The following is a 117,118-nucleotide window of genomic DNA, read 5'->3' on the forward strand; positions in this document are numbered from 1 at the left end:
TATTTTACATTGTAGCAAAGTGTCATTTCGTCAGTGTTGTCACATGAAAAGATATAATATATTTACAAAAATGTGAGGGGTGTACTCACTTCTGTGAGATACTGTATAAGAGTTATCAGATAAGCATGTTATAAACTTCTGAAACATTTTTGTTTAGTCACTGCTATTTATGAAAAATCTATTAAATCTGTATGTGGGAGTGTGTGAAAAAAAAAAATCAGATGTAACCCCTTTTTAATCCTTAACATTTTCATAACTGTAATTTAATTACACATTTTTTTCTCAGTAACTGTAACTGATTACAATTACTTTTATTTTGTAATCAAATTATGTAATTTAGTTACATGTAACTAGTTACTCCCCAGCACTGTATATATATATATATATATATATATTTTTTTTTTCCTGTGTGTATTTGCAAGTATTTCAATAGTTCCATTGTATTTACTGTTAAAAAATAAACTACTTTTAAAAGAGTAAATCTCTGGCATAATCACAATGGATTATGCCTTGTTGTGATTCTTTAATTGAATAATTGAAAATGAGTTACTAGTAACTCAAAAACGGTCACATTTTTGCATGTGTTTGGACCCTGTACCGTTGCTCATGTCACTACAGGAGCCAGTTGGACCCCAGATCAGTCCAGTTTTCCTTCTCTCTCTATCTTTTCCCGCTGTTCTCTCAAAGTCTTCCCTATTCCCATGATCCTTCTCTAACTCTCTCTCTGACCCATGGGTGACAGATTCCACTAGAGTCTGTCAAGTTGTCGTGGTAACACACAATGCCACGGCTCTCCGACAGCTATTCAGATTCAGTAAACAGATCTAGTTCATCTCACTGTATTAACTCATCAAACAGAACCGAGTCAGAACCCCATCAGGCAGATTTAGTGCCAGTGGTGAAGGATTCATGTGCAAATAACATCAGTGAACAAATGGGGGGAGGTATTCCAACATAAACCTAAATATTGTGGTTCTGCCTTGTCTACAACCCAAGTTTTTTTAAGATGTTGCAGAGATGTATTACCAACATGGGAGCCCAAATAGAGCCTCAAACAAAGACCAAAAAAACAAACCTGTGGATTATTGTGATGTTTTTATCAGCTGTTTGGACTCTCATTCTGACGGCACCCATTCACTGCAGAGGATCTAGAAGCTCATTGGATTGTGCTTTCACTCATATGGATTTTTTATTTTATTTACCAAAATTTCTCACAATGCCTAAAGTTTCATATTTGTATTGGGTACTAGCTGTATTATTTGAATATCTTCCAGGATATGCCAGGAAGCTTGCTGCACACACACACTCCACTGCTGTCAGCTGCACTCTGCCAACCATGGAAAAGCTGCCTCATCTGTCCATCCTTTGCTTGGATGTGTTTAAAGATTTGAATATTTTATGAAACGCTGCCATCAGCGTTTGAGTCTGCCTGAGGCATTGTTTTTCACATGGACTCTATTTAGTCCACTCTTCCACCATCTTTGTCATCAGGATTTCATTTTAAAACCTCTTTTGCTCTCCTTAACACGTTTCAGTTGGTGTCCAGGTTTTCAGACACATTCAAAACAAGCTCCCAGAGAAAATGTAGGCTATTGCTCAGACGTTGCTCTTTCCTAATGAAACTTAATTTGAGATATCAGGAATTCTCCAATAATTCCTTTTAAGAAATATAGAAGCGAGAAACAAATCGTCATACAGTAAATGAAATGTGGCAATTTCATACTAATCTTTGACTTCTGAATGCAGATAATATCATCTGAGCAGAGTTTAAGACATTGAGATTTCTTTTGCACTTCTAGTGAAGACAATGTGAGATTACTGTGGTCTGTTTTTGTAGGAGAAAAACTGAGAAGCAGAAGACATGTTGATTTTTCTCTATTTAATCTCATATTAGAGTCTAGCACAAACAACTGAGATGATAAAGAGATATTTATTTTTTTAGCTTCATAAATAAAGACATAGGTAAAGTGTAACTTTCTCTGCTTTTTTATGTTTCTCAACTCCATGATGATCCTCTTAATGAGAAAGCAAACAAGCTCTATACTAATAATTCAACACAAGAAATCAAACCCTGAAAATACAGATGTCATTATTTTATATACAGATGCTTACATTTAGTTTATTTACTTACATTTAATAGTTAAGGCAATAAAAATAGGCTATATGGCATACGCTTCGCAAAAGATTACAACTTAGATCAAATAAAAAATAAGACCCATATGGATCTTCAAACTTTAGAAAACATCCTCAAATAAGAAAAGAGAGACAGTGAGATGGTCTAATGAACAACCACTGGAGCAGAAAGAGAAAAACAACATGAAGATCTTCCATCAGTCTTTCACTGATCCCAGTTCAGCAGGGAGACCTTCTGCTTTCCTCCACAGAGCGTTTCGCATCCTGAACCATTTCTACAGAACAGATAGAAAGAGAGAGATTAGGTTGATTGTAAATCAGGAGATATAGCTGAACTTTTATATTTTCTGAAAAGTAGCGTTTGCAATATGTTTTCAATAGGTATGTTTGCATGTACCATTTCTTTGTCAGAATAAATCCAATTTCAGATTCTGAAAGCTGTTTATATGAGCACAAGGTATTTTTAAAGTAGTCAGATTCAAGTGTTTACATTGCTTCAGGTCCACAAGTCTAAATTTATTTCAGATCAAGCTCAGATTAACTGAGGTGTTTTCATGAAGGCTTTTCCGATTAGGCCATCAATGGATTATTTGAATACATGCAAATGTAACTAACGTTATCCATTTCAGCACAAGTTGTGAAACACTTGACTTGTGAAATGGAGTAAATATTTCACTTTTACACACACACACACACACACACACACTAATCCTAGAATATCCTAAATTAACTGATTTTCATAGAAACAGACAGTTGCACAACAGCTCTGCGGTACAATGATCTTTAACACTAGCATTGCAACACACTTGCAAAACTGTCAGTGTCTATATATGGCGTATATAAAAAGCTCTGTATAAAATCCCCTTCTTCGGTAGGGTGACTCTATACATCTGCTTTTTTCTGATTTCCAAATAGCATAAAATGTCCTATTGTTTTCATACTTATTAAAGGACTGCAGAGAGACCATCAACAGGAAAACAAAGCCAAACCTAAGACATTTTAGGCAATTAAGAGGCACAGTCCCGCTATTTTTGGTAACATTTTGTTTGTTCACCTAAAAAACACAAACGCTCCACTATTTTTCAGAAGACGAACAGCAAACACTGTGTGCACTGCATTTCTGTGTTTGTGTGAACAGCAGAAATCAGGCAGCGCTGCTCATCTTCACCTCACAGGATTTAGTGCAGCATAGCGTTTGACTCTGAGCCAAATACTTTACATCAGAGTATCCACCCATCACTGACCCTACAGCACACACGCACAGAGTCTGTTTACTAGCCAACACGGCGAGCAGGCATGACCGGTTTACAGAGAGAGAAAGAGAGGTGCACACCTGTTCCTCATACCACACCCTTTGAGTCAAAGTTTTCTTAGCATTAAAATAATGCAAAGTGGTGATATCATGTCCCCCAGAACCAGGACAGAGTTTGTTATTCAAACCAGTTTTCCCTGGGTCATAATTTGCCTATGAAATAATGCCATAGATGGTGACATTTTCATACAATTTTGCACATTTATAGTCTTGAAAAATGATCATATAGGGTTCTAAAAAGTCTTAATTCACGCTTTCACAAATTAAGGGCTTAAAAAGTCTTAAGTCAAAGCAGAAATCAAGAATCATGGCATTATATGTTGCATGTAATGCAATAAAAATATTATCCTCCTCTGTATTTTTGTCTTGTTTTCTGATATCTAAACATCCTTAAATCAAGATGCATTTAATTAAGATGCAAAAAGAAAATAAGAAGTCTCTGTTTTCTGAAGGAATTATTAAAATTAAGTAAATATCTGCCAAAGGTGTATGAAAACTTGTTTTAATCGCAAACTTACTTCATTTTGATCAATTTTGAAAAATCATTTTGAAAATGCGGCACTTTTTTGCCGTGTGACAATAAGGTGGTTTGAAGCAGAGCAATTCAAGCCATAAGCTATTTATTTGAGTTGTTTTGGAAACCATTACAGGTAGTATTTAAGGATATTTTGATGAATAGAAAGTTCAAAACAACAGCTTTTTCTTGAAACAAAAATCTTTTGTGACATTATAAATGTCTTTACTGTCACTTTTAATCAATTCAATGCATCCTTTCTGAATCACAGTATTATTTTCTTTCCAAACCCGCCTAAATCTTTAATGTTATATGGTATATTAAATAGGGCCGGGACTCGATTAAAAAAATTAATCTAATTAATTAGAGGCTTTGTAATTAATTAATCGAAATTAATCGCATTTTAATCGCATATAAATATTTGACCTGAGAACAGTGAGAAGTAAGTTTTTTTTTATATGGATTTTTACATTTCCCATCCCGTCCATGTTCACTGCGGTTTGTTTTTGGCTGTTTCTCAATATGCGTTCTTCAGCTATTTTTTTTTTTTTTTTTTTTTGGATTCTTGCTGAATTTTTCTCTGGGTTTTTTTTTTTTTTTTTATTATGAAAATCAAAAAATGTACAAGCAAAATAGGCTTTAACTGAACAAACTTAAGACATAGAAAAAAATCACAATTTCAGATACAAGGCAGACACAACTAAGTTATTTACATTGTACATCATTAACATCAATAATTAAATATGATTTAGAAATAAACTAAATAAATAAATAAAACAAATAAAAAGAAAATACAGAAGGGGTTACAATATATTATGAGTCACTAAATTGGTTGAAAAAATTAGCTAATGTAATAGCTTTATTACTTTCAAGTGTATGTAGAGAAGAAGCAATAATTCTAAGCTCATTTATGAAATGAGGTATGCGTTCTTCAGCGATCTTGCGTCCTTGTGTTCTCGTTCTACGTCATCATTAACCGTCGAAGTTCAGTTCCAATTCTCAAGAACGCAAGCATAGATATATATAGAATGACAACGCAAGTACAGAGGATGCATGAAAGTGCCCGGATATGTTCTTGAAACTGAGGATGCATCGAGTGCAGACTTGAGAGAATCGAGCCGTTAGAAATCCCAGAAAACGCTGTGGGTGGCCGGTGTACGGAAGCCTGTAAGCTTTAAAGTCGCTCTCACAAATACTTAACGGCTCTTCAAGTTGAAAGTAAACATTTATCGTTTTGTTTTGGTTAATTTTAATAAAGTTATAAGACCCGGAGAAAGTCTGCATTTTTATTGGCATATTAAAATGAATCTGAACAGTAAAACATATAACGCTGTAAAATAAAACAATACAATTATATGAAAGTAATATCTATAATAGTATGAAATGTTTTAATAAGTTATGACATTTTGTAATATTTATTGTTCATTGGCCGTTTCTTATGCTGAGACTATGCGGTCAGTTAAGCAGGACATCTCAGTTCTCATAAGTGTGCGTTCTGTGTTCTCGCGTCCTTCCGAGTTCGTTCTTCCAAGGAAGCCTGGCAAGACCGGTCTCCACGAGAACGCAAGTCCGTTCTTTGCGTTCTTGGAATTCTGAACGCTAGTTGGTGCTCCAGTATAATCGGTCCGCCGAAACTCATCCAGTGAGAAACGTTCCGTGGTGCAAAAATAAGTGCGATTAAAATGCGTTAAAAAAAATTAACGCGTTATTTTTGTGTAATTAATTAATCTAAATTAACGCGATAAAGTCCCGGCCCTAATATTAAATATTACTTGTGCATGAGTGAATACATTTAAGCACACTGTATACATTCACACACCCCTAAAATGGTGAATTGCTAAGCCTGTTCTATTGTGTAGGATGATTTATCACAAAGGCGTTCACAGTTGATATAAATGCATTTGCTTTTTCACAATCACAGTGACAGAAACAGACCAGCCTCAAGAAGGAATGTGTTTCCAGTCAAATTCTGGTTAATTTCACGCTGTCAGCACTGAAGTGTTGATCACAAGCTCTGAAGCATCTATTACATACTGTAAGTAGACACATTACAGCATAACTAACTGCCCCATAACATCATGACTCCTGTGTGGGTTTTTCATCAGAATGAGTGTGTTTAGAAATCAGACACAATGCGTTTGAACATGTCGACGCATCCGGAGGAGTTCCGGGTCGCCTATTGTGGTCCAACGCTCTGTTTATGGTCAGTGTCAGCTCTCCATTCACAAGCCTTTGGTTTTTAACGCTGTCAGTGTGTTATTTTAAGCTGGTGACAGCAAAACAGGAATGAAGACAATGCAGCATCATGGGTAATGTGGCTTAGTGGTTAAAGATCTCATGTGTTCACTGAAAAGTTGTAAGTTGACACCCCAGAAGAGTTGATCCATGCACTTTCATTGTGCAATTAAGAGTTTTAACCTCCAGAGGGACTCGGTCTGTATAAATTAAGTCACTTTGAGCACTGAAAAACACCTCTTTGGAAGCATTATTATTTACTTTGACATTTATTGCTGTCATTAACTTTCCCTGATCAAATAAAGTCAGGCAGGTCGTTATGCAATAAAGGCTCATAAACCATATGCCATAGCCTACCATGTTGATTGAACCAAAATGTACACAGGTATTACCATATTTTTGGACACACACCATAGCATTATTATGTTTTTAACAACATTATTATGTGATTACATTGAAATGCAAATGCCATGGTACAATCCCAGTTTACAAAAACATGTATGCTAATACATATTTTCACATTATTATTATCTATTCATTATTATTGTTTTAGCACGTTCAAAACATCCAGTTTTTTAAAATGTTTTAAGGTCAGAGAAAATATTAAATATTATATAATTTTGCAAACATTATATGAATGTTATTTTGAATGTTCTCTAAACTAGTAGGCTAGTAAGTAGTAGCCTATGGTTTAAAAAAAAAACTTGTCAAAAATGCTTCAGAAAATCTTGAAAGATGTAGGCTATAATGTTTTTGTGCAAACGTTTGGAAAAATAACTTTAATAGAAAAAATGATTGTTCATAACTTTGAGATAACCTTGTCAGAACGTCGTCAGAACATTATATTGCACTTCCATATCATACAGCTAGTCCTTTTTGAAGGGTGCATTTTATATTATTATTAATAATAATAATAAATGTACTTTTAATTAGGCTACAAATATGTTTGTATTAAGACAATTCTGCCTACATTAAAATATTAAAAATATAAGAAGTATTAAAATAATGTTTAAAAATATAGATTATAGATTTTGTGCGTTAAAAGCGACAACAACAATAAAAAAAACGCGAGCGTTCCCATTCGACCAATCAGAAAGAAGCGGCAAAACCGCAACGCTCCCAATCGGCCAATCAACGTGACGCGTTTTTTGCGTCGCGTCGCCCGATAGCGCTGTAGATGAGGATCTCTTGATAAACTCACCGCTGTCTCCTCTTCGCTGAGTCCACACTCCGCTGCGATCAGCATCAGCGTGGCGTCGTCGGGGTGTTTGCTGACCCTCGTGAAATTCTCCTCCAGAACTTTAATCTGATCCTCCGCTAAATGCATCCCGAACATCGCCATCGCGTTTCCACTCGCGCTCATGTTTCGACTCCAAACAGACTGGAAACTAAAATCACAGCTCGACTGATGTCAGCCTCAGCGTCCCATGCAAATAAAGTCCAAAGTGGGGAAAGAAGCGCCAGCCTCCACGAGGAAAGTCAGTGAGATGTGAGTACTGTACCTGATAATGGCCAAACTCCATCTGCTCTCAGCTCTGATCTCGCACTGCATTATGTAATGCCCTCCGGGTGACGTCACAGCGGACTTGTGAAAGTACATCAATGACATCATGCTGTGCTTACCTCATAAAACCTGGCAAGAACATGCAAAAAAAAATCTGTACATATTTTACCCCTTCCAACCCCTTGTCATTACTATGCCAAAAATATAATAATAATAATAATTATATTTATTAAATATATTCATAAATAATAACAACAACATCTATATTATTAGTATTACTAAAAACATGTTGGACATATATTACGGTAAAGAGACTTCAGTATTAAAATAATTTGAATATCAATTCAATGTCAATTTTGCATTTAGTACAACAAAACGTACCTTGATGTATAAAAGCTTAAAAATATTATAGAATTGCTATTAAATTATTATCATCATCATATATTTCATGTATTTAACATATTAATATTTATTTAATATAGCAGAAATATTTGTAGTGGTATAGTAGTGTATTTTAAATTACTATGTAATTGTTATTAAAAATATAATAATAACGTTAATGAATAATAATAATTGTGTAATGTAATATAATCAGTTAACAATACATTTATTATTATTCTTCATGTAACATTAATATTTATTTAATATATTAACAATATTTTTAGTAAGTGTACTTTAAAATAGTAAGTAATTGTTATTAAATAGATAAGTATGAATAATAATTATTCTATTGATTGCATTAAATATAATCAAATTTACAAACATTATTATTAATATTACTTCATGTAACATATGCATATTTATTTAATATATTAATAACATTTATAATAGTATAGTAGTTTACTTTAAAAAATAATATGTGATTGTTATTAAATAGATAGGCATGAATAATAATTTTTATTTTATTGATTGTATGTAATATAATCATTTAACAAAACATTTATTTGTATTATTATTATAGATATTAATATTTATTAAATATATGAATAAATCATATTTATAGTAGTATTGTATAGCAGTGTTTTCATTTTGCTGAGCTTGCTCATGTGAAGTGTGAAACTCATACAGGCTGTCCAGCAGTTGTCAGCAATTTGATCATATTTAGTTTTGTACAAATACAGTTCTTTTATTGAATTGTATTGATTATCTCTCTTCCATCTCAGGTAAATTCAGCTAAATTCAGCCCCTGGATGTGTTTACAGATCTGTTGGCTGTTGCTCCATCAGTGGTTTACAGCAGCACATGACTGTGAAGCATCAGAAGAATGCTGAGCGGTGAGTTCTCTGAAACAGAAACACCAGTCTGCCGTGTCCTGAAAACACATGTCTGCTGTAGAGGAGCCTTCGGCGTTTATCAGAGGAGAACTCAGTGGAAGAGGAGGCTTCTGTGGAGGGGGAGAGGAAATGGGGGACACGGATATCCACACTCCCACAAAGAGACCGCTGGACCCTCTGGACGGATTATATATCACTTTACATGCTACACAACCCCTATAGTGTAAGCATACACAACACAACACAACACACACACATCCTCATTCTGGGGAGCTGCATTCTTTCAGCAGTTATAACTTTGAGAGCATTTTTATAAGTTGATGTCTGGAGTTGTTTAAAGGATTAGTTCACTTTTAAAAAAACTTTTGCTGATAATTTACTCACCCCCATGTCATCCAAGATGTCCATGTCTTTCTTTCTTCAGTCGAAAAGAAATTAAGGTTTTTGATGAAAACATTTCTCCATATAATGGACTTCATTGGGACCCAAACGGTTCAAGGTCCAAATGACAGTTTCAGTGCAGCTTCAAAGGGCTTTAAACGATACCAGACGATGAATAAGGGTCTTATCTAGCGAAACGATCGGTCGTTTCAAAAATAAATAAAAAAGTTTAAGTTTTATAAGCACAAATGCTCGCCTTGCTCTGTTCTGTGATGCGCTTTCATGACGTCACGTAATACTTGGAAAAGGTCACGGTTGAGGTAGGCGGAAGTACCGAGTCAGTAGGCTTTTTAATATTAAAACACCCAGGATACGCACACGAAATGGGCATTTTAAACCATAAACTGACACAAAGACATTTGAATATGTGTATATGGTCCTCCTTCCGCACATTTGTAAACACTGACTCGGTACTTCCGCCTAAGTCAACCGTGACCTTCTCCACGTAATTGCGTATTACGTGACGTCATGAACGCGCATCACAGAACAGAGCAAGGCGAGCATTTGTGCTTATAAAACTTAAACTTTTTTATTTATTTTTGAAATGACCGATCGTTTCGCTAGATAAGACCCTTATTCATCGTCTGGTATCGTTTAAAGCCCTTTGAAGCTGCACTGAAACTGTCATTTGGACCTTGAACCGTTTGGGTCCCAATGAAGTCCATTATATGGAGAAATGTTTTCATCAAAAACCTTAATTTCTTTTCGACTGAAGAAAGAAAGACATGGACATCTTGGATGACATGGGGGTGAGTAAATTATCAGCAAAAGTTTTTTTAAAAGTGAACTAATCCTTTAAAAGAGTAGATTTTCATGAAATATGTCATCTTTTTCAGTGCTTTCAGTGCTGCTTTCCTGATGATATATGATCTGCTTCTGTCAGATTCACCTGCCCTGGTTAATGAAACATTGACAGTGTAACTACAATAACATATACTTTTATTTATTAATATTTTAAATGAGCTTTTATTATGATTTTAATTTTTAGTTTAAGTTTTAGTAATTTTATGTGCTTTTTCATTTTTATTTTTTCTACTCATTATTTCAGTTTTAGTTTGAAAAATTTTAGTGCTTCATCTTATTTTTTTCAGTTAGTTTCTGTTTTATTTTTGTTATTGAGACTATAGTTTGTATTGATATTTTGAATTCATTTTTTATTTATATATATATATATATATATATATTATGTTTAATTTGAAAGTTTTAGTTTTTTTTGTGTTGTTATATAGTTAAAATAGTTTTATTTTATTTCAGCTCAATTTTATTTGCCAAGGCACCATTTCTAATTTTTAAGTTTTTTTTCTAAGTTAAACTTTTTAATCTAATATTTATATTTTATTTACATTTTTAATTTCCGTTTTAGTTCTAGTTTAGAATCTAATTCTCTTTAGGATTAAGTTCTGTTTGCGCAACTGAGAAGATGCTAATTATATCAAATCCATCACTGTTTTAGAATTTGCATGACATTTTATGCTATTGTTGTTGTTTTTTATATAATCTTAACAGGCAAGTAGGGAAAGTGAATTATGTAATTGAAAGCTGTCATTTCTAAGTGGTTGCTAGGGTGTTCTGGATTGTTGCTAGGTGATCTCTATGATGTTTTAGCTCTTGCTATACTCGTTTACTCACACGTGTGAAGTAACAATAGTCTCCAATGATCAACTGCATTAATTTATCATATATTTATGCTTAAACTGTTACATGTAAATGGAAGCTAAAGAAACCTGTGCAAAGTGGGTCATGAAACTGATGCTCGTCCTTCTCTTTTGAGCCGGAACAAAACAGAATCAATACAGACAACTCTTTTATTTCTTTGGCAATATTGTATTGATTCCTGCCCTTGTGGCATCATTTCTACTCCTCCTTTAACCCAAGTGTTTTTCTGTTGCCCGAGGAGAGGGTGTTGGGTTTGAATGACTCACAGTTTTGTTTTCTGAAGCTCTTTGAAAACAGTGTCCATACTTGCTCGTGTGATCCCGTCTTTAACCTGGAGGGGTGTTTTCAGCTCTTGAGATGTACTGAAATGCCCTGTAATATATAATGAGAGGTTTTCATAAGTCAAAATGCTGTTAAAGTGATACTGTGTCTCAGAATAACGTTGGAGGAACACAGGCAGATGCAGAAGGTCACACATTTGTTAACAGTATTAATGTGTGTTTACTGTATAAGGGTGGAGAGGTGGGTGTTCGCATAGGGAGGAGATGAGGTGTGGATGTCCAGGATGAATCTTTGGCAACATTAGTTAGAGAGAAGATGATTTTAATCAGGTTTATGGGTGCTTATAGTTAGACATCAAACATATCAATAAATTAAATGCACACCAAATAAATGATCATGCTTATGCATAATATACATTCAAATTTATAAATAAAACAAATGTATAATCATTGAATTTATCACTTAATTTATAAATATTTATAAATACAATAATGTTTATGTATAGAAATTATAAATATATAATATCAACATAAGCAGTCCTTAAGAGTTTTGAGATTTAAGCCGAACCCAGGGTTAAAAATATGAGCAGAGTGAAACATATACAAGATAACTGATTATTAACGCAGGATTAAAACCACACAGAGCTAGCACTTTTACACTCCGTCCTTCCCTTCATTTTATTATTTTCTTGATGGATAGACAGGATTCCTGTATCTCGTGCCTATTAAACTTTAGCTCCGGTTTTAAGAAATGTGCTACAGTGCTTGCAGACTGAAATTCCAGTCCAGTTTAGTCCTTGAACAGAAGCAGGCACATACGGAGTCTGGACACATATAAACACCACAACTACCAGATCCAGCTGCTTTAGTGAGAAACTGGTGCTTGATATACTGGCAGAAGAATCCAGAAAGACCAGAGCAACAGACGAACAGCAGATGTGTAGCGAACGGCACATGGATGTTACATAAGCACACACTCCTCCCTCAGAACCACTCAACATCTGGAACTCGAACCAGAACCGACCCGAGGAAACTGGAACTGAAGAGAGAGAGAGAGACACATGAGCAGGCACACTGTCAATCACTCTTTGGTGACACACTAATAACAGGAAGTAACTAAAGGCTAAATGTGAGATAAATGGATTTAATTGATGCAGTGTATGTGTGTGTTATTGTGAAAACTGAAGACATCAGGATATTATATCAGTTATATCAGATGTTATATATATAATCTAAACAGAGTCTGACATACTGCTTCTGTTAATGTGAGTCTGTAGCAGTTTATGGAGAAAAGACAGACTATATGGGAGTTAGATTAAAGTTCTGGTTAATTTTCATAGGATCCAGTATCAGCAGAAGACTATGGAAAGCTCGGCACATTTCCATACGATTAGAGTAGCATTCGCAACGCTGAACACATGCCTGACCCTTCACTTATATACAGGTCCTTTTCAAAAAATTAGCATATTGTGATAAAGTTCATTATTTTCTGTAATGTACTGATAAACATTAGACTTTCATATATTTTAGATTCATTACAACACAACTGAAGTAGTTCAAGCCTTTTATTGTTTTAATATTGATGTTTTTGCCATACAGCTCATGAAAACCCAAAATTCCTATCTCAAAAAATTAGCATATTTCATCCGACCAATAAAAGAAAAGTGTTTTTAATACAAAAAAAGTCAACCTTCAAATAATTATGTTCAGTTTATGCACTCAATACTTGGTCGGGAATCCTTTTGCAGAAATGACTGCTTCAATGCGGCGTGGCATGGAGGCAATCAGCCTGTGGCACTGCTGAGGTGTTATGGAGGCCCAGGATGCTTCGATAGCGGCCTTAAGCTCATCCAGAGTGTTGGGTCTTGCGTCTCTCATCTTTCTCTTCACAATATCCCACAGATTCTCTATGGGGTTCAGGTCAGGAGAGTTGGCAGGCCAATTGAGCACAGTAATACCATGGTCAGTAAACCATTTACCAGTGGTTTTGGCACTGTGAGCAGGTGCCAGGTCGTGCTGAAAAATGAAATCTTCATCTCCATAAAGCTTTTCAGCAGATGGAAGCATGAAGTGCTCCAAAATCTCCTGATAGCTAGCTGCATTGACCCTGCCCTTGATAAAACACAGTGGACCAACACCAGCATCACTGACTGTGGGTACTTGACACTGGACTTCAGGCATTTTGGCATTTCCCTCTCCCCAGTCTTCCTCCAGACTCTGGCACCTTGATTTCCGAATGACATGCAAAATTTGCTTTCATCCGAAAAAAGTACTTTGGACCACTGAGCAACAGTCCAGTGCTGCTTCTCTGTAGCCCAGGTCAGGCGCTTCTGCCGCTGTTTCTGGTTCAAAAGTGGCTTGACCTGGGGAATGCGGCACCTGTAGCCCATTTCCTGCACACGCCTGTACACGGTGGCTCTGGATGTTTCTACTCCAGACTCAGTCCACTGCTTCCGCAGGTCCCCCAAGGTCTGGAATCGGTCCTTCTCCACAATCTTCCTCAGGGTCCGGTCACCTCTTCTCGTTGTGCTGCGTTTTCTGCCACACTTTTTCCTTCCCACAGACTTCCCACTGAGGTGCCTTGATACAGCACTCTGGGAACAGCCTATTCGTTCAGAAATTTCTTTCTGTGTCTTACCCTCTTGCTTGAGGGTGTCAATGATGGCCTTCTGGACAGCAGTCAGGTCGGCAGTCTTACCCATGATTGCGGTTTTGAGTAATGAACCAGGCTGGGAGTTTTTAAAAGCCTCAGGAATCTTTTGCAGGTGTTTAGAGTTAATTAGTTGATTCAGATGATTAGGTTAATAGCTCGTTTAGAGAACCTTTTCATGATATGCAAATTTTTTGAGACAATTTTGGGTTTTCATGAGCTGTATGGCAAAATCATCAATATTAAAACAATAAAAGGCTTAAAACTACTTCAGTTGTGTGTAATGAATCTAAAATATATGAAAGTCTAATGTTTATCAGTACATTACAGAAAATAATGAACTTTATCACAATATGCTAATTTTTTGAAAAGGACCTGTATTTTGATTAGCTCGATTTCCACTACCAGTAAAACTGCTTTTGAGTTTAGTTGAACAGATTTCGCTAGAGCTGGAGTCAAGTCCAGCTTTGTCGAGTCCAAGACCAGGACTATTCGAGACCGAGTCCAAAGAGGCTCAAGTCCAAGTCGAAAAATTTCGAGTCCAAGTCAAGACCGAGTCCAAATGAGAGAAAAAAAGGATCCTCTTCAAGACCACATACTCAATTATTGATAATGCATGTGATGCGAGAGACAGCATATCTTCTATTCTAAGAAAATTATTTAGCATTATTATTTGCAATGATCAAAAAGCATGTGCAAAGTAACAACTCTGTAGGACAGGGGTCTTCAAACTAGATCCTGGAGGGCCAATGCCCTGCAGACTTTAGCTCTAACTGGCTTAACACACCTATCTGGAAGTTTCTAGTGTGTCTAGTAAGAGCTTGATTAGCTGCTTCAAGTGTGTTTAATTAGGGTTGGAGCTAAACTCTGCAGGACACCGGCCCTCTAGGACCGAGTTTGGAGCTGTAGGATCAAATTATTTTTATTTACTTTATTTACATTTTATTTACTTTAGGTACACAGCAAAAAAATCCAGAGTGAAATGAACTCTCCTGGGAGTACATGTGAGACCACACTCAAGAGTGTGAAATAAGAGTGTTAAATTAACACTGAAGCAGAGTTACAGTTAATGAGGTAATTAAGAGATTCATTGAGTGGTGATTGACCATTATTTAAGACACCTGATGTTAACGAGCAGAATCACCAAAGATGAAAATCACAATTTCTGTGTCACCATTATAGTGGTCAGCGTTTACTTTAGTTGATCTCTTGACCCTTATATTTTTGAAGTTAGGTTAAATATATATATATATATTTTGAAACCCTAAATGCAGGAAATTGCTTTAAATCCTTTCCACAAAATTCCACAGATTTCCCCCAAAACCAGCACAGAAAATATATGCATGTATAAAAAAAACTATATTTGTATAGTGATATTTATTATAATTAATATAATTATATAACATTAGTTAAAAAATTAAATTAAATAAAAAAGTTTTCTTTTTTTTTTCTTTTTTACCTTAAAGATGCAAAATTAAAGTTAAGTGAGAACAAATATAAAAATCATAATAAACAATCATAAACAATAATAATCCTCTTTTGTGTTTGGTTGCTCACTCATTAAAACACTCTTTATCTTTTCTATTCTGTCCTTTTTTTCTATAGGACAGCAATTTTTGTTTTGGTGCTGATTGACATTTAATGTGTAAATAAACATGCGTGTGTGTGTGTGTACACAAGAAATGTTTGTGAAAAACACTGATGATCAGGAAGAGAGCTGATGTGCTCATCTGATCATTACTCAGGATAAAGTCTACAGGTGAAAAACAAGTGCACTTCCATAATGTACTTAAAGCACTAATTTTGTACTTAATACTAAAAGTGATTCTTTAGTACTTCTTAAGATAAACTTAAGATCATCTAAGTGTACTCAACTGTGCTTTTTTGAGACACCATGAATATGAACTAAAATGCGCTTTTAACATATTATCTCTGTATTTAAAAAATGTCTTTAGTCAGCACTTGTAGTACACTTGAACCCATCTTTCATACGCTAGTACACTCAAGTGTACTACATGTGGTGAATAAGATAATCTTAAGTTTATCTTAAGAATCACTCTTAGCATAAGTACAAAATTAGTGCACTTTAAGTACATTATGGAAGTGCACTGGTTTATGCTGATAAAAATCAATAAACCAACGCTGACTAGAGCTGAATCACACACATTTATTTATTTATTACATTCAGTAAGAGGTCATATAACGAGCAGGAATATGCCTGGTCAGGATGATATAATAAAACACCCAGCAGAGTTGATTTAGAGTGATTATATACAGTACCATTTTTAATGTTTTTAAAAGTCTCTTATGCTCACAAGGCTTCATTACTTATATACTTCAAATATTCTGAAATATCACAATTATGTGAATATATTGTAAAATGTAATTCATTCCTCTGATCAAAGCTGAATTTTCACCATCATTACTTAAGTCTTCAGTGTCACATGATCCTATAGAAATCATTTTAATATGCTGATTTGCTGCTTAAGAAACATTTCTGATTATTGTCAAGGTTGAAAACAGTTGTGCTGCTTCATATTTTTAGGATTCTTTGATGAATAGAAAGGTCATTGGAAATTGATTTTTTTTGTAACATTATAAATGCCTTTCCTGTCACTTTTGATCAGTTTAATGCATCCTCTGAATAAATGTATCTCGTACATGCTATTCTGTTTAGTCTGTAAACAGATTCCACTGCAGATCAGATGATGACTGTAAATAAAACCACTGACATTTGTGTTTTATTTTTAAAGAAGCAGGGACCATGTTTACTGATCCCTTAAGACGTAATCTGCCTATTGTGAGGAATACCGCACTCCCCGCGTTTCCTGTCAAACAATACATATTGTGCTCAGACAGGAAATGCCACTGTGTTTTTCTGTGGCCAGCGATACATTTAATGCAGGGGTTCCCAAACTCGTTCCTGGAGCCTCCCCAACACTGTACATTTTGCATGTCTCCTTTATCAATCACACCTGATTAAACTCATCAGCTCATTAACTCCAAGACCGGAAATGAGTGTGTCAGACAAAGGAGACATGCAAAATATGCAGTGTTGGGGAGGCTCCAGGAACGAGTTTGGGAACCCCTGATTTAATGCATAAAAACCCATCTATGTGTGCGTGTGTACAAACAACAGAACAAAATATGATGCAAAATGTTCCACTGAATAATTACAGAGATATCAGTGCATGTCATGCTGTATCCAAAGCACAAGACAAAGAGACGAGAAACATGCTTGGATTGCATAAAGGGAAAATGTGGTCATTTATCTGGGCAGGAGGAAGCGTGTGACATCATTCCCAAGAAATATCAAAGAGTTCTGTGGATCTAGGATCTAGTATAGAGGAGACGCCACCAAAAGCAGAAGTATGTGTGTGTGTGTGTGTGTCAGGAGGGCAGCGGGTAAAGTCTGTCCCGCTCAAAATTACCACTTGTTTACAAATACGTTGTGTGGTTATGATCCTTGAACATCACACTCCCAACACTAAACAAGCCTTCAGAGTATCCCATAGGTGTGTCCTACTGAAAAAAAGACCCTCTGTGCGGGTAAAGTCTGTGTGTGTTCAGTCTCAGCATGGGAGGAAACGTGTTCCCGTCTACACCGGCCAACCGTGAGCCTCCTGTGTGCATTCATGAACAATTCACAATTCATCAAACCTATAATTTTACAATTTAAATCTGAAACTATCCTAAAAGTCAGCTTAACCCCAAAGTACACTTCAGTTTCGACAGGAACACTTAGCATGTGTGTACAAATAAGCATATGATGCATCCAAGTCATGAACGTCAGAACCACAAAGTCATAATCACAAGTGGGACACTCTGAACTGTCTTTTTTATGATAGAATATAATAATGAATCAATTTACAGCACCTTTATAACTTGATTAAAATCACTTAAAAGCAAAAACAGCTAAAATGTACGGTACACATCACCATATTGCTCTGATCAAAGTGACTTGTTGTGCGCACTTGGAATTTCATTCTTGTTTCTCTCCAGAAGTTATCACTCATAAAATCTTTTTGTACTAGTTTAAAATTACTTAATATCACACAATCACATTGTCACTTGCACAGTTTTCAATGTATCTTGTGATTTTTTTTGTTCCATCATAGGCCATGGGGTTAAACTATGACTCTGCGGTGTTGCCAAGTCCGTGGTTTTTCTTCGGAATTGGGCTACTTTTACACTGTTGCCGCACAATACTATTTTGGGTAGAAAACGGAGGAAAATTGATTGATTAGCAGTTGGACTGGTTTTGTTTAGCAGATCTAGCAACACTGCATGTACAATAAATGCGCGCTGCATTCGCGCCATGACGTAATTACTGTAATTTCGAAATGACAACACGTGACGTTCTACTTGGAGCTGTTCACACCCTTGGACTCGGAACTATAGCACATAGCACCCAATGAATTCTAGCTCTCAGAAAAGTCCCAGTTCACAAGTTGTAATTACAAGTTCAACGAGGATGTGAACGCTTTTTACAAGTTGTAATCATTACGATATGGCATGAAAGCACCTCTAGACAACTCAAAATTCCGATTTTTCCCACCTTCTACTTGGAATTAATGCCTGGAACGCCGCTTGAAGTTGGACGTCCTACTTGTGAATTCGGGGCAGATCGATCAATTCTGACCTTAGCGATACATATCATTTGACCTCACGGCTTCCAACGAGCATATTGTGGAGCTCATAGATATATATATGTAGATTCCTCATTAGCGGCTTTTTCTATGGGCCGCTATACGTAAACCACCTGCCATATTGCAGCGGTAAACTTGACGTCATTCACCATCACTGAATATTCGAAAGATGCCCAGAACGGCTCAACAGCTCTGTGTGAACCTGCAGTATGGTGAATGACATCAAAAATACCGTTCCAAGATGGCGGCCGCATCTATGTGCCTGGAGTGGTTGAATAGGGTGTCTATGTATGGTGGAGCTACCTTATGTCAAACTTAAAACATTCATTTTTAGCTGTTGTCAAAATGAATGGCAGCATTTTATGTTATTTTGTTTGTTTTTGCCATAATTGACACAAAAAAATATGAAATGTTCTCGTGTCATGGCAACATCATGTAGTCAGTATGTTAACATGATGTGTGATTGACTGGAACTCTCTGAGGTTGGAAGTGGGACATTTAAATTCGGATGTTCCCTCTTCTGACATTGTCTGGAACACGGCATATGCTATTTGTCACGTGCACTGTATGCATTTTTATCATATGCGAAAAGCCTAAGTATATGTTGAGCTTTACATAAGAAGTAAACACTTGTTTTTTTTACTACATTCCCACCATCTGCATGAGAACAATATTAGTTTTCAGACACTGCAACTGTAAAATCCACGGACTGTGGCAACACTCAAAGGTAATTTTCAATCTTAATGATGCGCAGCGTGAGAGAGCACTTGTGTTTATGGTGCATTACCCATGACTGCACCAATGGACCCTAATCTCACTCTTCAACACAAACTTAATGGCCTTCACAGGACACTGTTTTACATGAGAAATATAATGCTAGATCTGAGCATGGGAAGGAAATTAAGAGAGGACCAGAATGACTTGGATGTTCTCGGGGGAACATGGAAGGAGGTATTTTGAGTGTTTGTAGTGGTTAATTGCGGGCTGATTCACAGGGAATGGGAAGAATAACGACGATGCCCTCACTTTCCTCCTCAGTAAGACTAAACGAAAAGAGTTTAATTTTCCTCTCTGCATTGTTGCTTTACTTAGACGCTTTTAAGAACAGGAAACATGAAAAGTGTTTCGCTTTCACTCCCCCTTGATTATTATCAGTAACGATAAAAGTCATTCACACACCCACAGGGAAATCCCTGTTAATGGTCTCAGTTTAATTACTTGAACGAGAATATTGGTGAGATTACAGAAGTGATTCATTTCTGCTTTTGAGGGGAAATTTTTTACAACTGTTAAACTATTAAAAGCTATACACTATTTTCTTAACTGACTTGCCTGGTTAAATAAATGTTAATAAATATAATAATGATTATTATTATTAAAACATCCAATTAATTATCTAAACAAATATTCCAATTATCCAAAGAAACTTACTGTACCAATGATATCTGCAGCAGACAATGAACCAAACACACAAACTAGAATTCTCATTTCACTTTATTCAATAAGCTTGTCATAAATTATAGCACATTAAAATATTTTGTGTTGAGAGTTACAAAGTGGACAGCAACATTTGTTGGTGGCCTGATCGGTTTTCTCAAAGAAAACAATGCGCTGCCAGCGAGGAACGTCGTAGCTTCATTGAACCGTTTCAAGCAGCTGATGTTGAGAAGACGAGAGGAGAGTTTGCGCAGCCACTGTTGAGTCAATGCTGGATGAAGACTGATGAATTATTACACCATCATGACGGACACGGTTTCACAAGCCACATTACATAAGGACAGGAGGCATTGAGAGAGGGGAAGTGACAGGAGGAGAACAAAAGGAGCAAATAAAGAAAACATAAAAGCACAAAGTTTGTATGAACGGATGTTTTAGAGTGAATAATAATATGCAACAAAGAACTCCGCATGTTTTGCATGTATTAAAACCCAAAAATACAATATAACATACAGGAAAATGAAGACAGAAAATGTTCTTCTCTGCATCTGGCTACTCATGATGATGGCTACATATGAAAGGGAAGTAAGCAGATGGGAATGATTGAAAACAGCTTGTTCAGTGTCTCTATGTGCAAGTCAAGTCCACATTTAATCTTTGTCCTCTGCGCTCTCTTTTTTTGCCATAATAGTCCATTAATCATTGACTTTTTAACTTCTTTTATGCTTAATTGTCTTTAAACATTCCATCCACAGAGCCACAGGCTTTGATTGGCCGGTGGGGCCAAGGGGCGTGTCTCTGCCTCTCTGCGGTCCAATCAAAGAGCTTCCTTGCTATAGTTGAGCCGCAGAACAGAAGCTAGCCTTAAACCTGGGGCCGGTTCTATGGGGTTCCTCCATTCTACTTCGACATCTGCTGCTGAATGTGAAGCAAGAACTCATAATAAGAAAAGGCAGATTCAGTGCGGTCCTCCACGAGGTGCTGGAAAAAACTGGTCTTGGTCGAGGCGTCGTCCCTGGAGAAAGACAATAATTGCATGAGGCTTAAAGTCAACATGAAATCATAACCCTCCCTATTTCTCCCTAGTGAATGATTTATCTGAACAATGTGTCTTCCAATCTTTCATCAAAATATAAATTGCGATCAATTTTGATTTCTGGTCTTTGAAAAGACAGTCCATCCAATGAAAATAAAAATTCTGTCATTGAAGTATTTTAAACAATCAGTTTCGGGTCCCACAAAAAACATAAAAACAAAAAAAAAAACTATGAAAGTAAAGAGGAACCAAAACCGTTCCCATTTCTTTGGAAATCTGTTTTTACAGAGATAGTTCACCCAAAAATGAAAATTCTGTCATCATTTACTCACCCTCAAGTAGTTCCAAACCTGTATGAATAATCAAGTTTCCATCCAGATTTTGCGCTGTTTTGTTGTCGGCAAAGAGATATGCGTTAAAAAAAACTGTGAAATTTGTTGTCTACAGCCTGTTTCCATCCAACTGGCCGTTTACCGATAAAACGGTGTGCGTCATGACGTCATCCCTAAAAAAACGAATTGTCGCATAAGTTTTGGTGTATCGCAAAAAAATGTTGCCCTTGAGTTGTTTCCATACATAATTTATCCTATTGCGTAAATTATAGGCTAGACTAGCTGTTCTTCATCCATTTGAAACAAACAAAAAAAAGCCTATATTAAATTGTATAGGCCTACATAAAATAAGTGTCATGAGTTTTTTTTTTTTGTACTTTGTTATAGACTAGACGGATAGGCCACTGTTGATAATCAAGCAATGATCATAAACAGTTGCAGTTGTATTATTATCATTTTTCTGATATAGGAATTTTATAGGAAATGGGAATGTTCATTCCGGTTATTTTATTTCTCCTAACCGACAGTCGTTAAGCCATATTAACCGTTAACCGACAAGATTATGTTAAATTACAAGTAAATTAAATTTAAATTGATAGGTGGCTTGACCCATTATAAATACCTACATTTGTTTTCCAGGGATTCATTTTATACACGCAAAAAGCAGCATAAACTACATGAACGCGAAGATTTGTGCATCTGCAGCGCTTCTGCGAACGGAGAAAAACATAAGCTATTATATATAAAAGAAACAGGCCCATATGCAAAATATATTCTAAATAATTTATGAAAAAAAAAAAAACTGCAACAATAAGCAGCCTATATGCAGAATTTCGGTTCATTTTTGTGATGCACTCTTGAGAAAGCGGCAGTTTTCCTTTATTTCACAAAAGTACGTTTTGTTTTTTATTGTGAATGTACACAAATAAAATCAATATTTTGAATGTCTTACTCTTATATGACCACAAATGAAGGAGTAGGCTAGTGCAAGTTGTTTCCACTTTTACAAAGGGGGAAAAAACAAACAAACAAGCGATAGTGCCGGCGCCTCACGAGCAGTTAAGCATAGCCTACGGACTCCACAACGCAGCCTGTTCATGTCATAATAAAATACAGTCAGCCAAAAATATTTTATTTCCCCTCACTCCACAACAAATCATTTAAATTTAACGGTAGAAAGAACTCTAATAAGCCAAAACTAATTGATTTAAACTTTTGTACTTCACGTTCCAATATGTAAAACAAAATGTGCTTGGCAAAATATCAGGGGGTTATGGTGGTCAAGCTGAAAGGCATGGACTACAGGCTGTTTAAACTGAACAGTGCACTGTAAACAAAAATTTATAATAATCATATAAATGTAGGCTAGCCTACTAACACCAAATTAAGATAAGTATGTTTGAGAGGTAACTCGTCTTTTTCCTACCATGTATAACAATTTTAGATACAACTTAATAATATGAATATGATTTAATGCACTTTTGAACTACAGGGAAACGGTGCTTTAACGTGAGGAACACCATGAACACGGACGCTGCCTATAGGCTAATTCTGTCATATGACACCGCATTAATTTGCGTTAAAGCCCCTTTTCTCGACAAAAAGTGTTTCCAAACAAATTTTTGCGACATTTTAAGTATCGATATGGAATTTATGCGCTAAAGTTAAACGGAAAAAGATTTTGTTGACACATGAGAAATTGAATCAATAATTGATATTTCCATCAGCTATATCGTAAATATTTTAAAGCGCCAAATATTTTTTCGCAAAAAAATCCTTGGATGGAAACCTGATTATTTTCTTTGTTCTGCTGAACACAAAGGAATATATTCTGAAGAATGTGGGAAACAGAGCAGTTCTGGGGCACCATTGACTACCATAGTATTTTTTTTTTCCTACTATGGAAGTCAATGGTGCCCCAAAACAGCCTGATTACAAACTTTCTACAAAATATCTTCCTTTGTGTTCGACAGAACAAAGAAATTCATACAGGTTTGGAACTACGAGGGTGAGTAAATGACAGAATTTTCATTTTTGGGTGAACTATCCCTTTAAGATAAGTTAAAGTTTTTAAAATAACACCAAAACTTCAATAAAAATCAAGCTAAATACAAATATATATATATATATATATATATATATATATATATATATATACACACCAGCATATATATATATATATATATATATATATATATATATATATATATATATATGAAAAGAGCAAAATCACCCAAAAAATAAATAAATAAATTATAAGAGAACAATCACTGCATTACAATGAAAATAAGAATAAAAGCTAATTCAAAGTATTTATAAATATTAGAATAGTAGAAAATAATATACTAAAATAACACTATGCATTATAAAATGGAAAGTTGTGATTCTGATTGGATTTTTTTTTTTTTAAGTTATTCCATTACATAATAAATAATAATAATAATGTTTTTTCTTAATTGACTTGCCTGGTTAAAGAAATGTCAATAATTACAGTAATCATACACATCAAAAATAAAAAAATCTAATGCAACTGAACGGGGCTCAGCGTAGACCATTTTTGACAGTCCAAAATCCATATTTAGGCAGCTTCATGAATCCAGCTAACAAATAATATACATACAGTGCCCTCCATAAGTATTTGAACAGTAAAGACAAAATTGCTCTGTTGGCTGTGGAGTCAAGACATTTACAAACATGATTAAAAGATGAATATGAGACAAAACTACAGAATGTCACATTTTATTATTAGCCGTTTCAACACATACATGTTTTACCAAATAAAAAGAACAGCACTTTTAGAGTTCATCCCACTCATTGATGTGAGCATAAGTATTGGGACAGTTGAACATAAGGCAGATAGAAAAGATTAAAAGCTATTATTTAGTTGCAGATCCACAATCACAGCAGTGAGTCTGTGACCCATAGACATCACCAGACTCTTGGTCTCATTCTTTGAAATACTTTTCTCATCCTTTAATGCAGCCAATTCCAATTGTTGCTTGTTTTGGGGAGTTTCTGCCTTTACTCTCCTCTTCAGCTGGTGAAATTCATGTTCAATCAGATTTAAATCTGGAGATTGACTTGGGCAATCTAAGACTTTCCATTTCTTTGTCCTTATAAATTCCTTGACTGAACCGGCAGGGTGTTTTGGGTCATTGTCCTGATGCAATATGAAGCACTTCCCAATGAATCTGGTGGCATTTTCTTGAATGTTGGTAGGTAAGATGGTTTTGTACCCTTCTAAATTCATTCTGCTACTGTCATCACACATTAAGTCATCAGTAAAGATGAGAGGGCCTGTTCCAGAGGCAGCCATGCATGCCCATGCCATGACACCACCTCCACCATGCTTTACAGATGAGGCTGTATGCTTGGGATCATTTGCAGTTCCCTTTTTTTCTCCACATTTTTGCTTTCCCATCACTTAGATAAATGTTCATCTTGGTCTCATCGGTCCATAAACACAGTTCCAAAACTCTTCTGGCTCACCTTTGTGCTTTTTTGCAAACTCTAATCTTGCCTTTCTATTTTTGGTGCTGGTCAGAGGTTTGCATCTTGCTGTGTAGCATCTGTAATTCTGTGTCAAAGTCTCCTGAGGACAGTAGATTGTCAGAGCATCACCCCAGCTTTCTGGAAGTTGTTGGTGATTTTACAGACACGTCTTTTAGGGTTCATGTTCACAGTTTTTATGATTTGTCTGTCATCAACTACTGTTGTCAAGGTCACGGTTGACTTAGGCGGAAGTACCGAGTCAGTAGGCTTTTTAATATTAAAACACCCAGGATACACACACGAAATGGGCATTTTAAACGATAAACTGACACAAAGACATTTGAATATGTGTATATGGTCCTCCTTCCGCACATTTGTAAACACTGACTCGGTACTTCCGCCTAAGTCAACCGTGACCTTTTCAACGTCATTGCGTATTACGTGACGTCATGAACGCGCATCACAGAACAGAGCAAGGCGAGCATTTGTGCTTATAAAACTTAAACTTTTTTATTTATTTTTGAAATGACCGATCGTTTCGCTAGATAAGACCCTTATTCATCGTCTGGTATCGTTTAAAGCCCTTTGAAGCTGCACTGAAACTGTCATTTGGACCTTGAACCGTTTGGGTCCCAATGAAGTCCATTATATGGAGAAATGTTTTCATCAAAAACCTTAATTTCTTTTCGACTGAAGAAAGAAAGACATGGACATCTTGGATGACATGGGGGTGAGTAAATTATCAGCAAAAGTTTTTTTTAAAAGTGAACTAATCCTTTAATGCAGGTGCGGTTCAGGTCACGACCCTCTGTCTTTATGTCAAATGGTTCTGGTCTGGTAGGCTACAGAAATAAATGAGTGCTGCTTTGGGATAACGGGTCAGGTGTTCTGTTAAGTACTGCTGGTGCAGGATGCAGGACTCTGCTTTAAACCGCTTTGCGTCTCTCCATCAGAGATGCGCCATTTACAGGTATTTCCCTAAACCGCCACACAGCTTATATATTTTTCAGCCAAGGGGTGAGAACTTAATGATTACGAAAACGATTATTTATTTTTGTTAATTATTTTATTTCAGTTAGTTTTTCAATAACTGTTGTTAGTTTCGTTTCATTTTAGTTTTTCAAATATTTTGTCATTTTTATTTTATTTCAGTTTACGAAATTGTTTTTTCATCAATCGTCTTCATCTTAGTTTTAGTTTTCGTTTATGAAAATAACCTTGTTTCCTTCAAACATGATGCTTGGAATTGAGGTTCATCAGACCAGATAATATTATTTCTCACAGTCTGAGGGTCCTTTAGGTGCTTTTGCTGATTCTAAGTGTGTTTTCATGTGTCAACACTGAAGAGAGGATTGAGTCTTGCCACACTGCCATAAAGCCCAGATCGATGGGAGTGTTGCAGTGATGTTTGTCCTTCTGTAGATTTCTCCTATCTGCATATACGATCATGGAGCTCAACTTGACTTACCATCCGGTTTTTCGTCACCACTCTAACCAAAGACCTTCTCCATCAATTGCTCAGTTTGGCCAGGAGGCCAGCTATAAGAATCCAAACTTCTTCCATTAAGGGCAACAGAGACTACATGCTTCTGTGACCCTTCAATGAAGCAGAATTTTTTTCTGAACACTTTCCCAGATGTGTGGCTTGACGCAAACCTGTTTCTGAGCTCTACAGACTGTTCTTTTGACACCAGGTCTTGGTTTTTGCTCTGATATGCATTATAAGCTGTTAGACCTTTTATTAAGACGTGTGTGCCTTTCCAAATCATACCCATTCAATTGAATTTGCCACAGGCTACCTTCACTCAAAGTCTAGTAACACCTACAAGCAATATGAATGCTCCTGAGCTAAATTCCAACTGTCCCAGATAAGGGTATGAGTACTTATGCAATGGAATCATTTAAGTTTTTTATGTTTAATAAATTTGCAAAGATGTTAAAACCTTTTTTTTTTTTTGCTTTACCATTATCGTGTATGGAGTGTAGATTGATGTGGAAAAAAGTAATTTAAAGCAGTTTAACATAAGGCAGCAACATAAACCGTGAAAAAAATGAAGGGGTATGAATACTTTCGCAAGGCACTGTAGAGTCTTTTTTTGTTAGCTGGGGATGTCTGGATTATTTTGAAGTGGTCTAAATAGAGCTTTTTGGACCATCAAAAACGGTCTATGTTGAGCATCATTCACATGCATTAAATGGAGAAAAATCCTGGAATGTTTTCCTCCAAAACCTTATTTTCTCATCGGCTGAAGAAACAAAACATCTACATCTTAGAAGATGTGGGGGTGAGTAAATAATCAAGAAACTTCATTTTTGGGTGAAGTATTCCTCTAAAACTGAGAGAAATGTTAGTGGGCTCTTTTAAAACATGAATTTCAAAACCATCCAATATCTAAAAAAAAAAAAAACTTTCGAAGGAATGCAACTCCCACAGTGAGAGGAGGCAGTCTGTGATAACATAAAAACACACCATCCTCCCTCAGGAACAATATGCTGCCCTGTGACTATGAATAACAAGGGCGGAAAGGGAGAGATACTGTATAGAGATTGGGGAAGATGGAGAGGAAGAAAGCTGTATGGATTTGGGAGAAACAGAGAGAGCAGACATACTTGACCACATGAAAAGCAGGATGGAAGGTTCTAGACTCCAGCAGCCAAGAAATGAACGCTCGAGTTCGCTCTGAATACGTCGTCTGCAGCTCAGGGATCTCAGTCTGGAAAACAACAACAATAAACGGGTTTTCTATTCATTCCAAATTTTCAATTCATGTCAATATGATGAAAAATAAAGCACTTTCTGCAGCAAAAAAATGTATTTGATTAAATAAATTATATATATATGTTTAATGACTCTGCTTGATTACCACTGTTTTTGATAATATATATGTATTTAATCATAAAAAAATAAAACAGACAACATAATTTCTGAAATTAATAATTTATTGTGAAACTATTATTGTAAAAAAATTCATTATTAAGTTGTTTAAATTGATTAGACATGATTGTTATGTAATAATCAATGTAATTAAACCATTAAATGGAATCCATAAAAACTAAAACAGAAAATACAGAATTATTTAAAAGTAAAATGGAAACTCCATAGGGCCCCAAAAATGTAACTTATGATAAACTTTTAATAAATTGTTGTTAAATTCTGTAAGTTAAATGATTTCAAGTAATTAGACACTTTTGGTCATTAACATTTTATTTATACATTAATAAAGAATAAAAAAAAATATAAAAAGAAAAAACGATTTCATACGGCCCTAAAATTGAATTGTTAAGCTTTTAATAAATTGTTAAATTCTATAAGTTACATGATTTTAATTAATTAGACATGCTTTTTGATTACAAAAATAAAAATGGAATTATTTTAAAAAAATTAAAACATTAATAAAGCTGCAGTCCGTAAGTTTTGCCTCTTTGTCGCCATCTCTGTTGAAAACCTGGTACTGCAGCCAGGTGCGGAATTATCTTTATTACATGGGCTGTACTCTGGCACGGGTTCAGCGCGGATGAATCTAATGTTTTGAGGTGAATGTCAGTCACCGCACCGGTGTGAATCAAACACTTAGTAATCACAGATTCTAGCCTATGTCTTGGAATATATGACCCAAATCAGAATTTTCACCGTATATTGTCATCTGAACAAGTAACAAGTCTGCCACGTCTGTTCTGCCCAACTGAGGACAAAAGCATTACAATATATCGCCCTACCAATGGTGATTAAATCTAATGATCAGTTAGCTCATATCACATCAAACCGCGCAAATTATTATTATTGTTATACTTTATTCTCAAATTATTCATGTTAACAACATCAGCATTGCGTGACTATGAGTATAGTGTATTAACGAGTAGTTTCAATTTCTGTACAGTCTAACCGTCATGCCATTCGAATTTCATATTAAGAAATTATTTTAACCCCAAAAGCAAACTATGCTCCCTTCGAAATGGTTTTCTTTAGAATACAAATATTGTGTAATGAACACTGGCTGGTTATGTACTTTATCAAATATTAATTTTGGATCATTTTTAACCAAAAAAACTTTACGGACTGCAGCTTTAACAAAACAAACAAACAAAAAAACTGAGTCCAGGAAAATTTAAAAAGATAAAATGAAATTTTAAAATAAAATAAATACAACTGATTTCTTAGTATGGGGAATCTGGAACATTCAGATGTTTAGGACAGTGTTTTTTGTTTTGAAACTGGAGTGAATTTTGTGAGGTTTAGATCATTTAGAGAACTGATACATGGCCCACAATCCCCTCCAGGGTGAGATAATGCCGACCGACAGTGACGCCTTCCAAAATGAAAAACAAATGAGCTGAAATCAAGACAATCTTTGGTTCATGTTCTAATGCTGATCAGAAGCAGCTTCTGTCTTTCATCACATGGAGAATATGATAATAAAAAACAAGAGCCAATGTGTGTTTGCGCCAGGAATGCTGTTTTAACACATAAGAGGCCATAGTCTATAAATCACTTCCCTGATGTTTCAGCAACAAAAATATATTTTTTAACGACCATTGCCGTGTTATTTTAGTATCATTGATATGCTGTTATAGTTTTTGGAAATATTTTGAATGAGATTTTATAGATATTTTCTATTATTAATTTAATTTAATTTAGTTGTTTTTGTTATTTCAAAAAATATATATTCCTATATAATTTATTATTAAGCTTTAGTTTTACATTTTTTTAGTACTTGTGTATTAGTTTATCTCAGTTAATTTTAATTTCATTTCAAGTAATGCCATTTTTTATGGTTTTAGTTTTAGTTTAGGATAATAACCTTGGACTTCTTTCTGACCCTCAAAATTAAACTGGTTGTTTGTGCTACTCTGCTTTTAAGATGCCTTTAAATAAATGAGCTCTGCTATGACTGGCACGGTTCAAGCTGTCATTCATTAAGTCACTGAATAGTAATTAGATGTGAATAGGTGGTACCTTTATAATGTTTAATTACGCAAGACTTCATGTGACATCAATGCAATGTGATTTTTGAAAAAGCTACAAAAATGACATTTTCAGGAGAGACGTTATGATAAATATGATATGACACCTAGGGATGGGTACCGAAACTCGGTATTAAATCGGTCTCGGGGCTAAATTATGAAAGACCGGAGTATCGATAAGCTCTGATGTTATCGGTACTTCTGTCGGTATTGGAGAAATTAAGAAAACACACATACATTTAATGTTGCTCTCTCTCTCTCTCTCTCTCTCTATATATATATATATATATATATATATATATATATATATATATATATATATAATGTCGCCAGCTGTTTTTATGTGAAATAATATTCAAACATTTGTCTATGATGTATTTTTGCTATGCGAAATTCAGAAGCCAGACCGCGCTCACGCGGAGGAGCTTCAGCTCACGCAACATGAAAGTCCTGTTTAATTATGATAGAAGAGAGAACCAACTATTCAAACATCTACTCACACTTTAGGCCTGTGGCTGTTATATTAAGCTAAGTATTTTTATTTTTTTTTGATTTTGGCTTCCAAGGATTATAGCCGCATTTCTTCTAGCACAACTCCCTTCCCTTCATAGCGGCGCGGATTCGTTCCTCCGAACCAAAACTTAACATCTGAATCAGCTCAATCAGTGATTGTTATAAAATGCCGTCTTTACTGTTGCTACATTGCAGGACATATTTTATAGTAAAACGTTGAAAGTACAATCTGCACAAGTGATGCTGTTCAGGCTGAAATGTGTGTGCGCGCGTGTGCCTGCGCGGTGGCGTGCTCCAAAACGGACAAGCAAAGTACACTTTGAGCTTCGGGCGCGTCGAAATAACACACAAAAATATGCCAAAAAATACACACACAATGTGTCAAAATGGCCGGTTATGAGAGTCTTCACTTTTATGTTTTAAGTGGACGAGAACAGTTGGGAGAAAATCTGATGCGTGTCAGTATATTGTCTTAAAGTGTCAGACTGGAGCTTGAGCCATCAATGTTAATCAAAGAACAAAATGCAAAGAGAAAATCACCCACAGCTCTTAATCTGAACAACGTTATAGCTTTAATAAACATAAATCTATCAGTACATACAGTGAAAACTATGCAGTGCTAATTTACATCTGATTACTTTTGTAACTATTACTTACCTGAACATTAATATTAGTAGACCTTCATCTTATCTTATGTATATAAAACACTAAAAATACCTGCACACTGGTGCATTTACAAATTGATGAAGTGCAGGCATTTTTAGTGTTTTATATACATAAGATAAGATACTGTAAGAATATGAACAAAGAAACAAAGTAAAACAAAAAGTACCGATAAGAATACCGTTAAAGTACCGGATCGATAAGCAGTATCGATAAGAGTAGTAATACCGTTAAAACCTTAACGATACCCATCCCTAATGACACCTTTAACACAACAGGGTGAAAGAAAAAGAGAAATGAAGAACAGTTCACCATGTGTGCACGTGCACACACACACACACACACACACTCACCATGTTGGACGGTAAGGATGCATAATTGGGGAAGCCCAACACGTCACGTATGAATGTCTCGTTACAGCACTTCCCCACCCACAAATACATCACCTACAGAGCAAAGGGCAGAAATCACAGTGCAGAATTATTGAGAGAAGCTGCCGCGACACAACGTTGCTCTATCCTGATAACTTATGTGGCTTTGTGTGGTAATGCTTACGCTGCCACAGTCCATGAGGAAGGCCCCCTCTCTGGTGAGTTTCTCTGCAGTGAGCTGCAGTAACGGAGGTTGAGGAATCACAGAGTCATTCAGGTGCAGCGCCGCCTACAGGACAGATACAACACATCAATCTATTCATTATATCCCACACTTCAACATTATTGGCTACTTTTTAAAAAAAACTGGCCGCTGAAATTTGACTAGCTGTTGGCAGCGATTTTTGTTGATTTGTCAGATTAATACAGGTCCTGCTTTTATGAAGCCCCTCCCTCAGAAATACGCTATGGCCTCAGATTGGTTAGCTGGTCCATACGGTGCAGAACCTGTGAAAGCACACGGCTCTTAATGGTATGTTTCTTTGTTTGTTGTTGTTTCATACTTTTAGCTATGCTGTTATTTGTAAATGCTACTGCCTATGTTAGCTTCTAATATATGGTTTTATCCTGATTAAAGTGTTAATACAGCATGACAACCGCATACACGTCCATGTTTAATGCTTCCCATAGCTAGGTGAAAAAATATCTGTCTGGCTATACACAAAGTGTATTATTGGAACAGTTCATTGTTGGAGCTGATGATCTGAATAAGAGAGAGAGAGAGAGAGAATACAGAGCAGGGGGACGCAAGCATAGACTGTAAAAAAAGATGAAACTCCCGCTGACCCAATCAATCATAACGACACGCCCCGTTTTTATAGCAACAAATTACTAGCTAAAATCAAACTTACCACAAAAACGAACAATTGAACATATATCAGCGTGATAACAACTACCTTAAATGACCAAAATCATATTTTGGAAAATTGTATTGGAAGTGTAATTCATTTTTTTATGACTCAAGTCCCACTCGCCCCTTCGTTGCATGATCCTGGAGCCGGGGTTTATCAGGGTTTGTGACGTCACAAACCCGGGAAATAACTCGTTGTAGTCCCTATGAGCAATTTTTTGTAGGCATTAAACTGCCATAATTTTAAAAGAAGATATATTAGTCACATCTCCGTTTGCATTGAACTTTCAGCGTATAAAGTTTAACTAATGTTAAAAAAAGTGAAATTCCTTTAACATCTAGGTTTGAAGTAGAGCTGCACAATTAATTGAAATAAAAACTAAATTATTATTTAGGTCACTTATAACGTGCTCAAACTGTAATGAGAAGTGCTTATAAACTGATTGTTGACGACAAGAGACACTTTAAAGGCTTCTTGCAGTTTTCCCACCAAAAAACTAAATTAACATTTTGAAACAAATTTAAAATTATATTTTACTGTCACATATCATAGTAATTTTTCTTATTTTAATAAGATTTGTTAATGATAGTAAATGCATTAACATAAATTAACCAACAATGAGCAATTCACTTGTTACAGTATTTATTAATCTTTGTTAATGTTATTTAATAAAAATACAGGCGTTCATCTTTAGTTCATGTTATCTCATGCCCATTATCTAATGTTACCAGACACAACATTTGATTTTAATAACGTATTGTTAAATGTTCAAATTAAAATAGATTAAGATTAATAAATGCTTTGCATTGTTAAGGAATGTAAATTCAATAAAGTTAACAAAAGAAAACTAATAATACTGTTACTAATTAAAGGGCCAGTGCACCCTGAATTATCTGGGATTAAATCTGTTGCTCAAAGTCTCAATGGCAACAGATGGCAGTATGGAATATTAATCAGAAGGGATGACCTCCACAATCCTGCATCATGATATTCCACACCCGTATGAATGTTCGTTACCTGTTCGGTCATGTTGTCGATGCGGTACAGGTCCGGATGAACCATGCGCATGATCTGCTGCAGCGGCTGACTCTTCAGCTCACACATGGAAAACACTCGCTCATCCAGACGGGTGCTGGTGCCGGTCCGCAGAGCTTTCTGAGGAAGCAAACACGCAACATATGAAGTATATCAAATGATTAACAGATGAAAAAACAACAGTTTACAGATTTGGGGCCTTCTGCCTTGCACTTTTCCCCCTACGAAACAGATTTGATCCTTTTAAAGGCTTTTGAATGACGTGTGGTTAGTAAGTGAATCTCTGGTGGTGTATGTGCATACAGTGCCCCCACCTGTTTGAGCAGAGCAAGTACATATAGAGGGAAGAGACGCAGGGCGGCAGGGGCGATCAGGCCGGAGGGCTGGATGTTTGAGCCGTTAGCACGATATGCCGTTAAACAATCCACCACGGCATTAACTAACGCGTCTCTCGCATCAGACAGACTGGAGGAGATGGAGCGATCGATAGCTGCAAACATATACAGAGACAGAGATGTTTACAGCAAAGCAAAACAAACAGGAATCGACTAAAATTAAGAAAACAACTCCATAGTGATTATAGTTTTGTTTTAACATCATATTGGTGAAAAAATACTCTCACTAGTGTGAAAATGCATGTCATTAAAATACTTTAAGGCTGCAACAACTAATTGCTAAACTAAATAATGAATAAATAAAAGTGCAAAAAAATTCAATTATCAATTTATTACATCTGTGCAACATGCTTGGAAAACATCTACTTGTCCTGTCACTTACATTTGTGCATTTGGCGGCCACTTTTATCCAAAGCAACTTACATTGCATTCTGCGATTGAGACACATTTTCCTGAATAACTTTTTCATTTTAAAGTTCTGTTAAACTATGAGCGTAATTATTTTGCCTAAATATATTTTTTTCTTGAATATTTACATTTAATTTTTTTCTTTAATATTTGTTACATTTAATGTAAGTTCAAAATTCAAAATGAGAGCAGTGACGGTTTACATAAATGAAATTAATGACAAAACAACAACAAAAACAACAAAGTGAAACTGGAAAAAAAATGCATTGCATTATCAGTAGTTGGGGCTGAAATTTAACTTGGTTGTATATTTAAAAATTCTGATTTTATTACATATTTTCCAGACCTTTGTCCTTAATTTACTTAATGTTCCTCCAACCTCGTACCGGTAAACATTTAGTCTGTGCTTTTGTTTTTCTCTATAACTTTTAATAATCTATAAACTTTTACTTTCAAATGTTAAGTTTGTTATTTTTTATTTGCACATAGCCTACATAAGATACATTCACTATATTGGTTTTCATTGCCTTCAAACTGCATTGTTTGGAGGACAACATTGGGCAGGATATGGAAGAACAAAAGTTTGGAAACGCCCTAGAAAAGTGGGGTTTTGGACAATATTGTCATGAATCCTTTTTAATTTGTTAAAAATGAACAAATTAACAACAATTTTGCACTGATAAGGGACAACACAAACTACAAAAACATTTGTTTACATAAACAGTTTATACATAGAAAAAACTTAAATTTTCGATTCATCAAAATATCTACCATTAGACGCTATTACAGCTCTGCATAATCTGGGCATCCGAGCTGTCAGTTTATTCAAACATTGACTTGATATATTACTCCAAGCCTCCTGAAGGATTGCCCAAAGACGATTCACACTGGTCGGACACTTCTAACGGACATCACGGTCCAGTTCCTCCCATAGTAGCTCAATTGGGTTGAGGTTGGGTGATTGGGGAGGCCATTACATGACAGACATGATGCCAGCTGACTGTTTCTTCCCCAAATAGGATTTGCACAGCTTGGAAGTGTGCTTGGGGTCACTGATAAGGATGTATGCTGATATTGTCCAAAACCACACTTTGCCAGGGGTGTTTCCCATATATATTGCATACATATACACACATTAGTCACAGCCCTACTATAAATAAAGTGTAGCATGCACTCATAACAGTTTTTCGTGCAGTGCCGTTACTTTGAAGAAATCTGATTTATTATACATCAAACAACAGCTCTATTTCAATAACGACAAAGTCAAACAATATGCCATTCTTCTGTCTCATATGGATGTTATGCCAGATGTATGTATTTTTAATGCATTTTTAATGTTGGGTTGTTTGTGTAACGTCTGTTTTTTGTTGTTAATAAATAAATAATAAATATGCTGCCATTTTGTGCCACTGTGGTTATACTGTGTGAATCTTTTCTTTTTGTTTTGTTTTTTATATTTTTGGGGGATTTTTGCCTGTATTCAGACAGGGTTTCCAGTTGCATCTTTAGTGGTTTTTCAACTATTTACTGTCTTGTCCCAAAGAAGTGGATTTAGAGGTTTTGCAAAAAAAAGCACAAGTGGATTTAGCTGGTTTTGACGCAAAAGAAAATCTAACTTGTTAAAAACCAATGGTTTGTCTAAAGTGATATTTCTGAAAAATTGTTACGTTATTCACTAACTAATTACCTTATCATTACCTTTAAAATGAAACTACTGAACCTGATTATAAGAGCCTGATAAAAAAAATGCTCATTTAAAAGAAAAGTCGGATGGATTTAGCGGGTTTTGCATCTGAACTCTTCATATATACACATACTAGCTACAGGACACTGTGCACAATATATTGACATAATATACTGCTCTTAAAATGTTAATGCGTTTATTCTACTCACCCATGCTAGCCAGAAGGCATGAGATGGCCTGGATATCGGCTCCAGCAAACACTTCACTCAACTGATTGACCACTGGCAGACACAGAGTGTGCACTCGGATTCGACGTTTACCTGTCAATCATAAACACATACCAATTAGAGGAAATCTTACTCAGTTTGTGGGAGTGGTCTGACGTTGTAAACACATCAAATATGGATTAGCATAAATGTACGAAATGCTTGATTACCTTTACTGGATGTGTAAAGAAGAGCAGCCTGAAAACAAGCGAGCGATGTATCGGCTAAACTCTCCTCGATTGACATCTGCACAGCGAAACCAGAGTCTGGGTTCACATTGGCCAGGGAGAGCAAATCAGTGGAGCGCACAAAGAAGTTGCCATGAAAAGTGTGGATGGACAAGCCTGTTGACCAATCAGAGAGTGTGTCATTAAAAAAAAGAGATATGAAAAAACACAGCCCTGCAGATACTGGTTAATGGAAGTGTCGATCAAGGTAATTGTGGCACAGAATTAGCTTGTGTAACTACACCCCCTCACCTTTGGTGCACCTGATCCTCATGACAGCTTCAAATCCGATCTTTCTGGTGAGGTATCGCTGCAGATCTTTCTCAAATTTCTGTCTCTGTGCCATATTGTGAATGTGATGGAAGGACGGGTAGTAAAAGACACTGCCGGCTGAGTATTTGGACACACATGCTGCAGAAGACAAAAAAATAAAAAATCTTGTCACATATAGGGTCACATATAGGAGCTGAGAAAGAACATTAAGTGTGTGTATGTGTACCTAAGGAAGCCAGGTCTGAGTACTGGGAGCTCAGTAAGAACAGATCCACTCCGATCTGCTGTCCAGAACAGTCCAGAGCCAGTTTCTTGTAAAAGTCTGTAGCAGGACCCAAGTGCTGGACTTTCTGAACACAAACAAGCCAACAAAACACTCAAAATGCTGAAACATTCATTGAAACAATTATAATGTAAAAAATTTTTTAACTCACAATAAATCATGTATCTAAGATACTTTTGGTTAATTAATCAGGCACACATTTAACTGCCAAACAGAAACCAAGACCTATTATTGAATATATAAAAATGTGTACTAAAACTGGTTTAAGTAGCAATATACCAATACATATGAATTGGAGGTTGGTATTGGATTTTGCTATAATAATAATAATAATACAATAATAATATGGTTAAAAGAAAGGCAATAAAAAGATTATTGTGCCAATACTGGTTAAATCTATACATTAAGTGAGTTAATGTTTGTTTTTTTGTTCACAGAAAGAAGCCATAAGTGTTATGTAGAATTAAATTCCAGATACAGTTTAATGAGTAACAAAAAAATAGCAATAATAAAAACAAAGATAGATATATATATATAAAATGCAGAACACTATTAACACCATAAAGTAAACATTGTCAGAATTCATCAAAGGCAAATCATAAAGAATCACTTGGCATAAATGCATGGTATTAACCGAGTGTGAACTGTGCAACAGCGCCACATTTTGACTTTGAGCACTCATATTTATTTAATGGAATCATAGACCTTTTGAGTTTAATAATCACATAAGGCCAATCCTGTTTTTCGGTCCACAAAATTTAAGGTGCCTTAAAGGAATAGTTCACCTATTTTAACGATGTCCTTACTGTGTTTATGGGCCTTGGCCATGGTAGTTCCATTGCTGTCTATCGAGGATCAGAAAGCTCTCAGATTTCATCAAAAACGTCTTAATTTGTGTTCCGAAGACGATTTAGTAATTTCAGTTTGTACAAACTAAATTAAGGACTTTTTTTTTTATTTTTAAAGAAACTCTTTAAAGAATATTTATGAAGTCATGACTTCAACAACTTGGTAGAGCCAATCTATATGTTGGCAAATGTTAATTCCTTTATAACTGGCTGGAGAACCTCCCATGTTCTAATCACTGAGCATCTACTGATATGAATGTTTGCATTTATGCATGAACAAGATCTGTTTAGTCTTGCATAACCAGACCTTCAGACTGACGGCTGAAGTTCTGGAATAATGTCCGCTTTTATTAGTTTTAATTTTATTAGTTCATTTCGTTTGGCATCACGTTTCGGGGCGTGGAAATGTCACCACAATAACAGACCGGTGTGTGAAACTCTCGGATGTATTTTAAAGATTCTATGCCGCAAACTTTAAATATTTCACATACTTTTGAAAATTCAGCGTTTAGTTGACCCTGATAAGTTTTCGTCGTCACATTTGTAAACACAACGGCTTTCTTCTTTCATGAGGGGGTTTGGAGCCACTGCATCTTTGTTTCCCAGCGGACAGAAAATAAACACGACACTCGCATCTCCCGGAAATCCAGTTTAATTCAACCTGTCAGATGATGACTTCGACATTGCTGAAGTGTTTCCAGAAAAGTGTGCCATATGCATCAGACGTTTAGCCAACGTTCCGTGGGCGTGACGTCTGAGGCTAGGATCTGTTTAAGTTAAATGATGATTCAGGAGCGGTACCTTGGTGCTGGATCTGAGGTTGGGGTCTTCCCGTGACTGCAGGAGTCCAGCGCCGAGGGTGGGCAGCTGGGTCTGAAACACAGACACCCGGCCTCCTGTCGGGGACATGAGTTTATATGCCGCCTGCAGAGCCGGACCCAGAGCGCTCTGAGTCTCACGTGTGTGCATGAACATCCCCGGCAGCGCATTGAGCAGGTCCTTCACCAGCTGTGAGCACATGCACAAACACACTTTCTGTCAGATAATGCAGCTGCAAAAATGGTGTCACATATCAAAGCTTGTGTGACACAGAGATATGAAGCCGGGAAATGGGAACACAGACACAACTGACCTCACACACACAAAGATACAAGATCTTAAAATACAGAGAGAGAGAGAATGATAAGATTCAAACCTCTTTACTCTCTTTGAGATTCACCAGCAGACTGTCGTGTGTTGGGATGAAAACATCTAAGAAAATCACAAAAAAATAATAACTCAATCACTCATCAGATGCAATGCTCTGTAGGCCTGTTATGAATTTAAAGGAGGCAATATAATAGTTTATATGTGAAAGGCAATATAATGATAATAATAATGATTTCTGACCAAATCCTGTGGCAAAAGCAATCATTAGTCATGAAAATTATCAGATAACATCAGATACTGTGCAATTAGATTGATAATAATAACAAATTAATATATATATTTTTTCTATTTTATTATGTTTTTTCTATTTTGTCAATTATAGTACCATTTAGGTGTGTAAATGGCTATTATCAATCAGAACTGGCCAATTTGCTGTTCTAAAACTTGATTTAGACAAAAGTCAGTCTTAAAGTGCAAAGCCAAAGTCAATGAACAGACAAAGAAAAGTAAGAGAATTAGACAGGATTACCATCAATATCAGACACCACCAGCATCTGAGGCTGAGAAAGACCCTCCTGCAGGTTATAGAAATGGACAGTGTTGTCAAACGTCACAAACCCGATGCGTGTACGAGTATCTCCGGGCAACCTGGGAGAGACACATAAAGCCACGGTCACATCTGAGGTCACATCACGGTCACATCACGGTCACATGTGAGATCTGTGACACTCAAAAAAAATTCATCAGCTGTAATATCTCACTTTTCTAGGTTGTCCAGTAACGACTGGCAAAACATATTCAAGTAGCCCGACTCCACAGCATTGTGGGATACATCCAACAAGAACAGGTACACAGCAGGCTGAGGAGGCCGAAGCTAGAAAGAGAAAGCAAATGTACATTAATATGCAAGTGTAACATTAAAGGTCTTTGAAGACAGACACACACACACTCACCATGTAATCAGAGGAAGCGATGAACTCCACAGTTGAATTCTGGACCTCTGGTCTCTTGTGAGGCTCACCATATGAACGAGTTACAGGATTATACATGAACTCATCAGGAACTGATCAAGAAGACAATTTATCAAAACATATTGAAACCCTCAAGAACATGTTTTTGTGAGAAAACTATTTATTTTAGAGAATTTAATAGTAATTTATGGTAAAATAACTGTTATAGACTAAACCAGGGATTTCTAAACTTTTTTGTCATCTGACATAAAATGTTTACTTGAAGGCTGAGATTAATATTTCATCTCAATAATCAATATTTCTGGTCAAGGCACTAAGTTAATATTTTAATATTTTAAAGCATTTGCATGTTCATGGTTCTCTAATATCAGTTAATGGTCACATAACATTTAATATTTTTGAAGTGTTTTATTTTGAACGTTTTTATTTTAAAATTGTTTATTTTAATTTGATATATGAACAGTTCTTATGATTTAACTGATTTGCTTCATGAACCCTAGAGTTTAGGAAACCCTAGTCCAGACTAACTAAAGACTAAACAAATACAATTGTAAGACTCTTACCATCATTGACTCTGTAACACAGATTACACTTCCACCTGCGTTGATCCAGAAATGAAACAAAAGGGTTTATATACGTCCGACACGAACGACAACGAACTATAGTGTTAGAGGTGATCACTGGTAACTGCTGCAGAGACAAAGAGAGAGAGAGAGAGTTAACGAAGAGATGATTAAACCCGTTATCATGATCTAATGTTGTTTCAGTAAAACTCTAGATAAGATACCCGTTTATGACACCTTTATCTGTAATTCAGATGGTTTCATATCAAAAGCTGATCAAATTGTTTACCCTCTGTGGAAATCAAGTTTACTAAGATTTATTAATTCGACAATGTGTTCATGATGGTACAACTATGACAATGTCTGGGGACTGGCTTTAATGGTTAGAGGGAAGTCGTGGCCTAACTCTTGGCCTAATGGTTAGAGAGTCGGACTTGTAATCCAAAGGTTGCGGGTTCGAGTCTCGGGCCGGCAGGGATTGTAGGTGGGGGGAGTGAATGTCCAGCGCTCTCTCCACCCTCAATACCACGACTGAGGTGCCCTTGAGCAAGGCACCGAACCCCCCAACTGCTCCCCGGGCGCCGCAGCATAAATGGCTGCCCACTGCTCCGGGTGTGTGTTCACGGTGTGTGTGTGTGTTCACTGCTGTGTGTGTGCACGTTGGATGGGTTAAATGCAGAGCACGAATTCCGAGTATGGGTCACCATACTTGGCTGAATGTCACTTCACACTCACACTTAAGTTTTGAACTGAGTATTGTTTGACTAATATGGGGTTTTCAATGGCCAGAAAATATGACTTCATTGATCTTGATTCAATTGATAATCTTAAAATGGCCAAAAATCATCCAATCAATAGGTCTGCCCAACATCCTTTACAAGTCTCTTACGCTCAGCATGGCTGCTTCCATTTGATCAAAAACCGTTTTTCACAGTAAAAATGGTCATATTGTGAAATATTATTATTATTATTTTAAGAACAAAAGACCGTGTTTGGTGTTCAGTATTCGGCCAAGAATTTTCATTTTGGTGAATCCCTAATTATTTTAAACAACCGTTTTCTTTTTGAATACATTTTAAAATGTACTTTATTCCCGTGATGCAAAGCTGAATTTTCAGCAACATTACTCCAGTTGTCAGTATCCCATGATTCCTCAGAAATCATTATAATATGCTTATTTGCTGCTAAAGAAACATTTCTTATTATCAATGTTGAAAACAACTGTGCTGCTTCATGTGGAAACAGTGGTCATTCTTTTTTAGGATTCTCTGATGAATAAAAAGTTCAAATGAACAGCATTTATTTGAAATATACATTTTTGTAATATTATATGTCTTTAATGTCACTTTTAATCAATTTGTGTGTGTTTCTACGCGAAAGCAAAAGCACTTTATTTGGCCGTCCAAAAGTAGATGCAATTAGGAATCATTGGTTAAGATTATTTACAACAGAACAGCACAACCCAAATGTTCAAATTTGTGCAACGCATTTTATGGACGACAGTTTCGTGAACCTAGTAGAGTACAAGGCTGGCTGTGTACAAAGGCGATTTCTTAAAAAACAAAAAAAGGGGTCAATTCCGACTTTGCTATGACAATCTGGCGTTTGTAAGTATGTTTTGTTATTAGTTCAAGTATTTGCTATTGACAGGTCAAATGGGGAGTTTTGCGCGTAACGCGTCATGTGTGTGTGTGTGAGGGGAACAGGGTCACATCACAGCGGAGTGTACAGCCCGTCAGAAATAGTCTTAACTGCGGCTTGTGTACTGCAAATACATACGTGCATCAACACTGTATCTGTCATGTGACTCCGTTCCCCTCTCGGGCTTGAAATGATAAAACTAACTTGAAAGCTGAAGCTCACGATTATGGAAAGGGCATTTCCGACGCGTGCTTGTGATGTTCGGCCAATCACAATGGACCGGGTCAGCTGGCTAATCAGAGCAGACTGTGCTTGTCGGAAGGAGGGGCTTTGTAGAAAACGACGCGTTTGAGAGAGGCGGGGCATAGAGGAACTACACTGATGTACAGTATTTGAATTTTCTTTTTTAAATATTAGTTTTTTGAACATTAAAGCATGTCAACATATTCTGTTACACCAAATACACAAAATAATGATCTTTAAAATAGCATCATATGACCCCTTTAACTTCTACATAGCACATCAACCAGACCATGATATCGGAGTTTGATTTGTGCTTTTTGCTCCTACCGTTAAATCTCTGAAGGGATGCAGCAGTAATCCAAGAGGCAGACGTGCTTTATTCAACAGCGCTTGAGTTTGGGGAATATTAGTGAGAGTACAGCGAAAAGTGCTGGAAGAGACAGAAAGAAAGAAAAACTGTTACACAAACAAAGCTATTTCTCAGTCTGCACCTGTTGTGTGAAACCCCAACTCCGACAAACACAAACACGTGTCTCTGCTCTTACTCGGGGCTGCAGTTGACCTTGCGCAGGTCGTTGCTCAGGTTGGGCTCAGGTGGTGGTGTGCGTTTGGGAGGAAGGATGTTTCTCTCCTGGAGTAGATTCACGGGTCTCAAGGTTTCAGACTCCAGTTCAGAAACGCCGCCGAGGCCTCCTAACGCTGATGACAGCTCAGACAGCGACGGGAAAGGCTACAAAAACACAAACACAGCCTCAAACATATTTTACAAATCTCTTCCTGATTGACACAGACTTTCTGAATCCCAAACTAGTGTCAATACCTGTGAGTACGGCTGGTATCCTGGTGGGTTGTACCCTCCGTGAGAGGGGGAGGGGTCTGGTTTGGGGGTGGGGTTTTGTTGGTAAGCAGGATGCATGGTTGGATAATTGTATCCAAAGGGAGGAGCTTGTTTGGTGGGAACACCAGCAGGAGGAGATGCAAGATCTGAATAAAGAAAGAGAGAAAGCGTTAGTGAATCATTCAAGTGCTGATCTGGCATTGAGATGTCTCAGTGAGCATTGTAAGGATGTACCCGAGTAACCGCCGCCCTCCAGAGACTCATAACTGTTGGGAACCGGAGAGGCACTGCCTGTGGTTGTAGAAGAGCTGTCTCCACCTGTGAGAGTTCACAAGCACACAGGCAAGAGGGATGTGTGGTTTAGGACTGCTCTCATTTTTATGCATGCAAGTAAATGACTCAAAAACTCAAGAATGCATACTTTTGAACTATTCACCAAATAGTTTGAACAGTTTGATTCAGCAAAATCAACAGAGGTCCCTGTGTGGCATATTATGACCTGAAATCATATGCATATACAGCATTGATCAAAAGTTCAGGGTCAGTAAATAATTTTTTATAGCACAAAACTAATACAGTGATGCATTAAGTTGTCAAAAGTGACAAAAAAAAATATTAATATTTGAAGACTGGAGTAATGGCTGCTTAAAATTCAGATTAATATATTGTATATCAATGTTATTTTAGTATCATTGAGATACTATTATAGTTTTTGTTAATATTTTGAATTAAATTTTACTTTTATAAATAAAAGTATTTGAGCATTTGTGCGAGATTGTGCGAACTTAAAACTAAAATATAATATATTCACTAATGTTATGACTAATATGTTAAATAATGTAAAAATATATAAATAAATAACACCACTCTACGCATTCTGTGATATTCTGTGTTTCAGAGCAGCAAACAGTTTCTCATTGCGCTGTGTGAAATACAGACTGAACGGCAGCTCAAAACCGCTGTATAAGCAGATACACAAACTACAGCTCTCGGTTGGATAAAAGAAGCCAGCGTCACACTAGTAGCCTAACGTTTTGATGGACGACGATTGTAATCAAGGTAAAGATGATTACAGTGACATACAGGATCGTATATTAGGCGCGTTGTGTCCGTTATAATTGATCCGCAAATGAACCGTGTATATGTGCGTTCTCTGCAAACTGATCACTATAACATCATATGTCTACTTGAATACAGCTCAGTATATTCACGTAGTTGAATACAGTGAGTGTTTTACAACGGATGCTCGCGTGTTTTGGAGAAGTTTGTGAGGATCAGTATGGGCATCATATGGGCATCAGACGCTCCAAACAGCTTGTTCTGACAGAGGAATTATTCATTGTGAAGTGAATGCTATGCTGAGTTTCAGTTCATGTTGTAACACACTTAATTTGTTCACAGAAAGGAATCTCAAATTCGCGCCCGCTTTTGTGTCACTGTTGGAACGTGACTGAAGGTACAAAGCCTACAATTTACACAATAAATAATAGTTTTGCATTCAGATACATCGCAAATATGGAAATATTTGGATTTGCTCCAAATAAGAGAGGTAGGATACACGAGCACAAAGCTCCATTTCGCGAACAGTTGAGTGCGCAAGCCTTTAAAGTATACTCCTTTGTCAGTGAGAGACGCGTTCAGAATCAGCACATGGTCACTGTCAGTGGGCTTTGTTTTCAAGTGCGCAACTCATGGCATTCACCTGTTCTTCTGCTGGCGGTTATTAAACAGCATTGCATTACTGCAGGCATCCCCTTCTGAATTGAGGGTGAATGGCCTGTATTCGTTGCAAGGCCTCAAGCACCAAACCGAGATGTCTGTATCATTACATGTATCGTTACACCCCTATTATATATTAAAGCAATATCGCTCAACTATTGGCTTTTGTGAACAGTGATTGAAACCAGTAACAATCTCTGTTTCATGAACTATATCGTACAGAGAAAAACCCCTCACACACCTACCCAGATTCACACAGAACACTCTCCGCTGCTCTGATGATGTGTATGTAATTTAAAGCTAAATGTTTCATTTGCTCTCTAATATTTAGTGATATTACAGAATTAGGACTCTTAGAGAAGAAGACAATAATCCTCAGCAGAGCTCAACCTAACACTAATCCTCCATAACCCAACTACTGAAACCAGACAAGATCAGAGAGAGAGAGAGAGAGAGACGGGCCGTGATTGGCCAAGCCCTGGTCATCCTGTGCATCACTGACTGCAGATTAACCCCAGGGGAGATGAACAACCAGTCAAGAAAAGTAGAACTTCCTTCTTAGACCATCTACAAGGCAAACCCTACGATAACACAGCAAGTGTCATCCATACAAATCCGAGATTCCCCCTCGAGTGTAATAAGTCCAAGAAAGGAGCTGTTTCATTCAGTGAGGATGATGAAACCTCTGGAGTGTGTGATGAATTGGTAGCAGGCTTGGACAAGACACATCCAAACTCCCCATGAGAAAACAGCACCCCAACACACACTTCATAATGAAGAGCTAAAAATACTATCTGCCCACGACACTCTCACACACTTCTGCATGAAGCAGGAGCAAACAGGGTTACTAAGATTACCAGCCCATCAACTGGAGACTGAAAATGTGCCAGAGCTCATACAGCGATTCTGGAAAACTCTCTTAAATCCGGCCAAGTTTACACTGACTTCAGTTCAGAGCTGAATGATGATATCATGGACTGTGCTGCTACAGAACTCAGCCAAAAACAAAGTAAATTTTAATCAACATCTTTGAGTTAAAGATACTCACTACTGTCAAAAGTTTAGAAAAAATAAGATTTTTAATATTTTTTGAAAACCGTCTCTTATGCTCACCAATGCTGCTTTTATTTGATCAAAAATAAAATTGTTAAATATTATTACCATTTAAAGGAACTGTTTTCTCTTGTAATATATGTTAAACTGTAATTCACTCCTGTGAAGACAAAGCTGAACTTTCAGTATCATTACTCCTGTCTTCAGTGTCGCATGATTATTCAGAAATCATTGTAATATGCTGATTTGCTGCTTATTTTTTATTAATTATTATTTCTACTCAATTATTAACAATTACCAATTCTTATTATCAATGTTGAAAGTTTTTGCTGCTAATTTATGTGGAAAACATGACACTTTTTGGATTCTCTGATTAATAGAAAGTTCAAAAGAACCGCATTTATTTCAAATAAAATCTTTTGTAGAATCATAAATGCCTTCGATGTCACTTTTGATTCATTTAATGCATCCTTGCTAAATATAAGTTCGAATTTCTTAAAAAAATAAATATATCTGACTGGACCCTAACTTTGAAATTGAGTTATACTGTTTCCCCAAAATATTTAGCCACAAAAAACAGTTTCCAACATAGATAAATAATCAGAAATGTTTCTTGATCATCAAACCAGCATATTAGAATGATTTCTGAAAGGTCATGCTGAACATTTTAAAATATTAAAATAGAAAGTATTTATTTAAAATTGTAGTAGTAATAATAATAATAATTCACAATATTATTGGGGAAGTCGTGGCCTAATGGTTAGAGAGTTGGCAGGGATTGTAGGTGGGGGGAGTGAATGTCCAGCGCTCTCTCCATCCTCAATACCACGACTGAGGTGCCCTTGAGCAAGGCACCGAACCCCCAACTGCTCCCCGGGCGCTGCAGCATAAAATGGCTGCCCACTGCTCTGGGTGTGTGTTCACGGTGTGTGTGTGTTCACGGTGTGTGTGTGCACGTTGGATGGGTTAAATGCAGAGCACGAATTCCGAGTATGGGTCACCATACTTGGCTGAATGTCACTTCACTTCATTGTTTTTACTGTATTTTTGATCAAATAAATGCGGCATAAGCATAAGAGAATTTACACTTTTTTTTTTTTTACTTTTGAACAAATAAAATGTATAGTAATTAAATCATGCATATGATATTTACAAGAGTTTAATATCAAAAGAACGGAAAAATAAAATGACTTTGCAGCATGAAATAACAAAAACTAATGAATGTCTATCCCATTAAATAAGGGACTTTCTGTTTGTGTTCACAGTAGGGTTGGGAATCGAAAATCGATCCCGATTCCAGAATCAGATACTTAAGGTCAGGAATCGGAGTCAAACTGAAATTTTGATTCTGCCTATCGATTTCTATGCGCTTTTTTTGTCTTCATCTGTGAGGACTGGACCTAGCGATCTGCCAGGACCTTGCTTGCTAATCTAAGCTCTCCAAAGTTTGGCTACATTTGCGATCAGAAGCCAAAAAAGCTAAGTATAATATCTGTAATAGCTAAACGACTAAACGTATCATTATAAAAGTTCACAATGTTGCTGCAGATGAAATATAACACGCATAACATTAAATAAATATTTTTTTATCAGGTTAGACATTGAGGGCCCTATTTTAATGATCTAAGCGCATGGTCTAAAGCGCACGGCGCAGCTGCACTTATGGCGTATCCGAATCCACTTTTGCTAGTTTAACGATGGGAAAAACGGGGGTTGTCCCTATTCTCTTAATGAGTCATGCGTGTGTTTTGGGCATAATGTGGAATGCGGAATTTGGAATCGCAAAGACTGAACTTGTCTCCAGAGAGGAAACGGAGCTGCTCGTGCGCGAGCAAATAGGTAGCCTAATTCGGATACATGCAATGACTATCCATTATGACATGTAGGCATTTTTATATTTATGTAGCCTACACAGTAGTATTCTTTTACATTGTAATCCTTTAACTTTTAATATTTGGCATGTGTGTGTGCTGCGGCGTGTCCGGGAATCTTTGGCATACTCTTTTCAACATACTATGATTTGGGACACACTAATTCTATTTCTGAATAGTATTTAGGACGGATAGTGTGTGAATTGGGACACAGCATATGATTTGAACATTTAAATTTGTGTCTGTCATCCGTTATGAATGAAACAGCTTCACAGTCTTTTCAACCACACAGTATCATTATTTTTGTGTTACAAAAATCCAAATCACAGAAGTACTGGGATAAAAGTTTATAGTTCAAATATAAACTCTGATGTGTACGGTAGCGATTAAAATAGAGTAAATCACCTTTTGAATGTAATTTGACACTAAATGAAGATTTATCGATTACTTAAAAGGGGCTGTTAAAATGTATTTGTCTTTGAATCATACAAGAGATTTGTTCAAGACTGCTGATTCATCTAGTAATGAAACAAGTACATCTCGAGTGGGTCACTGAATCATTCATTCATAAATTACATGTGATTTTCTTTAGTCGTCTAATGCTTTTTGATCAGAATCATGAGAGAACCACAACTTCCATTGGAAAAAACCCCCCTCAATTTATCCAGAATCATGCAGTTCTATTTTGCACACAAACAGCTCTTAAAGGGTCCAATTTTTATGTAGCCGGTTGATGCTTGTTCATGGTATTCAGCTCCAATAAATGGTTTGCAAAAAAGAGACACGGGATAAATGTTTGATATCATTACTTAATCACACTGGAATCGAAACTGGGAATCTAAAAGAATCGGAATTGATCAAATCAAAGTCTCTTTAAGACAAGTCATGTCACTCGGCAGACATCTTTGAAACGCCTCTCGGGCATCCAAGTGCAGCTCCCATCACTTTGTATGGGGAAACATCAAATTCTACAAAACTGTTCACTAAGCTTATGATTAAATTTCATATTTGAAATCACCAATGAAATCGGACAACAACTATCATAAATGTTGTTTCATTTGCTCAAATAGCGCTATAAAACGCTTATTTCTCAGGCTAGATCAGCCAGTGCACATGCGCGTGCGTCTCAGAGCGCTGACTGTTTCTATAGCAACCGGGACTTCTAACAGCAGCTGCAGTGACGCGCTGACTTTACCGATTAGTGATTGGCTCTTTCATTCAGAAGGCGGGGCTTCCTGCGTTTGAGTGGCCATATTAAGTGTTGCATTTTTCCCCATTCAAAACTATACGAGTGACATGTCTTGGGTATTCTATAGTCTTATCAAATTCAAACGATACCCAACCCTAGTTCACAGGCTGCCTCAGCCTTACAATAAAAAAAAACTACTTCCTCTAACAGGAAAAGAGTGTGTGTGTGAGTGAGAGTGTGTGTGTGTGTGCATGAGAGTGGGCATGTGACTCTGAGATGAATGCCTTGAGGAGTTTGAGGGAAGTAGAGACACGTTTCTCATCATTCTTGAAACTAGTTCTGTGAGAAGTGTGTTTTTGATATCAACAATAGCGGTATTTCAGGTCTGAGGATGAGCAGAGAAAAGAGAGACAGGGGAGCGGGTAAGAGATCAGGAGCCTCAGGGGCCGAACGCTGGCAGTGAGTGTGCATGTTTTTACATGATGTTTTAGGAGTTTGGATGTGTGCTTACACAAGGGCATTTGCATGATGTGCAAGTAAAAAGGGCATATCAGGATAGGATGAATGCCTTATGAAAATAAATAAATAAATGTATATGACATATCCAACTTCAACCTATGGTGCACGCATGTAAAGTGATATATTCTATGTTGCAAAACATAACTATATTATCACACCACACTGTACATTCAACTTCATCCCCAATCATACAGTATGTAGGCTGATATATACTAAACAGCAAATCTCAAATATTTGATTACTTGTACCATCACAAAATGTAACTATTATTGTTCAGCTCTACTCTGCTAAATGCAAATATAAGGCAAGATGATGTTAAGATAATATAAATATTAACATCATGACTTGCCTGAATAACCAATGAAATTTGACAATGTACAGTACAAAAGCGTGCACTCAAAACCTGGCTGTCTGTTTCCACTGTTATGAATAAACTAAAAGTGATAACAACAACTTTTTTAATTTCTCCCTTTCTGACTCGTATGACTGAATTACAGAAAAATAAATAGAATTCATATTAACCTTATTTATTAAACTGGAAACCATCTGTTGAATTCCCTGCCTTAATTCATGTATTTGTAGAATTGTATGACAATTCAGAGCTATTCATATGTATGTCATAATTATACATAATTATTTAATTTAAATGATATTTATGCAGTATGCTAATAATCCATTTTAAACATGGTTATGTACATGTCAAGTGGCTCAGTGGAGGTCATCAGAAAAGCAAGATGAGCACACAAAATAAGAACACAGACTGCATGAACGTGTGTGTTTATGGGAATTTGTAGACTTCAAGTGAATGAATAACTGGCAAGAATGTGACATGAATCTTGAAGAGCAGTTAAAGACAGCAGAACGTGCACATTTGTGTGTGTTAATCAGTTTCAATGGGAGGTGTTGGGATGGAAAAAGACGGAAATCTGGGATGGAGGGATGAAGGAAGTGAGAAAGGGAGATGACTGGAAGAATTAAAAAGCGAAAGCAGACCTGCTTCCTCATCCTCCTCATCCTCTTCCTCATGGTCAGAACTGGATGAGGAGTGATCGCCCACGGCCGAGCTAACGGCGTTATTCACCCCACGGTCACCGTACAGCAGTCCTGAAATACAGCAACCATCAGAGACAACAGACGGGTTCAGTACTGAGAGAGAGGACAAGAACGGAGCTGGAGTTCTACCCAAATCACACAAGGACACTAACATGACCCGAAAAGTAACGACACATGGTGGAAGAATGGAAAAAAAGCAAAGAAAGAGACGAACGAGTGAGAAAAGCAAGGAGACTCTCTGTTGACGAGTAAGAATCTAAGCACATGTTTAGCTACAGAATCATCAGAAGAGGCGGGACCTGTCAGGAATGACACACCAACAATCATAATGACAACTGCAACAACTAATCCATAAAAACACAACAACGAAAATAGCAAGGCAAGACGCAAGGCTGCATGAAATCGTGACATGGCTGTGATTTAGTCAAACTCTGCATCTGCTCCGAGTTTGCGTCACTTTAACATGCATTTGGGAGGAAATGTGCGGCAAGCATCTTCCCAAACTTGTAACAAAAAGCACTTATAAACCAGCTGTTGTCAAAAAAAGAGAAGCTTTAAGGGCTCCCTGCAATGTCACATCCAAATAAAAGCAAGATTAACATTTGAAAATTAAGAGAGCCATACACAGCTGTACATAAACATTTTTTGTTTGTTTGATTTTTTATTTTACATGAAAAATCAGAATAGTAATATGTTTTATTTTGTTTATTTATACAATACAACTATTATTATTTTATATTCATATAGATTTATAATCATAACATATTTGAAAATGAATTAAGGCAGCCATAATACTGTATTAGTACTGTAATTAGCACTATTAATACTGAATTTTAGTTGTATTGTAAAATAAAATTATATAATTTCTTAAATTGATATTTTTATTTTACAATTAATTATTACAATAATAATATTTCTTATTTTAGTTTTTAGTAAAAATAATAATAAATGATAAAAATATGAAATATTATTATTATTTAATAGTCATAACAACATATAGGACAGCCATAAATAAAAGCATTGTAATCTCAGTTACTGTAAAATACAATTATTATTATTATTAAATACTATATTTAATTTTTACAATTGAAAATTATAAAAATAAATATTTATTTTGTCTAATTTATATTTTGTAATAATAATCATGATAGTCATCATTTACATTGATATTATATATATATATATACATCAAATTGACCAAATTGTGCAGCTCAGCAAACCTGCAGCTTTTCTTTTTATCAAAAAAAAAAAAAAAAAAATCACAATTAGTTTTTTTCCCACAAAACGCAGACCTAGCAAGATGTGTAATAAGATGCATTTTTTAATAAAATGCTGAATTAAAAAAAAATATATATATTATGTAAATAATGGACAGATAAATTAATCAATATAGTTCAAGTCATAATCAGCATAACAATAAAAAAGATACACAAGTAATGTCAAAACACTACTGAAACTAGTCTACTGAAAGAAATGAACGAATGACTGTTGGTCCACATGTGATAGTGGGTCGTTTGTACCTGGATGGTGTTGTGGTGAGGAATGCACAGAGGTGCCTGGGGTTCCTGAGGGAGGCCTCTCTTTATCAGGGCCCTGTGAGTAAGGAGGGCCCGCGGCGTAATGATGGCTCATAGGATTGTGGATGTTTTGGTCGTAGTGTTGTTGAACTAGACGTACATCAGATAATCCACAATCAATAAAATTGATCCAAGCATGTTACATGTGCATTCTGTTGCATGAAGATACATAATGAATTCAAACTGACCTGCATTCGATTGGCCGTTGACAGTGGCTGTTTGGCTGAGAGGCGGGGCTCCATAGCCCGGGTGAGCTGGTGTGGGCGTGGCCCCGATCCCTTCAGAATACTGTTGCAAAGAACTCTGGGTAGATGGTGGTGGCATTACTGTAGAAACGGGTGGCTGCCCAGCGGTAGTTTGGGAGGATCTCAGCGTGCCATACTGGCTGCTCCCAGGGGTTGAGGGGTAAGAAACTATGGGGTACAGCGGGGAGCCAAGGTTACTGCCGCTGGACACTGGCACCAGGCTGGGCTGCAGCTGCTGAGGTTGGGGTTTAGTTTGCCCCTGTGAGGGGTGACTATAAGCCTGTCCGTAATATCCAGCTGGCATAGCGTACGGCGCAGTCTGCTGGAATGACTGTACCGGGGCGTTTGAGTAGGTATGCGTTCCTGGTGCTGGATATGGTGACGGCCCTGAGCTGTTCTGGTAATAGTTCCCACTGTAGCCTGTGCTCGAAACAGGGATTTTGCCGGCAGGAGGAGCGTTGTGTCCCGCCACGGTGGGGTAAGCAGCAGGCGGAGCAGAACTATGGTAGCTGGAAGCAGGATACATGGCAGGGTACGTCTGTCCTGGACCTGGCAAAAACAACATGAATTTGATTTGTGCTTTCAACATGCAAATGTAATGGAAATGAGACACATATAATCATTAGACAAATCACGTTTTATACAAATTGACCTGTGAAAACCAACAGCAGGTGAAACTTGCATTAATTTTCATTTCCTTTACAAATAAGTGATGGTAATACCACAATAATGAATGATTGCCATATTCGTTTATTATGTATTTATATGTATAAACCATATTTACAAGGTAATAGGGTTAGTATAGGTAACTAAACCCAAAGAAAAACATTTTAGGTTACTGTAAATAAAATAAATGCTACTGAAATAAAATATTTTAAAAATGCATGCATACACACACACACACATATATATATATAAAATTATACAAGTACATAATTTATATATTTAGACTAGAGTACATAAAATACTTTTAATTCCAAAGCAAGATTTCTCATTTTTATTTAGTTTAACTTAATGTACCAAACTAAAGATAACAGACACATTAATAATAATAATAATGATAATAATGACAAAAGTGGAAAATGTTAAATTATTTAAAAATAATTAAAATATTAATAAAAACTTCAAAAGCAATATAATACAATGTACTGTAATATGACAAAATATAATATAAACACTGCATTTTAATTCATGGTACTTTAAAGAATATATTTTGAATAATTAATAGACTTTTTTTCCTGGCTTTTTTGACAAGATGTCACTCCATATTAAATAAATGTTAAGGCCTTTTCACACTGAACGCAAAAATGTACTTTAGAAAATACAAAAAGCTGTTATTCATTTTATGCAGTTTAACGGTAACATTGTCATGTTACATTCACGTAATATAAAGTACAGCTCACATTCGCATAATCTCAAAAAAGCTGTGTAAAATTACATTAAAACATATGAAAATAAACAATAAATGTTGGCTATTTGGGAATATTTAATAAATATTTACCACATTCTGCGCCAGATATGCGCAATTATGCCAACTCAACTTGCAAGTAATATGAGACATGCAATCACGACAGTGACATATTTAAGTTCCCAATTCAGGTAAATTAGTCTTGATAGATAATAACTCGGAGCTTTAAGCCTTTAAAACGAGAAAACAACAACTGAGCTACCGTCACCTGAACTAAACTAGCCGCTAACAGGCTAATGACAGGAGGTGAAAACATACCGAATATAATCGTTAGTAAAACACACCTAAACTGCTGTTATATGATTTTAATGACAAGTACAGATAAATGTTCCTGTAATATTGTGATCTGTCGCGATCGAAGTCCCCATCCCAAAGACGCAGATGACAGGTGCTTAGCTAAGGCTTAGGCCTTTCGCTAACGTAGCTAACCTATCTTAGCTTTTTACAGTGAATTTGACTAGGATTTTAGCATTTAGCAACCTAGTTTAGCCGTTAGCATTTTAGCTCAACACTTAGCCAGTTGTCTTTGCATGTGAAAGTGATATCGGCGTTAGCTTTAGCTCAGATGGTTTCGCTTTAATCCCGTACCGTTCTGACACGGCGCCGCCGCTCCGCCTCCGTTTTGAGAGGAATTCATGCTGTAATTATTCACGGACGAGTTGGGATTCGCGTAACCCTGTGTGGACATATCTCTCCGAGTGCTTCGAGAGTATAAAAAATACGACGCTGTCACCAATTGTGGGTCTCCATCGACCTGCCCAGAGCTGAGCGGAGGGTCTGTCTGACTAACGGTGATGATCACGGGCCGGTGAATCCAGAGACAGCGCTTCAAAATAAAAGTCTTAATAAAATAAAACGAAGCACCCGAAAAAAATAGCTTTTTGCCTAAAATTAAAGATGTTAGTTTTAGTTTCAGTTATGTTAGCAACTTAAACTAAACAAAAATGAGAAATATTGCCTTGCCAACTATCTGGAATAAGTTTAATTATATATATATATATATATATATATATATATATATATATATATATATATATATATATATATATATATATATATATACATATATATATATATATATATACACACATATATTCATTTTAGTAAGTTTATGTAATTTTATATATATTTAATATATAAATTTATTACATAATAAATATAAGTTCATTTAATTTAAATTAATCAACATCAATTATGAAATTAATTCTGTTAAGATATAAAGCAGAGGGCAATAATGTCATTATTCACCGCTATTTAGATTCAGTGTTGATTCAGTCCAGTGTAAGTGTTAAAAAGGTAATCAATTATGAAATGACTTCAAAAACAGCTCTACAGAAAACAACAGTGCCATTCAATTCAGTTTTTGAAGTTTTTTGAACACAAGTTTTTGTCTTCTCATCCAGTGCAGTCAAACTGATAATATTTTCTGAATATTAGTCATCTTTCAAACCCCGTCTGAGTGAGTTTAAAGGTGACAGTAGCAGTAAACATTCCCTCCTGGTCCCATGGTGTGTAAGGAATGTTTTTTTTTGTTTGTTTGTTTGTTTTAAATTAACCTCCTTTTGACCTGTGATCCAGTTAAACTCCAATCTGAATTCTTTGTTTCTGTGTGCAGAGGGCAAGTATGTCTCCTGAAATTATTACAGTTTAATTTATTTATCCAAAGCATAAGACGTAGGCTATATTCAGATGTCAGAAAGAGGAATTTACTTAGTCATAATTAACACAACAGAGGAATTTCATAAGTAATTGCACCATACAGACTGACTAATTATACCAATCCTTTGCTTTAAATGTCTTATTCAAGTCATATTAGTCATGGCCCGGATATCCAGACCAGTGCAACCAGGTTTTAGGCTGAAATTACCATATTGATGGTCCACTCTTGATCTTTACAAAAGCATCAGTGAGCACATTTTTACAATAGTAAAATCCATAGTATTAATGGTGAAAGAGTTTACATTTCACGCTTATATTTGGGGTTGTAGTTATTTCATGATGTATCATTTATGATACGACTTCTGAGTAATAAATACCACTCCTTTTTGCCAACAACACTCTGTGTCTGTGCTGGAGGCAATTACACTCATATAACAGCAATAAACTAAGATTATAGGTAGCAACAGGAAGGAATGATTGACAAAGCTGGATGGAAAATAACTGTCTCTGAATCTGTTACGAGCGCTTGATTCATTGTTGCTCAATAATGCCACTTCATCTTCCTTCCATGTTACCAAAGAATCACTTTACCCGTATCTACTGGCAGCATAAGCAACAACCACACTGCAAGAGCAACCACTTCTTCAATCTGAGTAACTGTCACTTTTATAAAGAAGCATGCATTTATGCATGTATGAATAAAAAACAAACTCAGTCAAGTAAAAGCAACTGAAATATCTTTATTGTTTAAAACATTATCAATAATCTTTAAAATAGTTAAACATACTTTCTAAGTAAAAGAAGCTGTACAACAGATACTTTGTAAAAACCCTGTCTAGCTTAATGAGGCTCCAGGCTTCCTAAGTGCTATAGAACCGTTAGTAGTGTTGAAGTCAGCAAAAAAAAATCACATTTACTTGAATAGCTCACATTAAGAGCACTAATGTGAATTATGAAAGTAAAGAGATTTGATTCCATGTTGACATGTCAAATCACTCACAATCTCACAATAAAAATAACTCCGAAACAATCACAGCAGTTTAGCAGTGAACCTAAAACGTTAATAACATAAAGCATTATTTTCAGTCAGGTGCACAATAACTGTCCACTATATACTCTACAGGCCAACAGTTTGGGATAATTAAGTTTATACTGTATGTATAAAATAAATGCTGTTTTTGAACTTTATATTTATTAAAGAATCATAAAAAATAAAATGTATCTCAGTTTCCACACAAACATGAAGCAGCACAACTGTTTTCAATAATCATAGTAATAAACAATTTTTTCTTGAGCATCAACTCAGTATATTAGAATGATTTCTGAAGGATCACTTGACACTGAAGACTGGAGTAATGATGCTGAAAATTCAGCTTTGACTCACAGGAATAAATTATATTTTAAAATATATTCCAATAGAAAATTGTTATTTTAAATTGCAATAATGTTTCACAATTATTACTGTATTTTTAATAAATAAATGCAGCAATGCTGAGCAGAGGGGACTTTTTTTAAAACAAACAAACAACATAATTTTTCCAGTCTTTTGACCGACAGTACACTTGTACAAAACTCAGTCTCTTTGCAGCTTGTTTCATTCTCCGTGCATTTGTTTGTTCATCACAGCGCTCCATCATTGGTGTATGAAGGATTTCCGAGGCCCTCGGCGTCTCCCATCCTGCCTTTCCGACACGTCCTTCGTCTCCACAGCACAACGGCGAGCACCAAGAGCAGCAGCAGGAATCCGACGCTCCCCGCGATGATCCCTGCGCTCAGAGCCGCCTGATCGGGTTGTGGCGGCTCATATCGGGCACACGACTTCTTGCTGAGTCCCGCTTGATTCCCGGCCGCCACGCAGACCATCTCCCCGACTTTCAGCCCCGGAACGGCACCGTTTCTTAAATATTCTCCGAAAAAGAGCTGCTTGTTTCCATGTTTCAGAGTGACTTCATAATGGGTGACAGTGGAGCGAGGAGCGCACCAATGCACAAACACTTCCCCGGATCCGTCCAGCTTCACCTCCCGGAGCTCCGGAGCCTCGGGTCTCTCCTCCGGCCCCGTCAGCCCAGGACAGAGGCAGCCCGTCTCAGCTGAAATCTTGTCACAAGGGGTTGTTTGAACCGCACAGGGGTCATAATCACAAGGTTGGCGGATTACACGAGAGGTCGTGACCCCTGGAGACTGGGGCGCGTGCGTCGTCTTTGAACTTTCTTCATCGTAGTCATCCTCGACTTCAATAATGCGAACACGTGTGAGAGGAGGCTGATGCAGTGAAGGACTGACAGATGTGGAGTAGACGAGCTCCATCACACAGAGGAGGAGGAGGAGGAAGGACATGACCTGTGACACCAGCAACATCTTGATCCTGAAACAAATAAAGTTACACTTAAAGTTCATTTTAGCAGCTCCATTCTGAGTATAAATTAACAGGATATTTAATTTAAACCATTTAAAGAACATCAGATAAAATTTGTCACTGTTAAGTGCTTAATACAAGCTCCTGCTCTTCTGAACAGTTCATTGTTGAGTGTTATTGCAATAAACAAAAATCAGTATAAAAAGTTAATGATTTTCAGCCCCGTACCAATCGTCATATTCTTCTTCACAAAGAAAAAAAATGAATTAAATTTGAATATTTGAACTTGAATAAAGTGTATTTTTCTTGCTTTTCCTAAACATTTAACTAAACTAATATAAGAACTTATTCAAGATAATAAAAAACTATAATAGTCTGGAAATAAAAATGCTGATAAAATAAAAATAATGAATAATATATATTTTTTAAATAAAAATAGTGATGTTATAGTCACTTAATTGTTGATATATTCTCTGAAAACTGATCTGATTTTCTTTTTCTTTTTAAAAAGGTTACATTTTAAAGGATGATTTTTTTTTTACAAAATACACAAAAATAAATAAATAAAATGTTATTTTATCAGGGATTTTTCATTGAGATACTATTATGATTTTTATGTTATTATCTTGAATAAGTTTTTATTTTAGTTTGGTTAAAGCTTTAGTAATTTTCTTTTTTTAAAATTTGTATTAGTTTTATAAGTATTTAAAAAAATATATGTCTAGAGTATTTATTCATTTCTATTTCAGTTTTAGTTTTAATTATTTTAGTATGTCAAGTTAAACCAAATGAAAATCAGTAATGTTGCTTTGGCAAGTAACTGAAACATATATATATATATATATATATACAGTTTTAGTTAATGATAATATCTGTGTGACCTCATGTTCATCCATCTTTCAACAGTCTTTCTCTGTGCATGAACAAACAAACAGCCTGAATGTTCCTTCTGGAGAGAATTAAACTAAACATGAGGATGTATTTTTAACACAGGACACACACTGGTCTCCGCTCAAACACATCGCAGTGGAATTAACCTCAAGGCAGCGCCTGACAGTTACCATGGGAACCCAACTAAAACCAGAAAGCGAAAGAGAAGTCCTGGTCCCTGAATGATGCCAGCTTGCTGAAAATTCACATCCAATAAAGATACACACTTGGATCAACAACAGCCAAAAAGTCACTGCTGCTAGGTGATACTAAATGATCAGACTAACAATTTCTACCTGGTGTAACAAAATAGGCGAAAGAAACCAAAAACTGACACTGGAGGAATAACCCAGGACATGTATAAACCAGAAGATACTCCATAGAGACTTGATGACTGACTCTAATGACATAACAACACGCTAAAAACAGCTCATAACATCTTAACATCGCCCTGACAATAATGGGCAAAACAGTGTAGATATTGTTATAGTTATTGCCAGGGATAACTACAAAAAAAACAACAACAACACATTTTTGTGACTTAAAATAAATATGAACTCAAATATAAAATATAAAACATATAAAAATGAAAAATACCTGGATATAAATCTGAGCTTAACTTAACACAAAAATAGTGTAGAAACAATTGTTACTTTGAATTTGATAGTAAATTTCACAAAGGTTTACTTTTTTAAGGATGATTTTAAAGAAATACACAAATATACAATAAAATGTTATTTTATTTTAATTGAGATACCATTATAGTTTTTTGTTGTTATTTTGAATGAGTATTTTAGTTAAAGTTTTAGTAATGTTCTTGTTTTTTTATTTTTATTAGATTTATCAGTATTTGTTTTTTTTTTTTTTTTTACATGTCTATAAAGTATTTACTATTTTTTATTTCTGTTTTAGTTTGGGTTATTTTAGTACATCAGGTTAAATCAAACGAAAATGGGAAATGTTGCTTTGGCAAGTAACTGAAATGATTTTTTAAAATATTATATTTTATTTAAAATCAGGTAACACTTATTTTATATAAAGCAACATTTTTATGGTTGTAGATTTAGTTAACGATAATAACCCTGCAACGAATGTCATTTCATGTTCACCTTAAATGGTTTCCAGAATATGAAAACAAAAAACAAAAAACAAAACAGCATCTAAAAATAACTAAAAACCTCACCTAATAATAATAAAAATAACACTGAATTAAAATATTATATATATTATCATATAGTAAATATTTAAATTAAAATGAAAAATAAAATACAAAAATAAAACCTAATTAAAAATATTTTGAAATACTTTAATACACAATCTCCCGGTTTCACAGACAAGGCTTAAGCCTATTTCTAGACTAAGATGTAAATCTGAGCTGTTTCAACTAAAAGAAACTTGCACTGACTGATTTAAAAAAATGTCAGTGCCTTTGTTTTGTCTTAAGATGCACACCATTAATGCTTTTTTTTAAGGCATGTTTATAAAAATTACTTAAATGTCCTAATTGAACTATGGCCTAATCTTAATTTAGGCTAAACCCTGTCTATGAAACCAGGCCTAAGACACTTAAATAACATTGGCTAATTTGACAAAGCATATTAAAAAATATACAATTAATTACATAAAATAATCTAAAAGATTTAAATGTACACTGATTACTTTGAAAATATTTAGAATTATTCATTATTTCAAGATTGATCAAAATTTGACAGTAGTCACAATATCTGCTGTAGTGTTTGGGTGGTTCCCATCGTAAAATACCACACTATTAGTCCACTATTACATACTGATCATCATGGCAACCTGTAGCCTCAGCGTCAGTAAAACTGTAGTAAAAATCGTACCTTGAATTCACGTCTTGAATGAGATCTTCTCTCCAGCAGACTTCTGGTTTATTTTCTCTCAGTCTAATGCATTCTTCTCCTTCACCTTCCCTTTTTTCTTTCTACTAAAGCCCCTCCCTCTGTACACCCCCTCACCCGTCTGCGGCCTCCTACCCTCCTGTCTCACTCTTTTTGGTTTGCAACATTTCCATCTTGCTGCGTTGATTTTTCTCTCCAGGACTCTCTTTGGCCCTCACTGCTATCCCCCTCCCCACGTCCTTCTCTCGGCTCCTTTCAAGTGTGTTTGTGAGTCCTGCTGAGTTTTGTGCTGCTCTGCATGTTAATTTATCCAGCAGGAGCAACAGGAGACATGCTGGAACTCATCTGGGTGTCCCGTCCTGTGCATGTATGTGCAGGCGTGTCAGGGTTATTACTAAAACCATAAAAAATGTGAACTTCATGAAATCAAATAAGATCAAATATATTTAAATATAGAACATTCTACCAAGAATTCTACCAAATGCTATTTTAGTGCTATTTATATACTATTACAGTATTTTATTAATATTTGAATGAGATATACTTTTTACATTTTCAGCTTAATTTTTTGTAATTTTGTTATATACTTTTGTATTTTTTATTATTTAATTTTTATTTCTATTTTTAATAATTTTAGTAATTAAACTATTTATTTTATTTTAGCTAGTTGTCAAGTCAACATTCCTAATTTTTGTTTAGTTTAACATGATGTATTTATTTAAATCATATTCATAAAAATATACAAACATTACAATTTGATCTCAAATGAAAGTGGAAACAGAAACTATAAAAACAAAATTTAGTTCAAAATGTTAACAGAAACGATAAAAGTGATACTAAAATAAAACTTCTGCACTTATTGAGTTTCCATATTTAATGTATATTTATATTTAAGTTGTTAATCACTGAAATCTTTATCTTTAATAGAGCTAAGAATTAATGTCTAATTCCAAAACGAACCTTTACACTGTAAAAATTGTAAATAAAATTAGAGTATAGGCTACTTTTTACAAGAAAATATTATTTTCTTAGACTTTTTTTCATGTTATTTCTGACATTTACTAGCAATTTTTTGTGAAAATTGTTTATACATTTTCATATATACAGTGTTTATATATACAATTCCAAAATGATCTTTTAAAATGTATAAAAATTTTCCAATGTGTTACTTGTCGTTTCATTGTAATTCATTTTGGAAAAAATGAGAGTAAATACTAACTGAAACAATGTTCTTTTTGGTCGTACTACGCCTTTAAAAAGCCCTGTTTAATAGAAAAATCTGTGATGTACAAAGTCTCAGCTCATTATTTGCTCCACTTCACATTCCTCTCCTCTATAATTGTATATGTCCAGCAGAGCATGATCCATGACAGGGAGAGAGAGTGAACAAGACGGCTGATATTCATTTCTATTGACCCCCATTGTTGTGCTTTCCAGGCCAAGGGGAAGAGGAAACCCGTCCTTATATGGTCATGCTGGTAGTGAGGGGTTTCATTACCATTTAAGAGCCACATAACTCGCTCACTGTTCGTTCCCTCAACGGTAACCTTTACTAAGAGCCAAATATATGCACATATATACACTCAAGTGAATCTCATGACATTAGGAAGCATTTCAAGTCACAAATCAAAAGGAGACGTCATTATATGTGCCTACTGAAAAGCCATTATTGTTTTTAATGACATTTAAGCGTATATTCCCAACAAATTATCCCTACCATAATAGTAAAAGACCTTATTCTCATTACTTTAATGTGAAATAAATAATGATACATTGTAATATAAATGTATATTATTATTATTATATAAATACATTTTATAATATTATAAATTACATATAAAATATAATAAAACATAAACTTATTTTATTTCAGATAGCAACATTTCTTTTTTTAGTTTAAGTACCAAAACAACTAAAACTAAATAAACTAAAAAAAAAATTATGAAAAGTAATATAGACATATTTTTTTTAAAAATGGCAAAAACTTAAATTAAAGAGGAAATTGAAATATTCAATAATATTCAATAATAACTCTAATTAATGATTCTCATTCATTTAATGTGAAATAATTAATTGCATATTATAATATAAATTTATGTATAATTATAAATTATTCTGTTTAAATTATTATAAAAATATATGATTTATTTATGAATTAATTTCATATAATTTATAATATATTTTGTAAATTGTTTTATACATTTATACATGGTGTTATTAATTTGTGCATATTCAGTTATTATATAATGATTTCTATGGTCAAAAATGGCTTACTGAACCGATAGTAAGAATCCCCCCCGAGAATACAAAACTCAAAAGTAAAATATGAAAGGTATTTTCCATGTTGCAAGGCTTTTACTGTGAGGTTGTGGATGCCGTCGTGCTGGACATGGGAATGAGATTGTCGGTTCTCCTTCACGCCCACATCCTGACTCAGAAACATCTCACAGACTGCGACATGAGTCACAATATCATAGCAAAAAAATCTATGTCAGGCATGTATGGTCATGTCAGGTGAACACTGTGTGTCTATGTGTGTGATCAGGAAGACAAAACATATTCACTGTCTGAACATCGACAGTCCTGTTTTTGCTCACTAGGTCGGGGCTGATTGTCCCTGTTAACACTACAGGTAGGTTTATTTTTCAAAGTCAAATTCTACACAGACACGAACCTTAAAGCATTGACTACAAACAAGCTATTTTCATCATAATGCTCAGGAAAAAAAAGATGAAGTTCACTGAACACACACTGACCTTTTGTCACAAGTCCAGTCCGATGGAAACCACCACTGAACAGCTTTAAGCAATAAAATAATTACAAAGCACAAAACTATTCATAAAACAGCAGAAACAGTCTTCAACCATTCTTTTAGAATTTGGAATCAATCAACTAATCAAAGGCATACACTAGCAATCAAAAGTTTGAAATAAGAAAAGGTTTTTGAAAGAAATCTTTAATGCTCAGCAAGGCTATATTAATTTGATTAAAATATATTTTAAAATTTAATTTATTCTGATGCAAAGCAGAATTTTTATTTATCATTCAAGTGATCAAACATGACAATAAATACTTTTATAATGTAACAAAATTTCTATTTCAAATAGATAAATGCTTTTTATTGAACTTTCTAGTCATCAAATAATGTTTAAATATCACTCTTATCACAAAAATATAAGCAGCAAAAACATTTTCAACACTGATAATCATAAAAACCATTGCTGATATTTGATAATAGAGTAGCAAATCAGCATATTAGCATGAAAGATCATGTGACACTGAAGACTGGAGTAATGATGCTGAAAATTCTGCTTTGCATCACAGAAATACATACATTTTAAAATATATTCACATAGAAAAACGTTTTAAATTTAATTTTACTGTTTCACAATTTTTGCTGTATTTTGATCAAATTAATTAAGCATTGGTGAGCTTTAAAATGTTTTAATTAGCCGTGTGTATTTAATTATTTGTGCTTTAAGTAAACTTTAAGTATTTGTTTTTGACTCAAATCATACTGGTACATGCAAAGCTCTTGTGACTTCTTTCCCATGTGACAACATGCCCTGGTCCAAACAGAATGACTCCTACAGAAAACATTACTGTGGTTTCTATGGTAAAGTTGTCAGAAGGGCTGTGAACACGTTCTCAGATGGACAGACAGATATTTGATTGCGCTGAATTCGCTCACTTACGTTACAGTCAAAATAATAACACAACAGCTAGACTGGTTTTCATTTGACGAGGCAAAGATTTTGGCACTAGAGTTCATGTCTTATTCCTACACCCACTGCTTCCTGAAGACCCCCGGCATTCAGTCTCCCACTTTATCTCCACTACATGCTATTAAAAGAATCTGAATCCATAGGGAAAGAGCCGACCTCCAGAACTCAAGACCCCTGCTCCAGTCTCACACTCCAGTCAGATTCCACTGAGATGCAGACGTCACAGGAAAAGAAAACATGTCTTAAATTTCAGAAAGTACATGTCATGATATTGGCCAGAGTATGAAACCATAATTTACTAACAGAGTCTGTGGGACAGAAGACAGAAAACTAGATTTTGCCTTACAAAACTCACTGCCACAGTTGCAAAGGTGTTGCTATGAATTTCTAGATTGTTCTGGGTGGTTGCTAGGTGATTTATTACTGGCCCAAATCAAAAGATTCCCCTATAAGTTTCTATGAATACAATACAAAATGTAAATAACATACAACCTGAATTCCGGAAATGTTGGGACGTTTTTTTAAATTTGAATAAAATGAAAATTAAAAGACTTTCAAATCACATGAGCCAATATTTTAATCACAATAGAACATAGAGAACATAACAAATGTTTAAACTGAGAAATTTTACACTTTTAGCCACTAAATGAGCTCATTTCAAATTTGATGCCTGCTACAGGTCTCAAAAAAGTAGGCACGGGGGCAACAAAGGGCTGAAAAAGCAAGAAAAATTCAGCTGGGAGAACATCTAGCAACTAATTAAGTTAATTGACATCAGGTCTGTAACAAGATTAGCTGTAAAAGGGATGTTTTAGAGAGGCAGAGTCTCTCAGAAGTAAAAATGGGCAGAGGTTCTCGAATCTGTGAAAGAGTGCATAAAAAATTGTGGAATACTTTAAAAACAGCGTTCATTAACGTCAAATTGCAAAGGCTTTGCAAATCTCATCATCTCCAGTGCATCAAAAGATTCAGAGAAACTGGAGAAATCTCTGTGCGTATGGGACAAAGCCGAAGACCTTTGTTGGATGCCCATGGTCTTTGGGACCTCAGACAACACTGCATCACTCATCGGCATGATTCTGCCATTGACATTACTAAATGGGCCCAGGAATACTTCCAGAAACCACTGTCGGTAAACACAGTCCGCCATGCCATCTGCAGATGCCAACTAAAGCTCTATTATGCAAAAAGGAAGCCATATGTGAACATGGTCCAGAAGCACTGTCGTGTCCTGTGGGCCGAGGCTCATTTAACATGGACCGTTTCAAAGTGGAAAAGTGTTCTATGGTCAGACGAGTCCAAATTTGACATTCTTGTTGGAAATCACGGACGCCGTGTCCTCTGGGCTAAAGAGGAGGGAAACCTTCCAGCGTGTTATCAGTGTTCAGTTCAAAAGCCAGCATCTCTGATGGTATGGAGGTGCATAAGTGAATACGGTATGGGCAGCTTACATGTTTTGGAAGGCACTATGAATGCTGAAAGGTATATAAAGGTTTTAGAACAACATATGCTCCCCTCCAGATGACGTGTATTTCAGGGAAGGCCTTGTGTATTTTAGCAGGACAATGCAAAACCACATACTGCAGCAATTACAACATCATGGCTCTGTAGTAGAAGAGTCCGGGTGCTGAATTGACCTGCCTGCCAATTCAAGAATGGGACCAAATTCCATCACCAAAACTCCAGAAACTCATAACCTCAATGCCCAGACATCTTCAAACTGTTTTGAAAAGAAGAGGAGATGCTACACCAGTGGTTCCCAAATGTGTCCTGGAGGACCCCCTGCCCTGCACATTTTGTATGTCTCCCTTATCAGACACACCCAATTTAGTTCTTGTTAGTCTCTACTGCAGGGCAGGGGGGCCTCCAGGACAGGTTTGGGAACCACTGTGCTACACCATGGTAAACATGCCCCCGTCCCAACTATTTTGAGACCTGTAGCAGGCATCAAATTTGAAATGAGCTCATTTTGTGCATAAAATTATAAAATTTCTCAGTTTAAGCATTTATGTTCTCTATGTTCTATTGTGAATAAAATATCGGCTCATGTGATTTGAAATTCTTTTAGTTTTCACTTTATTCAATTTTAAAAAACGTCCCAACATTTACGGAATTCGGGTTGTACATCATACATAATAAATACATATAAATGTAAACTTTTAATCACACAGCTGTATATATAAAGTTGGATATATAAGTATAGATAGATAGGCAGACAGATAGATAGATAGATAGATAGATAGATAGATAGATAGATAGATAGATAGATAGATAGACAGACAGATGATAGATAGATAGATAGATAGATAGATAGATAGATAGATAGATAGATAGATAGATAGATAGATAGATAGATAGATAGATAGATAGATAGATAGATAGATAGATAGATAGATAGATAGAATTCTTAGCGGCACCACTGGGTGAACTATTATTACAAGCTAAGGCACAAGAGTACAAATGGGTGCAGATATGAACAGACTTTCTGAACTTCAGCAGTTCTTACAGTTGTTTAAATGTTTCAGATCTTTATGTAATGGGAGGGTTATTGAAAATGTTATTGTTCCCCGTAAAGCAATGCTATTCTCAGAGCTTACCTCATGAATTACTAACACATCCACCCACAGCTCAATGAATAAATGATTAAGCACAAGCACTAACTCATGGCTGCGTGTATCAACAATCCCCTGATAATGAGCCATCACTCATGTCAAATGCTATATTTTTTCTTTACATCATCTGGGCTAAAAATTAAATGAATGAGCTCACATTCTTAGATGTTTATTTTTAAAGAGCATGCTGTATTCGGTTTAAAATCCATAAATATGGCATCCTGATCCAGCTAGATTTCCAAAAACTGAGTGTTTTCTCTGTCACACCCACTGACTGAAAGACAGAATTTCATGTTTTGAGATTTTTAATTAAACTACAGTAAATACTCAGAACGGGGAACAGGAACTAGATGTTTTCCATTCTCCTTTTTTTTATTTCTGTTTTTCGAACCAGAAGTTTATTATGCACAGATTTCCATGTAACGTTTTCTGAAGTAAAAAAGAAAAAAGGATTTAATAGATTTGCAACCAAAGCCAAACTAATATATATATACATTTTGTATTAATATTTATTAATAATATAATATTTATAAATGTAGAAAATATATTCATAATAAAATACATATATAAAATTATTGATAATTCATGTATCTCGCTCTGTCTCTTGAATTACGTATTTTGATGAACCCATAAGGCAAGTTTGCAGTCAAAATTTTAAACAAATAAAATGAAAAGGTCTTCAGCTGCAGTTTCTTAGCTGATCGCGCCCCCTATGTGTCAAATGATTTAATAACAGACATTGAATGCTGTTATCTGTTGCCAGTAAGGAAAAGAGCTATCAAATCATCGCTTCCGCTAAAATTATTTATTCCGATTATTTTGAAAGGTCGTGGTTTGTTCATATGAGTCCTATATCTTGATCTGTGCTGCACTCTAGTGGTCAACAGCGGTCATTGCGATCGGAACTGATACATAACCTACACCTGTGATTTATAATAAATCACTCAAGCTAATTAATGCACTGTAAATTTAACAAAGAAAGCAGCTGGAGGAGAATCGCATACAAATATGCAAGCGAAGAAATAATTGTCTGATCAGATATTAAGTGCACTACTTCAGCCTTGGTGATGCATTTCCAAAACACCAAAACACATGTTCATATAGTGCAATTGAAAGCGCGTCGCGTCGCGGTAAAGCACATATTTTAATAAAAATATATAGTTCAAACACTTTCTAAATTAGTTTGGATGATAAAAGCATCTGTAAAAGCGGGATGTTTTCCTGGATAAAGGAAGCACACATAGGCATATGTAAGGAAGGATGCGTGGATGTGCCCCTCTGGTCACATTAGAGGCATTACTGTATAGGGAAGCACGTCACGGATCCTCCCCCCTCCATACCATAATAACCCGTCATGGCTTCCCAAACACGCCTCTATATGCACCGATTCCACGCCCGCCGCCGTCTACACCGACCAAACTCTCATCCGCGGTCCCGAAGTGCGTTCAAAACGATGCCCTTGACCCGATTCCAATCAGGAACGGTCTGATTTCTGACTAGCATTGATGCATTGTGCACTTGCCACTGCAAATGCAGCGACACCGGTCGGGAAATCAAATGCATTGCTCACCGGATGCTCTCGGTTTCGTTTGTTTGACTGGTTGTAAATGTGTCAGGAGGCACATATAACACTGTAAATCTGCTCTCCTCGCGTCATCAGTACAGTTCCTCGCGCGCTTCCTTGTTTCAGGCCAATTGCGGGACGGGCTGCAGCCACAGAGGAGGGGGTGGTCTCCGGTATCCGGTTCTTTCCGTAATCCTGCGCCGGTGGAATTTTAAATCCGTTCCTCCAGCGGGATCTGCTCAGTGGAAATTGTTTACTGGAACTGCTACACTGCATTGCTCTTTAGAACGCTTAATTGTTGCATTGTAACGTGCGCAGAACGCGCGCTGTTGTTTTTAGAACGTTTAATTGATACATTATCGCACTCGCGTTGTTTAGAACGTTTAGATTGAAACTTCTGACGATAATGTGTATGTAGAACGTTGAGTGGTTACATTGTATCTCTCGTAGAATGAGCGTTTAGGAACGTTCCACTGTTATACTGTAACAGTGGAGAAGTGAGTAGAGCAGAGCAGCCCACCGGGATCCGGTGTAAATATTCAACAAATGATAGAGGAGGAGTCGGTGCATGATAAAAGGGATGTGAACCGAGAGCAAAGAGCTTTGGACTCGGTTTAAAGCGCGCTCTCACTGTGTTCTCCACGGTTTGCTGGAAGTCCTGCTGCTTTATTATGAAGAGTGATCTCTCATAACAGGATTTGGGCATTATCGATCGGATTATGACTGATCATCCATGCAAAGTGACACGAGATTGACTTAGTTTCAGATCTTTGGGGGGATTTATTTCTGATTTTCTCTTCCACCCGTTCGGAAGCATATGATAAAAGAGTTGTTCTGGAAACGCATTGGCATCCCTTCCGTATAGGATGCACCCAGAAAACAATGAGAACACTGCAGGAGCAGCCAGCGGGACACCCGGTTCGGAAGAATCGAGCACCGAACTGCAGGCTGGACATACTGACCACCTTGCAGTGGAGCACAAAGAGCCGCAGGAGTACGAGGAACCGGAGCGTATGCTCGCCCCGGAGGACAGCACGGTGCAGCTGATACAAACCGGCTGCCCCGACAAGCGTCCGGCCACGCCGCCCGGCGCACACCCGGGACCGGGGTTCGTTCCCCCGGAGGGGGGCTTCGGCTGGGTCGTGGTGTTCGCTGCTACGTGGTGCAACGGCTCGATTTTCGGCATCCAGAACTCATTCGGGATTCTGCACATGATGCTGGTGAAAGACCATCAGGAACTGACGGACCAGGCGTCTCAGTTTAAAGTGGGTGAGTGTGCTTCAGTGTTTCACTAAGTGTTGTAAGTGTGAGTGGTTAAAGGAGATTCCAGGCAAGCTTGATCCTGAGAGGCTTAAGGGATCATAACTGGTGTTTAGAGCCCCAGAGTCTGGTGGCAGCCGCCTAAAAGCTGCTCTCTGGACCCGCCACAGACAGAGGGAGACGCCCACTCACATCACACACTGACACCTGCTCCCATATCAGCTACTGAGAAAACACAGGGACATATTATGTGCGGGATTTTATGTAAAGGCAAAATATATGGCACTATTTGTTTACCTTATGTCACTCGTATATTTATGTTTTTTTTATTGGAACAAAAGAGAAGTTCCGAAGACAAGGATGGTTCATAGTGACCACAGCTGTATCCCTTAAAATAGGCTTTATACCAAGTGATATTATTGCATATATATATATATATATATATATATATATATATATATATATATATAGTTTATATAGCTTACTTTTCAGCATCATTACTCCATGAGATTCTAATTTGCTGCTCAAGAAACATTTATTATTGTTATAAATTTCTTACTATATATCAATTCCAAACTTTTGACCACCAGTGTATTGCAATCATTGTAATTTGCTGATTTGGTGCTCAGTTATTAATCAGTTATTAACTGATGCTCAATTATTAATGGTTCTCATCATTGCCAATGTTAAAAACTAGTTTTGCTGCTTAATATCTTTGTTATTAGTTTCCACAAATTTATTAAACAGCACAACTGTTTTCAACACTGATAATAATCAGAAATGTTTCCTGAGCAGCAAATCAGCATATTAAAATGATTTCTGAAGGATCATATGTCACTGAATACTGAATAATGATGGTAAAATTCAGATTTGCATCACAGGAATAAATGATATTTTAAAAATATATTGTAATATAAAACAGTTATTTTAAATTGCGATAATATACAGTTTAACTGTTTATTTTTGATCAAATAAATGCAGCCTTGGTGAGCATAAAAGGCGTCTTTCGGAAACATGAAAAATCTTAAAAATTTGAAACTTTTGACCTACAGTGAATATATCAAATATATCAAACCAGAATATTACTGAAGGTATCTGATACCATCACTTTACCATGTCACTCATCAGAAACTGATTTTCTGATTATTATTACAAAACGTTTTAGAGTTTTGTCTGGTCGTTGTATAAAGTAGCAGCAATTTCACTGCTCAAAGCGTTTTGTAATTGCTCCACTCCCATCCGGGCTTTCCATTTCTCACTCCATGCTCACGGGTCAGAGAAATCATCAATCTATCTACACATTTCTCAGAAACACAGAGCATTGGAGTGAAGAAACGCTGAAAAGTCCTAGTGCTGATCTTTAATAATTTGCATTTCCCCAGTTATTTCTAATATATCGTCCATATGCTTTGCATCAGCATGATAAAACAGCATGTTAACAGCTCTCACATTGTGCAAACCAGACCAAGAGATCAATTCAGTGCTCATTTCAGTTGAAAGCAGAATCTGTCACGAACCCTTCTGAACCTGTGAATGTACCCGACAACCCCCAAGCTCACTTCTGGTCCTCTGCCCGAGTCAACGTGAGAGAAAACAAGACCGAGTCCACATGCTAATAATCTCCTAAATGTCTTGCAGGCCTCTGGTTGTTGTTCAGGAAATCGCCATCTGTCTTCCATGCTGAGCTCCATTTTTATGGCCAACATGCAGTAAAAGCTCAGTTAGTTTTAGAGTTCAGACTCCTACTTGGCTACAACATCACTATTTGATGTTTACATCTGAATATTAATAAAATCAGGCCCACAGGAGGAGGACAAATGAGTGGTTTGAGGAGAGCACAAATGAGCGTTATGGAGAAAGTGTGTTCATTGGTTTCTCCATCGTGTTTTATAAAGTGATACTGTGAAGAATGAAAATATGTGCATTAATTATTTGTGCCAGTGAATATTGTGTGTGTGTGTTCATTTTCTTCCTACTTCCAGGCCTGATTCAGTTTTCTGGGTCATTTTATCAAACAGCTGCTTTTTAGGCAAGCATTAATACACTGAAATAAAATTGTATGATTTATTTTGAAACCGTTTTCACTCAGAATTAAGAAAAGGAAAATTTCACAAATAATTAGAGGGAAATTACAAGTACTGAATTAAACATGAAGTAAAAATACTGATATAGTTTTTTTTTTCTTGTTGAATGTACTTAAAAAAATTCAATCGAATTCAATCGAATTATTCAATTCTTATTTTTTATTTAGATTTTTAGATATAATTTTAATAATGTACTGCAATAATTAATGTATGCATGCATGTCTGTTTTAAATTACTAGACGACTATTTAACTTTATTATTTATTATATAATAATTATGATTCTTATCATGCTAATTATAAGAGGTACCAGTGTTGACAGTTTTACAATTTAATTTGATATCTTGTTCTCATGAATCCAAGTGTTTCCTATGCGTATGCTGATCAGTCATAAAACTCATTTTTTGTTTTATTTTGTTTAATGATTATACAAACTAAAAAAGCACCCTCGTTTAAAAAAAATAAAAATTAGTGACTGGATTTTTGTTGATATATTTATATTTATATTTATATCAGCTATCTATTTTTTATTAAGTTTTTAAACCTGTATTAATTACACCTGTTTTAATTACACCGTTAACATTTTCTATTTTCCAGAGCAAATACTGAAAACTTTCCTCCATAGACAAGTGTGTTTCACAACGCTGAGGATTTCTAATAAAATTGTCCTACTCTGTCGCTCTCATTCTGTCTCTCCGCATGACGGCCCTTTGTTTAATCTGCTGCTATGGATGTGATGCGGGTGTGTGTTAGGGATTTGATTGGTCCGTGAGGGGCTCGTGGGTAGTGTGGGAACACACAGAGCTTAAAGGGGCGTGTCCTGCGTCCCCCACCTCACTCACATGGTTTGGCCTGTCCCAACACGCACAGCACAACAGTTATGTTTAATCTCAATAGGGGATTACAACAGACACTCCCACACAACTTTACATGCAGGTTAACACAAAAGCAGCTCTGTCTCAGCTGGGAACAAAATAAACTTTGAAACTTTTCAGGTCATTTTGCAATGGATTGATTGATTTTTGTATTCTTTTAGTTAGATTCAGCAGACCTAATGGAGCTCTGTTGGTTTAACGGTCAATGACAAATACGTTTTTTGATGATGAATAGGAAACATTTTTAAAAATCTTGTTCTTATAAATGTTTTTTTTTTTTGCAGTTTTGTTGATTATATGCATTGTTGACAATATTTTATTATTTTAGGATTATTTATTTTCTCCTAGTTTTTATCAACAATTAAATAATTATAATATACACTACCAGTCAAAAGTTTTTGGACAGTAAGATTTTTAATGTATTTTTAAAGAATTCTCTTCTGCTCACCAAGCCTGCATTTATTTGATGCAAAATACAGCTAAAGCAGTAATATTGTGAAATATTTTTACTATTTAAAATAACTGTTTTCTATTTGAATATATTTTAAAATGTAATTTATTCCCGTGAGTCAAAGCTGAATTTTCAGCATCATTACTCCAGTCTTCAGTGTCACATGATCCTTCAGAAATCATTCTAATATGCTGATTTGCTGTTCATTTATTATTATTATTAGTAACAGTTGAGAACAATTTTCAGGATTCTTTGATGAATAGAAAGATCCAAAGATCAGCATTCATCTGAAATAAAAAAAAGCTTCTGTAACATAATACACTTATACTATTCAAAAGCTTGGAGTCAGTATATTTAAATTATATTTATTATTAAATTATGAAATTTTATTCAGCAAGGATGCATTCAATTGACCAAAAGCTATGATAAAGGCATTTATAATGTTACAAAAGATCAATGCTGTTCTTCTGAACATTCTATTCATCAAAGAAATCTGGAAAAACTACTCAGCTGTCTTCAACATAATAATAATAATAAATGTTTTTGAGCAGCAAATCAGAGTAATTTCTGAAGGATCATGACTGAAGTGATAAAAATTCAGCATTGAAATCACATGAATAAATTACATTTAGAAATCAGTTATTTTAAATGATAAAATATTTCACAATATTACTGCTTTTGCTGTATTTTGGATAAAAACAAATGCAGGCTTGGTGAGCAGAAGAGAATTCTTTAAAAAACATTAAAAATCTTGCTGTCCAAAATCTTTTGACTGGTAGTGTGTGTGTGTATATATCTTAAAAATATTGGTATTAATTGGCAGATATTTATATGTCTGTATATAACATTTTTTATTATTATGTTAATATATTATGTTAATTATATGTGTGTGTGTTTTAAATTAATAGATAACTTTTTAATTTATTTCAGCTCTGAAAATGGAAACATGTTTGTCATGTAAGAGTTGTATTTAGATCACTGTCTGATGAAACTGGATCCATTCATTTAAAAAAGCATAAAAAATACAGGTGACGTCATTGACCTTTAACTGGCATTCAGCTGTAGTTTACATCACCTTATACACACCTGTGGTTTCCCAATCATCACTCTTTTCCCTCTCTTTCTTTTCTCTCCATATGTGTCCACACACACACACACACACACACACACGCACAGAAGAACTGCTGGTAATGCATAGACTCAGATCATGTTACCTATATGTACAGTATATCTAGAGCACATGAACCCAGATGCTCTCAGCTGTGTTTCCGCTCACTCTCTCTGCATCGCACACTTGTTTAGAGAGAGTTTGGCTTTTTCGACTTTTCTAAACACTCTTTTCTTTACACAGCACAGCTCAGACCTTGCTAAAGAAAAATGTGAGTCTCAAAAGCATGGTTTAAAAGTAAAGCGGTATTTATCCCAAGTCAAGGATTTCACCTTGCCTTAGTTTGAGAATCAGTTTTTGAGAAGGTTATCCTTATTTTTGCAATCATTATGATTATAGTTTCAGCTTTAATGGAAGAAAAAAAAACATTGTAGATGCTGCCTTCTAGTCTTGTTAGAATGTATTTTAGAGATGAGCACACATGAAAACTGCCACAATGTCTGTGTAACTTAGTGGAAGCCAACTGATCAATTGTAAATGTTCACTTGGTGTACAATGTAGTTTGTGTGAACCAAAAATATTATTTAGACACTATTATTTAAACCTTTTCTGGAGCATTTGAATGTGATACAATGTATTTGATTGGCTTATTGTCTCTGTTTGGATTCTGGATAAGGATTTTAAAGTATTGTAAACTTGTGTCCTGCTTAAAATCTGAAATCCAGGGTCAAAAACAAATCTGAATACTTAACCTCGGTGAAAACTCCATGCAAAGGCCTTTCCTTGCAGCACAGGTGAAATGAGTTGAAGGACTGAGAACAGTAGACAAGTGTTGGTGAAACGTGAAAGCGTTCATTGGCTGTCTGGCATGTAACTGATAGTTTTCGAGCGCTGCTTAGCACTAGTGTTTCCAGGACATACTCGGAGACAGTCAGTAATTCTGTATGTTGTCTGAGCATTGGCATCCTCCGAAGTCCTCTGAGGGGTTGGCATCATCTTTCTCAGGTCAGAATATGTTTGACTGATGCCTTAATTAGGTGTCAAGCAACAGTAGAGCTAATTCATCTATAGTTTATGTTCACTTGCTTATTTTTAAGCAACTAGAAGCATATTGTGGGCTGACTGTTTCAACTCTCCACCAGTTTAAATGTTAGTGTATACATTTTAGCTTCTAACTCATAAACCAAATGACCCTCATTTTTTCTTCTCTGATTAATACTGTTTCTTTCAGACATTTTAAATTAGTGTCAAATCATCTTCAAATCATGCTGGTCAGAAGTTATTCAAATCTTTTTGATACACCAAACCAAAACACAGAAATTCATTTTAAAGCAAGGATGCATTTTTGCAGTGTTTTGACATATTGACATAAATCTTGTTTTGTAACATTTACAATTTTTCGCAAACCATAGGTAATTGCTGTTTACTGCTGTTTATTATTCATTCATTTTGTGCAATGAGTGATATGCAAATCAAACACACACGCAAATATTTTCAATGAAACTTTGTCTGAAGCAATGCTATTTTAGTATATAGTTGTTATTAATAATTTAAATCAGCTTTTATTTGTTGTTATTTTCTATTTTCATTTTAGTTACATTTGAGTATTTATTTTAATATGTCTATGTTTTTTATTCTTTTTTTATTTTAGTTTATTTTAGTACATCAGGTTTAAAAAAAAGTTGAGTTTTTTTTGTATTTTATTTTAAGTAATGCATATATTTTTAATTTTAGTTTCATTTAACTATAATAACCCCGGTCTGAAGAAATACTTGTATGTAAATAATATTACAGAATTATTTTTGCTAGAAAATCCCTATAGAAAAGAAATAAAACATTAAATATTGCCCTGTGAGAACATCTTCCATTTATTAATATAAAGCATCTCAATCTCATTAAAATCCAGTGCCATAACTAGATTAGCAATCCGTCTCTTTTTACTAATGGTCACGGTGCACGTTCACACAATACAGCAGTGCACATGAAGAGTGCCAGATGAGTGTGTCTGAATCGGTCATTTGATGATTAGAGAATTCTACCCTCAATATGTGCAGCTGGGGATTGTGTGTGCGAGCTGATTGAGCTGAAGGCAGACAGTCATTTTTTGGCTGGATTTAATGAACGCTCTGTGCCAGTTGTTGATATTCTTTGCTCTTTAATAGAAAGCCCGCAGGCAAAAGATGAGAAATGTTTCCGCTCCTGCTTTCGCACATGTAACATGATTATCAACGTCAACTGTTCACATATTCATGTATTTAGCCAGATGTTTAAGTCAATTTTTCACTGCACAGGGTAGAAGGAATGGATCAGAGCCATATCTCTCAGCTGCTATCAAGGCAAGTGTCACCATAGTGAAATATTCCACTCTGGATCTGGATGTTACATGTCAGGGAGCCAGGGCAGATTATTATTTTTTATTTTTTTATTTATTTGTTTAGTTAACAGGGACATTGTACATTAATAAAACATTTCTGTAAATGTACCAGAATTAGCCAAAGGCTATTTTTCATCTTGTAACATCTGATATTTTTCATCAGATGTTACAAGTCACCCTAAAAAGATTAGAATACATAACAATGGACAATTGAACATTTAACAATTACATAGCACAACCCATAAAACAATATATTAATAAAAACAATCAATCGAATGTAATAATAAAAAAAACATAATGTTTACACAACTGAGTACTAATGAACCATTTCTCTAATTGAACCCTGAATACCTTATATGTACCTAGATCTCTTATGGTTATAGTGTTCCATTCTCGTGCTGCTTTAACAGAAAATGTGGATTGACTAAACTTACTCTGTCTAAGTGGTATAATACAGTCTCCTCTCAATGCACCTCTTGTAGAACGATAAAAAATTCTTCTAACTTTGACTAACTGATTAAGAAGGGGAGAAGTTAAACCATGAACGATCTTATACATCAAGCATGCATTTGCATACTTAATCATGTTTTCCCAACTCAGCAGATTATACTTTTTCTATATTGAACAATGATGAAAATGTACTGGTTTCTTGTCAAGATCTTTAAGTGTATGTTTATATAAGGACTCTAATGGTTTTAGAGTCATTAAACTCGCCTGAGACCAAGTCATTAAACAGCAAGTCATGTGAGGAATAACCATAGAATGCATATACATCTTAGCTGCCTCAAATGACATATAATATCGTATAAACCTAAAATTATAGAGATTGAAACTTAACCTGCTTACAAACCTTTTTAACCTGAGCTTTAAATGTAAGTTTAGAATCAACCAGTATTCCAAGGTATTTATATTGGGACACTACCTGCAGCCTCAGCCCTGGCACATAAATATCCGGCTCTTTAGTAAAACTATTTACTATTGACTTAGAAAAAAATATACATACTGTTTTGGAAACATTTAGTTGCAAGCAATTCTCTTTTAGCCATGCCGACACATTAACCATGGAAATTGTAAAATCATTTGCAACTTGTGTGAAACTATTACCATGTAAATAGATTACAGTATCATCTGCATACATTTGTATATTAATGCCAGGACATGCCAAATGAAGATCATTTATATATAGAGCAAAGAACAGTGGACCCAAAATAGATCCTTGAGGAACACCAGTCGAAGTACCTATATCAGTTGATTGGTGATTCTGAACTGTAACACACTGAAGTCTATCTGACAGATATTATTCTATCCAATTGAGTGTATGCAAAGAGAAATTGAAGCTAGATAACTTAGACATAAGAATTCTATGATTAACAGTGTCAAAGGCTTTCTTCAGATCAAGGAACAGGACTCCAACTACACCACCTTTGTCTAAAAGAGTTTTAATATTTTCTATAAGAAAACAATTTGCCATCTCTGTTGAATACTTTGCTCTAAAACCAAACTGCATTTGATGCAAAAAAAGGAACTAGGAACTCAAGTGATGACTAATTTGCTCTGCAACTAGTTTCTCCATAACCTTAGAAACGGTGGGTAAGATACTGATTGGCCTATACTAGTCAATAGAAAAGGGATCTCCATCTTTAAATATTGGAACAACAACAGCCGACTTCCAAACACTTGGACATTTACCCTGATAAACTGAAAGGTTAATAATTCTAGTAACAGGTTTGATTAGTGTCGAGCTAGTCTCTTTGAGCATAATAAAATACATACCATATTTGGCTTTTTCTCTAGATGGTTTAAGAGATCTAATTGTTCTCATAACATCCAAATCACTAACAGGTCTTATACTAAAAACAGGCTCCACTGTTACTGGACAAACATTAGTATACGCAGGCAAAAAGCAACGTGTAATGGTATCTTCTGCTACTTCAGCTGCATTGTTTAATGACTTTCCCTTTACTTTAAGTTCTAGAATTTTCCTGTCTTCATTATGTTGTCCTGTTAGTTTTTTAACTGGTTCCAAATAATCCTAGGATTGCCTCTTGCTTTATCTATTATGGTAAGGAAGAAGGCTGCTTTACTTTTTCTTAATTTCTTTACCACACAATTCCTTAACATAGTAAATCGATGTCTATCATGACTTAGTTTACTTTTTAGTGAGATTCTTAAAGCATGATCCCTTTCTGTCATCAAATTTATAACATCTACATTTATCCATGGTACCATGCTTTTTTAATTTCTATAGCTAAATTTGCAGGTATATTCTTTAATAAAAAATTTTAGTCTTCATATTAAAATTTGACTATCTTCCTCATAATCAGTACCCAATAGCAGATTATCCCATTCTATCCTTTGAATAGCGCATTTAAAATTCTCCTGGTTATTCTTTGGTATCCCAGAGGATTCACATTTCTTAGCAAATTAACTAAACCTCTTCTTAGTTCATTTCCTAGTCATCAAAATCATATTATGGTCAGACAGGCCAGTTAACATATTAAAAGATGTTCAGAATTCTCTCAGGTCTATTACTAAATATTAAGTCAATTTGACTTTTAGTAGAATTACTTATTCGACTAGGTCCACTAATTAATTGTTTAAGATCAAAGCTATCAGTTATCCGTTTAAGATTTTTTCTAGTGGATTTATCTTCCCAGTTAATGTTGAAATCACCCATAATAACGACCTCCTTGATAAAATTACATTCTTTCAATAAAGTCTAAACTTCTTCATAAAAACTGCAATTTGAAGAAGGGGGACGATAAATTACAATAAGAGTAAACGACATTTGTGATGATAAAGCAATGTTTAAACCAATGACTGTTCCTGACTGTTTTCCCACTGAATTTCATTACACTGAATACTATCCTTTATATATATCATTACCCCACCACCCTTGGAACCTACTCTGTCCTTTCTGAAAACATTAAAACCAGGCACCTGAACTACTGCAGTACAAACATTTTAGTGAAGCCAAGTCACGTATACACAAATAAACAAAGTCACAATAAACAAAAAGGAAATCTAAATTAGAGTTCAGTAAGTGATGAACTTGATCACACTTCGATTTAATACTCCTTATGTTCAGGTGACCACCTAAAAGTCCATTTATTTTAGCGTCAGGATCCCAAACTATTCTCGATTGATTGAGGGTTCGGTATATCTTCCATTTTCTATTTTTTATGATCGCCGGATTAACCACTTTCTTATTTACACTTTTCAGATTTGTCCCGACTCTGTGTAAATTACTGAAGTCCAAGTCAGTAATATCAGAGTTACTCCGTGGATCGTCATCTCCTCCTCAAACCCGTCGACAAACCAGTAGAGCTGATCTAATTGATTTTTGAATACATCTGAACTGGATTCAAAGTAATTCAGGGTAGAAACAGACAGCATTCATGATAAAAATCAGAACACATAAAACCGATTTAATTTAACTTTACAAGTGCTTTTCCTTTTAAGATACAAAAACAGATACTGCATTCAGTACAGTAGGCCTCTTCTCTCATTTTGCTAAATTATGTTGTGTAGAGAATTGAGGTTGTAAACTGATTCTATTCACTATTTTGCAGTGCATAAGTAAGCTATTTTCTGTGTGAGACTTGTGATTCATTAGCTGCTTTAGGGAAATAACTAAGAATGATAGGCTTTAGTGCAGTAAACAGTAAAACTATTTGAGCTACAAATCAATGTGTAGACTATGATAATAAAGTAATAAACTATACGATAACAAATAAAGTACAGGGTTTACCAGTTTGCAATATCAAGTTTCTTAAAAGATTGTTTTTTTGCAGCTAAATATAACTGGAAGAATGACAAATCGGAAGTCTCGCACATTCAAGTTAATAAAAATAAGGATAGCAAGTATTTTAAATATTGCTGCACCACAATTTTTTAAATTAAAATAATAATAATAATAATTATGTTTCTAGTCCAATTCATTTCTAAAATATAAACTTTTAAACAGTAGCTTGAATATGCATATAATGAATATATGTAATATACTGCATATAGTAAGCAAAACGCTCCTCACAGTTTTTTAAGCTAACTAAGGACTTTATCTGCATTGTATGGCTTTCCTGAGGTTAATGTGACATGACGCTATTTTTACAAGCTGTTTCTTTTGTAGGTCACAAATCTACTTACCTTTTGCATTTAAAATTCCCTTGATTTTTATAAAAATTAAAAAATTACAGTTTAAAAAGTTACAACTTTTACAATTAAATATGCATAAAGAAAATTATTTTAAAACTGTATTATTTTATAAATACAAAACAATTAGTTTGAAATAAAGAAAATTAGGCCTGTTTTAAAGATCTTTTTGTAAGTAGCATCGTTTTCATTGTAATTAATCATATTTTAGCTATGTCGTATTGCCATATTTGGACATTTTACTTTTTAGGTTATTTTTATACAGGTTAATGTCAGGGTTATATTTAGTTTTTGGTCCTAGTTTTCATTGTGTTTTCAGTTGACCTAGTTTTCCTTAGTTTCCTAATTGTCATTCTGATCACCTGTTCCTTGTTAATTTACTCATTAGTCCCTTGTTTGGTTCAGTATTTATAGCCCTGCTTTTCCCCAGTTCCGTTGTCCTCGTTTTAAGTGGTTGTGTTTTCCTGGCTTTAATAAAGACGCTGTTTGTTTTGATTATCTGCCTCCTTCGTACTTCTCGCCGCAGCAACCTGTGACAGAAGACAGGACCCAAAAAGATGAACTGGGCTGAGGACTTTTTGCTGAACATCCAGCAGGATGGACGGCCGTTGGAGCAGTATGTGGAGGAGTTTCTGAGTGTGATACATCTGGTTAGATGGAGCGATTCCATGATTAATGCATGCTTCCGGATGGGACTAAAAGATGATAATTTGTTCAGATCCCTGACTCCTGACGATTGCAGACCCATATCAGATTTGATAAATTACGTTCTAGATTTGAATGGTTCCAAGTTCCTTGTTGATGTGGAGGATCATCCTCCTCCCATCTGGAAGCATGTGGACGCTCCAGCTCACCACAAGCCAGCTCCCTCCACATACGGTTCCAATGAACCCACTCCCTCAGTACCACCCACGCTTCCCCCGGGTTCTCTGAAGCTACTCCTTAGTCCTTAGCCCAGGATCGCCGGCCGCTCCGCTGTCAAGCCCCTCCAGAGTCCACTCCAGCGTGCCTTTCAGAGCTCCTGGATATGGCGCTTCTGCCGGAGTCCCAAGAAATAATTTTTTTTGGGGGGTGGGGGGGGGGGGGGCATATATCTGTTGCCATAGTGGCCGAGCAGGTGAACCTGGACAAGGCCACGAAGGTACCTCCATGGCCTCCCGAATGGTCGGCACTTCCTTGGATCCCTAAACTGCCTGCACTGCCATGGCTTCCTGAATTGTCTGGTCTGCCATGGCTCCCTGATCCATCCTGGAGGCCTTCCTTGTCTTCGCCCTGTTCATGCCCTGCACCAACCTGCAGGGCGTTACTCTTACAGCGCGGGACGCCTTCCGGGAGGGGGGAGTAATGTCAAGTTTAGACCAAGCTTTTTTGGTCCTAGTTTTCATGGTGTTTTCAGTTCACCTAGTTTTGCTTAAGGTGTATTCACACCAGGAAAGTCCCCTAGTTCACTTGCTTTGGTCCGGACCAAATACAATATTTTTATTTTTTCATTTTTTTTGGGGGTGGTTTGCTTTCATACTGCTCTTTTTGCAAGCAAACCAGAAACTGACAAAACTACAGGTGTGATAAGGTCATCCATTCATTGGTTCATCCATTCAACCGTACCAGAGTTAATTTGGAAATTTGGTTCAGTATTTACAGTATTTATATACGTGGTTGTGTTTTCCTGGCTTTCCTTTGTGGATTTATTAAAGACGCTGTTTGTTTTGACTATCTGCCTCCTTCGTACTTCTCGCCCCGGCAACCTGTGACAGTTATATTCTCAGTTTGGTACTCATGTTACGGCTTGCTCTTAAGCCGCAACACAAATGAGGCAAAACACCAAATTCCATACGATAAATCAATTTATTTACAAAATGAGTAAATGTTAACCAGTAACGGTTTACTGAGATAATTTATCAAATTAAATCACCATAAATGAAAGGAAATACACCAAATTCTGTCATGATGTATAAATACTTTACATTTTTTTACATTATAGTAATGACATTTGTGCATAAATGTACTTATTTGTCATGAAAACAAACTTTTAACTTTTTCTTTTGATTTCCTTTGACATATGACCCAGATGAGTTCTTGACAGGTTTTTCTAGATTCACTCTGACAGCTAGACTTGAGGGGTCTTGTAAGGGCAGACGGATATGAACAGAGAGAGAGAAAATCGAGGGAATAACGCATGGAGGAGGAAGAAAGGGATGTACAGAGGGAGTGATCCGTGCCTCCCTGCGGCTGAGTGTCTTTATCCACAATCTGTCAAAGAGCATCTGTCAGTGTTAGTGGGTCACTCGTTTCCTTGTTTTCTCTCTTCTGTCTCCTCTTTTATTTTTGTTCTAGATGGAAAACAAGGTTCATTGCTGTCCTTTCTGTCTTTCTCTACCTCATTTAACAAATGATCCAAAAATAAAACATTTGGAGCAAACTCATTAGTGAGAATTAGGACTGGGTGGTTTGGAACAAAGGAGAGCGAGAATGAGAGAGTGATATAATGAACAGCAGAGGAGAGTGGCATAAATGAGTGAAGAGTGGAGGAGTGGAGGAATAGAGTGCAAGAGTCAGCTTCAAGTAAAATCCCATTCATTTTCTTCATAGAGAAATGGATTTTAACAACGTCAGGCACATTCATTGTGTTGATTTTTATTAAAAATAACATATTATAGTAACTCTTTAATTATTTTGTGAATGCTACAAAAAACTTGTAAAGTTTTTACCATGAACCTTTTCATAATTTACTTCAACTGCTTTTCAAGTGACTTTTACAGTGAAATGTACAGATTGCATTTTAACACTACCTAAATATGCAGACAATTTATTAAAATATTTGTTTTAATTTACATACATTTTATGTACATATTAACTGTCAAAATAAATGTCACTTGAGCAGATTTTTTTTTTGGTGTAATTTCCAGTCGATATTGTCAGAGTCTGCAAAAAGCGATAATTATTAAAACAAATTAACTTTAACATAATTTATTTATTCATTAATATTTATTTAATTAATTAATTTGAGTAATACTAAATTATAATTATTTAATGTGTATTTAGTATACATTAATTGCTAGCCTTGGGAAGACAAAAGATTTTGTCATTTTATTTAAAAAAATAAATAAATAAAACTGTCATTTCCAACACAATGCAACAGAATTATGATTTTAGACCTGGAAATGACAGTGGAAGTTTTGATCTTTGACATTTGAAAAATTATGGTTTGGATTTTTGGATAATTGTTTTTAATGCATATTTACCCACCGTTAGACATTGTTAGTAGGCAAATGCAAATATACTGTATGCTTTTGTAGAAGACAAAACTGTATGATTTCAACATTTTATTGGAGAATTGAAAGGGAAGGTGAGAGGATGTTAGAGGTAGAACGAAAGGCTTATAAGTTCATGGAGCTGTAGACTCGAGATGTTTCTCGTTCCTTTTTTGGCAGTTTTGGGTTTCTCTGATTTATTTTTCATCCAGAAAAATGTAAACAAATAGAACCCGTTGCTTACAGAAGCAGTCAGATGGTGACAGGAGGGAACCGTGGCTGTTCTTGTTTTTCAGGACTCTGTTCCAGCTGTCAGCCGCATGGGCCACATTGGAGTCATGTTGGAGTCATTCTACACACACTTTCTTGACATGGGCACACACACTAAAAAAAAACCACTACACTGAAAATGACTCTTTAGCATCTGCATAACAATGCCCTGCATCCTACAGTAGTATGATGCGTTTGGCACAAGAAAGCACTTTTTTCAAAAAATTAAAAAAATCTACCCTTGCGACAAAGAAGTACTTAACTGTATTGAATATGCACTTGTAGTGCACTACAAATCATCAACTGTGCCTACTGATAATATAATATTCATGTAATAAAAGGTCACTTAAGTGTACTTAATGGCTATGTTTCTTGACACACTTAAGTATGCTGTGAAGAACCCATGTGCAGCTTTATTTACAAAGTGATCCAAAATCCAAACATACAAACAAAGACTTGACTTGAACAGACTTGACTAGATTCACAGACAGCAGGTTACAACATCGATACACGACAAGAGACAATGGAACCAAATGGGCTACTTATACCAAACAATACTGGACACATGACAAGAACCAACCAATCAGAACGTGACACAAAGAACAAGGGAACCAATAGTATGAAGACATGAGGGCAAGGGGAGCATGAAACAAACTACAGAATAAAAGACATGAAAACATGAACATGACAAAACCCAAAACAGACCTTACAGTATCATATGCTCGTGAAAACTGCGTATTATATGCACGTCAAACACTTACGAATTGTATGCACGCCAAAGTCAGTTTCTGCGTATAAATATAGCACGTAAAATACAAAAAACAAATTGTGCAATTGATACAAATTTTCATGAGACTGGGCTCCAAGAACTTGATTTTAAATGAACTGTTATTCGATATTGCGATTATATATTGTTAGTATATTAAAATCATCATTACAAATGTATAATTACAAATATATTTACTTGACATACAAGTTTCAATAGTGATTACATTAAAGTATTTTTATTTATAATAAATGCTTGTCAGCAAATTTGGCAGTACATTTTAACAGTATGTTTTAAAGACAATAGATGTATTTATGAAATGACATAAAAAGATATTTAGCCTATGTAAATGGTTACTCCACCCTAAAATTAAAATTGTGTCATTAATCACTGACCCCCATGTCGTTCCAAACCCGTGAAAGCTTCGTTCGTCTTCGGAACACAATTTAAGATATTTTGAATGAAAACTGGGAGGCTTGTGACTGTCCCATTGACTGCCAAGCAATTAACGCAGTCAAGGCACAGAAAAGTATAAAAATCGTCAGAATAGTCCATCTGCCATCAGTGGTTCAACCGTAACGTTATGAAGCGACGAGAACACTTTTTGTAAGCAAAGAAAAAAAATAACGAGTTTATTCAACAATTTGTCTCCTCGTATGCTGCTTGCTTTCAGTGGTTATTCTCCAAAATGCCTTTACGCTGACACAGAGGAGACGAATTGTTGAATAAAGTCGTTATTTTTGGGGCTTCCGGTCTGGCGATGTAAGAGAGAGCAGCAGGGACGAGGACCTAAATATATTAAAGCGATACCGCTAGCAACAAGGATACACCTGAAAAAGACAACACGGATAACTTGTCGATGAGTCAGCTAGTCTCTGAACTGGCAAAACAGCGGGTCAGTTTAAAAGAGGACATAGCAAGCTTAATTCAAGATTCGGTCAAGCCGCTGCAAGCCTCTCTCGATACGCTACACAAGCTCGTTCCAACACCGACTACTGAAGTATTGTCTGCGAAATCCTTGAAGGCGCAAAATTAATCTCTTCTTGTCCAAACTGACGATCTTGAAAACAGATCCAGAAGGTCTAACCTGCGTATTATTAACATTCCGGAAGGCAGTGAGGATGGATTGTATCTGGACTACTTAAAGATACTATGGACGGCGTGTTTGACAGGCCTCCTGAACTTGAGCGTGCGCATCGTGCGCTTCGCCCCAAACCTGGAGCAGGGCAACTTCCAAGACCTGCCTCTCATTGTCTGCTTCCACCGTTTTCAGGAAAAGGAAAAGGCACATAATGTTAAATTCAACGGAGTGTCACTGAGGATATGAGCGCAACTTTAGCGAAGAAACGCGCCTGATTCAAAGAAGTCAAACAGTCCCTCTATGAGAAAGGAATAAAGTTTCAACTTATGTATCCTGCCCGTCTCCGTGTGAAATTCAGTGAGGAATCTGACACTTTTGATTCACCTGAGGCTGCCGAGGTTTTTTACAAACAACGCATTCTTGCACAAGACTAAAGACTGGCTTTAGCCGTGACACTCTGCGTTGTTATATGACACTGTCAGTACACTCAAGGCAATGAGGATTTTGTTTTCTTCTTTATTTATCTAATACTTCAAGAAAAGACGGAATGTTTGTTTTTGTTTATTGCCTTTACGTTTATGCAGTACAATGCGTAATAAGACACTATGCTGTACTCCGTGTATATACTGTATAGTGGTTTGGGTTTCCTCAAGAAGGTTGAGTGGAAAGACTGGATAATCGGGAGTCATGCAAGTTAAACAGGTCTCTGCGGCTTGTTTCTGTTGTGGAAACAAGCATAGGGAATATGTTGGGAAGTTTGATTCTGTGTTACGTTTATCAAAAAATTGTTGGAAAAGTTTTGTTTTACGTTATGTTTTCAGAAGAACTTAATAGTGAGGAAACAAGTATGTTGCTGATTGCATCTTTGTTCTGTGATTGCCTGTTTAAATTTATATTTGCCCATGTCTAATATGGCCGATTTAACTACATTTCCTGGGGGGTCAAAAGTTAGATTTGTTAGCTGGAATGTTAAAGGCCTAAATTGCCCAACATGGCGAAAAAGCAAGATGACTTTTAGCCCACCAATTAAAATCTAAATCTGCCTCTCAAATTATACCTCAAATTAGCAACAGTGACAATGATTTAATAGTTAATCCCACTGAAATTAATAACACTTTTAAGAACTACTTTTTAAATTTGTATACTTCTGAAAGCCCTGAATCTAACTCTGTAGAGTTAGATATACCCACCCTCAATTCTGAGCAGAAAACCTATTTGGATAAGCATATACAAAAAGAAGAAATTTTAAATGCAATCTCATTAATGCAGAATAAAAAAAAACCCTGGCCCTGATGGCTACCCTATAGATTTTTATAAAAAATGTGCAGATAAATTAGCCCCTATTCTTCTTGATATGTTTGTGGATTATTTGGAAAAGGGTAGCTTGCCACAAACCTTAAATTAAGCAAACATTATTCTTTTGTTAAAACCTTGTAAAGATCCCATGAAATGTAATTTGTACAGGCCAATCTCTCTCCTAAACTCCGATATTAATATTTTGGCAAAAATCCTCGCTTTATGTTTAGATACAGTAATAGAAAATTTGATTTCAAAAGACCTAACAGGTTTTGTCAGAGACCGACATTCTTTTAGTGATATCCGGAGATTGCTAGGGGTAATCCACTCATCGAAACTCTCCCAAGACCCTGTCCCTCAGGTAGTCATCTCATTAGACGCTGAAAAATGTTGGAAAGATTCTGCTTTGGAACACAATTTTTCTCACTGATTAAGTTATTATACTTTTCCCCTAAGGCATCGGTAATTACAAATAGAGTACGCTCAAAGTCTTTTCCTCCATCAAGGGGTACAAGACAAGGATGTCCTCTTAGCCCTTTACTTTTTACTTTAGCCATCGAGCCCTTATCCATAGCGTTAAGATGCTCACAGCATTTTACAGGCATTAACAGTGGGGACATAGAACATAGAGTATCCTTATATGCTGATGATATGCTGTTGTACCTTTCAGATCCGATTATAGCTATTCCACAGGTAGTTAGGATATTGAATCAATTTGGAACTTTCTCAGGTTATAAGTAAAATTTTTCAAAAAGTGTTTGTTTTCCCATAAATAATAAGGGCCTCCATATTTCGAATAAGGATATACCCTTTCAGCTGTCTGTATCAGGTTTTAAATATATAGGGATACATATTACACAGGGATTCCCTAACCTTTACAAAGAGAACTTTGTATTATTATTGGGCTGCAAATATTTCAAAAATACTTTATTGGCTTCAGATCCCCAAAGATATCTGGTGTATTTCAGAGGGGAATTCTTGTATTTCTTCATCCCTACCTGCTTTAGCTTTATCCAAATTGCCCCTTTGTATTTCATTGTGTATTCAATGCCCAGTTGTAGCAAATACCCTCAAGATTTGGTTTCAATTTAGACAATGTTTTGGTTTCAAAGACTTCTCCATAACCAGCCCTATATACAAGAATCACCTATTCCTTCCAGGTCAATTGGACTCAGTCTTTAGTCAATGGCAACAGTCGGGCCTTGTCAAATTCAGTGATCTTTTTATTGATGATGTTTTTGCCCCATTTTCAACTCTCTCTTCAAAATACAAACTGCCAACATCTCATTTGTTTAGATATTTTCAAGTTCGACATCTAATCCAAAACCATTGTCCCACATATCCCTCCACTCCTCCTAGTACAGGATTGGATGGAGTTTTAAATATTTCCTTATATTTGAAGGGAGTAATTTCTAACGTATATAACACTGTAATGTCAATAAAAAATATTAATCTAGACAAAATTCATGCAGAATGGTCAAAGGATTTAGGGGGTGGATATCAGAGCAAACCTGGAACAATGCATTATTTAGAGTGAATGGAACAACCTCCTGTACTCGTTTAGGTTTGATTCAGTTCAAGGTACTCCATTGACTTTACTACAGTAAGGTTAGACTTTCCAAGATATACACAAATGTAACTGACACATGTGAACGATGTCGCTCTGCTGAAGCAGATTTGGCTCATATGTTTTGGGCTTGCCCCAGACTGTTTGCTTACTGGACAGCTATATTAAAAATGTTGTCTGAGGCATATAGTAAAGATATTAGGCCTAGTTTTGAAATGGCTGTTTCTGGAGTACCTGAACAAGGTACAGTCATGTACATGCTTGTGCGTTCGCATGTCTTTTGGCTCGGAGAAGAATATTACTTGATTGGAAATCAAGTAAACCACCTTTAGTTTCCCTCTGGCTTAGTTATGTGATGCTGTTTTTAAAATTGAAGAAAATTAAGTATTCTCTCAGAGGATCCACCAAATGTTTTTATTCAGTATGGACTCCTATGATCTCATGTTTTGAAAAAGGCATAACTCTTCCCCCAAACTAAAATTAATAGTGAAATTAAAAGACCACTTAAACGGATAACGCAATCAAACTCAATGGGCTAACATTGATGTTAAGTATTTCCTTACTGTTTGTTCTATCAAAACATTGAGATTTATTATTCATTTAATTTTTATTTATGTATTTATTTATTTATTTTATTATTCTTGTAGCTTCATAACGTTACGGTTGTACCACTGATGGCAGATAGACTATTCTGACGATGTTTTTTATGCTTTTCTGTGCCTCGACTGTGATAATTGTTTGGCAGTCAATGGGACAGTCTCAAGCCTCCCGGTTTTCATCCAAAATATCTTCAATTGTGTTCTGAAGACGAACAAAGCTTGTACAGGTTTGGAATGACATGGGGGTAAGTGATTAATGACAAAATTTTCATTTTGGGGTGGAGTAACCCTTTATAGCCCTACTTAAGCGTGTCAAAAAAGCAACACTAATAGCATTTATTATAAATTTAGTCTGCAATAAATTTTAATTCATTTGCAATTAACATAGAATTAGGTGTCCACAAACATTTTTTATGTATAAATATTTTTTAAGTTATATTTAAACATATAACTTCTGTAATAGTCCTCTTTTTTGAAAGTATTCTAAAGTGTGCTTCTTTTTCACAAAGAGAGTTTCTCTTTATTCTGCTTTCACTCATTTTGATTTTTTCCTCCAGCAAAAAAGCTGAATCCATTGGGATTGCTTTCAGAAATTCAAAATGAAAGATTTAAGATCAGAACAATGAGATATGTTTCTGAATATTGTAAGCAAACACTGCCCAGGCCCTTTGTTGTTTGGTCCAAACCAGTTCAAGTTCGATTCCACCACCCGCTCTTCGAACCTTTGCATCCGACTCCTTTTCTGGTTTGTTTTGTTGTTAGCTGTGCATTATTTATAATAGGTTTAAACTAAAAACCTCTGATATTTTCTGCGTTCTGTCTGGATTTTTTTTTTTTTTTTGGAGAAGTAAGGTAATCCATTCCTAACAGTCACTGGAATGTTTAATCCTTCAAACAAGGCCTCAGACCCCCCCCCCCCCCCCCCCCCACACACACACACACACAGAGACTTTATCCACTTCATGTTTTCTGCATGATCTTTCAGTGGTCTTTCAGAACACTCTATTCCTAAACAGACTCTTTGCATTGTTCTAATCTTCTGAACTCATAGTTCCAACTGAACATCACAGAAAGATCGGTCATTTGCAAAGCTAACAAAACAACAAACAAAACCCTGACTGTTAAACTTGTGGAAAACATACGTCCCGCACGACTCCATAAGCCAGCGGGAGTCGGAGGGGCCTTATGTAAACCCTGACCTTGTGTTCTTCTACAAAATATGGATAAACACTCATTTGCTTGGTTTAACGTACCGCTTCCTCTCTGGATTCATGGGGCCACATTTCTACTGAACCTCAGCCAAGAATGACTCGCCGAGGAGGGCTCTCACACACACACACACACACGGATCAGTGTCAAATATTGAACCAATGTCCTTAGACTCCAGACATACTGTGCAGACATTAAACTACCTTTGAACCATGAAAAAACATGCAGTGTGTTTGTTTGTCTGAGCTTGACATCGATTGTAACTGGCCAGTGCTCTAAATACAGAGATGATGGACTTTCATCTGTCTCTTTGCAGAATTATCTGGGTGAACAAAGAACGTGTGTTTGGGTGCATGCATGTGTCAAATACTGTTTGTGTTGTTCGGGGTGAGTGATATGGCAAAAATCTGTCACAGTTTCTTCAGGAAAGGTCACAATCTTATCACAATGTTGGTTTTTAAGACTAAGTTGAGCATGTAAAACTAAAGTTCTCAAGCTTATTAAAGCAAACAACATAAATGTCAAGCATGAGACAAATAAATACTATAGAAAAAAAGATAAAGTATGCAGTGCTTTTCAGAAATACAGAAACTGAATAGATGTACAATACTGAAATATACATTCATTTTATTAAAGCTACAAAAATATTCAGTCTTGTTTGATTATAATCTTATAACAGTTATTACATGGACAGCAGCACGTTTATTAGGCTGCTGTCACTTTAAGACCAAATAATATTGAATATACTGACACGCATCTTATTTTCTCCCTGTTGTTTACGTTTACCTAAGACTTACCTAAACCAAATGTATTTACGTAAATACTCACCAAGGTGGGCATTTTGACATATTTGACTGTTTAGGCGTACACCCAAACCTGAAATACACTTATTACAGTTCGATTCGCTTTCGCAGCTTTTAACAGCTCATTTTAATATCAACCACATCACACTTATTTTCTTATTCATCCATGTTTCTTAGTCACTCTAACACATTAATAATGTCCTTAGTGAGTGTTTTTCCACATTCATCATAGAAATCTTCGTTCACATCAATGAATCTCAAAGAGGAACGCCCCCCTCTCCCTCACCGGCTCTTGGAATCATCCTAATCTCCCCCCTGTTACAGCTTCCCTGTTAGTGGTGCTGATTTAGGCTTTCTGTTGTCTTGCTTATGGTTAAAGATTTGCATAGTTTGTGGGACTTGTCGAAAAGAGGTGTTGTTGCTTTTCTAATGGCTTAAACAGGCAAAAAATCCCACAGATTTAGACTGAGCCGTTGAGACTTGAGGCCAGTAAAAAAAAAAAAACACCTAGCAATTGTAGCAATGCACTAAAAATACTCAGAATGACCTCGCAACCATAGATATGTATACAGTACATATCTATGATAGCAATGCTCCAACCTCCCAGAACACTGTGGCATCGTGGCATTGAGTCTGGCAAATGGAAAATCGGGTTAAATGTATACTTCATCATTTATTGATCAGATCTTTTTCTCTTTCCAGCATGGGTTGGTGCTCTGGCGATGGGGATGATATTCTTCTGCTCTCCGGTGGTCAGTATGTTCACAGATCACTTTGGATGCCGGAAGACGGCCGTCTGCGGAGCGTTTGTGGCCTTCCTCGGTCTTCTCACCAGTTCCTTCGCAACGTAAATGCCTCCTTAAGTGTGCTTTTATAAAAGATTACAGAAACACGCTGACAGTCTTTTAAGCAAAAGGGCAAACACAAACACACGTAGGACTCTCTTTTCTCCTTTCCTTCCTTCTTTTCCTTTTCGTTGTTTTCTCACAGTGCTTTCTTTCTGAGATCTTTGTGCAGTTGGACAGAGTGCTGGTTTTATTCCAAGCCGAAAAAGCTCTCGCTGTTGTTGGAAAAAACCGTTCAGCCTGGTCCTGCTGCGTTTAGAGCCTGAAACACTCTAAAAACACAAACGCTAACTAGAGCATGCAAACACACACACAAGCTATTTCCCTCCCTTCCTCAGGATTTGAACACAAGTGTCTCCTGCAGGGTTGAGATTCTCGCTTCCATCCCACAATCCATCATTTACACTAACGTCTGTTTGGTCGTTAACCAAATAATGTGTCCTGCTGGCCGTGTGTTGCACATTCTCTGGCTTCAGGAGTCACAGGTCATTTGGAATTGAAATGCTTCAGTTTAAAAAGGAGAGAAAAACATGAGAAATCAACAGTTCTGCTGTAAAAGTGCTCATATCAATCCTGCACCTTGTATGACTTTAGTTAGTGTGCAGCTATCTTTCAGAAGTTGCTTATGGATACTTGAAAAACCTTACTTTCAAAAAGAGTGCTTTTTACAGAAAAGCTCTCTGAATGTCATTTTTTTCAGACACTTAAATGCATGTTAATAGCAATTAAATAAAATGTATTTTAGTGTAGTTTAGATTTAAATTAAATATAATGCGTTTTATTGTGCTTTCTTTGAATAAAATTAAGTAGGACCCATTTTAAATACACTTAAATGGCATTTTTTGTATTAATAGTATGTACATACAGATGTTTAATAATATAGTTTCAAGTATATAGTTTTTTTTATTTTGTTGCTTAAATATATATACTCTTTATCTATTTTAGTAAAAAAAAATTGTTTCTAATTTTTGTGTCTATTTAAGTAAAAAAACTAAAATAGAACTAAAATATCTAAAACTAAAGCCTAATAAAAATCTAGTTATATTTTATAAAAAAAACACAAACTAATTAAAATATCACAAAACAACAACAATAAACTTTAAAAATTAAATCTTAAAAAAACTATATAGACATTTAAAAAATAACTGACTAATAAAAATGGCAAAACAATACACTTACATTTAAGAAAAATAAATATTAATTTAATATATTTCAAAAATAAAAATCTCAAAAATGTGCAGCAAAATTAACAAACTTTAACTAAGATTAGAAGGAAAACTAAAAACATAAAATAAATTTAAAATATTAAAAAAACTATAGTAGTAATAAAATGGGGTGGTGATGGCGCAGTGGATAAGACACATGCCTTTGGTGTGAGAGACCCGGGTTCGAATCCACTGTGAGACACCAATGTGTCCCTGAGCAAGACACTTAACCCCTAGTTGCTCCAGAGGCGTGCGACCTCTGACATATATAGCAATTGTAAGTCGCTTTGGATAAAAGCGTCAGCTAAATGAATAAATGTAAATGTAATGAAAAATAATAGTATAGTATGATAATAATAATATCATAATAGATAATAAAATACTAAAATTGCACATTCAATACAATTAAATGCACTTCTCTTTCATAAAGGGCCATTCACATATTTATAGCTTATTCACATTAAACTGGGATGGAAGAAATTGCTTTAACAGTGAAAAAGGGTATAAAGGGGATAGTTTTAACTCTACAGCCTTTCATCAGCATTGTTCTTTTGTCAGACTGACGTCCTTTCTTCTGTCCTCAGCACGCTGGGTCTTCGATACTTCACATATGGGATACTGTTCGGCTGTGGATCGTCGTTCGCATTCCAGCCATCGCTGGTGATCCTGGGGCATTATTTTCGACAGAGACTGGGTTTGGCCAACGGCGTGGTGACAGCAGGCAGTAGCCTCTTTTCTATGGGGCTCCCCGTGCTGCTCAAGAAAGTGGTGGGACCGCTGGGCCTTCCCAGAACCTTCCAGATCCTCAGCATCTTCATGCTGGTCCAGTCGCTGCTGGCCCTCACCTTCAAACCGCTCATGCCCAGTGGGATGTGCCCAATGCCAGGCATGGGAATGGACGGAGGCCCCCCGTCTGGCCTGGAGTCGGCGAGCAGGTGGCAGAAGGGCCTGGCCAAAATCAGGAAGTACTTTAACGTGCGAGTGTTTGGTGTGCTGACCTATCGGGTTTGGGCGTTCGGTGTTGCCACAGCAGTGCTGGGATACTTCGTTCCATATGTGCACCTGGTGAGTTGTGGTTTGAGACCATGTAGTGTCACTTTCAGTGTTATTTTAATATTGTTTATGCATTGTTATACTATTTGATAATATTCTGAATTAGCCTTTTTTTAATTTTTTTTATTTCTGTTTAAGCTTTTTTTATTTTCTAGCATATATTTTTATTTAACTTTAATTTAATTTATTTTTTATTTTATCATTTATTTAATACTAAAATGTATTTATTAAATAGTATTTATTTATTTATTTTATTATTTCAGTTTTAGTACTTCAACCTAAACATATTTATTTTAGTTGTGGGCCAAGGCAATATGTCTAATTTTTGTTTTTTAAATTTAAGTTTTTATTTTAATTAGTTTAGTTCAATTGTATTTAGTTTATTTAATAGTTTAATAATTTAATAGTTTTAGTTTTAGTTAACAATAGCAACCCTGGACAATAGCAGAGTATGGGCTCTCTTCCAAGTCAAAAGTGAATCATCACATGCAGAGTACCATCCCAGAAGTAAAGTGTGTTGGTAGCAGCCTCATGCTGTGGGGCTGTTTTTCAGCAGCAGGGATTGAGGCACTCTCCAGAGTAGAAGGAAAAGCTCAATGCACCAAAATATAGAGAGAGCCTTAATTAAAACCCAGTCCAGAGCATTCAGAACCACAGACGGGCAGAAGGTTTACCTTCCAACAGGGCAATGGACCTAAACACACAGCAAGAGTGGCTTATAAACAACTCTGTGAATGTCCTTGAGTGACCCAGCCAGAGCCTGAGCTTGAACCAAATCAAATATTTCTGGAGAAACCTGAAAATGTGCATCTGCCCCCACCCAACCTGACAGAGCTTGAGAGGTGAAGAGGTGAGGAGAAGAATAGCACGTAATTGCCAAATGCTGATGAGCAAAGCTTGTCGGATCAAACAAAAAAGACTTGAGGGTGTAAAGGTGCTTCAGCTAAATATTTAGTTAAACGTATGAATACTTATGCAATGTTCTTATGGTGTATGGTGTGTATTATTGATGTGGGAAAATTTAATTTAAAGCAGTTTAACATAAGATAGCAACATAAAACGTAAAATGGATAGGAATACTTTCACAAGGCACTGTATGTGTGTGTGTGTGTGTGTGTGTGTGTATATTCACTACTGTGCAAAAGTCTTAGGCCACTAGTATTTTCACCAACAAAAAATGGTTTTAAGTCCGTTATTTCTATCTTTTGCTGTAGTGTGTCAGTAGGAAATAACAGTTTACATTTACAAACATTATTTTTGCCATTAATTGTTATAATCCAGTAAGATTTTTGTTTGCACAAGGAGTCTGACAACAGCCAGTGCTCCACACAGAGATCTGATCTCACCATCATCCAGTCTGTCTGGAATGACATGAAGTAACAGAACAAACTGAGACAGACTAAACACAGAAGAACTGTAGCAACGTCTCCAAGATGCTTCAAGAGACCTACCTGCAAAGCTACCTGAAAAACTATGCACATGGGGCAAAAGCTGTTTTAAATGCATAGTGTGCTCACACCAAATGTTGATTTAATTTAGTTAATAGAAGTTAATTGATAAATAAAATCTATTTATGGCATTATTTCTGAAAGCATCCTCACTTTACTGCATTTTTACCCAAGTGCCTAAAACTTTTCACAGTACTGTAGCTTTGCAGGTAGGTCTCTTGAAGCATCTTGGAGACGTTGCTACAGTTCTTCTGGAATCAGTCTGTCTCAGTTTGTTCTCTTGCTTCATGTCATTCCAGACAGACTGGATGATGGTGAGATCAGATCTCTGTGTGGAGCACTGGCTGTTGTCAGACTCCTTGTGCAAACAAAAATCTCACTGTACCAGTCTGTTATTTTGGAAAACTCCCACTGTGACCCAAATTCTTTTTCCAGACATTTAATTACATCTGAGGTCATGATTTGAAATCATACTGACCTATTCTGCATTATGTTGGAATTTATTTGACACTCCTGTCCTTTCTTTCTTCCTAAAAACTTGTCAGGACATTTTTAATCTATAGTCATCAAACTGGATAGATCCAACTAATATCAGACAGAAGGCAGAATGTTCTCAATACTCTCTTTCCTACAATGAATATGATGTTGCCTAGCTCAAAAAATCACAGTAAATGTAGTCAAACTCGAATGAGATTGTTGAGGCTCGCAGTTGTCAATGAGGTGGACAATTGGTGGACAAGTTTTTCAGTGAAAACCAACTCAACAGGGGCCATCGCCATTAAAGCACTAGTTAACCAAATAAATAGTTGCTAAAAAGTGTACTCAGACTATTCAAATGTAGATGAGTTTTGTTTCTTCATGGGAACAGATGTGGAGAAATTTAGCATTACATCACTTGATCACTAGTGGATCCTCTGTAGTGAATGGGTGCCGTCAGAATGAGAGTCCAAACAGCTGATAAAAACATCGCAATAATCCACAAGTAATCCACACCACTCCAGACTGTCAATTAATGTCTTGTTAAGGGAAAACATGCATAATTAAGATGTTTTTAACTTTAAACTGCTCAATCAAGAGAGAAATATGCATAGATTGAGGACAGTTTACAAACAAAAACAGTCCAAAACAGTTCTCAACAAATACTGTATGTGGGTGGATTTTGATGTGAGAGATGTGAGATGGACTGTTTCACTGGAGGAAATGTTATTATGGGTTATAAACTCAAAAGTTTAACATAAAAATGGCTTATAAACACAAAGATTTTTGCTTCACAAGACATGCTACTTTTTCCCCAATCTGTTCTGAAGAAAAAAAAAAAGTCAATTTTCAACAAATTTTAATTTTTGGGTGAACTTAGTTATTTTAATCTGGTTAGTTGCCAAGACAACATTTGGAATATTTCTTAAGGTTAAAATTTACATCTAATATATATATGTATAGCTTCATTTTAGCTAACAAAAAAAGATTTTTAATAGTTTTAGCTAACTACTAGAACACAACACTACTGAAAATGACTAAAACTGAAACTGAAATAAATTAAAGCTAAATAGAAGTATTTAAAAAAACGGCAAACACACGTAACAAGATTACTAAAACTTAAAACTAAAATTAAAGCTGAAAGTGTAAAAATAAAAGCTCATTTGAAATATTAATAAATACTATCATAGTACATAAATAATACTCTATATAAATAAACATTCTACCTCACGTATTATATTGTGTTTGTGCCATATAGGTTTATACACTGATTCAATTTTTATTTTTGTATGAAGCAAGTCTTCGGATTTAGCAAATTTCATTTATGAAAGATGAAACTGGCATTAGCTCTGCCTCTTCTTGGAAGCAATTTGCTTTTCTAGTTAACATTTTTTTACATACCAAATACCAAGTGCAGTCAATAAATCATAAAAAAAATTAGTGGTTTTGGCACGCTAATGCAGCTCAGTAATGCAAAATATCCCTTTTAATTTCTGGATTGAATGTTAAACAGGGTTTTGACATTTGCTGTTTCACAGAGGCCGTTGTTTACAAGCCGACAACCATTTTATGAAGACAACGTGAACAAAACGCCTCTGATTTACAGTCAGTCAAACCGGTGTGCATTTAAAGTTAAGAAAACAGAGGAGCGATGCACCCGTCCCATGCATAAATAATGTTTTAGGGGTTTGGCAAACTGAAATATTTACTGCTCTCTGCATGACAGAAAGCCTATGTGATGAGTCCACACATGTTGATGATGAATTATAAACTCCACGTGGTGTCATCTGAGGTCAGACTCTTGGGATTTCTGTCCTTGTTTTACCTTTCCTTCTCTCTCATTCTCAGTTGTCATAGTGATAGACATACTTTTACTTGGATACCTGAGTTACTCAGCCTTAACGGTGCTTCTCTCTTGTTTTCAGAGAGAAATAAGCTGAGAATTAGTTTCTAGCCTCTGAACTGCACAAATGGAGTTTGGGTCACAGTGATAAACAGGCCATAAAATGTGATGATATAAGAGGATGCACTGTTTTCTGAAAGAAAAGCTTGACGCAGATGGTTTCATCATGTGTGCTTTCCTTTCCCTGTAAAACACAGTAATTCAAAACCCAAATTGTTCAGCGTGTGTATAATTGCTTCAGTGCGGTTAATGGAGATGTGCTAAAATTAACAGCGTTCAACAGTTTGCAGTCAGTTTTTTTTTTTAAAGAAACCTTTTTACTTTTTTTCAGCAAGGATGCATTTCATTGATCAAAACAGTATAAAAACTTTTATAACATTACAAAAGATTTTTATTTCAAATAAATTCTGTTCTTTTGAATTTTCGATTCATCAAATAATTCTTATAAATTCTTACATAAATATGAAGCAGCAAAAACATTGATAATGATCAGAAATGTTTCTTGAGCAGCAAAGTTTCATAAGTTATAAATAAAGAAAATTGGAGTATGTTTTTACAAAAATACTATTTCTTTGTAATCATTTGTAAAATTTTAAAGCAATTTCAGAGTGAAAACTGTTTCAAAGTAAATCCTACACCAACATTTCATTATACTGTAAGTGTGTGTGTGTGTGTGTGTGTGTGTTTAGGAAAAGTGTGTTTGTGTGTGCATTTGTTGCAATTGTGCTTTGTTTATATATGTCAAATCATTGGTATGTGTTTGAAGCAAGTGTTTATTTAGTTAGGTGTGAGTTAGCCAACATGTGTGTGTTTGGGATGTGTGTGTGTGTGTGTGTATTTTGTGGGTGGTGGTATAAAGTTGATGAGAGAGACCTTTCCCCCCTCGCCTCAGTCTCACTCTTCCACCTACAGTTGTGTTTTTTCAGGCTTCGCACCAGAAGTAAACACTTAGTCCCGGCTTTTGTTGTGCGTATGTGTGTGTATGTACGCGTTTGGCTCTCGTTTCTCGTGGTGAAATAGGAAAGCCCTTCCTTCACATTAAACCTAAATGTGAAATCTCATGGCTTTTGATGTGCCCCTAAGGTTTTCTCATTCAAGCGGTTTTCAAAAGACATCCAATCCACAGGCCTGTGATCCCTAGGGTCAGGAAATGCTTCTGAAGGATTTTTTTATTTTTAACCCCATGTCCTCCTCTTCCCTTCTTAGAAACAAGGGCGTCTATGAGCGGAAATATTCAACTTATAGCTGCTTTTCCTCTGTTCCCACCACAAAGCGCCATTAATGCTTTCATTGAAAAGGCTGAAGAAAAAGGTCTTTGAAGACCAGAGGCTGACTATGGCTGTACAAAGCCAACCGTTTAGTCCAGTGATGAATTTAGCCACAGGAATCACACTTAACTAGCACTTCGATGTCAACAAGAGGCCAGTGTTGTGGTATTTATGCAAGAGAATACTGAGTGGAGCTAGAAAAGGACAATTTGTCAAGATTAACTTTGATATACATGTTTTTATGTTTTTGAAAGAAGTCTCTTTTGCTCACCATGGCTGCAGTTATTTGAACGTCATAAGACGTTGATATTTGGTTAAATTTCGGGTGCGACATCATCAGGTGATCAAAATTTAATGTCAGTTCAACATCGAATGTCAATGTTAATTTGATGTCCAATACTGACATCAGCTGACATTGATTTTTATTGTTTTCAGGTTGTGTAACCAAAATCCAACATCAAGTCAAAGTCAAATCGGTGTCAAATACTGATTTCAACCCGATTTTCATTCTCAACCAAAATGCAACGTCTGTCCAACGTCAACCTGATGTTATATTGACATCCTGTGCCTGCTGAGAAATCTGTTTGAATATATTTTAAAATGTAATTTATTCCTGTGATAGTAAAGGTAAATTTTCAACAGCCATTACCTCAGTCTTCATTGTTACATCATCAAGTTTTATGGTGTTTTATTTTTTAATTTCTTCCGCTATCCATATAAAATCTACACTATATCATCTATTTTTTGACAAATATCTCAATATAATCAATTCATTAACAAATTCTCAAACCTCTTACCGGTAATATTTCATTGAAAATAGAATTAAACACATCAAAATATTTAATTATAATTTTGGGGGCATTTTTATTATACTGACCCCAAACCTTTGAACAGTATTGTGGATGGCTGGATGGATGGATTGATGGATAATTCATATAATAATAAAATAAAGGATAATAAAACCTTTTGAATGGTGTTGTGCATGGCTTGAAAGATGGATGGACAGATGGATAGATTGATGGATGGATGAATAGAGTTGATGGATGGATGGATAGAGCTGCATGGCTTGATGGATGGACGGATTGATAGATTGATAGATGGATGAATGGATAGAGTTGATGGATGGATGGATAGAGCTGCATGGCTTGATGGATGGACGGATGAATGGAAGGATGAACAGATGGATAATAACTGGGGCATTTTTCTTGTACTGACTCCAAACCTTTGAACATTATTGTGGATGGATGGAAGGATGGATAGATAGGTTTGATGGATGGATGGGTGGGTGAATTGATTGATGAATATGTAGTTTTGTATGTGTATGTTAATCATCTGATAGTTTTCCTGTGTCTATGGCAGATGAACTTTGTGAAGGAGCAGTTTGGAGACACTCAGAGGGAATGGGTGCTGCTCGTGTGTATCGGAGCGTCGTCTGGAGTCGGTCGACTGCTGTTTGGGAAGATTGGGGATCTCATACCTGGAGTAAAGAAAATCTACATGCAGGTATGGAAACCCAACATGAGCTACTTATTGCATGTCAGTGAATCATAATTCCATAACTGGAGAGGTTAGATTTTGCAACTTTCATGCTGTCTCACTATAAAGTGGCATGAAACGATGACAGGACACCTGCTGCGGTGAAGTGTCTCGCTTAAGGTCACACCGTTGTTACGTCACAGCAGCAGCCCAATCAATGGCTTCAGTGTTTCTGAAGTTCTCTATGTTCTAAAAAGTTTTTCTCTTTCTCGTTCTAGATTGACATATATTGAATATTTTTTTAAATTGATGTCAATATATAATAACTGTTTCCTGAAAAACAGCATACTGTTTCATTCATTGCAATGCCATTTCATTATCCTTTGCAATTTGATTGCCAGGAAACCTCAGTTGAACATCTGCATAAGTACCTTTTCCATTAAAGACAATATTTGCTTCTAGGAATTGATTTTCAATGGCGTTTTAATGTTTTATGAGAGTGAGTTTTTTTTATGAAAAAATAACTTCCACAACATCCAACAATAACAATAAAAATAGTTTGCCTGAGTTGTTTAAAATATTACATATATATCAACTTTACAATTGTGCTTTCAAGAGCTTGTTCAACATATATAGTTTCATTTTCCTGTGTGAACCGCATATTTCACAATCTATCAAAATATTTTTTTGTCATTTTCTATGGTATTTTTCTGTGGTTCCCCCTTCTAACATTCAGTTTTTTGTAAATAATTTTCTGAGCATCATTGCCTTTATGATTGTAAGTCTGAGATGTTAAACTTTGTATGTAGAGCTTAGTCCATGTGCTTAGACGATCTCTGTGTGTCTGTATGTGTAGGTGGCCTCGTTCATATTACTGGGTCTGATGTCCATGATGATACCTCAGTGCGCCATGTTCGAAGGTCTGGTGGTGGTTTTCGTATTCATGGGTCTTTGTGATGGCTGTTTCATTACTATCATGGCCCCAATTGCCTTTGAGTTAGTAGGGCCCATGCAGGCATCTCAAGCTATCGGCTACCTCCTTGGCCTCATGGCCATACCAATGACAGCGGGACCCCCGATCGCAGGTGAGAAGTTTCATCTTTGCAACAAAACATTTAACATTTGCTTGCTTGGAATGACAAATTTTTAGTTTTGGAACTTGGAACTTTTCCTTTAAATACAATTTTAACTTTTTAAAGTTCATATTTTATAAGAAAAACATAGAATATAAAATACACAGATGTATTGTGTGACAATGCATATATGTGTATGTCATGCTTATGAAAGCTTATGCATGTAAACTATGTTATAAATAACTTGAAAAGCAAATCTGGCATTTTTGAATATTTAGATTTTAAAATAAAAAACTAAACAAAAAAGTGCACACACACACACACACACACGTGAACAACTCGCAATGTTTTTTTAAAAAGCATTTTCTTTTAATTATTATTTTGTTTTTACACACACACACACACACACACACACACACACACACACACACGCACACACACACGCACACAGACGCACACACACACACACAAAACTTGTAGATAAATATGTTGAAAACATAATTTAATCAGCCAGCATGCTGATCTTGGCCATGTTCCCCATATAAGTCTCACACACATACAACAGACTAAGTGTTTTTCCAGTTTCTGGTAGGGTGGACAGGAATGAGATTTAATTCGAAGGCTAGATTCCAAGGTCTCCCTGTGAGCACATTTAGTTTGGACTCTTTAAATGCTCTTGTTCAGCGACGGTCTCCATATGTTTCCAGTTCCGCAGCCTCGTTTTGAAGAATTAGGACCCACCAGAACATCTGCTCCATCTGTACTGCAATAAATTAATCTTATACTTTCAGGTCTCAAGGTTCATTTACAGAATACTGGTGTTACCTGTCTGAACTCTGGATCGGTTTCAGGAACGCAGAGTCTTCATTCGAGAACATGATGCATCATTTGTAGGATCTATTTTCAAAGCGTTGCCTTCACAGTGGGGGCATTACAACTAGGTTTGGATTGGCTGTCACATACTGTTATTTCACATACTTGTAACCGCGATCTGACTTTGAAATGTTTATTTAAGTTTCAAGTGATCTTATATCTTTTGTATAGGAGGCTGGGGAGCATCTTACCAAAGTCTTCAAAGTCTAAATAGCTCATAGTTGTTTCGCTTCAGATGTGTTCCAGACTGCAAGCCTCATTGAGATTCCTAGAGAAGGATTTTGAAACAGAGAGCATTTGAAGATTAATGTGGCCATCCTGTGGGAGTCTCCATTGAATTGGATTAGTTCCATTCTTTAGTCTTTTTATTTAAAGTCAATATGAAATCACAACATACTCCATTTCATCCAGGTCTTATTGAGAACAATGAGTGTATGTTATTCAATAGTAAATCTTTTGTTTTTTTTATTGTATTTTTTTTTCTTTTTCACACACACACACACACACACACACACACACTCTGTATGATTTATAAGTGTTTTGAAAAGTGGGGACATGGGTCAATGTCCTGAAAAGTCACCTTCACCTTGTAATACCTGTGTCATACCTGTGTCATTATACAAATGTATGTCCTCATTTGTCACAAAAACGCGCACACACACACACGTTTGTTTCTGTGAATTGTGGGGACTTTCCATAGACTACTATTACTTTTATACTGACCAAACAATATTTTCTATCCCCTAACCCAACCCTAAACCTACCCCTTACAGAAAACCCGTTTGCATTGTTACACTTTCAGATAAACATAATTTTCTATTTCAATATTTCTTTCCCCTCGTGGGGACCAACATGTCCCTACAATGTCAAAACTTTCAGGTTTATGCCACAATGTACCATAAACAAGTATACACACACACACACACACACACGTTGGTTTTTGTGGTTTATAGGGACTCGCCATAGGCGTAATGGTTGTTATACTGAACAAACTGTGTGTGCTATTGCCCTACACCAACCCTACACCTAAACTTAGCCCTCACAGGAGACTTTGTGCATTTTTAGATTTTCAAAAAAACACCATTTAGTATGTTTTTTAAGCCTTTTGAATTACGGGGACATAGGCAGTGTCCTCATAAACCACCTTCATATTGTAATACCTCTGTCATACCCATGTCATTATACAAATTTGTGTCCTCATAAACCACATAAACATGCACACACACACGCACACACACACACACACACACACACACAAACATACACAACAAGTGACAAAAGTGTCTGACTCTGATGTGCAAGAGATAAATAAAAAAAATCATATAACAAGATTAAGAAATCAACGCACATATGATGCAAAAAAAAAAAACCTCTTCAAGCTGAACTTCAGTGCCTGCACTTTTCCCTCATTGACTATTCTTTTTCACTTGGAAATACATCATGCTGCAGAAATGAACTGCGTTTTTAATGCTGTTTCATCTCTCAGATGTTCTTTCTCTGTCTTGTCTTCTTTCTCAGGACTTCTTCATGACTATTTTGGAAACTACCATGTGGCGTTTTATCTGGCTGGTGTTCCTCCGATAGTGGGGGGTATTGTGATGTTTTTTGTACCTCTGGTGCACCAGCGCGTGCAAAGACGACGAAAAGAGGACAACGACCCCAGCATGGACAAGATGTTGAAGAACTGCTCTAATGGAGACATGCTGCCTGGATACACTGACATGGAGACACATATATGAAGCCCACAGCCACACAAAGGTAGATTATGTTACATAATTATAGTATTTTATAGTATACCGTAGTATAGTAGTAGTTTATTTGTTTAACATTTAAGTTTAATTTTTAAACTTATTTCTGGGTTTTGAATCCCATATTTTTAACGCAGTCTTAAACTTTTGGGCTCCAGTGTATAGAAAAAATATAAAATTAATTCACGCGTAGAAATTTTTATGGTTTGTAATTTTTGCTTTTTGACAAATATATAGGCGAAAAGTATAGTATATACAGTGCCGCCCACTAATATTGGCACCCTTGGTAAATATGAGCAAAGACGGCTGTGAAAACAAATCTGCATTGTTTATCCTTTTGATCTTTCATTCAAACAATTTACAAAATTCTAACCTTTCATTGAAGTAAAACAATAGAAAGTGTGGGGAAAATCTCATTATGAAATAAATGTTTTCTCTAGTTCACGTTGGCCACAATTATTGGCACCCAATTATTGCAACGTCCTTTTCCCAAGATAACAGTTTTCTTCTATAGAGTCTGATGAGTTTGGAGAACACCTGACAAGAGTTCAGAGACCATTCCTTCATCCAGAATATCTCCAGATCCTTCAGAATACCAGCTCCACGTTGGTGCTTCTTCTCTTCAGTTCACCCCACTCATTTTCTACAGGGTTCAGATCAGGGAACTGAGATAGCCATGGCAGAAGCTTCATTTTGTGCTCAGTGACACAATTTTTGTGTTGATTTCGATATTTGTTTTTGATCATTGTCTTGATGGAAGGTCCAAACACGGCCCATTATAAGATTTCTTACAGAGGCAGTCAGGTTTAGATTTTTTATCTGTTGGTATTTGATAGAATCCATGATGCCATGCATCTGAACAAGATGCAGGACCTCCAGCAGAAAAACAGGCCCAAAACATTAAAGATCCAGCAGTATATTTAAATATATGAGTCGTGTCTGATAACTGAAAATGCTGGAGTTTGTTTTTGGATGAGCCAGGAGTTTTTTTCTTGAAACCCATTTGAATGTGATGATGTAGGGGCTTTCTGACCCCAAGACTCAACTATTTTCTGCAATTCTCCAGCTGTGATCGTTGGAGAGTCTTTGGCCACTCAAACTCTCCTCCTCACCGTGCATTAGGACGATATAGACACACATCCTCTTCCAGGCAGATTTGTAACATTTTTAGTTGATTGGCACCACTTAATTATTGCCCTGATGGTGGAAATGGGGATTTTCAATGATTTAGCTGTTTTCTTCAGCCACTTTCTTAATTTGTGAAGCTCAACAATCTTGTTCTGTACATCAGAAGTATAGGTTTTACTCCGTGTGATGGATGATTAAGGGAATTTGGCCTTTGTGTTCCTCATATTTATAATCCTATGGAACAGGAAGTCATGGCTGGACAATTTCAGTCACCCTGGTGTGCTACAAAATGTAAATATGAATGAATATACTTCAGAGATATTTTACTCATTAGAATTTCTAGGGGTGCCAATAATTGTGGCCAACATGCATTGGAGAAAAACATTTATTTCATAATGTGAGCTTCCCCCCACTTTCAATTTTGTATATATATATATATATATATATATCAGAATCAGAATCAGAATGAGCTTTATTGGCCAAGTATGTTTACACATACGGGGAATTTGTTATAGTGACAGAAACTCCACAGTGCAACAGAGAAACAGCAACAGGACAGGACACAGATAATAAAGAATAATACAAATATCCAAATAGTCAATGTACAAAACAGCAAAAGCACAATATGTAATATAGAGTAGACAATTATGTGTGTGCAGGTCTGATAGGTCTGATATATAACTGATATATACTGTATATATATATATATATATATAAAACACCATTTAGTATATTTTTTAAGCCTTTTGAATTACGGGGACATAGGCAGTGTCCTCATAAACCACCTTCATATTGTAATACCTCTGTCATACCCATGTCATTATACAAATTTGTGTACTCATAAACCACATAAACATGCACACACACACACACACACACACACACAGTCTCTGTATGCAGTCTCTGTATAGGCCCCAGGATATAGACAAAAAATGCTAAATACAGTTTCATGCATACTTTGACATTTTTATGGCTTGAGACTTTCTCTTTTCTCTCGCAAAAAAGTTTTGGAACCTGACTGTGGACATCTAGGATTACATTTCTGTCATCTAGTATAGATAAAGTGTTACTCAAGCTTAATATTTGATGTGTGACATGAAAAACTGGCAAACCAGCTGAGTACATGACATCTGTTGTTTCTCTGTCTTTCTGCAGGGATTCATCTCACCAGCACTGCTTGTGGCGTGTGTACGTGAGTGTGTGTCAAGATAATGTGTGATTTATTTCCTCTTTGCTTGCCTCTAATCAAACTCGAGGTCTCAAGGCTTTTCCCCCTGCTCGTTTGCTGTTCTGGAGAGGAGATGTGATCATCCATCAAGAGCCCAAACCCTCCTTCAGTGGCCCACGCTGCCATTTCCACTGGCTCCCGAGTGATTGAACAAGTTCTGCATGCAGATTTGGGTGAAATCCCCTCCTGCTCGTGTTTCTCACGAGAATCTGAATGCAGAGCTCAGGTAGTGCTGGAGCCAGCAGTTAAATTAGGAAAGCAAACGTTTTAGCACCTTTATTAAGGAAACTTTAATTTGATGTGAGAGAGTAGCATTTCCAGCACAGAGAAAAGTGCTCTTTTCATTAAGCTTGATAGTTTATTGTCTAGATTATGCAAATGAGATTTGTAAGCTTTAGATGTTTTCATAATGCGATTTAAAAAAAAAAAATCCTCCATAGACTTGCTTGGAATTGATTTCGGAAACTTTTATGAGACAAATCCGTCTTTCTTCGGGCACTTTCTGCTACCGACTTTGATAACCTCAGCCGTGATTTCTTATCATAACGTACAGCAGCCATGCATCGCTTATGAATTATGTAGAAATTAAAACTAAACGAGGAATAATTTTTATGAATTTTAAAAAAAGCTAATCCTCTGTCCTTAATAATATCCGCTAAATTTAGTTCAGTAATCAGCTATGCATAAGGAGTTCACAAACTGTGCCATGACCATTGAGACAGATGAAAACTAAAGGATCAATATTTAAAATAAATAGAAATTATATTTTGCATGAATATATTTTTTTTTGCTTTTTGGTTTTATAACAATATGCACATTTCCACCAAATTTATATAATGCGAAAACAATCTTGCTCATCATCACAATACAGTAATTAAAGAAATCAAATCCAGACACATAAATCAGTATAAAATACCACAATGTAAAAAAAATCAAAGCTGTAAATTAAACTTTATTGGAGACGTTTTTACAAGAAAATATTATTTCAGTCTTAATTTCACAATTAATTCATTGTGTTACTCGTTGCAAAGAATTATTTGTGAAATTTACTAGCAATTTTTCTACAGCTTTTATTTCAGTCCGCCATTTATGCAAAATATAATTTCTTAGTTTTGGTGTAAAATATGACCTAGATATTTCTTGACAATTTTCTTGAGATCCACTCAAGGACAAAATCACTACATTATCTATTTTTTTTTTTTTAAATCTATATATGTATTTTTTTCCACATTTGACTCCCATTTATTGTATTTTTTAAAGAAATTATATTTTGGTTATATGTGTTGTGTTTCGTTTGTTATATTAAAAACAAATCCGGCATTTGGAATCGAGCTGAATGGACTTACGAAGACAATCAATGCGTGATCTGAACTGAATGACGACACTATGAAAAATGTCACATCTGTGATTCTGTTTAAGAATGGAAAGCAACATAGTAGTATTACACAAAGTGGGCCATGTTTATGAGTATTAATCAATTACTATGTGACATCTGAAGCTGTGTTTATTCTTTTTGATAATTTGTGTTTTTGTATCGGTCGATTATACTAGCATGTCTCACGTGTTTTAGTGAGAGCAGCTTTTCCTGAGTCTCTTCCAAAAACTAGTGAGCTGAAACAATTCAGCCAAGAGAAATATTTATGATACATTAAAAATAGCTCAGTTTGCTTACAAAATAGACTATTTTAGCCTACATTTGTGTGTGCATGCTTATTAGAGTGACTTAGCAACATGCTGACATCTAACTATTGAAATCAATTACTATTTGCCTATGTAGAGCGTTTGTGAAGTTAGGATGCTAATTCATGCCGTAGAAATCAAGGCAACTCACTAGTATTTGGAACAGAGCTGTAGTTTCTCTCTGCACTTTCATCTGCTTATTTGTCAACTATTTCCCAGAAGCCCTTTAACCACCAGTTTCTGTCATGTTGTCATGGAGACATGTCCATATGAGCTAATTAACGTTGTTTCTGGTACATTCTCCTCAGAACTCATTAGATGCCCTGTTTGAAAAACAAAATATGGTCACGATCTTAACCAAACTGCCTCAACCGACCCCGTCCTGCAGGTTTAACCAGGAGACGGCGCTTTTACACTAAAGCAACTAGACCACAAGACACCTCTTCAGATTTTAAGACTGTGTGATGATCTTATGTGGTGACTAAAGATGCTTGTTTTAGAAGAATCGATGTCTTTATAGGAAAAAGACAAAATCACGCATACCTCAGACGCCTGTTTTATGGTTTCATGCTGATAAATATTAGACCCTGGTGCACTTAGTCATATTGATTTGCCTCCTACAGTGGTTTGTCCTGATTCATGGACTGCCGTGCGAATCTTTGAGCCTCAAAGCCATGGTTCCTGTTGTTTATGTCTCTCTACCTGATCTGCATGTGATTATTGGTGTTCATTACATAAAGCAGGCCCTGCAAATGAATCCTCATCCAAATGGATCATCCTTCCTTAAGAGTTTTGGCCGTGCCATTTCTGACTGAGAGTGATGTTTATATGCGTGAGGGACAAAGAATGAGAGAGACAGACACATTCAGATACTTAGAAACTCAGGGAGTGCAGATGTTTTTCATTTTTCATCACCCGCCTGCATATTATTGCATGCTGGATTCATAAATCTGTTATATAACAATTTTATCTATAATTTTAATGATAAAGGCATTAGAGTCTGAATAGGTGAACTGGGTGAATCTCAAGAGAAAACACACACACACACACACACACACACACACACACACATATATATATATATATATATATATATATATATATATATTAGTGCTGTCAAACGATTAATCACATCCAAAATAAAAGTATTTGTTCACATTTACATAATATATATATGTGTGTACTTTGTATATTTATTATGTTTGTATAAAGTATATATATATATATATATATAATAAATATACACAGTACACATATGTAAACAAAATCTTTTATTTTGGATGCGATTAATCGCGATTAATCATTTGACAGCACTAATATATATACGTGTGTGTGTGTATGCATTGTGATATGATCAACAACATTAAAATCTGCATAAAGGCAGTAATACAACTAATATGTACATCTAATAACTTTTCACATTACATTAATGAGATGTTTTTTTGCATTACAGTAATAATAATAGTGCAGGAAAATGCTCAATTTATGAAAATATCATAAGTGAGTAAAATTCACACTAATTTCAGATGTTTTTGTCATAGATACAGACTCCTGCAGTCTGACTCACGCCACTTGTGTCTTCCACTAATAATTTTGTCTAGTTTCTGCCAAATTTGCCTGTCTGTCTCTCTCGTCTTTTATTCTGGTTTTGCTTTTAATTATTAAAAGTCAGGGCAAAATTCACCCTATTTTAATTTGACTTTGCATTTTACACTTTTGGCTTTAGGGATAACTCTTTTTTTTTTTTTTTTTAACCTTGCCCAACCACTTCTTTCTGATATGTAAATCTACTTATAATTCAATCAATTACTTAAAAAAAAAATATATATATATCCTGTTTCATTCACTGATCTCACTCTCAACTATTTCACAATGGTTGTTTTCCTACTAAAATAACTTTTTCTTACCTCACATCACTGCCTTTTTGTCCCGTCCACTTGCTGCGTTTTTTTTCCGAAATGCAGTTCAATTTAAAGGCCAGGTAATACACTTTATTTATCTGTTTGTGTTCCTGCATATTGCATAAGGAATATAATCTAGGGGACGCAATAAACTTAATTTTTCTGTAAATGTTGAACTGGTGCGTAAACATAGTAAAGGTCTCTTTAGCTTTTGGATCAATACTTTAGACCGCTCTCTGCCCTTTCTGATGTACCATGTGCCTGCACACAAAATACTCTAAACTACATTTCCACCAGGCTTCTCAATTATATCGTTTACAGTTGTCAACACAACAAAAACTGTACTTATGTTTAAGTACATTTCTCATATATATGCATACACACAAAGTTGACCTCTAGGGGTCGGTGGATGGGTCAAGTGCTTTGACCTCTTGTGTCTGGAGAGTGTCCGTCCCACCTGGTGCTTACATGTACTATAGTGACACATGCTGTAAAGCCTGATAACAGGCCATAGGGCTTCAATTAACAGTCATTTCTCATTCTAAACTACCATAACAGGTCAGTAAAGTCAGTCATGAAAGCGTCTCTTTGTGTTTCTCTATCTTATTCAACTGTTCTCACTTTACACAACTGTAGCACTTGTTTTCTGAACCGCAATCTTCATCCTCCTCATCATCGTCATGAAATATTAGCGATTTTAAAGGATTATTGATGCTGAGCTGCTAGAAATGTGTAATTTTGTGTTTATGTGAAAAGTATTTTTTGATCCTGTAATAAATGTAATTTTTTTGTTTTCTATTCAACCAACAATAAACATATTACACACCAATTGTTACTCCAAATTGTCTTTTTGTCAATATTTGCTCTCAGTTTGATGGCGACTGATGATTGTTAATATATTAAATTGAATTTAGTTAGAAACCAGACCTCTCAGTAAAAACCAAACGGATGAAAAAGTCTATTTATGTCCTGAATGTCAAGAGAAGTGAATTATGACTTGTTATCATAGTTTTGTTTATTTTGAACAGTCCTTTCTGCTCTGAGACCTGGTGAGTAAACTAACATACACATCAGAGCTGTTTAAAGTGTGTTGAAGGGCATGTTTTTGTTCTTACTGTGCTGCAGTGTCAGCTAAACTTAGTGGAAAGAAATGGAAACCTTCCATGTACTTACAGTACTTGTGTATTATTCATAGAGTTCTATTCTTGAACAGGATTTACCACTTTTTTATCTTATAATCTAGTTACATAACTGTACACGGCACCTAAATATGTGCTTCATGAGGCCTACCTTCACAAGGACCAGCTAAAAAAGGGGAAATTAAAATGATTATTGGAATAGGCAGTTAAAACAGGAAAATTCTGATATTAAATAGAACAATGTTATTTACCTTTCAAATAATAAAAGTGTTGATCAAAAAAAGGCTTCATTCACATTTCATTTCACTTCACATTTCAGCCTAATAAATGAATAAAGGTCTGAAATTTTTCTAGCAAAAACACTTGCGCCATTGCGCCGGGTGTATGATAGGGCCCTTAAAGTGTTTTAGATAACTTAACTTTAGATAACATAAAATGCAGATTCCATCTCTGACAGCAGGGGGCGCTCATGAAAAAGCAGTAATACTGCAGCCTTGGAATTATAAGGTTCTATCTGCATTCTGAGCAGTTTTGAGATATTGAGCTTCAACGATTTTGCATTACATAGACTTCTGTAGATAGACTCCTTTTTGTTTTGTTAAAAAAAAAAAAAATGCATACAGCTTAAGAAACATCACATAATGTAAAAAGTTGTCACAGAATAAGAATATAACTCCATTTTGACAATAATATCAGATAGAACCTTATAAATCCAAGGCGACAATATGTATAACCCACAAGAAGATGTGGTTGAAAGTGAATTAGCCCTTATTTCGGCTAATAAGGAAGGACAGAACGGAGTTTTTAGTGCTTATTAAACTGTTAGTATGCGCTAACTAATGGCTGACATTAAGTAATTTTGAAACAAACATACAAACTATTTATTTATTAGTGCAGTAATACTGCCAAGCAACACACATAGTGGCACAGTAAAACTGAATCTAAGGGTGAACAAAAAAATATTTAATATTTAATATCCTAATGATTTTTGTCGATAATCGATCATTTTGACCCATACAATGTATTGTTGGCTATTTATTTTTATATTTGCTACAAATATACCCGTGCTACTTATGAATGGTTTTGTGGTCCAGGGTCACAAATAAACTTAAGATTAGTTTGAAATGAAGTTACAGATGTTTCTTCTGTAGGTGAGGACCGGAGGCGCGGAGGTGTAATGGCACCACTGAACCTCCAGAGGGCGCTCGCTGTCTGTAAATTCAACATCACTTTTAGCCGCTGCTCATCTTTCAGTGGTTAGGATTTACACGACGTCGGAACTGAATGTTTCCTAAATAATACAAGTTTTGCCTCAGGCCTGTAAGCAGCCACCTGAACCTTACAGAAACACGCTCAACCACGCAATACCGTATCAATCAATAAAAGTTAATAACAAAGCCGTATAATAAATAAGACAAGCTTTGTGTTTCAATTTAAATTCGACTGTATTGTAGTTATTCCAGAATGATGAAACCCATCCAGCAGTCACACTCATGTGTTGCGTGCTGACAGAGTAAAATGATGTAATGCTAATGAATTCATTCCTAACACATATGGTCAGTATTATGATGTATATAAGCCACTGAGTGGATTTCCACATGAAGAGCAAACCACATTAGCTACCCCTGAATCTACATTTAGTCATTTAGTCTGCAATGAACTTCACTATTACAGCCCTCTGTGTCATGCACTGCTACTCAGTTCTTCCTCTTTTATAATCGTGGTGTCTTCATATCTTCTTAAGAAAGAAAAACTCTTTCAAAGTTTCACAATTTCAGTGTAACGTTATATGTTTATCTTACCGTGGAAAGTGAGTCCACTTTTAACTTCTTTAACAGTTTGTCACTTAACACTAATCTGATTTTTAATTGAAACATAATACAATACACTAATGTGATCTCTGCACACACACACACACACACACACACACACACACACACACACACACACACACACACACACACACACACACATTTCATTACAGAAGCACAAGAGATCAATTTACATGCCAGTAAGGTTTACGCTCATTTAGTCAACCTTTCACATAAAGTTATAGTTATTTAAGATTATTTATATTACGATTTTAAATGATTGCAATTTTTTAAATGGGGCCCCTTAAACCGGAAGTGCCTCCGGTAGGCTCGCTAGGAAAAAATAGCAGGTAACAGATGACAGGATTGCAATTGTAAAGAGATGAAGTGTGTAAGACATCAAATCACCATCTGCCTTTTTAAATGTGTTACTTAGAGCGTTTGTGCCCACGGATTCACTTTGACTACTGAAACAGCACCAAAACCCATTTATATGCCTATGCTGGAGTATGTCGGTAGGAAAAAGTAGTAACAGTGTTATTTAATCTATTACTGACGGCAGATTTACTCACAGTTAAATAATTGAGTCATGTTTCTTCCGTTCCAGTGATGCTGGTGAGGCATGAAGAATGACATGAGTCCCGCTGTCAGAATGAGCAACATGTGCTGCCCTACGGGATCAGTGAAGAGTAAAGCAGATGCTGCCATCTCCACAGAAAAGGTAGGCTTAAAGGGATAGTTCAGCTAAAGATGACAGTTCTTCTCAAACTGCCAAACTCGTAACACCTTCGTTCATCCGTGCAACACAAATTAAGATGGAATCCGAGAGCTGTAACTACCATATGCAAGGCCCAGAAAGGTAGTAAGGACATCATTAAAGTGGTCCATATGACCTCAGTGGTTCAGCTGTAATTTTACGAAGCTACGACAATACTTTTTGTGCACAAAGAAAACAAAAATAACGACTTTATTCAACATCTATCTATCTATCTATCTATCTATCTATCTATCTATCTATCTATCTATCTATCTATCTATCTATCTATCTATCTATCTATCTATCTATCTATCTATCTATCTATCCTAGCGACATGCTAATAACTTGTCAATCATACTAGCAACATGCTAATAGCATGCTAATCATGCTAGAAACATGCTAACGAGCATGCTAGTAACTTGTTAGTCATGCTAGCAACATGTTAATCACTTGCTAATCATGCTAGTAGCATGCTAATCATGCTAGCGACATGCTAAACACGGTAGAAACATGCTAGTGACATGCTAGTTACTTGTTAATCATGCTAGCAACATCGCAATCATCATTTCTGACAGACTGTATTGCCTTTAAAACATTCAAACTTTAAGCTTTTAAAACTACTTTAAACTTCAAACTATTTCTGACTGCAAACCATCAAACTTAAAACTTTTTTAAACTTCTTAAACTTTTCAAACTTTTTCAAACTTTCTGGTCCGGCTTTCTCAAGCCAACTTAAAGTTTGTCTCGACAAACTTTTTTATCTAGTTTATTATTATTATAAAACAAAAACACATCCAATCAACTAGAATAATTTTATGTAATAACAACAGACTATAATGTACTATAAAAAAATAGCATTTTAAAAAAGAATATTTAAATGTATAGGCCTATTGAAAATTCTAAAAATAAGCATTCTAAGGCCCCGTTTACACTAGTGCGATTTTGTTTTAAAACGCATTACTTTTGCAAGGGTTACGCCTATCGTTTACACTACTCCAGTGTTTTCGAGATTGAAAATGGAGACTTTTGAAAACGCTGCAGACCCCGTTTTAGTTTGAAAACTCCGGGGTTGCATTTCAGTGTAAACGGAGCAAAACGGAGACTTTTGAAAACGATGGCGTGGCTGCCCACATTCGCTCTGAGTATCCTTGATGACCATCTAAACAATAACTTCATGCTCGTTACTGCATGAACAGTCATGTGACTTGCGTTTTCGGTTGTGTAGTGTAAACTGATATCATTTCTAAAGCGGAAACGCCAGTGTAAACGTTGATCGTTTTCATTCTCAAACACCGTTTTAAAACAAAAACGCACTAGTGTAACTGGGCCTTAAATAAACAAATCGATAGTTTAAAAAACAGAGAGAACCTAGCTTTACATTTTTACTGGTATGGCTGCTTTGAACTTTTTTTTTTTTTCTCAAAAAAGTCAAAAACTTCCCAAAGTTGGAGGATACATTAATGCAGAACATCTAACACATAAATTACACTAATAATATGCCATAATAATATGAAATAAAATAAAAGGCATCACTATAATGTAATGTAATATAAACAATATAGACACAATAAATAATAAATATACAAAATTCAAATTTCGTATTTGAACATAACAAATGGTGACCCAGCATACATGAATGATCTGTTAAGCATTAGGGCTGCAACGATTAGTCGACATTATCCACAACGTCGACAATGAACAATTTCACGGGTGATTCGCTTCGCTTATTCGCATCGTGCTCAGTGTGGAAAGGCCTTAAGACAGTGAGTACTACAGGGAGACAAGACAGTGCCAAACCACGTGAGACCAAATGAACACCCAGATGTGTTTGAGAACTTGAGGATGAAATGCAATGTAGTACTCAAAGCTGCTCATGGTCAGCCTGCTGCTTTTGATATTGATCCCATGTTAATAAATTTGCTGGAAACAGTCTCTGTCTTTTGTTTATATGCAGTACTGGTACTATTTTTGATGTTTTTGAAAAAAGTCTCTTATGCTCATCAAGCCTCCATTTATTTGATTAAAAATACAGACAAAATCAGTAATATTTTGAAATATTACAATTTAAAATAATCATTTGCTGTTTTAATATTCTTTATATTTATGTCTGTGATGCAAAGCTGGATTTTGATCAGCCATTACTCCAGTCTTAAGTGTCACATGATCCTTCAGAAATCATTCTAATGTGCTGATTTGATATTTGGTTATTGTCAGTGTTGGAAACAATTGTGCTGCTTAATATTTTTTTCTGGATCCTGGCAGGGATTTTCAAAATATAGAAATCTTTCCTAACAGCATGTCTTTACTATCACTTAAAAAAAAAAAAAAAATTAAATCCTTGCTGAATAAATGTATCCTTATTCTTTAAA

General features: G+C 35.8%; 4 protein-coding genes across 5 annotated transcripts; 1 reads left to right on the forward strand and 3 right to left on the reverse strand.

The window, feature by feature from the left end:
- Positions 1 to 2,078: 2,078 nt before the first annotated feature.
- LOC306853175 (homeodomain-only protein-like) lies at positions 2,079 to 7,765 on the reverse strand. The gene is made up of 3 exons (XM_079390383.1): positions 7,697 to 7,765; positions 7,396 to 7,582; positions 2,079 to 2,408 (listed from the first exon to the last, which is right to left on the reverse strand). The coding sequence occupies exons 1-3, from the start codon at positions 7,744 to 7,746 to the stop codon at positions 2,331 to 2,333; spliced, it is 315 nt and encodes a 104-aa protein (XP_079246509.1). The 5' UTR covers positions 7,747 to 7,765; the 3' UTR covers positions 2,079 to 2,330.
- Positions 7,766 to 20,124: 12,359 nt separating this feature from the next.
- LOC306853620 (protein transport protein Sec24B-like) lies at positions 20,125 to 54,671 on the reverse strand. Of its 2 annotated transcripts, none has more exons than XM_079391163.1 (24): positions 54,473 to 54,671; positions 52,360 to 52,965; positions 52,115 to 52,261; positions 50,535 to 50,645; positions 43,425 to 43,508; positions 43,173 to 43,336; positions 42,898 to 43,082; positions 42,680 to 42,782; positions 40,469 to 40,595; positions 39,888 to 39,997; positions 39,696 to 39,808; positions 39,464 to 39,582; positions 38,981 to 39,036; positions 38,587 to 38,793; positions 36,881 to 37,004; positions 36,634 to 36,792; positions 36,325 to 36,498; positions 36,098 to 36,208; positions 33,716 to 33,891; positions 33,384 to 33,521; positions 31,640 to 31,744; positions 31,438 to 31,530; positions 27,557 to 27,660; positions 20,125 to 21,101 (listed from the first exon to the last, which is right to left on the reverse strand). In XM_079391163.1, exons 1-24 carry the CDS (start codon positions 54,570 to 54,572, stop codon positions 20,987 to 20,989), a joined length of 3,531 nt encoding a protein of 1,176 aa, XP_079247289.1. In that variant the 5' UTR covers positions 54,573 to 54,671; the 3' UTR covers positions 20,125 to 20,986. The 2 variants fall into 2 exon arrangements, with proteins under 2 accessions (XP_079247289.1, XP_079247290.1); XM_079391164.1 differs by lacking the exon at positions 20,125 to 21,101 and adding an exon at positions 21,459 to 21,627 and having other exon boundaries at positions 54,473 to 54,645.
- A 1,593-nt stretch (positions 54,672 to 56,264) lies between these two features.
- LOC306853543 (LRRN4 C-terminal-like protein) lies at positions 56,265 to 60,952 on the reverse strand. The gene is made up of 2 exons (XM_079391039.1): positions 60,674 to 60,952; positions 56,265 to 57,908 (listed from the first exon to the last, which is right to left on the reverse strand). The coding sequence occupies exon 2, from the start codon at positions 57,899 to 57,901 to the stop codon at positions 57,164 to 57,166; it is 738 nt and encodes a 245-aa protein (XP_079247165.1). The 5' UTR covers positions 57,902 to 57,908; positions 60,674 to 60,952; the 3' UTR covers positions 56,265 to 57,163.
- A 7,482-nt stretch (positions 60,953 to 68,434) lies between these two features.
- LOC306853544 (monocarboxylate transporter 8-like) lies at positions 68,435 to 111,866 on the forward strand. Its single transcript, XM_079391040.1, has 7 exons — positions 68,435 to 69,861; positions 92,439 to 92,583; positions 94,371 to 94,851; positions 101,295 to 101,438; positions 102,268 to 102,496; positions 104,876 to 105,115; positions 107,389 to 111,866. The coding sequence occupies exons 1-6, from the start codon at positions 69,459 to 69,461 to the stop codon at positions 105,094 to 105,096; spliced, it is 1,623 nt and encodes a 540-aa protein (XP_079247166.1). The 5' UTR covers positions 68,435 to 69,458; the 3' UTR covers positions 105,097 to 105,115; positions 107,389 to 111,866.
- Positions 111,867 to 117,118: the final 5,252 nt, after the last annotated feature.

Source organism: Barbus barbus (genome assembly GCF_936440315.1).
Source record: "Barbus barbus genome assembly, chromosome: 33".
NCBI classification, from domain to species: domain Eukaryota; kingdom Metazoa; phylum Chordata; class Actinopteri; order Cypriniformes; family Cyprinidae; genus Barbus; species Barbus barbus.

Coding starts and splice junctions, on each gene's coding strand:
- LOC306853544 (XM_079391040.1), top strand. CDS start 69,459: ATGCACCCAGAAAACAATGAGAACACTGCAGGAGCAGCCAGCGGGACA. Junction 69,862..92,438: donor GGCGTCTCAGTTTAAAGTGG/GTGAGTGTGCTT, acceptor TTCTCTTTCCAG/CATGGGTTGGTGCTCTGGCG. Junction 102,497..104,875: donor AGCGGGACCCCCGATCGCAG/GTGAGAAGTTTC, acceptor CTTCTTTCTCAG/GACTTCTTCATGACTATTTT.
- LOC306853543 (XM_079391039.1), bottom strand. CDS start 57,901: ATGTTGCTGGTGTCACAGGTCATGTCCTTCCTCCTCCTCCTCCTCTGT.
- LOC306853175 (XM_079390383.1), bottom strand. CDS start 7,746: ATGCAGTGCGAGATCAGAGCTGAGAGCAGATGGAGTTTGGCCATTATC. Junction 7,583..7,696: donor TGGAGTTTGGCCATTATCAG/GTACAGTACTCA, acceptor CTGTGATTTTAG/TTTCCAGTCTGTTTGGAGTC. Junction 2,409..7,395: donor TCAGCGAAGAGGAGACAGCG/GTGAGTTTATCA, acceptor TCTGTTCTGTAG/AAATGGTTCAGGATGCGAAA.
- LOC306853620 (XM_079391163.1), bottom strand. CDS start 54,572: ATGTCCACACAGGGTTACGCGAATCCCAACTCGTCCGTGAATAATTAC. Junction 50,646..52,114: donor CTCACCACAACACCATCCAG/GTACAAACGACC, acceptor GCTGTATTTCAG/GACTGCTGTACGGTGACCGT. Junction 43,509..50,534: donor TGAGGAGGATGAGGAAGCAG/GTCTGCTTTCGC, acceptor GAACTCTCACAG/GTGGAGACAGCTCTTCTACA.